Here is a 144,179-nt window from a genome sequence, read left to right as displayed (position 1 = left end):
AAGGTACACATAATAAAAGGAATATATGTAATAGATACAAAGCCAAAATGTCTACTCAAACCGTACAAACCCTGTGAAATTAAGAACTATATTTCTCACTGTAAGGATCTGCCAAGTAACCTTCAAAAGACTCCACTGTTTGTTAGTAAGAACTTTATTGAAAAGTTGCTAGTTCATGATCTTACTGAGTTCATTGTCAGGAATGAGGCACATCCAAATATCAAGAACATAGATCATTTGCAGGCTAACATTCCCCAACCCCAACCCCGCATTCCTAAAGGCTGGCTAATCCTGTTGAGAACTATCTGCACAGGAGAGGACACATGTTTCAAGATTTTGAGGGCTCTTTTCCCAGCACCTAGGAGCAAGAAGAATTCACATCCTGGCAGAGTAAAGAAACACAGCTGCAACAGACAGTCATAACCTCATAACTTCCAGCCCCCCGGGTATGGGTAAGACAGATGCGCCAGCATCTTGACACTCACACTTTCTGCAGGAGCCATTCTCTGCACATCTCTTGACCATAATAAGTCTGTATTTTGCGGGTAGGCCATTGGTTTCATCAGTGTGTAGGCATAATGGTTTGCTTGTTTTTATTTGAACTTTAACCTTTTAAAAACATTGTCTTTGGAGCTTTTAATTCAGCTCTTCATACTTATACCTCAGGAGGGCTCTGGTCACAGCCAATGCATTTTTTAATTCCATTCACACAGAACTTAGATGTTCTCTACTTTGCCCAAGCTACTACCTTGAGAACACCTTCCCTTGGGGGTTTGTGTGACCTGTATATTGCTAGTAGAGATGGGCACGAATTGAATTATGACCCAAAAAACTGCACGAACCAGGTCGGTTCGTGGTTCGCGAACCAGTTGTTTCTTAGAAGCTCATTTCCACGAACTTCCATGAACTGGACTACTGGTTCGTTTGGGTCATATTAAAGGGATAGTTTAAAAGGCCATTTCCCCAGGGAAATGGCCACGGCAGCCATTTGAGGGGTGGGAAGGCCGTTTTTGGCTTCCTCCACTGCTCTGCACACCCACGCAGCAGCAGAAGAGACCAAAAACGGCCTTCCCACCCCTCACGGGAGGAGGGGGAGGACATCGCAGGCCTGCAGGACAAGGTAAGTGTGGGGCTGGGGCTGGAGTTTGGGGCAGTTTAAAGGGCCCTGCTGCTTGTAAGTGACAGGTCCCTTTAAACTATCAGCTGGCAGGTGGCGAGGGGGAGATCCCCCCTGCCACCTGCAAGCTGATAGTTTAAAGGGGCCTGTCACTTGCAAGGCAGGAAAGGGCCCTTTAAACTGTCAAATGCCCCTTTCCCTGCCACTGCTAAGTGGCCAGAAAGGGGCATTTAAACCCCACAAGCCACAACCTGGTTCATAAACCTGCCCTAGTTCGTGCCAGTTTGTGGTTCCTGGTTCGTGAAAATTCACGAACCACGAACCTCATGGTTTGGTTTTTTTGTGGTTCGTGCCCATCACTAATTGCTACCTCCTTGACTCTCTCAAAAGATTTTCGCTGCCACCAAAAGCTTTTGTCTTAGTTTTCCTTGGTTTATCTTGTAATACAGGAAGGCTTGTTAAAGATAGTAGTTTGATATAATGGTCAGCACATGAGGGTGGTTGTGAGGTTAAAAAAAGGGCTCTTTTAAACAAAATTAGCATTTATTTGTAAGTGTATATACATGATTGTTGCCAAATTTTGATAACAGTATTTGTTTCAGATTACATCTTAAATTTGGTAGTTTCAGAAAAAGTTATACAGTCACAAAACCAGTCACACAGACTAATTTTCCACACAGATCTTCACTAGTATAATAAACTTTCAACTAATCCACATAGACATATATTCTCTCAGGTCTTCCCACATAGCTTACCTGGGCCGTTTTCACACTGTCTATAAATCGTGCGAGACTCACGGAAGGCTGCCGGCTTTCTCCCGCAATTTTTGATGCCATCTGTTTACAAAACGCCACAAACAGTGATTTACGGCGTTTTGTAATCAAATGGTGTTAAAAATCACGCGAGGAAGCCGGCAGCTTTCGTGAGTCTCCCGCAATTTATAGACAGTGTGAAAACAGCCCTGATCTACATAGAATAATCTCTCTCCGAGATACACATAAGACTATGAGTCTCTCTACATAAGACATCTTACACGGGAATGCTCAAGTGAAAGATCTTACACTTGTTCTCCCATTATGGATACACATACACTGCTAGGGAGACAGAGTACACTTGAATATAAGACCACACAGAAAGTAAGTCACTTGAGCATCCCTGTGTAAGATGTCTTGTGTAGAGAGACTCTAAGACTCAGGAACACAGTTTCATTCAACTTGGCTCAATAAATTCTTTCAGAAACAGACAGTTCAGGCTCTACACAGGTTGCCTGTCTTAACTAGAATAATCTTTCTTTAAGACATACAAAGAGTAATTGAAAATCTTTCCCTCAGCACTGACTAAAAACCAGTTCACTCCATCTCCTAGAGTACAACTACTATTCAATCAGATGGCACTCCATTCATCCATCCAGCCTCCTTCCTTCTTTCCTTAGAGGCCTACATTTAAACTCACAGCAACAATTTTAAAAAACCCACATTAGCAAACAGAAATACTCATATTTAATTATATCCAAAACATTACACTAGGTCTCTTATGTTCATCAGTCAGTCATTGGATTCTCTTTTGACAATGGCCAGTCACATATTTCAGGGAACTTCACAAAGAGGGCATAATGCCAGAGCATTTCCTGTTATTTGACTTCAGAGTGTAAATTATAACTGCATCCCAGAATACATAATTTTGTCAGATATATCTTTCCTTCTTTCTCCATTATTCCCATCTTAAGTTCAGAAGTAAACTCCTTCATTTCTTACATTTCATAAGGTAACTTACATGACTGAACAAGGGTGTATTGACAGATGCTTATTGGATTATGCAATGGAATCCACATTTTGTGTGTTCTGCTACATAAATGCATGCATTGGAAAAACGCATTTTATTTCCATCCAGAAAGTCTTGATATGTATGTCATTTATAACTCAGAATGGAGTCATAATTTCAGAGCAAGACAACTTGCCTCCTAATAAAATGAATAATATTACAAGCTGGGGAAGTTCAGATTACAAGTCCATTATATTCAAACTTCCAGCAGCATTACTAGTTAGTATGGTATAGCCCAGAACTGTCCACAGTAGATCACCTAGAAATAAGTCCCCCCACCAAAAAAACTAACAGTGCTAGAGACATGTTCCAGCAGTAAGCTGCCAATAGGAAAACATATTTACTTTGTATTAAACTTATTCTTCAGAAGATATTTTATTATTTATATTTTCTGGTTCTGCAAAGTATACATTCCATAGTAATGCCATAATAAAGCTATTTTAAAAATATTCAGTATTATCAGGTATTTTGGCATATGTCAAGATATATATACAGGCTGCTCTTGATCTACTCAAGTAGCAATTTCTTAAACAAAGAGGGATCCTTTAAAGAACTGGTATGCAGCCTAAAAGTGTTTATTTTCATGCTTAAGCCATGACTTCATGTTAAGATTTTATTGCAGTCTGGGAATTAACAGGAAAGGACCAATATTGAAGAGTAATGTGAAAAACAGGCTTATTATGGCTTACATGTCTTCTTGATCCCAAGGCAAAGTCAGGATTAACATTTTTAATGGGATTGTCAGTATCTTACCATATCTAAAAATCTTTAATTGTGTGCAGACTAATATTTTAACCCCTCCCATATGATTTTAAATATGCAAATGTTTTGCCCATGGTCTGATTAGTATAGAGAAAGGGGCTTCAGCAGTGCTAAGATAGAATTGAATTGGGCTAAATCTATGCCATCCCCAAATCACTAAATGAACATTTCCAAAGGCACTTCTTGTTTCCTGTGCAGTGTTTCCTGTACAGTGAAGTGTTACACCACAAAGGACAGGCAGAAAGTCATACCCATAGTTGAAATTCTAATGGATTTAAAATAGGCTTCACCATCAGAATGTACGGACCTTGTTTGTTTTATTCAAAACCACAGCAGAACAATCTTACAGTGTGATGGCTGCAAGTTCCAGAGTGCAGAGTGTCTAGGACTCATTGAAAAATTCCAAGAGATTCCATCCTGCCCAAAGTAAAGCCCTAGACTGCGCATAGGAAATAATTTGGGAATTATTTTTAATTAAGATTAAGGGTAATGTGTTGCATTACCTTTGCAAAATTTTGTCTAGTATTTCTCTCCTTGGGATTTAGTGGCTAAAATATGAAGGCCCGTGAAACTCAATGGGTGATCCTTGGCCAGTCTCTTTCAGCCTAACCTACCACACAGGGTTGTTGTGAGGATAAAATGGAGGAGGGGATAGAATTATGTATACCACCTGAGTTCCTTTAGAAGGGAAGGTGAAGTAAAATGTACTAAATAAACAAACAGGGCACTATTTAGAGAGAGACACACACACCCCGCCACTAAGGAAGAACACAGAGGCTTTAAAAATCTTGCATAGTGTGCAGACAGCTGACAGCGAGAACTTTTTTCTCAGTCTCCAGTAACAGAACTTGGGCACCCTATGAAGCTGATGAACAGTAGATTTAGAATGGCCACAATGTAAGGTTGCCAGGTCCCCTTACCCTCCCAGCAGGAGGGTGGGGACCCAGCGCTTACCTTTCTGCTGCCCTGTGGATGTTCCTCACTTGCACTGGTGCCATGATGTCACTTCCAGGAAGTGACATCTTTGCACAAGGCTGTGATCAGAGGTAGCAATCTCTGAATATCAGTTGCTGGGAGAACAGTCAGAGGGTTGGTCTCATGTCTTACTTTAAGCCTCTGGGAACATTTGCTTGACCATTGTGGGAAATAGGATGCTGGGCTAGATGAGAATTTGGTCTGATCCAACAGGGCTTAAACCCATATGTGATATTTCCTTAATAGCACCAGTTCTTAAAACATTTTGCCCATCATTCCTTCCTTCCTTCCTTGCTTTCTTGCCTTTTTGCAATTTAATCTTAATAGTCTCCATGTGATCCAAAATGAAATTATCTAAGCATGGGATTTCCTAACCTCTTCATGCCGGATCATATAGGACCCTTCACGTATACACAAGCAATCCCAGTCCATCCTCTGTCCCAAGCATGCCTGTAATCATGAGGGAAACCTAAAGTGGGAGTCAAAAGAGTTCACATGTGCAACAGCTGGCAAATTTTCTTCAGTCCCATCTGCACTTTTTCCAGCTGCCTGAGCTCAAATCCCCAGTCAGTCATGGAACTCACTGCGTGGCCTTGGGCCCATCACTCTCAGGATAACATGAGCAGGACTGCTCGTGCTGCCCTGAGTTCCTTGGAAGAGAAACATGGAATAGAATGAAGCAAAAGATTCCTAAGAACATTACTATACATATGTAAAGGTTCAGTTAGACTCTGTGCTTAAAGAACAGTCATGACAGGATCAGTAGAAAGAGGTATTAGTGGGGCTTCATGGCTGCTTACACCACAGAGAACCAGGACCAATCGGGCTCCCCGTGGTGTGTGCTTGTACAGAACCTGTTGAAAGCACAAACTTTTAAGTCCTGCATTAAGTCCTGCATTCATAACTGGTACAATACAGGCACATGCTTACAAAATTGAAGAGGATATTGCAACAATTGTCTGAAACTTTTGTCTAGAAGCCAGTTCACATGACTATTGGAATGTTCAGTATGTAGACTGAGGGCCAAGCTACACATGACGAATGACACTTGAATGGCAAGTGTATTTCTCCCTGTTCACTTGCCCTCCACTAAATCCACTTGCCATTCAAGTGTCATTCGTCATGTGTAGCTTGGCCCTGAGTCCTTGCAGGTTAGTCCATGGTGAAGCAATTCTGTCACTTGTCTCTCACAAATAGCTGCAATTGAATGGCAGCATGGATTTGACAGGTGGGAATCAGTTGCATAACCCCTGTCAAACTCTGCATACATCCCCTACACTCACAATGCTAAATCATCAAATTATTTGTGTGATTTGGCTGTGAAACTGTTTGTTTGTTTTGTTTGCCTGCTTCGAGCTGAGCATCCTTCTTTGGAAAGGCTGCAATTTAAGCACATACCAAGATTGCTGGATCCAGCCAGTATTTTCATCCAAGGCCAAACTAGATGTTAGGGTTATTAGGAATTAGTTATATTTTTGCTTTTTGGTTTCGGGGGGGGGGGGGGAGGTGGTAGCAAAGTTACTTAGTCAGAAGCCTTTACCCCAACGTGCTTTAAGTAATCCTCAGACAAATTGCAGAAAGATAAAAATTACAGTTTTATTGAGGTAGATTCCATCCATAGCAATATTGGAGCAGAGAGAAAGAGTCCTAATCTAAAGAGTCACTTCCCTTATTAATAAACCACGGCCAGAATCTGGCAGCAAGGCTGGAAGCGGATCTGTGGATGAATCCCTCATAGGAGCTCTGAGAATCACATCCTTCTCCATGGGAAGACCATGAGGCAAGAAGAGGGGAAATCTCCAAGCGACACAGAGACAGAGGAGGAGTCAGGAGGACTGGAGGCATTTCTATCGTAGACAAAGAGAAGCAGCTTATTTAGCAAGAGAGTTACACATGCAGCGCCCCCAGTGTCCAAAGCACGCTGAGTCGCCTATTCCATCAGGGGTATACACAAGCTCAACCTGTGGATGCTGACACAATTTTAGAGAAGAATTTAGCCACTTAAAAAGGGCACAAGGCTGCAGAACAGCCCTCCTGCACCTTTTCAAGTGCCACAAGGCTGCAAAACAGCCACGGGAGGGGGATAAGATCACCTGGTCCTGACATGTTGTGGGGCCAGTCAGGATTGTGGCATTTTTCTCTGACGCAGCATCGGCATCCACAGGTTGGACCCATAGACACTGTGAACTTCTAGTTTGGCCCTCTATTTTGCCTAATTCTCCAGCATACCACAGCTTGCAATTCATATAGTTTTTTGTAAATGAATGTCCCATGATTCTCCGCATAGTTTGAGGAGGGGGACAAAGAAGACCCCTCATTCCTGTTTTACTAGAAGAAAAGGGGGCTAGATACAACCCTATGATTTGCTCCATAAAATCAATGGCCTGCTTAAATATTCAAATGGATGGCACAAAGAGCTAAAACAAGCCTCAAAGAATACAACTGGAGATCAAGTTGATCTTTTATTTTTTATATCTTTGAAGAACAGCTTTAAAGGTTCAAAATATCTGTGTGTCCCCCCCCCCCCCGCCCCGCTCCAAATACTTTTATGCCAAGAATCTCAAGACGGGTGCACAGAAATCGATGAAAGAAATTTGGCATATATTTGAAAAGTGGACAGCAGTATTCAGAAATAATATAAACTTGTTCTATGAGGAACCCCGTTTTAAATTCCTCGTATTCTTTCTGAGCCCTTCTTAAAATACTGGCCATGCTTTAATTAGCTGCCTCTGATACAGTCTGATCTTTATTGCCAGAGGTTGCTAGAGTATTTAAGGCTAGCAAACTGTATATCTTTTAGTTCAAATAAATATTAGCACAATATGCAGAAATGATTCTATACACCAACCCAAGGTATTAAACTGGAACACAGAAGTAATATTTGCACTTCCCAGCAAATCGCTAAAATGCAGCTGCAGCAATATCCGAGAGAACTTCTATTTTTGTGGGCAAAGGTTTGAAAGAGGTTTGCTCAGGAATGATGAGGTTCATGACTCATAGTCTTACTGCTGGATTATCAAGAGATTAACTGGAAATTATGCTGTTGAAAGGTAGGCTGAAATATGATGGGAAGTTGTTCCTCCATATCAGCCCGTTTTCCTCTTTTCCCAAGGTTACATTTGATTTCTGGGAAGATGTCCCTCTCTACATATGAGGTAGCCTGAGAGCCAAATTTCAATCTTTCTGCATCACATTGCACCACCAGGCACTGGGAGACTGTGTGACTGCTTATAAACCCAGGGACAGGCTTTTGCAGGTATAAAAAGCTGGGAGAACAGAAGAAAAATTTACTACCACAGTCAGTTGCTATAATGCCATCTCTCTGAATTATTAGAGTTGAATATAAATTTCATTTGTCCAGGTTTTGGATCCAGATTTGGAATTGCGTATATAAATAAAATTTGGCAGATTCCATGAGCTATGTTTCCAAGATGTGATGCCTCTGCTGATATTGGGTTAGTGCCATGCTTCTCATCTCTGTACTTCGGGACTAGCTAAAGTCTCCTGATGTGACAAATTCCATGTACTCTTGGAGAAGAAAATGTTGGCTGCTGCAGCTCTTCCTCTCATTATGCTACAGGGGAAAGGCAATACCTGCTGAAATCACACACACATACACATGAAGCTCCATTATACTGAATCAGAACATTGGTCTATCAAGTAAATTCAGTATTACCTACTCTGAAAGGCTGTGGCTCTTCAAGCATTTCAGCTGAGATCTTTCCCATTACCTACTACCTGATGCTTTCTGTAACACGAGTTGGTGCCATGGCCCATCCCTCTTCTGTGCAAGTAAACACAGTAATCTTTTCCTAGAAGGATAAATAGTGTGGTATAGTAGTATAGGACTGTGTAGACTCATGAAAACCTCAAACAACTATGAAGCTTGCTGGACACTACTATCTCTCAGCCTAACCTACAAGGTTGCTTTGAAGATAAAATGGGCGAGGGGAGAGCTTTGTACACTATGGGGAAAAGAGGGGAAGAAATGTAATAGATGGATGGCTGTATCTGAGGTCACTACCGACTGTTACAAAGCCTGCCGTTCCCATTATACTACATTTTCAGATCTCCCAACCATTTTCCTTCTCATGAGAATGCAGTAGCAAGACCAGGTATTTCCCACTAGCACTACTGGTGTCCTTCTATCACTGTCTCTGTTTCTGCTGCGTATTCTTTTGGTGTTGCTCCTACTACCTGATCCTTGACTACTGTGCTGTTAAAGCCAAGTGAGGTATGTTGAGATATCTCATTAGTGCTCAAGACATGGTGCTGTGATGTAGCAATGCAGACCACGGCAACATCTTTTGAAAATCATCCCCAATTTCAATTATAGAAGTGGTCAATGACTAGAAAAACTGCAGTCGCTTACAGTAGAACAGTATGGCTATCAAGCATGTCTGCAAGTAGCAAATAATAGATGGCTTCCTATGGAAGCAAGCTACTAGATAACCAGAAAAAAAACAATGGATGAGCACTTCTGGACAATCAGAAGAATGTAGTAGAGTAAAACTGAGTTGTACCACTAGGCATTGGGGGTTGGTATGCTTGAGCACCTGCTGAGGCCAAAAGCCCAGCGGTGTTCCCACCACTGACAGACACTTGAACTATCCATTCCCAGAGGGTGATACCCTATTTCTTGTTGGAGAGGTATTTGGATGAAGCAGTGAAGCACGAGTCTTTGAACACATATGAACACATGATTTTGCCTTATGGAATCAGATCATTGGTCTATCATGGTCATTGTTATCTACTTAGACTGGCTGCAGCTTTCTCAGGTCTCAGGCAGAGGTCTTTTGCATTGCTAACTAACTGATCTCCTTTTTAAGAACTAAAGATGCCAGGAACTGGAGCTGGACACCGTCAGCATGCAAAACAAATGTTCTGTCACTGAGCCATCGTCCCCCCTACGGGTAATAAGAGGATTAAAAGATGAATGATCCATTGCTTCCTGCAAGTCATTGTTCCAGCAAGAAAGCTGGAAGAAACAGAACATGACTCTTTTATACTCCTTTAAACCCTAATACTATCATAAGTGCATAAGTGACTCAGTGGTAGAGCATCTGCTTGGCATGCAGGAGGTTCCAGGTTCAATCCCCTTGATCTCCAGTTAAAAGAATCAGGAAGGAGGTGAAGTAGAAGACCTGTACCTGAAATCCTGGTGAGTTGCTGCCAGTCTGAGTAGACAATACTGACCTTGATGGACCAAAGGTCCAATTCCGTATAAGGCACTTCCATGTATGCACACATACACACAAAGGGCAGCATGTTTAGTGGGAGGCACTAAGATGTATCTTGCAAAGGGCTCCTCAAAACCTAGAGCCAGCCATTATCACTATATTCATGCAGAATCCCCAGAACTCTAAATAGCATACAGCACATAATAAGCGCAAACTGAACTGCTGCCAACATTGTGCATTAATCTCTGGGAAGATAAAGACTAATAAAATTCACTTTAATCAATACATTGGAGAGCTCCCACTAGGCAGTAGGTGAGTTGACTATACCTCTTCTGGCCAGCTTCTCCAACCAAGCCAATTCCAGTTGGTAGCTCCCTTTCCTGAATATTTGGTCAATAATGTTAAGAGACTGATCTAGTGCTGTGAAAGCTTGGATCTCCATATCATCACCCTAGCTTTTGTACCAGATCACAGAGGAGGTATTTCATCCTTGCTGTCATCCAAAGGAACAGGACAAACCCAGCACCTCGTGAAGATGGATCATCACCAACATAGGCTTGGCAAGGGGGCAAAGCTGGACTATGGGGTGCTGTTCTAACACAGTCTTTAGTTGGACTCATATTTGCCTTGGAACCACATTGCATGAAAAGGTGCTGTATTCATTTAGCAGCAGACGAGCTTTGCTTTAATTCTATTATGTTTACTTGAAAGTGTTCAATACATCTTTTAAAATAGAGGGAAAATACCATGGTGTCATTCCTAACTGTGCAATTAAGATGGTGTCAGCTTTTCCATTATATAAAACACTTTTTGTGAGGCTGCCAACTCAGCTGTAAAAATTGATTCCAGTTTGAAACTTGGCAAATGAAACCTATGCATGGGGTGTATTTCTTTTTATGAAATATGAGAAAAATGCACTTAGTCGCTTTTATAATTTTAAAGGCCATGTAAAACACCAACGGTTAGGCTTTTAGGAAAGACTATATATTTTGAAAGGAGAATGTTCAAAGTTCAAATGGACCACCAGATCAACTGAAAATGGGGACGGCCTGCATGCTTTGAAAAGCAGTCCCTCTGGGTCCTGTTCTACAGCTGCTGTTATTAAAGCCTTGTTAATTTATCTCAGCGTGGCATAGCATCTGTACAGAACTCAAGCTTTTGTCCTTTCTAAAGAACCAATTCAGCAATTCAAGTACTATGGGGAGGATACAACTCCAACTCAGCCTTATATCATCAAAAGAAGATTCCTCCCTGTTGCAGAAGAGAGTTGTGTTCAGGACATTGTCATGGAAATGAAAGCAAAATGGAGATTATCAAGGGCTAGGCTATAATATTGCTTAAGAACGGTAGCCTTGAACTATGTTTGAATGTTTGGACAGACTCGGGACAAAACTGGACAGCACAGTGTAGTGTTTAGAGTGTTGGACTAAGATCTGGGAGGCCCAGGTTCAAATCCCCCCTCTGCCGTGGAAGCTCACTGGATGACTTTGGGACAGTTACATCTTCTCAGCCTAGGGATGCTATCCCTCTGCTGGGGTTGGGGGATCCCCTGTCCCCAGCTCTTGCCTCCCCTACAGTGAGATTTACAGTGAGAGTGAGTAACAGTAAAATCCTAAGCAGAGTTACTCCAGTTTAAGCTCATGACTGGAGTAACTCTGCTTAGGATTTCACTGTTACTCACTCTCCTTTGGTAACTTAATATGGCTATATAGCACCTCATAGAGTTGTTATGAGGATAAAATGGAAGAGAGGACGATATCAGATGCTTTGGATCCCCACTGGGGAATAAAATGGGGTACAAATGAAGTAAAAATTTTTGTATTTTTATTTTTTATTAAATTCTGATGTCACTTCAGAACTGGCATCCAACCTGTCTCCAGAGGAGACTATGGGTGACCCTGCATCGCCTTCCCCAAACAAGGACTATCGCCTATTCTTGAAGCAGATGGTGTGCATGGCCAGGGTACTCTAACTGGACGTTTCGGCATCCACCCCTAAACCAAAGAGTAAGGTGCTACAGGCCGTATATACCAACTATCCTGCTTCGATATCCTTTCTACCAGTGGAGGATATTTTCGACATTGCACACAGCACGTGGGAAAACCCGGCTTCTATCCCTGTAACTTCTCAGAAGATCAAGAAGTTATACAAGTTTAAACAACAGGATTGCCAAGAGATATTCGTAAATCCAGATCACTTTTTGTGTGTTATTTTGGATGTCGCCAGGGGTTTTCAACGTCCTCTCAGATTTTATAGAGATGGATAATAGCAGCCATTAAACCCTATTACGAGGAGGCTGGGGTCCCATGCCCTTTGCTGATCAGGGCACACTCGACTAGGGCACAAGCTTCAGCAGCAGCATCCTTGCAAGGCTTCTGCCAAGCTGCCATGTGGTCCTCCCTCCTGCCCCGCTGTGAGTGCAAATTTTGCGTTACTCCAACGGCTCAGGAGAACTGAGAGAAGTGGGGGCACTCTACCTCACAACCTGCATTTGGGCAGGAAAAACCTCTGTGCATGCACAGTAGAGGCTAAGCACCCCTTATAGATTTTGAAAGATAGAAAAATCGCTCCAAGGCTGGCCTGCATGTGCGCAGTCCCAATGTGTGCCTGCACAGAAGACATTCAACGAACAACTGTTACAGGTAAGTGCAACCATGTTATATGCCTGAAGACATTTATATAAACTTATTTATTTGTATCTATAAATCTGTTGTCCAGATCTTGTGAGATTTGCTGGAACCGATCAGAAGCAGTGTTAAAGCAGTAGTCCCAAGTAGAGGTGGGCGCAATCAAAAAAAAAGTACCGATCAAGCTGATCGGGGATAGGCGCTGGCAACGACCCCAAATCACCGATCCACACTGATCATCTCCCGTTTTCGATCTGTGGATTGGATTGGGGAGGCCAAAGCGGAGGGGCGCCCCGCTATTCCCAGCTATGTGGGAAGGTGGGTGGTGGTGGCGACCACCGGGCCCAGCGGGCACGGGGAGGCGGCAACGAGCCGCCTCCCCTCAGGGAGGGGAAGTTCACACACAAACACTTAGAGCAGAGGGGGGGAGTTTTTAACCCGGCGACGAGCCGCCTCCCCTCAGGGAGGGGACGTTTTCACACACACAGAGCAGAGGGGGGGAGTTTTTAACCCGGCGACGAGCCGCCTCCCCTCAGGGAGGGGATGTTCACACACACACACACACACACACTTAGAGCAGGGGGGGGGGAGTTTTAACTCATCCCTGCCTCTCCAAATAGAGAGAGAGAGACACCCCGTCAACATGTTTCAGCCAGCTTTTAAAAAAAAGCAGGGACAGAATCCTCCATTTCTCCCCACCCGATTTTAAAAGCAAGCAGCCAGTCTTCCAAAAGCATATTTTAAACACACACACAGAGCCATGAATGAGGTTTTCCCACAAAATACAGTGTTTTAAAAGCAGGTTAAAAACAGAGACAGACAGAAAAACAGCCATTCCTCCTACAAAGCCCCGTTTTTTTAAAAAGCAAAAAACGTTTGGAGTGCCCATGGCTACAGAACACCCCCTTCCCCCTTCCTCCCCTGGGTCTCTTCTCCCAACTGGTGAGTGCATTGCTGCTCCATGGTTGGAAGGAAACCCTGCTAATCAAGGAAAGCTGGGCTTCCATTCAGGTTTCCAGGGCAACAGAAGGAGGGCAAACACAGCTCAGGCATTCCCCTGGCTCCATTGCCCTGGGAATAGATTACTGGCGCCTGATTGTCTGCATCCCTGATCAGATCCCGATGGCCCAAATCAAGCCCCGATGAAGCCCCCCCCCAAATGCTGGATCGGTCGCCGTGGATGGCACCAATCTACAAGTCCCAGAATTCCTTGTTTATAGGCACTGAGATCTAGTGCTTTTTCTAGTAAGATTTGCAAACCCCCAAATATATTTAAGCGTCTGATTCACTCACAAACACACATACTCCATTCTGCCATGTGTGGTAGTGGTGGCTATAAATACAAATCGGGCAGCCAGCAATGTAAGGAGGTAAGACAAAGGGAACAAAAAGAAGCTAAAAGATGCAAACTATGCTCCATTTAAAAAAAAAATCAAACAAGGCTTTTTTGTAGTCAGGTAATACTACAGTAACTAGGGAAGCTGACAAACAAAATGAGAGTAAAGCTGATTGAAAAATAATAAGGAATAGTACTAACTGAAGGTAGAAACAAAATTAGCATTATGCTAGAAAAGGAAGCCCAAATATTGCTTTCTCTATGGCAGACAGGTTTTTCATTTAAAACTTCTCAGCCTTTTAATCCTTTGGTGATATCCCACAATGAACCCATAAAATCAAACTTTTGATAATATTGCCTGTTGCTATGGAAACAAAAATATTAATTCTTTTTCTTCAGCTGAGAATCCAGATATGTCCATATGTACTATATAAATGTGAATTAATTTAGTCTCACAACAGCCATAGGCAGAAGGTAAAGATTTTGCAGATGGGAAGTATTAGGCACAGAGGAAGTTTGTGGCAGAGCTGGGAATAAATTTGCCGTACTCTGTCTCTCAGCCCTTTCCTTTAACCACTAAATTATTGTGTTCCTACAAATGTAAAACTACTATGTTAGTAAAAGCTGAACGTGATATTTCATTTTGGGTAAAAAATCAAAGATCTGATCTTAGCTTTAAAAAATAAAATGGTATTTATAACAATTGGGTTTCTTTGTCTAACAAAAAAAAACTTCTTAAGCCCTTTGGCTACACTATAGTCATGTATTGTATTTTTTCTTCAACTGAGTCTCTGAATGAGGACACAAAGGCTATAAATTAAATTGTTAAGAAAAAATATATAAAGTTTGCCAAAAATCTTACTGTTTTAATCTTGTATCTCAAGTTTCAACTTTTATGAAAACTATACAGCTAACACATTAGAGTTGACAACTCAATGACACATTGTAGTAAGAGATAACTTAATCACTGGGATATTAAGAATATACTTCATAAGGCACCTCAGTATAAGAATTCTGTGCTAGTCTGGTCAGTGATGGCTTAAGCTTTTGGGAGATTAAGTACCAGGAAGAGAAGGATACATCCACTAGAACAACTTTGGTTAGATGGGGAAATAGAATATTTTTGGCTTCAGGGTTTGTTTGTTTTTTCAGTGATAACAACCAAAGTTTAAAGTGACCACAGGCCTCAACTCTGCTTTTGAAATGTCTAAAATTTTACATCTGTGATCTGGACTTATTAAATATTGAGCAATGAATGTACCTCACTGAATTTCATTAGTCGATACCATATGGATTCCATATGGCCAATGAGCTTGAATATTGCACTTTTTTCTATCCTACACCTTATACAGGATATTGGTGTGGCAATTTTGAACATTGTCACTCTTCATGTTGTCTAATAAAATAACAGATGGGGAGGGAGGGATTGTATGTAAGAAAGACAATTGCTTTTACCATTTACAGGCTGTATTGACCAGAAATTTTAGGCATGCTGCAGTACAGTAAAAAAAACCAGTACATTATCCACTTGTCGCATATTACTTAAAATACAATAAGCAAAGTTACACCTTCCTATGTCCATTTGAAGTCTGAGGCAGACTGGCCATTACAGCCACCGGGGAATATCTTGGTGGGTCCAATGGCTTGCACCCCCCCCCCCACTTGGGCCAGTCCAACATAGGGTAGAAGGGCTGTGACTGACCTGGGAAAGATAATGCCTGGTCCGAGCAAGCCATGGACAACCAGGATGAGTTGTGCACAGCACAAGAAAGGCAGCACCTTGGCCCAAGCAAGCCAGAAACAGGCTGGGGGAGACAGCTCCCACCCTGCACTTGGGTTGCCAGCTCTCAGTTGGGAAATTCCTGGAGATTTGTAGGTGGAGCTTGGAGGGGGTGGGATTTGGGGAGGGAGCAGAGTATAATTCCATACAGTCCACTCCCCCCACAAAAACCAATTTTTCCTAGGGAACTGATGTCTATTTCCTGGAGACCAGGTGCAATTCCAGGAGATCTCCAGATCCCACATGGAGGTTGGCAACCTTTCACAAGCCATATAATAACATTCGATACATATACCGCCCTTCAGGACAACTTAATGCCCACTCAGAGCGGTTTACAAAGTATGTCATTATTATTATCCCCACAACAATCACCCTGTGAGGTGGGTGTTGCTGAGAGAGCTCTAGAGAGCTGTGACTGATCCAAGGTCACCCAGCTGGCTACAAGTGGAGGAGTGGAGAATCAAACCCGGTTCTCCAGATTAGAGTCCCACTGTTCTTCACCGCTACACCAAACTGGCCAGGGAAGGCAGCTCCTGGCCTGTGGAAGGCAGCACCTAGCATGGGTGAGCCATGCACAAAGGCACCTACCCCAACAGGGCCAGGGGCAGCATGCAGCTAGATATGTCCAGGCCAGGCAGAGCAGGAAACAAGCACATCCAGCTTTTTCTCTCTCCCTGATTTGTTGGGGCAGGGGCCTTGTTCAGGGTCTTTTTTCTTCCCAGCCCACCCCAATTGAAATCAATGGGCTTAGAAGGGTGTATCTCACTTTAGAATTGCATTATTAATTCTAGACATCTCTATTTTTATGGAAATCCTTTGAGACAAATTCAGAATATTGATGTATTTGTAAATAGGTCTTCTTTTAAACCACTATTAATACTGAAACTTTCTCAGGGCCAAGCTACAAGTGATGAATGACACAGGTTGGACACTTGTCAGCTTCCCTCAAGTTTTGATGGGAAATGTAGGCAGCTTGGTGGAATGTTGGACAAGTGGCAGTTGAAAAGTCCATTGGACAGCAGTTGGAGAGCCAAGCTGCAAGACCAGGATGCCTACATTTCCCATCAAAACTTGAGGGAAGCTGACAAGTGTCCAACCTGTGTCAGGCACCACTTCTAGCTTGGCCCTCAGTTTGTGTTAGAGTGTTGGACTAGGATCCCAGAAACCCAGGTCTGAATTCCCACTCTGCCATGGAAGCCCACTTGATGACTTTGGAACAATCACACCCTCTTAGCCTAACCTACCTAACAGGATTGTTGTGAGGTAAAAATGGATGAGAGGAGAATTATGCAAGCTGCTTTGTATTCCAGTTGAGGAGAAAGATGGGGTATAAATGAAGTTAAGAACAGTTTCATGTTATGTGGGACTCACAGCACAATCCTATGCAGAATAACTCTAGTCTTATCGATTTCAATTGGCTTAGAATGGGGTAACTCTGCAGAGGATTGTATAGTCAAATATAGCACATCTGCTACAGCAGGGGAGCGGCTGGTGCCACTCTATGTATAGCAGCATGCTATGCTAGTTAAGCCCTCCCAGCTACATTGCCTTTCAGTTGCAGCTCCATTATGTGGGAAGTGCGGGAGCACTTGCAGGGCAGCATGATGCACCAACATAACATATGCATCAACATAAGGGGCTTCTTGGTGGCCAAAAGGCATTTGTGAGTTATTTCTGATCAAACTTTTAGTTTGCCATTCTATATCAACATTTTTGCTCATTCGTTTGTGACACAACAGCTTTGTATACCATTAAAATCAACAGAACAATGTCCAGTGAGATTGGTAATTAGTAATTAGTAATTCCAGGATTGGAGCATGACTGGGGAGCATATGATATAGAAACTTTGCTGAGGTTAAGTAGGAGAAGGTCAGATAACCTATTGGAAACCCTATCTCTGCTGCCTTGAGTCCTGTAATGGAAGAATGACAATATGAAATGGCCTGGGTCAGACCTTGGTATTACTCCAGTGTCATAACTGTAACATTCACTGGTGCAACAAACCATATACCCCAGTCTTGGAGAATCCTGACCTAAGCAGTTTTCTGAAGTTAAAATCTAGCATGATTTAGAGTTTTGTCACATTCTCCCAAATATACTGTCAGGCTATGGATGACAGGATACAGCAGACAGATCTCTGGACCATTGCATCAAGACACAAGTTCTTGGTCAAAATGGCTTTTATTCAGAAATCAGATTGTTTCCATATACAGGTCCATAGGTCTACTTAGAAGCAAGGCAGACATCTAAGCAGCCAGAGTAGAAGTTGACAGGAATGACATCATGTGAGAGAAACTTCTCTTTTAACATTCTAGTTTACTCCTTCCTCCCCCCTCCCAACCGTAAACAATACTTTGGCGTCTCTTAGTGTGAGAACATTTCACATATTTGTGATATCACGTTGAGTTACTAGGAAGCAAGACACAGCACTCTGGGAATGAACTCAAGGTCATAAACACTGGAAGCTGCTACAGTCCAACAGATAACACCTGTGAAAGCCTGAGAAAAGAATAGTTATGACACTAGCAAAGTGATATTGAGCTATGGCAAGATACACTATGTTCAGCAGAACAGAATCAAAATTGGCATGGATGGGGCTCAGACATGACATATACAATAATTAGATCAACACATACTTTGACCTATTCTCTTTATTCCTTGGCATTGCTTACTTGCAGTAGAATAATGACTTGATACATATTGGGTTGCCAGGTCTCTTGAACCTCCCAGCAATAGAGGGGACCCAGCACTTACCTTTTTATTCCTCCTTGCGCATGCGCAGACCTGCACCAACACAATGACATCACTTCTGGGAAGTGACATCATTGCACAAGATGGGGGAGGGGCACATGCTTCACAGAGGGCTGATTTGGGCCCCATTCAGCCTATTTAGGGCTCAAACCGGCCTGCTGGGAAGCACAGGAGCACTCTCAGGGCAGCATGATGACGTCAGTGACGTCATGCCAGCCCCGAAAGCACACACAGGAGGCCTGTTCCCTGTCTTTCCCCCCGCTGGCCTGGTAAGGGGGGGGAGGTGGGAGCGAGGGATCCCCCATGGGGGGAATGGGATTCCTAGATACATGTGATTGAAAAGAAAGCGCTGCTGTAAATTTTACTTCTTTTAGATTTTGGAAGACTAATGTGAGGTCTGAATGTGAGATTTTCTCATTTTCAAGTGATTATGTGACCACCAAATCTTAAGTATATTTTTAAAAAAGAAGGATGGAAGAGACAGCCCTTCATTTTGGATTAAGCCAGCAGCAGTTTATATTATTTGTTCATTTTCAGGGCAGTTGCCTTTCCATAAAAAGTATGACTAATGCCTTTCACAAATTATACAGTAAGTGAATATAATACAGGCATAAAATCAGCCTAAAATATTGGTAAGTTGGTGACAAGCCAGCAGTTAAGACTTGAGCGGGCCAGAAACAGTTGCTAGGTTACCAGGAAGTGCCTCTCTACGCTGATCCTCCAGCTACCTCTGTTGTTTCTGTCTGCCAAGCCAATGAACAGAGACCAACACAGAGACTGTGGGTATATGAAGGGATAGTGGGCATCCATTTTCCAGCCTTCACTGCATCTTACTACTCAGTGATACCTATTACTCAGAAGTAAGTCCACTGATTTCAATGGAATTTGCTCCCAAGTAACTATGCAAAGTATTTCAACCTGTCCTTAAGCCTTACTATAAGTGCCTTGTAATTATCTTTTTTCCATTATAGATAATAAAAAGTGTTCTTGAATTGTCTTGCACCAAAAATAAATCCAACCCATTAGGTTTTTTAAAATTCCTAACAAACCTGACCATTAAAAAAAAACTCCTAAACACTCTCAGTGGATGAAGGCATGAAAATATTTCAAACCAGTGTGTAAAAGTAGTTACAATACATGATTTTGGCTTGAATCCAAACTACAATCTGTTAGCTATTCTAGAATGCTATGGATATCTTCCCAGAAGAGAGTGGAGAGGAGAGGATTGAGACCCTACTAAGGCTGGGAAAGCAATAATTTCATTCTGTGCATCATGACTAAAGTCTGAGGATGGTGCGTAAATGTCTGTAGGGGGGAAAACTCTTCTTGGAGAGATCACAGTTTACAATGACCTCATCTAGGAGAAATCTAAGTGCCATATGTTCTATTGGCCTGGTTTTGATTCAGTAAAGCCTTTTCAACTGTGAATATTCTTGGAGGAACAAACTTTTAGTAAAGTACTTGCAAGAATGTCACTCTCTACATCTCGTTTTGCTCGTGCTAAGTTTTAAGCAGTTCCATATATGTGCTAGGACAGTAGCCCTATATATTCTTTCCATTTAGGTAGAAGGCCAAGTTATACAGCTTTAACTGCTCTTTCTGTGCCAACAACACACTTTCTAATGTGAGGCCAGACACGAAGGAACACCAAGACACCTAGAACCAAAAGCAAAACAATATAGAAAACAAAATTTCCTGAAATGTCCAAATTATGCTTTACACTTCTTCTCTGGCAATCTGGAAAGTATTTTTCACAATTTTTGCTGTGTGGTTTGACATACTTTACTGAATCTCTCTGAGCTGTTTTCTGGACTGGTGGACTTTGTCCACACTTCTCTTTTTTGGCACCCAATTGGAGACTATATAATTGGAGGGGGAGCTAAAACAGATTCAGACAGATTAGTGTTGCCAGCCTCCAAGTGGGGCCTGAAGCTCCCTCAGAATAACAAGTAATCTCCAGATCAGTTCCCTGAGGGAAAATGGCTGCTTCGAAGGATGGAGTCTATGACATTATACCTCACTGAGGTTCCTCCCCTCCACAAACTCCACCCTCCCCAAGCTTCATCCCCAAATCTCTAGGAATTTCCCAACCCAGAGTTGGCAACCATAAAACAGAACCATATTTTAGGACAGATGACAGATATTCTGGAAGTGACATCATCATGTTTGGGAACATGTGTCCATTTGCCCAGCATTTAGCAGGCAGAGGGGCAAACCACTAGGAGTTTGCCCACCATTGGCACCTGGTGGCAACCCTACCTGAAAACATGAATGCCCTTGCGCATTTCATCCTGATGTATCTTGTTAGCAAGGACAGGAGTGAACGTTGCTCATCCCCTAACTGTACGGGGACAAACTTAACAGCACAGCCTCTCCTACTGGCCGCCTGCTGTAACTATTAAACAGAAAGAACTGGCCAGCTTTAATTTCTGTGAAATGCTGACTGTTGTTTTTAACAGTCAGTAGCTGTTGCTTTATTTCAATTTTAATTTCATTTTAACTATTTTCAAAATGTAGGCTTACCCCAATGTTCCAACATAATAGCTAATGAGAAGACCTGTTTCATAATTCATTCAAATAGGCTAGTCTGTATATTCCAGGATACAAGCCAAAGAGATAACCATCTCAAGACACAACTCTCGGAATCCCTTACCGCTGCCCTTGAGAAACAGTAGACTGACCCAGGTGTTCCAGGATAAACCCATCTCAGAAAATGTGGTTACAGACTTAGTTGGAGAATTCCCCATGGAACTTTCTGAACCTCAACATCTATAAATGACAGCTGCTTAAGGTCCATATTATAATCCATAAATACCAATGTGGGGGTAGGGTTGCCAGGTCTCTCTGGCAACCACCAGGAGGGGGAGTCCAGATTTCCAAAACTGATGTTATTTCACTGGCCAAGGGAATGCTCCCGCACTTCACATAGTACCAATACTTTAAGAATCAGCCTCTTGGGGGCCAAAATTGGCCCTGAACAAAGAGTGGGAGCACTCCTGTGGCTAGCATGAAGTCACTTCTGTAAGTGATGTCATTGCACGGTAGGTAGCAAGTGCACTGGCTATTTGCTCAGGTTTCCTGCCAGTGGTGTGTGATCACTGGGCAACTTGCCACCTCCTCCGATTGCCAGTGATCTGTGGGTAGAGGGACAAACCACTGGGAGTTTGCCCACCACTGGCAAGCTTAGGGGAAGGGAACAATAGAAAGAGACTTTGAACTTCCTGCTCGTAGGCCCTTCAGTGACATTTGGTTGACTAGGTGGATCTTTGGTCTAACCCGCTGTACTACTTTTTATGTTCACTAATTCAGCTGTTCTCATTAACGTGTATCTCATTATTGTGTATGAGGATGTATTGTAGCAATCCCAGGATGTTTGAAAAAGAGTGCTAATAACTAGAATAAGATGTTAGGAAAGATACAAATAGCATGTTACACCAGCCAACAGTGATTCAAACTGACCATTACAATATAATTTATCCTTCAGTGTAAAGTTTGGTCTCTTTATGCAGCTCTTCAAAATATGAGGAACAATTCTTAAGACTTCTGTTCAATTAATCGGATTTATAAACCTATAACCCTGGTATTTCAGATCAAAGGGGGAAAATGTATTTTAACGTATGAAAACAATTTTAAAACATGCCGTTAAATAAACCTACTCACTATCAAGAGGCTGTTCGGAGCTGACTATTAAGTTTCTTTTTTTTTTTTTTTGAAAAATTTTTATTGGGTTAGAATCCATTATTTCCACATTTACATTCAATTTTCCCCAATTTTTTCATCTCTAACCCCCTCCCTTTCCCCCCCCTTTTTGTTGACTTCCAACAGCTTTCCAACCCTTTATCCCCTTTCCCTTACTTTTATTAGCTTCCTCTATCTAAAACAAATATATATTCTCCATTATTCTAAGCAGTACATCCTTAACTATTTTTAACATTATATGCCCAAACTGTAAGCCTTTGTTTCCATCTTAGATAAACAATTTATCCCAATTTTTCAATTTCAGGTATTTCTATATATCATAAACCATATAGATCATACATTCGTTTATATCAAACAATTTGACTTATTCTCTATATATATTACTCATTCTATCTTTTTATAATAGTTCTATATATCTCTCCTCACGTAGTCAATCAATTTGACCCATCTATATCTTCAGACATTCAGTTTGGTACAAAACTTGTCAGAAAAAAAAGAAAATATTGTTAGTTAATCGCTCCTTATATTTAGTCCTTATAATTAATTATTTTCTCTATGTTCTGTTTGTTAACCTATATATATCTATATATATGTCAATCTATTAATCTGACTGCTTATTAATTCACATTTATCTCTTCTCCCCCCGGTAAAGTCTCCCCCCTCTACTTCAATACTTCAGTAGTTCTCAAACTGCCACAGTTTTCCTCCCACCTCCCATTTCTTCTCCAGGTATTGTTTCAGCTTCTCCCAGTCTGTGTTGAACTGCCCTGAGTCCAGATCTCTCAATTTTCTTGTCATCTTGTCCATTTCAGCCATATACAGCAATTTGTAAGTCCAATCTTCAATAGTTGGCACTTCTTGTACTTTCCATTTTTGCGCATACAAAAGTCTAGCTGCTGCTGTCATATAAAATATCAACGTCCTGTGTTGGGCTGGAATTCCCTCCATTCCCAAGTTCAGTAGCAGGAGTTCTGGGTTCTTATTAATTTGAAATTGTAAAATTTCACTCATTTCTCTTATTATTTCCCCCCAGTACTGCCTGGCTACCTCACACGACCACCACATATGATAGAGGGAGCCCTCATGCTTCTTACATTTCCAGCATTTATTAGAAGTATTCAAATTCCCTAGCGCAATCTTCTTTGGTGTCATGTACCAACGACAGATCATTTTATAAATGTTCTCTTTGATATTAATACATGTCGTTGTCTTCATTGTAGTTTTCCACAAGTATTCCCATTTAACGTATGAAAACAATTTTAAAACATGCCGTTAAATAAACCTACTCACTATCAAGAGGCTGTTCGGAGCTGTCTATTAAGTTTCTGAGGGACTATAGAGAAAAGAGGCTTTGTCTAAAATATACAAAGCCCAACTTCCACATTAGCTATGGTGTCTGACCCTAAAGATTTGCCATTGTTTTGTTATCCCTCTGTATATGATTTTTTGGTGCAGAATTAATTGAGGACATAGTTCAGATAGCAATGCATGCCATTTCATGCCATTTCATTACACCCTTAGGCCTTGTTAGGGGGAAAATGCAGCTGGAGAATTTAGCATCTACTTTTGTTATTGTGAATCGTTTCCCATAGTTACCTTTGTTTTCTATAGACTAAGCATCCACCCATGTTCTTCACACTTTCATCTTGCTTTTCTATATGCTATACTGGAGAATTTCCAGTTGCAGATTAAATTGAATACATGTTACTGTGGACATAACTAGAAGAACTGATTGTTGTAGATGGTGGTTAAGTTACAACTGCTTTTCCTGAAGAAATAAAATACTTCTATCTTCAGAGTGTTAGCCTACTATATTCAACTATAGGGCCACTTTTTGAGAAATGGGTGGCGGGTGCAGGCCAGGCTCAGGAAAGAAAACAGCTAGCTGCTCTTCCATGGCCAAAGCAACCACTCTTCCTGTACATATACACTTACTGCTCGAATGGTGGCTGGTAAGCCAGACCGTTCTACATAGGGGATCAGGGGGGGGTGGCTAATTAGTGAGGTGATAATGATGCATAATCCCAACTTCTAACAAAGTGTACATTGCCTATGAAAGCTGGAAATAGGTATTAATAGATCATTCTTCCCTTGTCAGTTTGTACACTTCCCAAACCTTGCAATTAAAGCAACTCTTTTCCAAAATGCATAGGACACTATGCATTTGACTTATTCTATCAAAGTTTGAATCAAGGGCTGGTATCAAAGATTGGCATGATCGATTAAGACCCACAGACCACTGCTGACCAAAGGTACTTGGCTCATTCACTCACGAGGAACCAAATAGAAGACTGGCTCAAAAACAATACTGAAGTAATATCCTACTAGAGTTCTCTTCCATTTCCTGTAGAAAAAGCAACATAAGGGAGCTGTGGAGCTTTTAATAGTCCTTTAAGACCTTCTAGGGCCATTGAGGCTTAAAGGGACATGAAATAATCACAATCCTCAGTCATTTTCAATCACTTCTCCCAACAACAAAAAATCAGAGGGAGCAGAGTGTGACTCTTTCTCACTTCAGATTACTTAAACAAAGTTCCTTCATAGATTTCACTTCACAGCTTAGATGTTCTGACTTCCACACAGTTCCTTTTACTTCAGACCCAGGGTACTACACAGAGCCAAAAACCCCTTTCCAGACACTGGGCAGGAATTATTATTCTCCTGAAGATATAACTCTCTTCTCTTGGCTGAAGGGAAGTCTCCTTTTACTACCCCCTTCCTCTACCAATAGTGTTCCCAGGCAGGAGACCTGGCACTCACCTTTCTCAATATCTTCATGTTCACGCTCCTGGGTTGCACAATGACATCACTTCTGGGAAGTGATGTCTTTGCGCAGGCCTCATGCTGCCCCTCGGAGTGCTTCTGCACTCCACAGTGGGCCAATTTGGGGCTAAAATCGGAACAGCATGTCAATTATCCTCCCCTCAGGCAGTTGTTTTAACCTTTAACCTTCCACTCTCTGGATGCTGCATTTGGTAATCTTTGCATTTAATGCCCATTTCCTCACAGCAGGGCTTGAAGATGTGCAAGAGAGGTGCACTCTATTTTGGGACGGCTGTATGAGTGCTTTTCTGTGTGTATGTAAGTGTGCCATCATGTTCCCAGAGGCACACTACACACAGAGGGAGTGCCACTGAAGATTGTCTAACCCAGAGCCCCCCAAAGCCTGTTTGACCAACTGTGGGCAATGAAACCCAGTACTTATGGTTCAAGAGGAAAAGCAGCATCTTATCAAACTGCTCCATTTTCCTTCTAGGACTCCTCCAACTACAGTTTAAACTGTAGTTCTAATGCAGTCTGAGTTAAATTCATGCAATTAAATTACATTATTAGTGACTATTGTTATAATCATGTTTAGGCATTTTATTAATTATTTATAAATAATCTAAACACTTAGACTTTAATTTTTTTATTTTTTTATTTTTTAGACTTTAATTCTTCACTAGATCTGGCTCCTTTTTCAGAGTTGGCAAGAATGCCCCAAATTCTGGTTGCTTCGTTATTACCATTTGCCTAGAGCTTGTCTCTTTTAATTTAAAGTGCACTTCCTTCCTCTCTTGTAATTTAGGACAGTCGGTTTATTAAAGCAGGGTGTGGTGCATCATTTCTTGGCTGGTACTACAGAGAGGAGTTAAGTACCTGCCCAGGAGCTGTTGGCTGCTAGATGGAGGGGAACCCAAGAAACTGGCTTAGCTGTAGATTCCATTTGCACCCAAGCTGAGCAGGCAGGTTGTAACGAAGGAAGCTAGAAGAGGGCTGGCAAGGGCTGTTGTGACTTTCCTAGAGTTATCAGCCAGGTTGCAACCTGAAGATCATGCTGGTTTCTTTAACAGATTTGTACCTGTGAAAGAGGCTGCAGTCACAGTTTCTCTTGATCTGATCTGCACCCCCTAATCCTGTGGTCACCTTATTAGCCTGCCGTGGGACAAAATTAGAGTGATATTTTCTCTAGCACAAAAGTGAAAGAAGCTATGCTTATGTGTCTCAAAAAGGGGCAAATCCACATTACTCATTCTAAGTCACATGTTCCCCGCATTCCCCACGCAATCCCAAGTGCCGGTCACATTACCTCATTAAACAGACGCATTTCATTCACATTTCTCCCGAATATGTGGTCACAGGTTTTCAACGGGAGTTTCACGGTGGCCGTGAACGGGCCAATGTGCAATTTACACAGTTTTTTTAAAAACCACCCCCCTTCCTGTCTCTCCGGCCGTTCCAAGAGTTCCTATTGGCTGATTCAACTTGCAAGTGCTCCGTAGTCTGCAAAAGACTGTTTTTGACTTCATAGCATTGGATTTATTGATTATGCTGTTTCTGAATCAAATCTGGTAGTTTGAAAAATCATTTTGGGGTGAATCCATCCTCAGAACGGACTCGTGAAACTTCCTTTTTAACTGTTTTTTATTTTTTTTATTTTATATTACTGTAATATCGAAATTACGAAATATTGAAATAATGACACTCCAAGGAAGTGAAACTTCAGTAAAATTCAGGCACTGAACTGTCCTGCATAGGAAATGCCCACGAAAGCTTCATACGTGCTTCCAAATTTCCAAAAAAGAAACGGGAGAGAGCCATCAGTGCTGTCAGTGGGGGAAAGAGAGGCATCATTATCTTCAATGATGTTTCTTTATAAGGCAAGATCAAAATAACGGAAAAGTGCGCTCAAAAAAATAAAAAAAAATGGGCGGGAAAAAAAGGTCCCACCCAAAAAAGCAGTTTTCGAGTGGCCGTGTGACCGGAGGGACGCGTGAGAAAGACGGATTGGAAGCAGGAATGTGAATGAAGAGGAAAAAATCGCGGATTGGAGGCAAACGGAAGATATCTGATAAACATGCGGGTAATGGGTGAATGTGGATTTGACCAATCTCCAAGTTTAGGCTTTTGACCAATGTCAGACAAATTAAGGGTGTGCGTGTGCATGTGCGTGTGTGTGGCTTTTACTTCATTTTTATCCCATCCTTCTTCCAAGGAACTCAAGGTGGTATACTTGATTCTTCCTCATTTCATCCTCACAAGTCACAACCACCCTGTGATGAAGGTTTATTTATTTTATTTTTACCCCTCCCCTGCCTTTCCCTTTGTGGCTTGAGGCAACTTACAATTCATAATTACGAGTACATAATTCAACTGAAAACCATTTAAACCTCCAGAAAATGTCTGTAGTTCAAACTCCATTCAACACGCTGGCAAATAAACTGTCTTTGCAATGCCTCCTAGAAATTTTCGGTGATGCCACCCTTACTTCTTCAGTGACCCCATTTTGTAAAGTGGAAACAACTACAGGGAAGGCCTGAGTTCCAGCAGACACCAAACAGGCCACCTTAAGGAGGTGGATGACCAGAAGGTGGCAACTAGAGGACTGTAATTAGCACACAGGGACATATGAAGACAGAAGGTCCCTCAGATATGTGTGTCTTATGCTGAGAAGGGATTTAAACTGGCACTTTGAAATGAACTTGGAAACAAACCAGTAGCCAGTTTATCTATTTTAAAATAGATAGATTCAAAAGCTACCAGATTCTGAAGCCACTGGAGTTTTCAGGTTGTCTTCAAGGACAGACCCACATACAGCATTAAAGGATAGATTATTATGGCCAGGTAGGATGAGTCTAAGAAAGAAGAGAGAGGGTGAACCAAATTCAGCTACTGAAGGCCTCTTGGCCACAACACCAACCTGCTTTTCAAAATGCAAGGCTGGATCCATAAGCAGTAACAAATTCTTAACCTCTAGTGGCTGTATTCTAAATCCCTTATGCTGGTTTATGCTTCTGCTGTGCTGCAAACAAACTAGCACAAAATACAAGTTGTTACTCTGCATAAGCAAAGTATAACACAAAATAAGGAATTTAGCATGACTGGGAAGGGGAATCTTTCTTCCATTCCATATTTGTTACTATACTTATTCAGAACAGACATTTACTCTATTCTACTGAAGGCAATGGGGTTACTCCAAAAGAAATTCTGGAGAAAAAAAATGCTACCTACTGAAAAAGCCTATTCAGTGAGCAATGCCAGCAATGGTAATTTTTGCTATATTTTATGGGAGGTTTACAGGATGTTTGTGGTCATTTGGACAGTCGCAAGTTACAACATATGAGCTACTTCTACTTAATCCTTTTTTATTCAATGGCCCCAAATGTCCATGAACATGAGTAATCTAATCAGGAACACTACTTGACTTATTAATTGCAGTTTTTAGTAAATGTACCTTGGCCCTATTTTCAGCAAGCTTTCAATGACTTTCTTTTTACCTTGTTGGCTATCTCACATTTGGCTTACTATGACCATGACTGATTCTAAAAGGATCATAGTTCTTAAGTTGTCCAAATTTATATAGTGCAGAACGGTAAAAATCCCTATAGGCCTATGGGTTTATCTTTGGCTCAGGACTTCAGACATTTCAGCACTAAACTATCCACATCTTGTTGGTGCCAATGGCAAAGCTTCTTCTGAATTTAATTCTGACTTGCATAGCCCCAGCTGTATCATGAAGCAATGTGAAACAGTGTTTGCAGTGGAGAAGACACATTTTTTTGTCAGTCTCCATTAGGTTTGCCAGCCTAACTCTTGCAACTATCAGGAGCTCTTAGGAGGTGGAACCCTTGAAAACAGCATTTCATGACATCACTTCCTAAAAAAAACTAAAACAAAAGAGATGTCATAGCCACAGTGTAACACTCCAGGAAAACCTCAGATCTCTATAGTAAAGACCATAAAGGTTTAGGGCATTCGAGAGTATTGCAGTGTGGTTGTTATTTCATTTCCAGAATTTTGCAGGAAGTGACATTGTGGTGCACATGCTGCCCCCCCCCTCCATTTCCTTCCCACTAATCACAGAAAAGCAGCAGGAGGGCCACAGCAAAAATGGGAGAATACCTGCCAAAACCAGGTAAGTGTCCATCTCTATGTTATGTTTTTTTTTAATAAGCAGTTGAGAATTATCACATCCAGATACAAAAACTATTTCATACATTTCCCACTGTATATCTGTCACCATGGAAACCACTGATTAGAATATTGTAATGTACTTCCTGTGAAGTTCATTAAATTACCTGTGAAGAAATTAGAAAATTACAGGTGCAACCCTAAATATGTCTGCTCAGAATCTTACTCTGGGTGTCCTCTAAGAAAAGCGTTCTTAGGATTGTACTGTATTTTTGATTCAGAATACAGTGGCACGATTGCTGAGTGGCAAAGAAAGAAGGGAATCTCAACAGTACTCGGAGAGGTCCTTGGTTGTCGGTTCAGTTCAGTTTTATTTGTTGCGATTCTCGATCAGCCATGCACTACAAACAAGTCAAGCCAGTTTGGTGTAGTGGTTAAGAGCGGTGGGACTAATATGGAGAACCGGGTTTGATTCCCCACTCCTCCACTTGAAGCCAGCTGGGTGACCTTGGTCAGTCACAGCTCTTCCAGAGCTCTCTCAGCCCCATCCACCTCACAGGGTGATTGCTGTGGGGATAATAATAATACTTTGTAAACTACTCTGAGTAGGTGTTAAGTTGTCCTGAAGAGCGGTATATAAATCAAATATTATTATTATGTTATTAATACAGAAAAAGTAATACATAAAAGAATAATACATACTGTAAGGAATTCATAGTATTGTTAGTCATAGTGTTGCTAGTACTGGGGAAATTGATAAAATACTAGACCAACTGCTTCCTTATTTAGCATGCCAGAACACAAAATCTTGCCACCTTAAGAAAGGTTTCATCAAAACAATCAACAAGAAGGGAGGTATAAAAATTGTCAGATCTGCCTAGTTACTTGGACAGGATTGGGGCAATATATTGTTTTTGAATGTTCCTAAAAATGAACAATGCAGAAGAAATTGTTCAACTATATATTGTCGAAGGCTTTCACGGCCGGAGAACAATGGTTGTTGTGGATTTTCCGGGCTGTATCGCCGTGGTCAAACTTTGACACTGTTTGACACTGTTTGACACTGAGAGATCTCTGTCTTTCGGTGCTACACCTCTGAAGATGCCAGTCACAGCTGCTGGCGAAACGTCAGGAACTACAATGCCAAGACCACGGCGATACTGCCCGGAAAATCCACAACAACCAAGTTGTTCTACTGTTTCAACTGTGCCTGATTGACAAGGGCAGATGTTCTGGGAGTATGGAATATGAGAATATCTCTCTTCAAGAAGCATGTTGAAGTGGACTAAGGTAAAGGCTCTATGGTATTTAGGGAATTCTAATGTGCAGAGGTAGTTTGCCAGTGCAAAATTTTTGCCACAGTTCAAGGTCACTGGAACAGATTGGGCCCATGCTCTCTCAACTTGAAGGGCTGTATCCTCTATTCATTGTTTAATTATTCCTTTAGCTCCCAAGAACCCAAGATGCTCTAGGGCTGGGAGGGTAAAACCATAAAATTGTAATTTCTCCTCAACAGCTCTCACCTTCCTTGAGAGATAATTATGTAGGGGAATTAATGAAGTTAATTGGGGTGGGGGGGAGGCAGATAAGGTTAAATTGAGCCAAAAACATATATTGCTTGAAACTAGCCTCGTGCTTCAATGGAATCAACTCTGACTCTATTCTGAGATGGACATTGGGCATATAGTGCATAACCTGAAATACTGATCTAAGGAATTTGGATTGGATTCCCTCAAATTAGCTATATGCATAATCATTCTTGAGCCATATATAAGCTGGGTGACTGCTTTCTCTGAAAAACTTTAATTGCATAGGATATAAGTGAATGTCCTTTAGTAAAGAAGAAAGGCTGTTGTTTTGTTTCTTGACACAATTTGAATGGTTGGTTCTTACGTTTAAAGCCCTAAATGGTCTAGGGCTTGGTTATAATCCAGTGTGGTGTAATACTAGTCAGAGTACCTATCTAAGATCTGGGGGACCCAGTTTCAAAGCCCCACTCTGTCATGAAGCTCACTGGTGACCTTTGGCCAGTCACTTTCTCTCAGCCTACCCACCTCACAGGGTTTTTGTGAGTATAAAATGGAAAAAAGGAAAATGACATAAGCCACCCTGAGCTCTTTAGAGGAACGGTGGGAGAAATATCCTAAATAAACAATTACATGAAAGATCACTTGCTCCTCCTTCAGAAGTTTTTCTGAATGTGCCCTCACCTTTGGAAATGGCGTGGATGACAATAGACAGGTCATTCTCTGCAAAACCTCACATGATTTCCCTCTCCACCTTCCAGGCTCATGCTTTTCTGAGCTTTCATTTATTCGGGGTTTTATGCATCCTAAAATTGGTTTTTTGATTGAATTTTGATTGTTTTGTTGAAAATGGAACTTTTAGCAGTGTTTCTAATTTCCCTCAAGAAATTTGAGGGTTTGGGGCAAAATATTTGAAATATACAAAAATGTCCTGTTGGAAAAAGAGAGACTTTTTTCTTCATGAAGAGAAGGCAGAAATTTCCCCATCCTGGAGAATTGCTTTCTGACATGGTCTCAGTCCAAATGTGATTACTCTGTGGATGATGATTCGTAACTCACTAACTTTCTGTACCTTACAGGGCAAGTCAGCAAAATTCCACCTAATGCAGAATTATGGCAGTATCTTTTCTAAATTGTTCATGTGTCAAAAATTTATATTTCTGTGTTTACCAGTAAAAATGCCTTGTTGTAGTGCATGTGATCTACAATGGTATGAGTCTGTAAAGTCAACAAAATCCCATATGCCTAAATACTTGAGATCTGACATGGAATGTGTAATAAGTGAGGATGAGAAGGACTCCAACACAATGAATGGGGACCATTTCCTAAAGACTCTCTACTAAGTTGATTCCCCCTTTGTAGTAGGAAGTACCATATATGGATAGAGTTGCCAGGTCACCTCATTCTCCTGGCCGGAGGGTGGAGGCTAGAGCTTATCTTCTTGTTGCTCCCGATGTGTTCCTTGTGTGTGTGCAAAGCATGTGTGTGCCCCCACACCTGCACGATGATATCATTTCCAGGAAGTGACATAATTGTGCAGGTGCGAGGGCATGTGCACACTTCGCAGTGGGCTGATTTGGACCCCAAAGGAGCCCAATTCGGCCTGTTTGGGGCCCAAATCTGCCCACTGCAAAGCACGGGACCACCCTCGGGGATGTCACTCCTGGGAAGTGACATTATCATACTGCCCTGGGAGCACACCCAGGAGGCCCCGTTCCTGCACCTTCCCCCCCCCCCGGCCAGGTAAGTCATGGCGGAGAATGAGAGCAGGCGAATGGGATCCCTATATCTAGATCTGGTGGCAGAGGAGCAAATCTGTATTAATCCCATAGGAGGAAATTTTATTCAGAGCTCAAGGGCCAACTCCTTCCTTTGACTGGGCTTTCTACAACATTTCCTATCAGAAATTAAAATCTGCCTAAAAAGTAAGCTGCCAACTGCACATTCAGTGGCCATGATGCTGTGAGGTACCAGTGGGATTTACAAGCACACAACCAAGCATATCTTTGTAATTGTGGGTTCTACTTCTGATTCTACAAAGTACAGGGCATTTAGTATGCAGTAAGTACCACTTGTGTTCAACTAATGATTCTAGGTTTACCTCAATGTAACTGATTTGTAGAGTGCAGCACAAATAAAATTCCTTAGAACTTTTTGTTTCAGTGCTTCCTTAGGTGACAACAGTTTTATTACAATTTTTGACTCATCTTTAGAGTATGGGAGCACCCAAATTTACAGGCTGTTATAGTAAAGAAGAAAACAAAATTATCCGAGATCTTTCTTTTACAAGCCCTAGCAAAAGAAAATGAAATGGCTGCCCTATGCAGTGTACATTTGGCTTCTAACAATGGAAGCTTTGAAAGTTCTGCCTTGTATTTTTTCCCCCTGCACAGGATAGGTACCCACCTCCTAACACAACATGCAGTGTTAGGCACGCCACAAGATGCATTTTGTGCATAAAAGTATCACTGTTCCAAGTGTAAAAAGATTTCTCCCTGGTGGCACTGAGCTTAATGACACTGTCAGTAACACAGTGTTGGCAACGAAGTATCTATGTGGGTAATTCATCCCAAATGGGAAGCGAGGCGACATGAGGTTTTCATTTCAATTACTGCCTATCCATACTGAAGGAAATACTAGCCCGCGTGGGAAGGCTGTGTGATTTTATTGCATGAGCACGTCTATCCAAACCCCTCTCAATGGAATAAGCTTGTACAAAAATAACTATTCTATGATGCTGAATGTTTTGTATGTGGGGATCTTTAGTGAGGGATTGATAAGAAGTAACCCATGCGGGGACTGTGGATAGTGAAAAAACTGACCTTTATTGATTAATCCAAAATTCATTTAAATTCATTTTTTTAAAAAAGAAAGTACATCTAGTAAATGACTCAGAGCTGCCAAGAGCGGGGGCTGGATTATAAAATTCCCTAGGTCCAGGTAGCTTGAAAGGAGTCCTGAGAAGAAGTCTCTAGGAATCATCACTCATTTAACTCTTCGATTGGTTTGGAGTCACAGAAAAAATTCTCCTGCAACATGAGAACACTTGCTCTGTTTTCCAGTTAAGCAAAGGGTTAATTATTACAAATCCTTGAGATGCTTTTTTGTTCCATTAACAATTTGTGAGTTCTTTCCATGTCTCTCTCCCTGGTGTTTTCCCCTCCTTTTCCCTTCAGATGTGTGGAGGCAGTGGCAGGAAGGAATCTTGCTCTAGAGGACTGTGGAGGCTTTCAGCAATCCCAGGAAATTTTCCTGCTTACCTTTGGTACACAATTACTTGGGGAGAAGCTAGGGCCGTATTTAGGGGTGGGGCGGGGGGGTTGCTTGCCCTGGGCACTGCCAAAGAGAGGGCGCCGGCAAAGAGGCTACTATGCATGCGTGCAAAGCAAGCCTGGCTGATGGCCACCGCCCTTCCCCTTTTCCTTGACTGTGTGTGCATGCCGAGAGCAAGCGGCAGTGAGGCTGCTGCTGCCGCTGGGCGTGCATACAGGCAGAGCATGTGTTGCCGGCCGCTCTCCCGCTCTTCCATGCAGCCCACGTGACTGACTGCGTATGCTGTGCATGCGTGCCACGGAGAGCAAGCAGGCAGCAGGCAGCACAGCTCTTCTGAAGGCCTGGACGACGGGCTCGCTCCAAGTCCAATAGGACCTTCTCCTCCCCCCCCCCACCCCGGTGGCTCCACCTGACCTTGCCCAAATCATGTGCCGGTTTGGGAATTGAGATTGTGATTGCAGCATCTCTTTTTGCTTCAGCTGCATGAAAAAGTAAGAAAAGGGCAGGGGGGAGTCAAGTCCCGGCACCATCATGGAAGCTTTTATTTAAATAATGCTGCTACTTTACTTTGTACATGCTTACCTTCCTAAATGCAAAATTAAATCCTTGTGGGGCATATTCTCTTCTAGGAACAGTGTCACACATGGATGCTCTTTGTTGTGAAATAGTACCACCTGATTTGTGCTTTGGTAACATAACCTACAGACATCTACCTCAGTTCTATAAATTGTGGCAGTCATGAGTAATCCAAGGCAGAAACCCTCAGGTGCACAGTTCAGAAAGCGAATGAAAGAGAAGGAACATTTGGCGGCTTAAACTGCTGCCTCAATGAAAAAGTGGTTTAAAAAATCAAGTGATACAGTTGCTCCACAACAAGAGACAGAATCTGAAAGCCAGGAAATTACTGAAGGTTCTTTTGGACCATCATGTTCATCTGCTGTTTCCAGTACCTATACAGAAAAAGAAACCTCAACGGATTGTGAAGGAATTCTGCAGTCGTCAAAGTTATCAAAAGACTACTCAGACCCTAGCACTTGGCCAACTGCTAACAAAATCGACGGCAAAACCCGTTGCCACACAAGCTGGAAAATATCCAAACTATGTTGACTTCATGTCAACAGAAAGGCAAAACAGGTGTTTAACATCTTCAGTGTGGTATAAACAGCTACCAAATGGTGAGAAAACCAAAAGAAGATGGTTAATATATTCAAAGATTGAGAATGCTCTTTTTTGTGCTCCATGCAAGCTGTTTCTTGATGCAGCAAGCACTGCAGGAACATTGTCTGCCTTACAAACCATGAGGTTTACAAATTGGAAGAAGATCCCCGAAAAATTACCCCAGCACAAATCATCATTGGTGCAAAAGGTATGTGTAGTTAAGTGGAAAACTCTTTTGAAAACTTTGAAAAGTTGCAGTGGTATTAGCAAAGCATTAGAAACATCAATAGAGGAAGAAAAGCAAAAGTGGACCCAAATTACTCACATTGTAATAGATGCAGTCCTGTTCCTGGCAACAAATTGTCTTCCCTTTCGAGGTTCTCTTGAGAATCCACACACACTCACCATGAGTTGTGCTTCAAAAAAACAAGGAAATTTCCTGAACTTGATGGCTCTTTTAGCAAAGCACAATTCTACGTTAAAGAACATGTGGGATAACTTTAAAAAAGGGCAAGTGTTTTACATATCAAGTACCACTAAAAACAATATAATAGAACGCATGGCTCAGAAAGTCCGTGAAAAAATATTGAGGGATATTATGTCTGCAAAATACTTCACTATCATGTTTGATTGTACACCTGATATATCTCACTGTGAGCAGATGAGTCAAATCATTCATTTTGTGAAAATCAATGAAAGTGGGAAATGTGAAATAAAGGAAAGCTTTATTGACTTTATAGAATTGCATGGAAAGACTGGAGACTACATTGCTAGTCAAATTCTAAGGAAATTAGAGAGTGATGGCCTTAATATAGATAATTGTCGAGGACATATGAAAATGGATCTAATATGGCTGGAATTTACAAAGGAGTACAGGCAGGAATTCAAGAAAAAAATAAGTTGGCTGCATTTGTGCCATGCCTAGCTCACTCACTTAACCTAATAGGCGTTCATGCTTCTTCAGTGTGTCCAGAAGCATCGCATCTATTTGGAATTGTGCAAAGAGTGTTTTGTTTTGTTTGTATCATCTACTGGGAAATCTACTGTATCATCACTGGGAAATTATGAAAAAGTATACAGACAGTACTTTAAAGGGAACCAAAATGGGAGGCTGTGAGTGCCCTTTAAAAACAGTTGGGTAAAGTAGCTCAAGCACTGGAAGAAATTAAAGGTGGAGATTTTCCTCCTAAAACTAAATCTGATGCAGGAAGCCTTTTACATTCAATAATGGATTTTAGGTTTATTCTGAATCTGGTAATATGGAACAGTACTTTGAGAGAGATTAATTGTGTAAATATAGAAATTCAGAAGAGTGACATCATACTAAACAGATCCGTTTCCTTGATGGAAGGTTGATCATCACTACTTTACAGTGACTGCAAAAATCTGGCTTTGAAGGCTGGCTTGAAGGTGCAACAACTATCACTACTACAACATCTGTGGAGGCAGCATTAGCAGAGAGATCCAAGAAAAAGAAGATGGCAGATGAACTTGCAAATGATATCCTGTACATTTTCAACAGAAGAACGATTCAGGCATGAGATGAACATGGTTTTTAACAGAATACTAACAGAATTGCATACAAGACTTGAAAACACCAAAAGACTAAACACAGATTGTTCTTTTCTTGGTGGTGAAAAATTAATGAAAATGAGTAGTGCAGACTTAATGGTGGCTGCAGAACATTTGGCAAAAAAATATTCAGAGGACTTAAATATTGGCTGATTCCGCACACATTGGATAATGCACTTCTAATCCTCTTTATAGATCATTTGGAACGGATTTTTTCGTGTGCAGAACAAAAAATCTACCTCAAATGACTGATAAAGTGCATTGAAAGTCCATTATCCAACGTGTGCAGAATCAGCCAGTGACACATTTAAATGTGAACTTGAAGCAATCAGAGATCAAACTCATCATATTTTTTCTAAACATACAGAACAAATGAGCTGCTTAGATTTATAACTGTGATTTACACAAATGATTTACAAGATACATTTCCTAATTTGTGTATAGCATTAAGAATTTATGCCACTCTATGCCAGTGGTTCCCCTTTCTCTTCAGCTGCCTTCTTGTTCTGATTTCCCTCTGTGGATTCTTCTTGATCCATCCTTAGAGGGGGTTATATTGTAAACATGCTCTACTTTCCCCTTCTCCATTGCACATGCTGGTGGACTACACTATCCTCTGAGGTGTCAGCTCCAGAAGCAGACATTATAAATATTGTTCATACTCTAAATCATACAAGAGCAAATAAAATGGGAGCTATGCTGTCACATCTCCCATCTGTAAAGGCTGATGAGTCTTCAACGAATTGGCTTCTAAAAATACATTTTGAATATTTTGGAGCATTTCTGGAACAATTGTTGCATACTGTGAAGCCTTTACAGCTAAGCTGTGCTATTTTTCTAAAGAAAAAGAAAAAAAAGAGGCATACTCATCATGTTTACCCAAACCTGCTGGCCCAAAGAACATCTGGTACTGCAGAAAGAGGTGCAGGTCCTGTTTTTCCATGTGTACAACCAGGAATAAAACTCCTGTTGCTAAGAGTCTCTCTACACAAGACATCTTACACAGGGACGCTCAAGTGACTTACTTTCTGTGTGGTCTTATATTCAAGTGTACTCTGTTGCCCTAGCAGTGGATGCGTATCCATAATGGGAGAACAAGTATAAGAGCTTTCACTTGAGTGTCCTTGGGTAAGATGCCTTGTGTAAAGAGATTCTTTGTGATGCCAACTTTAACCTAGGGACTGACCAACTGTAATATTGTTCTGGCCCTTGTAACAATAATCTGGAAGTGAAAGTATTCTCTGAAGACAGAAGAAGCAGTACATTGAAGCTGTGAATTCTGCAGAGTATCTTCTTTTAGTCAATGACAAAGCTTCCTTAATGCTAACATTACAAGTTTCAAAAGACTTCCATTGGAGTAATTCCATTATGTTTGCCAATGGTGCTGGTCAAAAATGTCATTTCTGGTGCAACCCAAAAGTATTTTCAGTATGTTTGGGGCTAATTTCTAAAGACTCATCCCTGGTGTGATGTCATTACTTCTGAGTCACACCAGAAGTAATGTCATCAGCTGTGGATGCAAGCATGCCATTTCTCCACCTTTCCTGTTGATGGCAGGCAATCTCTGGGCAGCTGGCCTCCAGGAATCCCTGGGGAGCAGAAATCCTCTGGTGATTACCCATCACCAGTGGACACCTGTCGGAAACCTATTAGTGCATGACTTAAACACAGCATGTTTGGCTGTGTTTAAGTCCAAGATAATGTATTTAACCTTATTGATACATTCTAAATTTAATTCAGTAGTTTAATGCTGGAGTTTCCCTTTGACGTTCCATGTAGAAGATGCATCAGCAACAGTGTACTAATACAGTGAAATTTTCTCCCATGTTGCCATTTTAAATAATTATATGAATATTAACAACATAGGTAGTAACAGAAAAAATAATAAAAGGCTATTGTGGTGAGTTTTAAGACAGCAGTGCTCCTATGTCTGTCAAAAAGTGAGATTGGTCCAAGTTTAGACATTTCATCCAAGAAAGAACCAAAGTGAAAGGCGCAACCTGTGTGCTAGAACAGAAAAAAAAAAAACCTAATTAGTTGCTGATGATTGGTTTGTGGGAATTAATTATATAGAGGCAGGCTTGCTTGTCTTATCTGTATGCACATGTTGTTCTGTTTACTAAGAGAAGATTAATTATACCCACACATTTCCCCTTAGAGGAAAGCATCCCTTTTAAAAATGAGAAACAGTGATCAGCAAAAGAGAAGCTAAATCTGTGCACAAAAATTACTTTGTAGGGGAGAAATTTCTCCTTTCCCTTTTAGCACACCAGTTGTTCAAGCCCCCTTTTCCAATCCTTCCAATCCTTCACTAGTAGGAAGATTTGAAAAAATGAAAAGTTTCCTGCAAGGGGAAACTGATTCTGTCCTTTTCAAAATTATCAACAAGGACATGTATACTTAAGTCCAGAATAGACTTATATATGGGGCTGCACTTGAAGGTAATCTGGAAACCACAAGTAATACAGAGTGCAGTGACAAGGGAAATAGTCATTACTCCAGTATTACAACAATTACACTGGTTTTCTGTCCATTTCTGTCCTCATTTTAAGTTGCTTTTCTACTTTTAAAGCCCTTCCTTACCTGAGATACATATACCTGAAAGACTGCCTCTCCCTCTACATGTTGCCCATCACTCATCACTTTTCCAAGATCCCTCCATTCCAGGAGATATATCTGGCCTTTATACCATGGGGTCCCATTTGTGTTGAGCCTATGGATGCTTTTTAGGATTGACAGATCCCTCAAGGTCCAAGTGGGGGAGCAGGGGGTGGGAGGTGGGAGGCAGCTAGGTACTCACCCTCATATATGCATGTGGTCCAGTGCTCCCCCGTGGTGCCAGTAAATGCCATCATATTCTGGTGTGATGGGGAAGCTATGGATTGTGCCAGGGACAATTAATTAAAAAATCACCCTCAAACACTATGTTTGAGAGCGCTTTTTAATGAATCACCCCCTTGGTGTGACCTTTAACTTCCTTGTCACACCAGAAAATGATGTCATTTTCCAATGCCACAAGGAAGCATGCACACTCTGTCCACATGCCTCCTCTCCAAGTGTCTTCCCCCTGCCAGCAGGTAAGTGGAGATGGAGGGCAGGGGCTGGGGCTGAGGCAGAGAATCTCCCACCCCCAGTGGAGGAATGGCACCCCTTATGTTTTGAGATGTTTTGAACAGGCAGTGAGCACCACAACAAACCGACTACTATGAGGTCTAATGGGTCCAAACCCATGACACTTGGAGGATACACAAGATGTTAGGAAATTCAAATCCAAGCATGCTCGTATTATGGAGGCAGTTGTTTCCAAAGGGGCTCTCTCTACAGACACAGGTGGTACCAAAGATCCCAGGCTCTATTCTGGGCATATCCATTTAAAATCATCCTAAATAGCAAGTATAAGAGAGTATAAGAACCCCGTGGCGCAGACTGGTAAGCGGCAGTACTGCAGCTCAAGCTCTACTCACGACCTGAGTTCAGTCCTGGCAGAAGCCAGGTTCAGGTAGCCGGCTCAAGGTTGACTCAGCCTTCCATCCTTCCAAGGTCGGTAAAATGAGTACCCAGTTTCCTGGGGGTAAAGTGTAGATGACTGGGGAAGGCAATGGTGAACCACGCTGTAAAAAGTCTTCCAAGAAAACGTCCTGATGCGACGTCCCCCCCATGAGTCAGTAATGACTCAGTGCTTGCACAGGGGACTACATTACCTAAGTAGCAGGTATTGTGAAAGAAAGACCTTTTTATACTTGACATCCATTAGAGCAGCTTCCTGGCTTAAGTAGCCAGGTTTGATTTGGTACAAGGTTTGATTTGGTACAAGGCAGCTTCATATGTAGAGCACACTGACTAAAGAGTTGCGCAGTCTAAACATACACATATGAGGATCACAGCCAAATTCAAGATCTGTATGTTTGGTTTTGAGACAGTTTGATTTTACTCTATCTTGGGTTTCTAGTATTAAGACCATAAGAAAAACTCTGGTAGACCAAAGAACCACCCAGTCCAGCATCTTGTTTCTGATATCAGCCATCCTCTAGACACTGCTCTAGACACCCACAAACATGGAATGAAGCCAACAGTCTTCCCTAGAAACTGCTGTTCAGAGGTGCACTACCTAGGTTTCATCTAGCCATTGTGGCACATAGCCATTGATAGATTTACCCTTCTATGAAAAGGCAACCTTAGACACTCTGTGATATCCTGAGAATAAGGAATTTGAGTGAGTGGACAATCATGATTTGCTTGACAGACATTAGCAAAAAAACCCATACAAATATGAGACATTCAATATTTTGTTGGGTGGGGGGAATAGTTCCCTATGGGTCTCCCTGTTTTCACAGCACTAGTAATAATGAACTTTGACCCAGTGGAATTTACTTAAAGGTAAAATAAACAAGTCTATTGTGCAAAAGGTTCCATATTTTTGCCAGCACTTATCTCATTCCTGCTCTTATTCAACTGTCCAGAGAGCTATTTAAAATCAATCAGGGTTGAAAAGTAATCATGCCCCACCCTTTCCTGCAAAGGGCCTGGGAGCGGAGGTGTGCGAGATAGAACATTTCATACGAAGACTGTTGTGCACAGCATATAGTTTGCTGTTGAGCTCAAATGCAAGACAGATGTACCAAACCCAGCAGCAGTTTTTTTTTTTATGAGCACTCTTTTCTTAAGGAACCACAAGCTGAAAGCAGCAGGATTTTTTAAAAATCAGAATTTGGAGGTGGTAGAGAAGGTCACAGATTTTAGAAGTAAATGGTTCTGGAATTATAGCAGTTTTTAAAAGGTCACAATTACACATCTTTAAACACCTGCAGTAAGTTAGTACTAGCTGGGGACAAATGAATTATAGTTATTTTAGGGAGCTGAAGATAATGCGAAAAGAAACCTCATGGCCTTGAATGAGAACTCATTCCTAATTTCTGGTAAACAGCTTTTGAAGCATTTTGAAAAAAACAGTCTGAGGGGTGGCCACTGCCCACAGTAACCTTTTAGGAACATTTAATATAAGTAGAATGGACAAACTTGGTGGTGGGGGGGACGTTACCAGAAACATGGTGGCAAGTTCCACCTTGACCTATGCATGTTCATTGGAACATGTAAGCACATGTTCAAGGACATACAGAGGGCTCTTCTTTATGCAATTGGAGACTCTGGGAAAGCCAGAAGGGAGCTTTCAGCCACAATTCCATACTTCCCAGTGCATTCATTCTACCCTCGCTAAACAGCTATGAAGGATTAGTAAGACAAGGGAAATGTGTGTATACACCACAGCTATTGCTGCTATGTCATACTACATTCTTACAACTTACAATGTATCCCCTGCTACTGTGAAAATTTCTTGTACTGCCCGGTCATAATAGAGAAAGGGGTCACTCAAACACAGTAGTTATATTTATATCCAATTCATTCCTTTGCTTACAGAACTTTGATCATTGTACTGGAAACTACCCGTGTGTATGTGATATGACCATATTTTCCAATAGTTTCATGACTGACACCACCAAATGATTCCCATAAATACATAATGTATATGGTTACAACAGCCACTGCAGAATGTAGCATCCCATCTCATTCATTCATTCATTCATTCGTTCGTTCGTTCGTTCGTTCGTTCATTCATTCATCACCTCTCCACAGCCCTGCTCGAGAGAGTTTACAAGTAAAAACAATGCTATTAAATCCTAAAAGAGTCACCTTTATCTGTCAAAGCAGCTTACCAAGAATACATACAATTTTTTCTTGCATTCCAGCTCTGCACAGGCTTCTGTGATTATCTCAGTGGTTTGGTTTATAATATTCCTACACAGCTTGTGTCCTACATGCAAGGGCAGGGAGATACAAGGCCCTTGTTGTGCTTCACAGGTGGCCTCTGTCGCAGAAAGACTTGTATCTTTGGGCACGTCACTGGCTGTACACCCTCTGTGACTATTACTATAAGGAATGAAATGGACCAATGTTTTAGGTATGCCAGCCAAAGGAAGAAATCATTTTTGACCTGTCTTGATAACATTGCTCGAGATATTATTAGATAAAAAAGAGAAATCATCACAAAAATGCAATAATAATTGCAATGTAATTTTCAGCGTATTACATAAGAAAGTAAGAAAAATGTGGGGTCATACAAAGGGTTGATATCATCCAGCATTCTGTTTCTGACAGAGGGCCAGCTTGATGCTCCCAGGAGACCCACAAGCCGGGCATGAAGCATTGGCATCCTCTGTCATGCCCGCTCCCCAGCCACTGGCATTCAGTGACATACTGCTCTAGAGCTTTGAGGTTTCATTTAATTAGTTGTTGACAGATCTATTCTCCAAGAATTTGTATAATCTTCTGTTAAAGCCTTGAGCTAACGGCTTTCACCACATCTTAAAACAGTGACCTTCAAGTTAATTATGAGAAATACTTTTTTCCCCTGTCCTAAATCTATTGCCAATCACATGCATTGAGTGACCTGCAAGTTCTAGGATGAGAGAGGAAGAAAAAATTCTCTCAGTCCATTATCTCTTCATAGTGCCTCATTTTATAAATACCTGTGAAGGCACTCCTAAATTTAAAAGCCCCCAAATTCTTTAGCCTTTCCTCATAGGGTGTTTCAAACCCCTGATCACTTAGGTTGCTCCTTTTCTTCATCTCTATGATATCATTTTTGAGATGGGCAGCTAGGACTGTCCACAGAGTTCCCAATGTGGCTGCACTTTAGCTTTTCATGAAAGACTGACGATAGTAAGTTATTGTTGGATTTATCAAAGTGTGGAGCTTTATATCTTGGTGAGAACCATCACCACTTTCTGATACATCTTTGCCCCTCTCCCACTGAAATTCAGTATCCCACCCATGTCTACACTTCGGGGAATTTCTGCAAGTCTGAGTAAACAATACTGGTCTTAGTGGACAAGATCATAAGGCAGGTTCCGTTTTACACACCCACAAAGTAGGCTTGCCAGTCTCCAGGTGGGGCCTGGAAATCTTCTGAAATTACAACTGATTTTCAGATGACGGGAGAAAATGGCTGCTTTGGAGGGTGGCTCTGTGGCATTATACCCTACTGAGCTCCCTCATTTCCCTAAACCCTGCCTCTCACACTCCACCTCCAAATCTCCAGGAATTTCCCAACCCTACCAAGAAGCCACTTTTCTGCAAGAGTACAGCCAAGAGTGAGAGCAGCCTAATCATTGTTATTCCACTGAGGCACCACGTTTGTACATCAGAGATAAGTCATCATTGCTGTTGCTGTAATAATATTATGAAACATTCTCCCTACGGAATCTTGCCTGTAAAAAGTGAAGAACATTATGCTGCCCCCCTAGTTTCAGGTTACAGAGGGGACTAGATAGAAGAGTCAGGAGGACCTTGCCATCCTTTCTCTTTCTGGTCTGGAGCTATCCCTATGAAATGCAAACTGATACTCTTAAGGACTTCCTTCCACTTTCACCTCTCTCCTCGCCTACTATTCTCCATCTTGCAGATATGAGGACAGGACAGTCATCCTGCATATTAAGTATTGTGTGATTAACAGCTCATAACAACAACTTTTTTGAAGACCAGAAGCAGACAGACTAAAACCAACAGGAGCCAATTTATACTTAAGAAAACCGCACTCCTTTTTAGCAACAACCAATACAAAGCAAGTAGTTAGAATCTTTTGTTTGCATGAACTATATACGAAGTAACTATTTACAGCACAGTGATTGGATTATAAGGCAACAGTTATGATTGGCCGTTACCAGTGCAAAAACACCCAATAGCCACGTAGGCCTCAGGAGCCTTCGTTCAGACTCAAGCTCCAGCAATACACAACACTGCATCTCTCTGCATCCTAGCTTAGGTAGTTAGATTAGAAAGCTATCTCTATTTCTTTCCTATCCTCAGTGGAGTTCTTTAAATAAAGAACTCATATTACTTTTCTAAAGCTTAAACCCAGCTCCGTGTGGAAGTTTATTCCTCTGCATGCACTCTGTGCCTTCAACAGTAGAAAAGAGCAAGAGTCCAGTAGCACCTATAAGAAGTGAGCTGTGGCTCATGAAAGCTTATACCCTACCACAAATTTTATTAGTCTTATAGGTGCTACTGGACTTTTGCTCTTTTCTACAGCTACAGACAGTCTAACACAGCTACCTATCTTGAACTTTGCTTCAACCTTTAGGCCGCTCTACAACATTGCCAAAGTTAAGTCTTTGTGGTTTTCTGAAAACAGTTTGAGATTTGGAATTTTAAACTTATTCAGATCTTGTAGAAGTTTTGCACATGTTCATACTTACCACAATTTACCAGGAAGCTCTCCAGTGCAAAAATCATTGGAAAAAAATGGGAACAATTCAGGAGCTCAATACTGCTTCCGTTTACTTCAACTGACCTTCCAAGTACAGGGGCAGGCAACCCCTTTCTGACATAAGTGCCCAACCCATCCAACATCTACCTATGAATACATTGGTGGGCCAGAAAGCAAAAGAGGGAGAGAGACAAAAGTTGTACTGGGAGCAAGCTGATCCCCCGTAGGACTGCCAGTGATCCAAGAGGTTTCTTTGGTCCTTTAAGTGTAGAACTGTGTGCTATGCAACTTGCTCTGGAGCGCCATTATTTGGCATGCATGCTGGGATTGCCTACCATTGTCCTAGTGGATCAATCTCATTTTTTTAATATATTTCCCCCTTTCTTTAAAAGCATGTTTATCCATCTGGAGTCTTTAGAACAGGGTGGGTGTGACGGACAGGCCCTATTTGAGTGACAGGTCCTGAATAGAATGTTGAGAGAGAGTGGCAGAAAAGGGCAGTTAAGACCATTTAGAAGAGTTGGTTGGGAGTTTTGGCAGTTAATGGAGACTCTGAAAAAGGGAGTGAAGGGCTAGCAACCAGAGAAGGCAGATGTGTTTAGAGAGTTCTCTGAGGAGGACTAGTTAATGAGGTATCTGGAACGTTTAACCATTTAAGGCTGTGCAGGAGGAAGATAAAATGTGCTTCAGTAAAGTTAATTTGTTCTGTTAACCATCTGAGTCCAGTTTGATAATTCCTGCCTATCTTATACGCCCTGAGGAGAACCAGCTCTCAGCCTGTCAGACTTAGGGCCAAGCTACACATGACGAATGACACTTGAACGGCAAGTGGATTGAGTGGAGGGCAAGTGAACAGGGAGAAATACACTTGCCATTCAAGTGTCATTCGTCATGTGTAGCTTGGCCCTAAGTGGCAGAGTTTGAGGAGGTGCTGGTGCAACGAAGTGACATTCTAGTTCCAGTCTGTGTCTGTGAGAGCTGAGGAGGATTCCATTCTGTCCAGAGAGTGAACCCGCTTCCAGCCTGAGTTCTAGCCTCATGAGAAGATGTCTACAACACACCTACTGAGCCAGAGTGTAAGTGGTCCATATTTCTATTCCCTGTCAGAAGGGTCCCTCGACCAGTGAATACTTCACAAGTGGTGACAGGAGCTGTGAGATCCCAAATCAGAACCATCCTAAGCTAGCAGAATCATTCACAAGGGGTGGCATCGAAGGGTGTCAGCCAGATAAGGCTGGGGGATCCGTCACAGTGGGCTAACATTTAAATAAATAATATATCTGATATTGTGTCTTCAGTTCTGACTGCAGGCTAATAGAGTTGTCACACATAAATATGCAATCTGTATGCAGTTCTGTGTTCCAAGAGGGTTTTTTTTCCCAAGCAGGCAGCACATATGCAATAAATTATTTCAAGACATGAAATACGACCACTGGGATTCTGTTCAAGGTGGCGATAACCAACTCCCTCAGCTGCGTAAGTACCAGTCATAAGTCAGAGATGTCTCAGGGCCTCTTTGAGCAATGTGTTTTCAAGACAATACACGCACAGTAAAATGTTTCTTTACTGGCTTCCTTTCCACCTTTCTATTCCACTTTGCTTACACCCCTATCAATCTTTGCCAAGTTGTGGATTGATTTTTTTAATATGGCATAAATTATATCAGACAGTGTCTTTCTGACACACTTGTGGCTGAATTTACATGAAATTCCAGTGCACATGAAGAATATGACAACAAAATCACACAGCTATCCATACCTGCAGACGTTATTAATTAAAAACTTTGTACCTCCCAAAATCAAGTTGCTAGTTTTTGCTTTCAAAAATTCTGCTACATGAATAAGGCTGGGGTAGAGCCAGGGACAGAGGTAGAACCCAGAAGATCACAGTGGAAGTAAAGCTGTTTGCTCCTTTGGCTAGAGCTGGTAGACTTCATGGTCTCCGCTTGTGTTTGCATGTACTAATACAGAGGGAAGAAGCTATGCATCAATGGAAATTAGCCATGTTAACTAAAGTGAACCACATTCAGAGACAGAGAACTCTGAACACTAGAACTAGGAGGCAACATTGGGGGAAGGTCTTGGTCTCTATGCCTTGTTTGTTGACCCTTCATAGTAACTAGTTGGCCATTGTGTGAGACAGGATGATGGTCTATATGAACCACTAGTTTGATCCAGCATAAGTTCTTATGCACGGAGGACCAGCCTATGGGCTTTACATGCCCTAGGTGGGCTGGATCGAGCCCCTCTCCCATCTGCTGGCTAGGCCAGGCAAGTCTTCTGCCACTCACCCGCCAGGCAGCTGAGGGCTCACTTACCACCAATGTGTTGGGAGAAAGTGGGGAGAGGTCCTTTTTAGGTGGGATAAAAATGTCTTGAATGAACAAATTGTTGAATTTCCGTCCCTACTGGGTACTAATCCAGTTCTTGGGAGAACAGCTTCTATTAAAAGAAGTTAAAAGAGGCAGGAGACCTCTAATGTCTCATCTGTTCCTTAGAGGTCTTAAATAAAGAATTTTCACTGCTCTCTTCAAACTACTATTCCCAACAAATTCTATAGAGATACCATGATATTCAACCTGCAGTAAGTCTTTTTTCCCAGTTTATTATGTGCAGATACATTCTTGGGTATTTGCAGTTGTTACCCCAAATAGAAACATTTCCTCCAACTGGGGGAACTATGTGCTTATATACTGCCCTTTTGGACAGATTAGTTCCCATTCAGAGTGGTGAACAAGGTCAGTGTTATTATTATCTGGGGAACTGGGGCTGAGAGGAGTGGCTTACCCAAGGCCAGCTGCAGAACTCATGGCAGGAGTGGATGTCAAACTAGCAGAGTGCTGATTCACAGTCCAACTACTTAACCACTATGTCAACTGTAAAAAAATACCTATTCTGTGAGTCTAATTGAAAGTAAAACAGTTTGTCTATTCAATCTGAATTCTCTGATACAGTAGAAGTTGTTGAGTGTATAGTGACAATTCATAACAAATTTCATGTTTAAAAACGTTCTTTCACTGCATGCATTTCCAGTGGTAACTGGCCACATTTTAACCAATACACCTTTTCCTCCTTGGTTATGAATTTGATGTATGACATGCTTTATGACTGACTCCAATCTCTGTTCCCATATGCACTACACCATGGCATAGATTTAGATGGGTAGCTGTGTTGGTGGGTAGAATAGTAGGATTTGAGTCCAGTGGCACCTTAGAGTCCAGCAGCACCTTAGAGACCAACAAGATTTTCAGGGTATAAGCTTTCGAGAGTCAGGGAGCTCTGACTCTCAAAAGCTTCTACCCCGAAAATCTTATTGATCCCTTCCTAAGCATAGTTACATCCTGCAAAACCCACAGAACTCAATGAACTTAGAAGGCAAATCAGCTAAGGATGGCACTATAAAATTTGTAACCTACACTCCTTATGTTTTTTGGCTTCATAACTAGGTCCAGAAAATCTTTAGAAGTAACACTAAAACAACCCAATGACAGTTGTATTTAAATATGTAGCAAAGACAACTACTAGGAAGCAATTGAATAGGCTTTCTGGGAAATGAAAAGAGTTCCCAAGCCACCCATGTACTCTTCCTCTTCCCATAAGTGTTCATTTAAATGTAAAGCAAGGACATAAATGCATTTTGCTGCCTCTCCCATCACTGTCTTATTGAAATTGCAAATGCAGACCTATTGCAGCCTTTGACTGCGGCCGTCGTCACACGGGCTTTTATTTAGCGCTAAAATGGCGCTATTTCCCGGCAAACACCCACCTTATTCCAACACTGTAGCGATTTTCTCTCTTCTGCTTTGTGCTTGATAGTCGCGCTATTTTGTGCCTCAGTGTGAATGCCTCACATCGATGTATTTCGCCTCATAACGTCCTATGCCCTCCCTTCAATCCCAGAATCCATTTCTTCCTGCGACTCCCCCTTTTTTTATTTTATTATGTCCTTATAACACCATAATGACATAACACAATGCAAACTTTCTGCTGAAGTAAAAATGACTCAATCACCATGGCAGAGTCTTCAGCGATGGGGATCACGTCAGACAGGGAGTTTTCTGCGGGCAAAGGGCTATTTATATAATTTCAAAGTTGGAAAAACAAAAGGGTCGTAATGTTTTGCTCTAACGGAATGTTTATATGCTGTTATTCCGTTATAGCAGAATTAAACGCCAGAATAATAAAAAAAAGGGGGGAGGAGCTGCTTCTGCGCGGTTAGAGAGAACAGAACAGAACGCTTCGGTGTGGACAGCTGGTGGCGCGAAGAGCCGTTAGGTGACCCAAAGAAACGTTACTGTGCCGATAACAGGTAGGACGCTATATGCTGTAAATTTAACGGAAGAGATGCCCGTGTGACGATGGCCTGCGTTTGCAAGATCAATTTCAAATCATGTTAATATAATTATCACTTTTTAAAATGCGGTATGGCATTTTTGAACTCACACATTCTCTCTTGTTGGCTCACATTTTAGAATGTTAGGAGATGGATGACTTAGGGCCAAGCTACAAGTGACGAATGACACTTGAACGGCAAGTGGATTGAGTGGAGCGCAAGTGAACAGGGAGAAATACACTTGCTGTTCAAGTGTCATTCGTCACTTGTAGCTTCGCCCTCACTTTCAATACAATGCATTCCGTTAAATTTACAGCATGTAGCATCCTACCTGTTATCGGCACAGTAACGTTTCTTTGGGTCACCTAACGGCTCTTCGCGCCACCAGCTGTCCAAACCGAAGCACTCTGTTCTGTTCTCTCTAACCGCGCAGAAGCAGCTCCTCCCCCCTTTTTTAAATTATTCTGGCGTTTAATTCTGCTATAACGGAATAACAGCATATAAACATTCCATTAGAGCAAAACATTACGACCCTTTTGTTTTTCCAACTTTGAAATTATATAAATAGCCCTTTTTCAATACAATGTATTTCTTTGTATTCAACCACAAGAATTCTTTCAAAAGGTGCCTTTGAAGCCCAAATTATTCCATTCTAAATTGAAGGGAGATGTGCAAGGACAGCAGGAGCACCTATCCTGGCTACCGGCATAGAGATGACTCACAGTGCAGCCCCATGCAGATTTATTCCAGTTTAAGCCTATGGAAATCAATGGATTTAGACTAATGTAATGTAGGATTGCACTGTCAGTGTGACATAGTGGTTTGTTTAACCCTGGGGAAATGTGGGTACAAATCCTTATTTTGCTAAGAAGCTAGTGGATGACTGACAGTTACCCGTTCTTAGCTTTGCCTTTTGTACATGATTATTGTGAGGATACAAGAGAGGGGCTAGGACATATACTCTGACTTGAGTTTGTTGGAGGAACAGAGAGATGACAGTATCACTCCAGATCAGGCATTCAGATGGTAGATAAGAAAGTATTCAGCTGCCAGGTTTACGCCAAAAGGCATCTTCCCATTAATTAGTTCTTTTCTGGTTAGCTTGATGTGATGTGACAAGCCATGTTGGTTTAATCATGTATCTGCTCACATATAAAATGGGAGTGAGGAGGACTGATTCAAGAGAGTTGAAAGGGTGAGGGGAGCTGAACTACATATTCTCTTCTGTCAGTCTACTGTTCATATCCCTCTTCCCCAAACCAGCTCTGATACCAGGAATGAGCTGGTCTGAGGGACAAACTGCATGTTTGGGTGTAGAGGTTAGCTGGAGTTGGCACACCACCCAGTTTGCCTTGGCAACTCTTTACATCCCTGATTTCTGGTCAGTTGGCACACCACAACAGGAATCAGGGAGTAACATGTTTCATCTTGTTCTCTCATCATTCACAGAGCACAACATTCCCATACACTCTAAGTAATATTCTTCTATGCTAAGAAGCTCATGATGTACCTTTCTTTCCGTTATGCTTCCTAGATAAGACAAAAGTCTGATCACAGCATATTTTGCTTAGTTGGCTGAGAATGGAATGTGTAACTTGTAACTGTTGCTATAACCGTATTTGGGCATCCAGGACTTCTTGAATACAAGCTAATAAAACTCTCGCCTCCATCTTTGGAGGGAGAGACTTTGCATCCAGATCCTGTCTCGTGTCGTTACTACATTTGGGTTTCTATTGAGTTGGGTCCAAAACAGCACGTGTGGAGGGGGGAAGCTATTTTCCCATTATTGCTGCTCCACACAGAATAATCCACGGGGAGCAGCAAAAATACGGTAATGGCTCCTCCCAGCACAGTTTCCATGTGAGAAAATGGCTTGGGGAAAAGGCAGGAACCCTTATTCTCTCTGCAGCTGTGTTCAAAGTCTATTTGGAGTTTGGACTCCCTTTTATTTTTAAAAAGCCATTCCTCACATCTCCTGCGGGCTGCATGGAACATGAGTTGAGTCCAGGAAACCTGGACACAACTCATTAAAAACTCAGATGTATAATTTGACCCTGAGATTAAAATGTTGGAGGAGATGACCACAAGATCAAGTGGGATAAAAGGCATACAGATGCTCATTCAGGCTCCTTGAGGTTAAAATCAAATCCCCCTTCCTCTGATTTATAAAGAAATGGAGAAGATTCATTAAGTAAACGTAGCTGCCAATGTTTTGGTCTAGTTTGGCCCTGAGAACATCTGATGAACTGGCCTTGGCCCTGTAACTACTCGAAACAAGGGCATATGAGGCTATCTTTTGGTTCCATAGCATAGCGGAGGATTTAGCTTCTGATATTAATCTGTGTGTTTATTGCTAGGAGTATAAACCATAGAAAAAATAGAGTGAGCATGCCATTCTTCATGGCACATAACATTTCCACATGTGGCATGAGGTTCCAACTTGTTAGTACAGTATATATGTCTTGCAGTAGGGCCTGTAATATTTAACACCTTCTAAAATATTTTCCTCTTTAGGAGCAGTAAATCACCAGTCTTCTTTTAGGACTCACACACTATTCAGTATTTTAAAAGCTTCTTCCTTAAAGCCTCCAATACAGACATACATATTGCAAACACACAAGCCAAAAATTCTGAAAACAAAGACTTGGCAGGAACAGTTATGTTAAAGGGATGTTATAATCCCAAACGTACTTTTTCTTCTGGAGATGTGCTTTTGGATTTTAGCTAACCAAAATCCAAACTGAAAAACCACTATTTAGTTATTAATAGAGCATTCCTAAGCAGGTTTACTCAGAATCCTACTCAAGTTTTTTTCAATGGGGCTTGTTCCCAGGAAAATGTTCTAGGAATTGCACTGTAAATTTTATTTTTGATAGGTCAATAAAACTACACTATTGATTATCATATGGAATATTGAGGAATTTTCCGAGTCTACATTATTCTGACACCTTAGAGTTCAAGGTGATCTGGAAGAGGGGCAAGAGGAAAGATAAAGTGACTCAGCACGCAGTAGGTAACTGACAGATACATTTACCAATCAGCAGAGTTAACAGAGATATTGCCACTAGAGAGCATTGCACTGATTCCTTTATATCTATCAGCATTGTTGGTTCATTGACTTGGAGAGGGGTTTTATTCTTTATCAGCATGGGGCTCCTGTTTGCTTGCTTTTCTGTTATCTGATGTTATGCCTGCTAGGTGCCAGGGCAAATGTTTTGCTTACACACCCTGGCATACAGTCAGTGCTGCAGACTGATGGGGAGCAGAGAAACGGTGTAGATGAATCCCTGCTGGTAAGCTGCATTTCTGGGTGGGCCTGCCAGACAAAGACAGAAGTTTTGTATTCATTCCTGTGACTACAAGCAGTGCGGCAAATTAAAGGGTAGATAGAGGCAAATGCTGCACTTGCATCCTGTCCCTACTGCCATGCTGAATCTGCCATCTTTTTTCAATATTGCATAGACATTACAATCTATAAAACATAAGGAGACAACACAGGGGGCACAGCTGCATTTCGTTTTCAAAGAAACACAAAACATGCATTGCGAGGATTTCAGATTTACACAGAACCTGGAGCTCTAGCTTTATGAAATGGGAAAGGAAGAGCAAGGAGAGGTGTTGGCATTGGCTCTGCAAGCTATGCTGTCACCCAATTCCATTGCCTTTGTGCCTGGCAGCATTTTAATTATTATTTATTATTTACATTATTTGTCCCTGCTCCATCATGCTGTTTCCTTTCTTTGGTTGTCCAAAATCTACCTAGGCAAGCTCTACAGGTAGAAATTTTAATTGCCTATAAACTGTGGATGCTTTCTCTTGCCTGTTTCAAATTTGGCAGGTAGAGCCTCTTGGGTGAGGGCAACAATCCCACTTAGATAGGGGGAAGGTACTTACTGGTGGAAATGTGTTCCATGTTGAAACCGGTGCAAATTTATTTATTTCTGACAAACTGAATAATTGATACTTTTAACACTGAATTTTTTTTAAAAAGAGAGACACAGAAAACAAAAAAAGTAAAATGTGCACATCTATACTTTACATGCATATACACATGGATCTTTCTTATACTGACCCTTGGACTATAGGTTGGTATTTTCTACCCAAGTAAGGTCTTTCACATCATCTGATCATTTCAACTGGAGATAAGGGCGACCGAACCTGGGATTTTCTGTATGCAAAGCAGGTGTTCTGCTACTGAGTCATGGCCCCTCACTTTCTAACTTATGTAAAAAGTGATGTTCGTGTACTTTGATTCACGTGCAGCAAACAATGGTGTTAGTAATAGAATGTCATGATGTCATACGACATTGTCCTAGCAGGCTGAGTTTATCCATAATTTTATCCTTATCAAATGAAATTTATGAGACAAACCTTCAGGATTCACTTTGATTGTCGAAATTTTAAGTGTAGCATTTACATTTTCCTAAAGCATACCTTTCAATGGACTAAGGGTAGATGCACATTATAATCCTTATCTGTTGGGCAACTGGGGGTTGATCTTTACCCTACTTTGACCCCACTTTCTCTTACCTGCTTTCCTGAGCAGCCAAAATCTGCAGACTTTCATTGCTTTTGGAGAGAATGGTTGCCAGAAGCCTTGGTGATGAGGAGACAGCCCACAAAAAAGTGGTACTTCACTTCCAAGCTGGCAAAGCACTGAGAAGTGAGTCTCACACAGGCACACAGCACAGCATCAGGCTGTCACAGAAGCTAATGTGCCGTCTGAATCACGACTTGATCAAGAAGCTTCTTAGCTCTGGCAGGGGAAACATAAGGAAGCAAGACGCTGTAGTTCTTGATCCCTTGCTGAGCCATCCTATTCTCTTTACTCTTCGTCCCCTCTCCTTCCAGACCTTTTGTTTTATTCATTGTTATTTTACCGTCCCTAATTCTTTACACATTTATAATATAACCTGTTGTGTGTGTGTGTGCCGCCAAGTTGCAACCAACTTATGGTGACCCTAGCAAGGGGCTTTCAAGGCAAGTGAGAAGCAGAGGTGGTTTGCCAGTGCCTTCCTCTGCAGAGTCTTCCTTGGTGGGCTCCCATCCAACTACTGGCCCTGCTTAGCTTCTGAGATGTAAAGTTTGGGCTAAACCATGCTGCCTTCCCCTCCATAACATAACCATTTATGTCTTTTTATCACATTTAATCAATACTGTACATCAAATTAACTGGCTACCATTACACAATTTTATAAAAGGAATTCAAGTTTTAGAAAATCCATTCAATTTCTCCCTTTTTTTCTTTCACTGAAATGTAGTTAGTTTTTTGCCATAGAAAAATATTTCAGTATTTTATCTAACCATTCTTTAATGGTTGTAATGGTCATTAGTGTCCAATGAATAGCATATTTTATTTATCCATGCATTAAAATATTTTTACCCCACCTTTCCAAGGAAGACTCAAGACATCTTACAAATGCAGGTGTGAGCCATACCACACAAGAAAATTAAAACATTATCTATTCAAGAACAAAAGTCAATGAAGATGGAAAACGGCTCCAAAAACTCAGCCACAAGGAGTCAATTACTCACACTTCGTTCAAGTGCTCCCCCCCACAATCTCCTCATCTCTAGGAGGTTATTAGAAAGAAAAGATGCTACTGCCCAGACAGACCATGCTCAAGCTGTCATACATCTAATGGACTTCTGTGATGGTGCACTCAAGACAAAGCTTTGGGAAGATCTAAATTGATGCTACACAGGCTCATACAAAGAGATACTTCCTTCAGGTATATATGTGTGGCTTTGTGGATAAGAGCCAGTATTTAATATTTGACCCAGAAGCAAATAGGCAGCCACTATAGTTAAAGAATCAGGATAATATGTGCAATCAATGAAGACAGTTTCAGTTTTACAGATACCTGATAAAGGGGGCTTTGACTCTTGGAAGCTCATACCTTGGGAATCTAGTTGGTCTTTAAAATGCTATTGGACCTGGATGTACTGTAGCTAATAAGCCAATAGCTTCTTATACAATTATCATACAATTATTTCAGCCATATAACATGTAGGATTACTAATCCTATAGGCCTTTTGAGCCCCGTCACATAGAATTTGGCTCTAACCAGTGGAGGCATATCCCATCATCACTAACAAGACAGTGAAAATGGCCACTGGTGCCTAGTAGCCCCTTAAAAGCCAACAGAGCACAGCTCATGGCAGAATACATAGAGCCCCCCTCCCATTCTTCCACAAAAGAGTTCTATGAGATAGGGTAGACTGAGAGACATCAGCTGGCCCAAGGTTACCCAATGAATTTCATGGCGGAAAGGGGATTTGGGTCCTGTTACAAGAAGAAAGTTGGGTTTATTGTCGAAGGCTTTCACGGCTGGAGAACGATGGTCGTTGTGGATTTTCCGGGCTGTATTGCCGTGGTCTTGGCATTGTAGTTCCTGACGTTTCGCCAGCAGCTGTGACTGACATCTTCAGAGGTGTAGCACTGAAAGAACTGAGAGATGTTTAACACTGAGAGATCCCTTTCTTTCGGTGCTACACCTCTGAAGATGCCAGTCACAGCTGCTGGCGAAACGTCAGGAACTACAATGCCAAGACCACGGCAATACAGCCCGGAAAATCCACAACAACCAAAGTTGGGTTTGTTTATTATAAATGTTTATAATCCAAGTCTCATTACTAGTCAAAGTTTAATAGCACTCTACCTACTACACTTGACTGAGCAGCAACAAATATCTATCTACTGAGGATTTATATGCATTTTACAAAGTAGTCCATGAAAGCTTCTGCCATAATAAATAGATTAGACTTTAAGATGGCTCAAGACTCCATTGTGTTCTTTTTCTGTAAGTCTGGCAATGCAATCCTAAACAGAGTTACACCCTACTAAATCCATTGAAGTTAATGGGTTTAGAAGGGTGTGTTGCAGTTTAGGATTACACTGTAACACAGCTACCCCTCTGGAATGTAATTCAAAGAATCAATGCTTGTTGACTTCCAAGTCAGTGGGCAGAACTAATAGGAAGGTCTTGAACAAACATAGTAGTTATTTTGTAGTTCTTGGCCATTAAAAGCTCAGGAGCCACTCCTATATTCTGTAGACAGATTATCTGTCAAAGTGGCACCATACTGCATTCTTTTTCTTTTTTTTTCCAAATTACGATCACTTCTTCAGAACCTAATTCCTCTCTTTGCATACACACAAAGGAGGAAAAGCATTGTCAGTTACAGAGTATAGGTGCATTGCTACTCTGCCAAACATATTAGTGAACATCAGACTAATTACTTTTTCCCCCTTACTAGAAACTAATATGGAATGTAAACTGGGCTGTGAACCAGTAACCAAACTAGCAGTTTACTTCTAGGCATGGAACAGTTTGGCATTTGGTGAAAATCTCACACACGCACATTGTAGACTTCCTTTGATATGATAGATGTTCTGCAGAGAGGCCGCTTCATACCTTGAGGTAGAAAATAAATCCAAAGATTATCTTCCTTGTATAAAATGGCTTGCACAAACTTTTGCTCAGGAGGAAGTATGAAAAAACTGCTATAGAACCTATTAGCTCTAGTCTGTGGTAACTTTTGGATACAAACATTTGTGGGACAAGGAAAGCATCTGTTTTCCTTCTGTACAGTGATCCAACTCAATATTTATAAAATAAATAGAATTAAATTCAGTCTGTAGAAAGGCTTCTAACAGAAATATTTTGGTCTCAGTTTAATACAGTGGGAAAATCCAACAGCCTTGTAAAGGTCCTTCATATTTATGCCTCTTTGTATGGCTTATATCAAAATCTGGTCTATAGGGAACTGTAAAACAATGCAATCTATATATATAAAGACGGGTGTGAAATCTGGGGAGAACGTTTCTTTCATGATGTAGAGACTCGCTAAGAAGGGATTTTAAGAAATTCACCCCCTAAGAGGATAAAAGGGGGTAAAATGTGTTTTCCCATAGGGATATAGCTTCCCTGTGTGGCTGGCAGGCTGCTCCCCCCCTCCCCGCACCAACTGCCAACTCAACCACTCTTCCCTGTGGTCATTTGCATATGTGGTCTGATTGGTCATCACCCCAACATTCTAAACAGTATGCAGTTGCTGTTGGGAGTCAATGAATGTGTCCGGAGGTAAAAATACACCTCCCAGTCCTCCCCTCTAGGATTGTCAATCTCCCTGTGGGGCCTGGCTTTCCTGTGTGGATGGCAGGCTCCTGCCTGCTCGCACCACCCCTCTCCCTGATGGGTCAGCTGTGAAACTCTGTGTTCTGAGATAAAAATCAGGTCAAGGAAACTGCAGAGAGTTGAAGAAAGACAGTGCACAACTCCTGAACAGGGATTTTATATAAAAGTCAGTATGGCAACTGAGTTTTTAAATGTTCACGGGGAGATGGTGCACGAACTTTCTAGGGGCCATTTCAATGCAAACCTCTCACATGAACCTGCCGAAGTGCCCACCACACCACCCCTCCTTCAGTCCAACTCCACCTCACATCTCTCGCAGCCATCACCTCTTACTGCTGCCAAGAAGCCTTCTGGCAGACGTCATGCAAGATACATGATGCTAAAAGGAAGAAGCAACTTAGAGATGCAGCAAAAAATATGCACATCCTACTCCTGTGGTGCACTGAGCAGCAGTGGCCAAATACCAGCAAGATCACCCCGAGGTGTACAGAGCGGCAAAGTCTCTCTATGAGCAAAGCAATCCTGGAAGATGAGTAGAGAGATGCTCACTTCCATGGAAGGTCAAGGCTCACTCAGGCACGGCATATGATCCTTCGCTACCTTCACACTGCCTCTTAACCTCACCCATGCAGAAACACACCTGTTCAGCATCTCCAAACAAAGCAACATGGCCCAAGTGCGGCAGAACTGTAAGCTCATTGGTTGGGATGAGAGCACTATGGCGCTTAAGGGGTGTTTTGAGGCACTGAGCATAACCCCCAAAGATGTCACGGGCAATGAGAGAGTGATTGGGGGAGTCACCGTGCTGCTGGCAGGAGACTTCTATCAGACTCTCAAAACCACCAATGAGGTCCTTCAGTAGAAAAAAAGGTTGTACGTATTTTTCACTTTATTTATTGCACTACAATCTTTTCCTTTTAAAATCTCTTCAATAAATGTTACATTTTGAAATTCACTTCATCAGTTTTCAGCATCAACATGCTTCGCATTATTCAAACACTTTTGTGAAGCTCAGGTACTATGCTATTATACTACAAAACCAACTTTAAAAAAAACCCTGCAAACCAAAAAATGTTACATACCCATAAATATTATACCTGGATTTAAAGTAGTTAAATACCGTAGCAAAGCACGGGCATCAAGCTAGTCTATATATATATAAAGACAAGTGTCCTAACTGACTCATCAACATCCAGCCCAAACCCCTGGACGTAGAAACGTGAAATTTGGGGAGACCATTCCTTTTGTGATGTAGAGGCTCACTAAGAAGGGATTTTAATAAATTCACCCCCTAAGGGGGTAAAAAGGGGTAAAATGTGTTTTCCCATAGGGATGCAGCTTCCCTGGCTGGCTGGCAGGCTGCAGCCTGCTTTCCCCCCCGCCCCCCACTTCCACCTGCCAGCTTGGCCACTCTTCCCTCATTCATTTCCATATGCGGCCTGACTGGGACTCAGTCCAACATTCTAAACAGTTGCTAAGGGAGTCATTGAATGTGTCCTGAGGTAAAATACACCTCCCAGTCTTCGCCTAAAAGTTCACTAGGGTTGCCAAGTTCCATGTGGTGTACGTTTGCCAGCCTCCAGGTGGTGGCTGGAGATCTTCCAGAATTACAACTGATCTCCAAGTGACAGAGATCAGTTCCCCTGGAGAAAATGGCTGCTTTCGAGAGTGGACTCCATGGTATTATACCATTCTGAGGCCCCTCCCCAAACACCACTCTATCCAGGCTCCTCCCCCAAAATCTCTAGGAATTTCCCAACCTGGACCTGGCAACCCTACTGTGAGGCCTGCTTGCTTTCACACACCCCCTCTCTCTGAGGGGTCAGCTGTGGAACTCTGTGTTCTGAGATAAAAATCAGGTTGAGGAAACTGCAGACAGTTGAAGAAAGATAGTACAAGACTCCTGAATAGGGATTTTATATAAAAGTCAGTATGGCAACTGAGTTTTTAAATGGTCATGGGGAGATGGTGTACGATCTTTCTAGGGGCCATTTCTATGTGAACCTCTCATATGAACCTGCCGAAGTGCCCACCACACCACCACACATCAGTCAAACTCCACCTCACACCTCTCGCAGCCATCACCTCTTATTCCTGCCAAGAAGCCTTCTGGCAGACATCATGTAAGATATACCAATACTAAAAGGAGGAAGCAACAGAGATGCAGCAAAGAAATAAGCACATCGTTCTCCTGCGGTGCACCAAGCAGCAGTGGCCACGTACCAACAAGATCACCCCAAGGTGCACAGAGTGGCAGTCTCTCTCCATCAGCAAAGCAATCCTGGAAGACAAGTAGAGAGGCACTCACTTCCATGGAAGGTCAAGGCTCACTCAGGCATGGCCTATGATCCTTCACTACCTTCAAGCTGCCTCTTAACCTCATCCATTCAGAAACATCCCTGTTCAGCATCTCAAAACAAAGCAACATGGCCCAAGTTCTGCGGAACTGTAAGCTCATTGTTTGGGATGAGAGCACCAAGGTGCACAAGGGTTTTTTTGAGGCACTGAGCATAACCCTCAAAGTTGTCAGGGGCAATGAGAGAGTGATGGGGGGAGTTACCGTGATGCTGGCAGGAGACTTCCAGCAGACTCTGCTTGTATTCCCAAGGGGAACTCAAGCTGAGGAGGTTACCATGTGTGTCAAGGTGTCTTATCTGTGGCCTCTCATCAGGAAACTCTCACTAAGAAAGAACATGAGGGTCCACTTGAGAGGCAAGGTGACCGCTGGGGAATTCTCTGAACTCCTATTAAAAATAGGTGACAGAGAGTATCCCAAGTCCAAGGGAAAGATGACCATCCCTGCAGGCCTGGACACAGTAGTGACAACCCTAGCAGACCTAACAGCCACAATATACCCTGATAACGCCACTATCATGGAGAAGTCCATGGACTGGCTATGCAAGAACGCCATTCTGACCCCCAAGAACGACGAGGTTGCCATCATTAATAAAACACAACTTAGCTCCCTCAAAGGGGCAGAAATGGAGAAAAGATCTGTGAACTCAGTGGTGCAAATGGATGATGTGGTCCACTACCCTGTGGAGTTCCTCAACATGCTCAACCTTCCTGGCTTCTCAGCCCACAAGCTTCTCCTCAAAGTGGGGTCTCCAGCAATGCTGCTCTGGAACCTCAACCCACCCAAACTCTGCAATGGAACCAGACTGTGAGTGAAAGCCTCCACAGGAACGTCGTTGAGGCAATATTGTTCACTGGTAGTGTTCGGGGGGAGTAGGTGTTCATACCACGCATACCACTCATACCATCAGAGAACCCTTTTGAATTCAAGAGACTGCAGTTCTCCCTCGAGGCCTGCTTTGCTATGACGATCAACAAGTCCCAGGGGCAGATACTGAAGGTGGCAGGAATTGACTTGAGGGAGGACTGCTTCTCACATGGGCAGTTCTATGTGGCCTGCTCCAGAGTGAGCTCACCCAGCAGCCTGGTGATCCTAGCACCTAAGTGGAAAACCACCAATGATGTCTACAAAGAGGTCCTTCAGTAGAAAAAAAAAGGTTGTACGTATTTTTCACTTTATTTATTGCACTACAATCTTTTCCTTTTAAAATCTCTTCGACAAATGTTACATTTCAAAATTCACTTCATCGGTTTTTATCATCAACATGCTTCACTTCATTCAAAAACCTTTGTGAAGCTCAGGTACTATGCTATTATACTACAAAACCAACTCAACCCCCCACCCCAAACAGAAAAAATGTTACATAATCGTAAGTATTATAACTGGATTTAAAGTAGTTAAATACCATAGTGAAGCATGGGCATCAAGCTAGTCTATATATAAAAAGACAAGAGTATGCCCAGCCAAAACCCCTGGACCTAGAAACATGAAATTTGGGGAAAGCATTCCTTTCATGATGTAAACAACCATTTATAAGGGATTTTAAGAAATTTGCCCCCCTAAGGGGGTAAAAAGGAGTAAAATGTGCTTTCCCAAAGGGATACAGCTTCCCTGTGTGGCTGGCAGACTGCAGACTGCTTGCACCCCCACTCACTGCCAGCTCGGCCACTCTTCTCTAATTGGGCCAGCCTTTCAAGGTCATTTGCATATGTGGGCTGATTGGGGTTCACAACATTCCACACCTCATTCCCTCAACACGCTTCACTTTATTCAAACGCCTTTGTGAATCTTGGGTACTATGCTATTATACTGCAAGACCAACTAAAAAAAAACACACACACACACACAAAATCCAAAAAATGTTACATACCCATAAATATTATAACTGGATTTAAAGTAGTTAAATACTATAACGAAGCATGAGTATCAAGCTAGTATAGTAATAAATAAAAGAACTAAGTGCAGGTTAAGTCATAAACTGCCAAGCAGTTTCCTGGTGGAACCTGGTAATTCATGGATATCGTTTTTAAGAATTACCATGTTCTGTTGGCAGCAGAAAGAATGAAGTCACTCCCTATGAACCATCAGATTTTTACTCATACTTGTAATATGCCATTTTCTGCAAGGAATGCTGGGCAGAAAGCATAGCATCCACTTGGGAAATAAATTTCTCAATGAAATCCTTGAGTTCAATTTCAGTTTCTGTGTGAGGGAAAAGCAAAGAGAAATGGTGTGGAGTAATTGCCAAAAAAGTTAGCAGGAAATAAAGAAAAGAAAGCCATCGCCAGCATTGTTCAAATTTTCAATGTTTAAAAAATTCTACAGAGATCCATTCAGAACTGATGCTGCATTATGTTCATTCTTTTCAATAAGGTAGCCAGGGAAAAGCCTCATCAACTGAAGCCAAATAAGAACAAAGGCTGATGGATTGTACCTGGAGAGTTTTTATTCCCATAATATTGTACCTCAATACAAAAAAGTTCAATATATTAGAGCTGGTTTTTTGACACATCGAATCTGAACACGTCAAGAAAACACTTCATTGGCCTTGTGAAACAGCTATCAAACAGCAGCAAGCTGTGCTTTTTTTCTATGTTGTGCAAAAAGAGGTTTGAGCCTAAAGAAAATACAAAATACGATTTCAATGCCTTTTTTTAAAAGAAATGAGTATTTCCATTGTATGAGTATTACTTACTGGCTTGGTTTAGACAATATAAAAGTGTGGATTACATTTTAACTACAGCGAGTTTGTTAGATTTGGCTTGCAAAAAAGCCTCCCCACCCCCAGGGGGAAGAGTACACTTTACTGGGGCCCAGAGGTCCGGGGGGCCCAGTCCAGGCTGCAGTACCGGGGGGGGGATTAGGATAAACTGTAGATCGTGCCTATGGATATTTATCAAAACTTATTTGTTTGTATCTCTGAATCTATTGCCCAGATTTCTGGAGCTAATCAGAAGCAGTGTTAGAGCAGCAACTTGTTAGGCCTCCTGGGTCCATCATATCAAGAACTGCCATGTTATTCAATTGGGGTGGGGTTCCTTGTGAGTTGGGAGAATTAGCATTCAAGGAGACTCAGTGAGAGGGGGTAACTGGAATCTTCACCAACGTATACCAGGGTTGTTTCCTTAGAGAACTCTCAAATAAACAGGCAGATGTTCTACAGGAAAGGTTTCTTTTACTGAGAGAGAAATAAAAGGCAAATGTACAGAGAACTACACACAACATACACACAGAGGCAAGCAGTGAAGAAAATGGGAGAGCAATTCAGGGTAGGGTGATATTTACCAGTCCTGGAAAGCGGAAAGGTCTGTGGGAACAGCAGCAAAATGACCAGCTCTTCACAGAAGTGAAAGGAGGGCAGAACACGCACACAGAGCACATAGGTGGGCAGCACAATTATAGAGCAAAATGTGTCCTGCAGCAAAACTGACATTTTGCCCAAAAGAACAATAACTTAATGGCTATCTCTGGAGGTGGCCAATACTTTGGGAGAGGTTAGATATAGGTGAGAAAAGTGCTTGATAACCTGCAATTGCTAGATGGGAAGGGCTTGTCAGGTCCCTGAATAGCACAGATTGGGATGGTGGGTGAGGAAAGATCAGAAGGGTGTGGATGAGATTAACTCAGGAACTCTTGGAGGACGTCTTTGTTTTACGTAAGTGCTTTTACAGGGTGTCAAGGGGTAGCTAATCAGTCTGAACACACCTGGTCATTTTCCAGCTCCAGCTGAAGTTGACATCTGCTCTGACTAGCCAGGCAATGTTTTGTGCTTGAAGCACAGGAGGAGAAGGGGTTTATATATAGTTATAGTTATAGTTGTTATAGTTATAGTTATAGTTATAGTTATAGTTATAGTTATAGTTATAGTTATAGTTATAGTTATAGTTATAGTTATAGTTATAGTTATAGTTATAGTTATAGTTATAAAGGGCAGTTATATATATATTCAGTTATATATATATAACTGCCCTTTCAATGGAATGAAGGGGTCTGACTGCTAACAACTAGTCCAAGAGTTTCTTTTGCATAAGCAGGAGGGAGGGACACACAATGGAAAGGGCAAAGCACCTTTCCATCGAGATAGCAAGTGCTGTTGCTTCTTCTGGAAGGATTTGCAGGCCCAAATTCACTCTCAGTCACAAACATATGTGCTCCCTGCTGCCATGTCTAATGGTGGCTATAAATACAAATCAGAAAGCCAGAAACATAAGTAGGTAAAACAAAGGGGGCAAAAAGAAGATAAAGGACACCAACCTATGCTCCAGTTTTTCAAATTAGACAAGGCTTTTTTTCAGTCAGGCAACAATATAGTAACTGGGGAAGCAGATGAACAAAATTAAGATGCAAATTATTTAAATATAGAGACTGAGTTTGTGTCAACTAATTTTCAGTGAAGTGTGCATAGCTCTATGGATTCTTTGCACAGTGCCAGTGATTATGGCAGAAGATGAAAGACGTTTCAGCCAGTTAGTACTCATCAAAAACTTTACAAAAAGTAAAGAATGGGGGAGCTACATAACTGTCTTATCTATTGCATGTAAACTTGAAAGAGAAATTGACTTTGAAGGGTTAGTTTCATGATTTCAAAATGAAAAAGCCAGAAAAATAAAGCTTTGAGTTGATTGGTCTAATCTTTGCAGTCACATTGGCATTAGAATTTTTTTTAAAAAGACATTGACAGGACAATCCCTTTTTAGTGGCCAAAAAAATTACAAAATAGTTAGCAAACTTGTAGGACTCTCAGGCTGGGTGACATTATTAAAAAACCCGGGCGTCATCACACCAGCGGCGAGCATGCTCCTCTGCTTCGCAGGGGTGAGTTTTTGCCTACAACAGGCTGAACTGACCCCACGCAACATGAGGGAACACACCCACTACCAGTATGATGATGTCCCAAAAGTGACATCAACAGGTCAGTGCCCGGAGCACACGACCTGTCAGTAAGCACCAGGTCTCCCCCTGCCCCTCAGGAGGGTATAGGGACCTGGTAGCCCTAACAATCCAAGGTGCTGGTGTAGACCTTTAAAGTCCTATATGGTTTTGGATCAATATACCTGAAGGCCCGTCTACTCCCTTATGAACCTACCCAACCACTGTGGCCATCTTTGGAGGCCCTGCTTTATTTATTTATTTATTTAATTCGATTTATACCCTGCCCTCCCCACAGATGGACTCAGGGCGGCTTTAGGTGACCCCATCTGAAATTATGCAGGTGGTAACCCAGGAGAAGGCCTTCTTATTATGGCACCAAGACCCTGGAAATTTCTCCCCAGGGAGATTCATCTGTCCTCTTCTGTTGCCATCTTCTGTTCCTAGTGTTTTGTAGTGATTAGAGTCAAATTAGGATCTGGGAGAACCGGGTTCAAATCCCACTCTGGAAAGCTGCTGGGTGACTTGGGCCAGTCACACACCCTCAACCTAACCTACCTCTTGGGTTGTTGTGGGAATAAAATGGAGGAGGGGGAATTATCAAAGCCCCATTAGGTCCCCATTGGGAAGAAAGGTGGGATATAAATGAAGTAAATAAATCAATCTTCTGGCAGCAGGTGAACAGTTTTTAGTTTCATTTTGCACTCCCTCAGTTATCCCTCCTTACTGCCCAGTGTTTTCATTGTTTTAACGTTTTTGCACACATTTTCTCTTTAAAAAATTATTTTAATGATGTTTCATTGGTTTAATGGTTTTAAGCTGTGATTTTTATTACACGTTCTTTTAATTTGTTAGCTGTGAGCCTTATGAGGACACAAAGGCAGGGTATAAATTTTGTAAAATAAAATATAAAAATTAATTCATCCTGTGAATCTATAATTAAGACTAATTGCAGTTAATGAACCTACTTCAAATTATGGTTTCCTCGTCTAATTAATCCTAACAAACCTAGATCTTAGTGGTGTGGCCTATTTATTAGCTGATCACACAAACTGGTTAGTTGAAATGCATCTTTATTTCATGTTATGCCTAAACTGAAGTCACTGATGAAATTTCATATGAAGCTCAGTTCTATGTCCTTTAAAACATTTATTGAAATTGTTATCCTCACATTGTCATTTATGAAGTAGCAACAATAATTTGTTGGCCTAGCTTCTGATAAGGAATGGAAAAGCTAAATGGGTACATGATTGAAGTACGTGGGGTTCCCATTGCCAATAATGGCCTTGCATGTTGTGGTCACATACAGACCAGCAGGAGACAGGGAAAGGTCAGGGACAGGTCACATACAGCAATACACATGTAGACCAGCAGGAGACAGGGAAAGAAGACAAATTCATTGCACATGAAAGACTCCCCCCTCCCTTTTCTTTAAAAGAATAGAGGAGAATCTTTTAAAATCTGTAATTCCCTTGGTTCCACATACACACACACGCAAGCTGCCAATCATGTTTTTAGGGATTCAGAACAAGGCACAAACTTCACCTATCATCACAATTGTGTACAGGAAAAAATACTGTCTTAATTCAACCACCTGACTACCACTTTCTCTCTATCATTCCTCTTCTCCGGACAAACATCACACTAACAACTCTGGTAGTACTATACATTATTAGCTATTGCACAATCATTAGGAACATCAAAATATATAGAAGCTCAATTCTAATTCACTATACTGTTTAGCTCTCAGCTGCCATTTCCAACCTGGAACAGTTTATTTCAGGGGTTGCAGGACCTGTGTGGAATAATAGCCATGGAGGCCGGGTGGCTGCAATGGGGAGGAGGAAAGGGTTGAAAATGCTCCCTTCTTCCCTTGAATGAGTGGACTTTCACTGACAGGAGGAGGAGGGAGTTATTTTTACCTGCCTCCTTCCTACTGCAACCTCCCAACTTCTGCACGGCTGTTACTTCATGTGGTTCTGCAACCCTGGGATCAAACTTTCCTGGGACTGGAAATGGTTCTTAGGGGATGTAGAGAGCTGAGAAGATGCTTGCAAGAGCCTTGCACTGGATCTAACCCAATATTTACTTGATTTGCAACTTTTTGTTGAGAAATTCACATTCATGCTGTTTTTAAAAGTGTCTGGAAATTTTTTGATTCATGTATAAGTTATTGATCCAGAATAAATAGATGGCAGTTAATGCTTTTCATCTCTGATCAACCAAGTGATGGAAAGTCAATGAATACAGGTCAGTTTGCCCATGCATTCTTACTTTTGTCAAAGTAACTTAATTGCTGGTGGTTTTTTTCAAAAAAGATTGTTATTATTATTATTCTAAGATTTGACATATATTTTCCAGATTTTTTTAAAGTTCCAGTATAAAAGCCAAATAATTTTTGATGTGTGTTTTGGAAGCTTCCCCAATTATTCCTGATGGATTTTCTTATATTTTCCTACAAAATAATTATACATAGCAACAATAGTCAAAGGACCTAGACCAGATTCGTGATAGTCACATATTTACACATATCTTTAGCTATCCTCATGTTTTCCAATAGTAGCAGTTCATGGAACAGCCTTAGCAGATTAGGTTAAGATTTGCGGCAATTACGACTCCTTACAAAAAGGCAAGGCTGTTAGGGGTGCAGTTAATTTGTAGAAATAAATCTAATCACTTGGCTTGGAGCCTCCCAACATTTATAGATCCTCTCAACATTTTTGAATTGGTCCCACCACTATACTTTTTCAAAAGTACCCGCAAGATCAATAGATTGTGAATGCATAAATGTCACATGTTTGAATCCTCCTGCGATCCACGTGCGATCCAACTTCACACCTCTCCCCTCCCCCTGGAAATTCTTTTTGATCTGAGGAAAGATGGTTCCCAGGGCTGTGGGACCCATTTGAAGTAATATTAGGGGTTGCCAGCCAGTGGCAACCAATGGGAGTTCAGGGTGGGGACATAGGGGGCACTGTCATGTGACAGCATGATATCACTTCTGGAGAAAATCCAGAAGTGATGACATGCCTATTAGCAGAGTAGCACAGTTTGCAGAGAAGAACAGGGTGAAGGAGGTTGTGCGTGTATGGAGACAGAAAACAAACTTACACTCAAAGCCTTAGTTAAGGTTTAGAAAACAAATGACAGTTCTTTATTGTAGGAACTCCATACTGGATAGGAAAGAAGAGAATTAGATCTCTATATGGCTATCCAGTCTAAGGATGCCAGTGACTGGCAGGATGAGTCCTGCATCCACGGTGCAAGATGTAGAGGAAAGATATCAAAGGGTAGTGCCAGAATAGTAAAGAGCAAAACATAAACAGACCCCTGACCTCTCTAGCTTTCTAACTTCCTAGTTTGTCCTCTTCTGAAATCTGGAAAGGGACAATGTTAATCTTTCTCTTCTAACAACGCCTCTCTGGAAATTGCTGGAAACTCTATGGTAAAACCATAGCACTTCCAGCAATTCCTGAAGTGGACTGACATCACTCCTGTGTTTTCCTTGGAATGCAGCCTATTTCCCGCATTTGTGAAAATTGTAGTGGTTAGCACACCTGCTGTGCAATAGATGAGCCTCACAGTGGGAAAAACTCCTTTGTGACCAAGGTGCCTCTCCTGCTGGGTATAACTTCTAGGCCTTTTGGCTACGATCAAGTGTAGGTAAATTTTCCCTGGAAGCGATGTCACACCATTGCCTGGCTGGAATTGTTTTTAGATTATTTTTCTCCTGGTGGTTGAAGCTGCAGCAGCAGGCAACATGAGCCAGGATGAGGGGGGTCCCCATCCCTTGCAGGAAATTGGCAAGAACATGGGATGGTAGACTGCAGTGAGGAGGGAAATAGATGCTCATTCTCAGTGGCTTCCCTAGGAACCTGATAAAGAATTCCAGTGAACTCAAAAGTTCGTACACTGTTGTCTATCATTTTATTGGTCCTAATAAAAAGTATGTGAATTATATCTGGGTTTTTTTGGATTTTAGTTTGAGGCCCACACAGCTGCTAACAACTTCTTTACCAAGGAGCAGTCAGTTCATAGCTGGCTAAGGTCTAAATCAGATCTTCCAACTTATAGCCAATGAACTTCTGAAAATTACTGTAGGCTAGACCCATATGCTGCCAGTAATTGCTACAATCAATGATGTACAAGTCATAGTACATAAAATCATTATAAAACCTACATCTTATTAAACTGAAAGAATTGTCAGTATTTCAATGCAAAAAAAAAATTCTACAGACATTAAAAAAAAAGTTGCTAACAGTATTAAGCTATATTTTCCAAGCATGTTTTTCAGTGGCACCAGGAAGGGTAGACTGGAAGCAAGACAAGCCGCTTTGTGGTTGAAAACAAATCCTGTGCATTCATATTTTCCAGGTTTTGTTGCAATATTTCAAATCAGACAATATTTTTGCAACCTCTACAACAGGGTGCCAAAATGGCCTGTCAAGACAGAGACATGACACCATCAACCTCTACCAAGTAGAGAGGAGTGAGAACTGTTGGACTTTTGCATATAATGAAAATTAAGCTACATAGGTGTGAATGGGTTTAGAAAGCTATTTGCTAGACCCACGTGACACAAAGGAGTATCAAAGATAATTCAAGTGTAGGGAATGCTAGCAATATTCGATGGATGCAGAGTCGTGCCTGCTCTGAAGACAAATAGGGGACTGTGATGTCATAGCAGCCATCTTATCTGCACAAGTTTCTGAGCAGAAGCAACATATGGAACAACTATTAAAGCTGATACCTCCAGGGGATAGCCCAATCCTCCCAGAAAACATAGGGAAAAGAGGAAGGTAGGGCATACTTGAGGTAGTCCCCCACCCCAAATTGACTTTAAAAAATCCACCGAGGAATTCAACACCTTAGCAGCCAAAAGCAGAATTACTCAACTCTGCCCCCCCATCCACCTCGCATGCACAGAAGGAACAACTCTTCATGAATTATGTAGTTGCTTATTCAATCACACACACAGCTACTCCATCATCAAGCCATTCATCCTGTACCAGAGCACTGAAGATTATTTTTTTTAGAAGTAGATTGATTGTATTTTTATATAAGGTTTAAACATTTTCGTGCTGCATCCCTTAAAATAAACCAGGAACTCTGCCTTAATTTAAATTACCACAGTTCATTACACTCTGCCAAACCACTAATATAAAAGGGTAATTAACTCTTCTGAGGTCACCAGGGGAAAGGAACAGTCTTTTTGCATTTACAGTCTTTGCTGGGGAGGCGTTAGTACAAAACTCTGCAACATCACAATTGATAACGATAACTACATCCAGTATAGCCCTAATTTATCTCATTTTTCAAAGTAGGCAGGATGTAAGCCTTACACTCTAAATGCTTTCTCAAGATACTACATCCTTTCCACACATCGTGTTATCACCTAAGGTGCTAGGGAATGGGAAGTTTCAAACCACAAACCCCAGGTACACAGGTTCATTATTGCTAAGCAAGTACAAAGTCCCATCAGGCAGTCCCCCTGTTTTCCTGCTGCAATCTCAAAAATCCCAGCTTCCAATCTCAGTCTGAATTAAGGCTACATTCCCACTTAGAACTGAGCCACATATCATGTGTCCATATTAACTAGCATTATTTATATAATATACAAGTTGCCAGGTATAAAGGGAGCCCCCAAAAGATTAGTTTCCCTTATATCATCTTTCCTGACTTGGCGTGTCTTCTGCCACCTTTCGTATTCAGGCATTCATGGTGACAACTTTTTTGCTTGGTGCACACTGCCAGAGTTGAAGATCTTCTGTAAAGGCTCGCAGGGGAAAAGCATCAGGACAGGTCATATGGACCCGTGTTCGCTTCAGGACAGGACATATGGACCCATACTTAAACATGATCCAGAAATCAGAGTCACAGCCTCATTGTAACATTGGGCTTTCCCCACACAGTCAGTTTATTCCCGATTTTCTTAGAAGTCAATCCACAAGCCTTAGAATTGGTTTGGGCATCGTTTTCCTCATGTCTGCCCTCCCTTTGCATTTTTACAGTTGTGGAGAAACTTTATTTTCTTCCTCACGTACCTTAAATAATTAGGATTTTCAAGCAAGGGAGTTGTCATTAGTGGCGTCACTGGTGATGTCATAGTGCACACACACCCCTTTTAATTTCTTGTGCATGCTTATATTGTGTTATATTAATATAAGGGCTGATTTTTTTAAAGATAGAAAATGAACACACTGCCAGTCTGTACAGGGAAGCCTACAAGGGGAGCAGCTCTACCTCCCATAACTAAGTCCCTCTCATCCAAACCGGAGACCCCTGCCTGGGATGACCCATAGCCAGGCGGTGGAAACTGGGAGGGCAAACCAACCTCTGTTGGAATGGAGCCCAGAGCAGAACTGGCTATGTGCTTTTCAAACTGAACTGCTTTTTCTGGCACTGGAAGCAGCCACCCTTTTTCCTCTCAGCCGCCGTGGCTTTCGCAATTTCTTTTAAAAATCATTAATTTCATATTGATATATCATCTGCCATTGTAATCTTAGGTGCAGCATGTTCTTGGAATTCCTAGCAGTCATTTTTTTTCTTTTTTTAAGAAAAATAAGCCTCCAGCCCCTTCCTTTATAGAGATATAAGGGGAAAGGCATATCTCTGCAATGGAAGAGGCCAGAAACATTTTTTTACATGAAAGCTAGGAATCCAGAGAACCTGCTGTGCCTATTCTGCTGTGCCTATTATTGCAATGGTAGGTCAATATCTCAGTATGAAACTGAATCAGTTTAACTGATGATTTTTAAAAAGATCAAAAACAAAATCAAGAGGGGGGGGGAAGGAAGGGGAAGGGAGGAGTGGTTCAAAGAGGATGAATGTCCAATGATTGAGAAGTGGGTGGGAGTAGGCAGGACAAACAAAAATTAAACAAACATTAAGCACAAGGAAAATATTGGCTGAAAACTGGCTTCCAGAAAAAGATTGGGGTAAAAGTGGCCTCAAAAGAATCAGAAAAAAAAAATGGGAGGAAAGCAAAAAAACCCTCAAAGCCAAAACTAAAGTGCCCCCCCCCAAATGTGTGTGGAAATCAGGGGATAAATCAAAGCAGTATGGGGGCAGAATTGACAAGGGGGGGAAAGTGCAGAAAATCCCCTGGACTCACTGGTGTATGGTGGACACACATTTCTTTTTCTTATGAAATGTGTGCTGGTCAATGTTCTTCACTTTGCCTACATTTTCTTCATTGTATTTTTTCTAGTATTTGTCTTAGCAACTGTTCCTTTGCTTCTATAGGTAATTTGGAAAATCCTTGTGTTAGACCCTAGAGGTTAAAGACCGGCATTTACATCTGCCTGGTAAATGGGAAATTGTACTCCAGACTTTTCTTGTTGCTGTACTGTGATTGCTGTAGATTGGATTGTGGTCATTGCATTTATTACTATATGTGTGTGTGCTGAGATATTAATGTTTTTATATCAGAGAGTTATGAGTTGTCTAAGTGGTTTCTGTGAAGTTGGTCAGGTGATATTGATTCACCACAAGATTGAGTTGTAGCACATGAGAGCTACAAGATCTATTTCCACCGGCAAGTTGTTTTTCCCTGGTAACCAGGGACAACACCTCCCCAGGATCCTGGTATAGACAGGAAGCAAGATCATAAGTGATCACACAGTAGTTTTGTTTTGTTTGCACTTTGTACACGCTCAGAGAGATGCCTCTAGAGGCAAAGGAACAAACACGGATAGCCATTCAGGTAACAGGGATATGCAATACTATCGAACAGAATAGCGTGTATGTTTACATGGGCAGAGTATAGTTCAAAGCAGTCTGCACTGGGAAATATGATTCCACACCACTCTGTTTAAAATATTATGGAATCCAAGACATATTGGCTAGGTTCAGCAGCTTTTAACTCAATCTTGCCTGTGGTGGAGGGGTTAGAATGTTATTTATTTTATTTATTTATTATATTTCTAGACCGCCCTCCCCGTCGGACAGGCTCAGGGCGATGTGACAACATTGATCCTGTATGTTGTAAATTTTATGTTGTCACCCAGGTTCAGATTTCTGCTTTGCCATGGAAGCTTGCTGAGTGACCTTGGGCCAGTCACACACTTTCAACCTATCCTACCTAACAGGGTTGTTGTGAGAATAATGCAGCACTCCAGCCAGCAGCAACAGACGCTTTGGCTGGGGGCTGCAATTTGCCTCCCTGAAGGAGGAGGAGGCACTATGCTTTCCTGGCCATATGGGAATGCTGGAGGGGGTGGAGCAAGAAGCCTTATAGGGTTGCTCCGCCCCTCAGTGTCTCATTCGTGCCTCATGCTCGGCCCACTCACCTCACCCTATTTCAGTGCAGGTTTAGCCGGTTGGTCGTTGTTCATCAGGGCCAGGTAGGATTTTTTTCTCCTTTCCCACAATTGGCAAAATGGTGAGGAGTTTTTCGCCTACCTTGCATTGTTTGTATGGAGAGATAATTGGCTTAAGGAGGGTCTGTTAGGAGCTGCTTTTGGCAGGTTAGAAGTTGGAAGAAATCAGCGGGCCGGTAAGCCCCCTTGGCATATCCCCATTGGTGGGGAATTGGGGTCTGTCAGGAGTGGCTGGCTGCTTTACTGCCCAGTTGTGAGGACAGATGCCCTAATGGAAAACCCCTGGACAAGCTAGTCTCCCCCTGCAGCTTTACAGCCGGGTAGGGGAGTTTTAGGGGGGGGGACCACTTTGCCGGGCTGGGTCCCAGCCATGCACACGGATGGCTCACACCCGGGGCAGCGGGGACTTGCCCAGACAGGTCAGGGCGGACATCCAGGAGCGAGCCCAGGGCCTGACCTGTACCGCTAGTTAGGCTCTTGCCATGTTGACAGTTATGTTGTAATTTAATAAAACGGCCCTTTAGTTCCCAACTTTTGTGTCTGCCTCTTCATTCCGAATTGGGGGGGGGGGGGGCAAAATGGAGAAGCAGAGAACAATGTAAGCTGCTTTGAGTCCCCATTGGGGAGAAAGGCAGGGTATAAATGAAGTACGTTAAGTAGATAAATAGATCTCTTCCTTATGGCAGTTACTCCCACGTGGCTTTTGTACATGCAGGTCCCATGATTCTCAACGTAGCCTTTTTGATAGTCTTTCAGTTTTGGCAGACAGAAAAGCTAGTTGAATTCAAGCCCGTGAATCTATGATTATGCCACTACAATATCCCCTACAGCAACTGCAATTTTAAATTAATTTGACTGCTATGTTTGTTGATGGTTTTAATTTCCTGTTTAATTGGCCAGTTGGGTTAGGGGCTTTTTTGTTAGTTGCAACTTTTAAAAAAATGAAACATGGGGTTAAATGTATTTTCATAACTAAAGAAATAAATTTTCAAACCCCTTAAAAACTTCTTGACATGACTTCTTTAAATATGCATACTAACAAGGATTTATTTTCGGTTAGATTTTGTCTCAGTTATGACCATCATGTGAAGATGTAATGGACTGGTTCTACGCTACCTCATACATTTTTATTGGAGAAGCAGTATAGAAATGTTTCAAATAAATAACTAAGAAGGAGCTCTCTCCCCTTTTTATTCCTTTTTTATTACTTGTGTAACGCAAGGGAAACTACTTGTACAGTGAATGACTTGGATTTGTGGAATTCAATACTTTACCTTACTGAATTGAGCCTTAAATACTCAAAACGTTTGGTGTTTGCTGTTCTAATAATCTTTTAGCATTATTATTAAGCATCATTACCTACTTTCATTATTCAGCATTATCATTATACAGCATTATTCAGCATTATCACAGACACCATTGACCTCCTGTTCCATTATTTTCACATCTGCCTCCAGCCATGTTCACTGTTTCCATTGCAATTCATCCATTTCCTTGTAGCATTCCTCTCCCTTATCTGAACCTCTTACTAACTCTTCCCATACCTTACACGCAACAGATCTGACTTCTTCCTTTCCTTTCCTTTATTTATAGCCCTCTGTTATTGCTGAGACTCAAGACAAATCAGACAGCATAAGACAATCACTAAACAATGCAGTAGAACCACGATTGTGTGTGTGTGCACTTTCAAAACACAACCAATTTATGGTGATGACCCCAGCAAGAGGCTTTCAAAGCAAATGAGAATAAGAAGTGGTTTGCTATGGTCTTCCTCTGCAGAGTCTTCCTTGGTGGTCCAAGTACCAACTCTGCTTATCTTCCAAGATCTGGTGAGACTGGGCTATACCATGCCACCTTCCCTCTCAAGAACAGGACTACAGAATTAGAAAATAATGTAAATAACAACCTTGCTATCTTCAATTGTCACTCGCTTTTTAATAATTTTTTAAAAAATCATTAAATAGAAAATATTTTAAAACTTTTGAGTAAAGAAAGGAATTCAATGTGACTCTTCCAGCATATGTAGAAGGAGAGAAATGAGGATTGAAATGTGATTCAGACAAGATGGGTTCTGCAGGTAGTTCTGTAGTTTGGAAGAGTTCCCGGACACAAACTTTTTTTAGGGTGGCAAAATGGAAGCAGTGGCCAAGAGGATGTTTTATAAGCTTTGGCTGATTTGTCAACCACACCTCATCCTGGAACAGGAAGATTACACTTTGGTGGTGCATGCCCTCACAACCTCTTGCTTGGACTATTGTAATGTGCTTTTATGGAGCTTATGTGATGGAAGCTACATTTGGTCTAGAATGTAGAAACCAGGTTAATTTGGGGCATTAGCTACTGACACCAGCTGAATTTTAGTTTGTAAATAGGTTTCTGGACTAATGTCATCATGCCAATGATGATGGTTTAAGCCTTTTGAGGTTCTGGCCCAAAATATTTGAGGGAAAGCCTTCATCCATATATTCATTCCCACTCACTAGCAGTTGGTGGGAATCATTTATAAGTGATTCCATTGCCTAGCAGACAGGTGGCTCACTTTGAAGCAGTGATTTTCTGTCATGGTCAGAGTCTATGGAATTAGCTACTTACAGAGATTTGCAAAATAGCCTCAAAGTGCCAAAGCCAAAATATCTTTGGAAAGCTATGTGCGTGACTGGCCCTCCAGGCACCATAATGGTACCATGTTGTGCCGTTGGATCCCTTCCCCAGCCCTGGTTCTGGAAGATGTTCCTATGAATTCTAGAAGGGTGGCCATGTTAAGTCTGTTGAAGCAAAATTATCTGACTGATGGTAAACAGAAATGTAGCTAAAAGACTTATTTTACAGCATTGGAGAGACAAAATTTCACCTCCCATTGTTGAGTGGATGGAACACCTGACAATTGGTCTATATTTGAACATATGGCATATAGATGACAACTGCAGATGGACATTTTTCAATATTTGGAAACTTTTTGTGGCTGCTCATGTTTAGATTTCTCACTCTTGTTGCCATGTGTCTATTCTATTCTGTGTGAGGCTTACTTTTTTTTCTTTTCAGCGTACATCGCCTGGAGAGCCTGGAAAGACGCTGGGGGGGGGGGGAATCTGGCTGGACGGAGGATGACTTTCCACGCCGGCAGCAGCAGTCGAGGGGTTGGCAGAAAGGGGAGGGCCAGTTGACCGGGCAAGGCCGCCCCCTCCCTCCCTCCCTCCCTCAGCTTGGCTTGCCCCGCGGGCATTTTCCTCGCTGGCCAAGTCCAGCGGGGACGCGCCTGAGTGCGTGCGCGCGCGGGGGGCTGAAGCGGGCAGGTAGGCTGGAGCTTTGCGCCCGGGACGGGTGGGAGAAAGAGGCGGGAGAGGAGCGAAGCGAAGCGGGGTAGAGCCAGCCGCAGTTCCTTGCTCGCCTGCCGGCGCGCGGGCGGCGTCCCCTCAGCTCCTTCCTTCCCGCCAGCAAGGAGCCGGGGACTCGTTTGGGGTTGGACGGAGGGGCGTTGCTGAGGCGCGGCGCTCTCTGCGCGTAGCTCCCAGCTGCCTGTCTGCCGGTTGGCTTGGCGCGGGGCAAGCGAGGGCGCCTTCTGCGGCTCTTGCAGGGGTAGGATGGAGAGGGACCGGCCGGCTTGGGCACGCTTTGAGAGCCCGGGCCGCCCCGTCCCTCCTCTTGCCGCTGACCTCGCCCTCGGTGGCGCCTGCCATGGGCTCGCCACCCCTCCGCAGCCCTGACGGGGCGCCTCTTGACTTCTAACCCCCACCTCAGTCGAACTTTAGTCCCCCCGGAGGTGGCGGGTGGGGGGCGTCCAGTGCTTGACCTGGCTTGGCCGAAGGAAAATGCTAGCCGGGGGGTTGCTAGCCAGCTTTTCCGTGCTCAGCCTCCTCGCCTATGGTTACTTGGCGCCGGAGCCAGAGGGCGTGAGCAGAGCCGCCCAGCTGAAGGAAGGGGCAGAGGGCGAACCCCCCACCTCCAAGCCGCACCTCGTCTTCATCCTGGCGGACGACCAGGGCTTCCGAGACGTTGGGTACCATGGCTCAGAGATCAGGACGCCCACCTTGGATCAGTTGGCGGCAGAAGGGGTGAAATTGGAGAACTACTACGTCCAGCCGATGTGCACGCCGTCTCGGAGTCAGTTCATCACTGGCAAGTAAGGTGGTTTGAAATGTGGAAGAAGGCTTTGCTTCTTTCTTTCTGTCACCTCAGTAGATACACTTTTTCTTTCTGGCACAGCACAAGATGAAATGGCCCCTTTCACCTTGAACTTTGCTTGAAAGTTTTACTCTTAAATTCGGCTTAAGGGGTTGTGGGTGAATGTGAAATAAATCAAAATCGATGCTTTGTTAAACCATCATCCAGTAAAGATTTGGTAGTAAGAAGAACTACCCACTTCATAATATTATGATAGAAGTTGATTTTACATGGATGTACAACAAAGGCTTCTTGTCACTTTTCATATAGACATCTAAATCTGTTTCTGGGATTGTCTTAACACACTTAATTGGAGGGGAAATGAAGGGCTTTATGTCAATTTGTTTGCAAAGCCAAAAAGGTAAATTAATGAAGTTCATGTTGGTTTTAGTTTGTTGTGAGTCATCAGAACACACTTCTGGCCACCATAACTGGTCAAAGTTGTTGAAGCTAAAATAACTATCTAAGATAGTTCAGGTTTTAGTAGAAATCTAAGGTCACTTATACAAGAAAGTCTTAAAGCGCTTTTTTTAAAATTTCTCATGCCTTTGGAACACCTCTTGGACTCATATCATACCGTACATTCAGTTGTTAATGTAATTCTTACTGTTTTGACATACTTTTTTAAAAATGAGGTTTATTTCATTTCATATCATACTTTAAATGCTCATGTTAAGAGCAAAAATATTTATTTGCTTGCAAAAGGACTTTATAATATGCAGCCTATTACATAAAGGAATTCATATGTTAGGTTCCAGTTATTTACTTCATGTATATTCCACCTTTCTTACTGAGACTCACTTTCTCTGACTATCTGAACCCTATATAAACTGCAGATTCAGTTTATTCAAATTTCTGACTAGTTAAATGTTTCACATTTTCAGCAAAAATTTTGGATAAATGTCTGCTTACTTCAAAATTCTTAATATGTAACTGTCTCCTTATGAAATAAATATATTACCAGTATCACAAGAATTACTACAGTCAAACTATACTGTTATAACATTTTTAATGTGTGTAGCATTTGACAACCTTAATCATTGATCCTGAAAACTGTGTAAAGTAGGTTGGTTCCTGTAGCATTTTGGTTTCAAAATCAGGGTATTCAGGTTCAAGTATGATGTGGTGGTGCTAATCAAACCACGCTAGCTTCAGAAAAACATGGTTGTCTGCAAAGCTGGACTTAACTCTTGTTTGGGCAACTTCCTATAGAAGAAAAGAAATATCATTGAAATGTCTATGATTTCTTTGTGAAGCTAAAAACCCTGAAATTAATTAGTCATCTTAATTTCACTTTCCAAGACTGAAGGAACCTAGAGTTATGTAGGGAGAGCATATTAATATTCAAAAGATAGTCTTTTTTCTCTTTATCTATAACATGTCTGTCACCATACCAGCTGATATCCAAAAATTAAGAAAGGCACGGCTCTTCTTACATCTTAAAATCTAATAACTTCTTTTTCCTTATAGTAGACCACCCTCAACAAATCTTATTCACAAATGAAATATCCCACCTTGTGGCAACTTTGGTAATGACTTATGTTTACCTGGTCCACACATTAGCGTGCCCTACTTCACAATTCCATTTCACTGAAAAGCAACCTATCAGTATCTTTATATACCTGTTTCTGGGAATGACTTCTTTGAATATCTTAGTTAGTGCATGAATTAAAAAATTATTCTCACATTGATATTAGTTAGGATGTTTTAATCAAGAAGAAACTGCTTTTACTTTTGTTGGAACAGCTGGAGAAAAAGTGAGAGCCGGTCTTACGAAGCCATGAATAAGTGACCTGCATGTTGGAACTACAAATCACAGTCTGGTAGGCAGTCTTTTCAGACTGTATGATAGTGATTTGTTCATGTAGCTATGGAGTGTTTTGGCCTACCTGATGATCTATTGCTTTTAAATTTGGAGAAAGGATCAGGGCTCAGAAGAGAAAATGTCAATTTAAATCCAAAGGAATTTAGCCTGCCAATTTAGTGGGCTAGCTATAAAACACATACTGTTTAAATTAGACAACAGGAGAACTAAAACAAATTGAAGGATGGGGATTCATTATTTTAAAAATGAACTGTTATAAGTGATTCTGAAAATCTAGTTACTGTACTTTTGGAAAATATTACAGGAAAACCGAGTTTTGTCTATACATCATTCTTATTTTAATTGCAGTTTGCCAGACTGGCATGATGCAAACTTCTTTACAATTTTACTTTTAGAACAAGGCTCAGTCTAAAAAAGTGACAACTTGTGCTCTTGTAAAAATCCAATCACATTGATAGTGCAATGTAAGTCATAAATAAAGAGATAGTATTGAAAGGATGTGGTAGGAAAAGGTATGGCCTGAATAGTGAATTGACAGTATAGAATATACTATTTTGCATGAGTCCCAGGAAAAAGGTAGGAATAATGTTTACATTTCTTTTTTTTCCAAAAAAGAGAAAAATAAAAATGTAATAGGGTGGTATATAAATCCATTATTATTATTATTATTATTATTATTATTATTATTATTATTATTATTATTATTATCTGATCTAGTCTACCTCATGTAATAGTAAGCTAAAATGTGTACATATTTTTCTCCTTTGAGAGCTGATGTGGCATAGTGGATGGAGTGTCAGACTAGAATCCTGGGAGACCCAGATTCGAATCCTTACTTCTACTGTGGAATCTAACTGGGTCATCTTTGACCAGTTACATTCTCTTAGCCTAACCTACTTCACAGGGTTGCTGTAGTAGTGAGCAAATCTAGTAGGAGAGAACTATGGTTGAATCCACATGTCCCAGCATAGCGCTAAACTGTCAGAACAATAGCATCTTTCTGGCATGATTTCTGACATCATCGCAGCACGAGAGTGGAATCGTGGCATGATGATGTCAGAAATCGCACCAGGAAGACGCTGTTGTTCCGACAATTTAGCGCTATGTTGGGATGTGTGGATTCAGCCTATGTTCTAAGCCACTTTGAGTCCCTATTGGGAAGACGAGGGAAATAAATAAATAGGTGCAAATACATACAATATCCAATTAAAATTTCCTAAACCCACATGATAAGTTCAACCTAACTTAAAATGGTCAGCCGCTATTGACAGCAGCTAAATTCTTGATAGCACAGATGTGGAAATCAAACAAAATACTACCTATAACATAATGGAAAAACAAAATCTGGGACATTATAGTAATGGACAAAATAGCAGACCAATTAACAATAAATGACCATCCAACTTTTCAATACAATTTCCTAGAAAAATGGTTTCCATATTTTGACCATATCTCAAATTATACATCATCAGAGATTGCTCTATCGAAAAAATACATGGACTTTGTATATTATTAAACTCTGTAAAGCATGTGTCTCTTGATTTGGGATTACTATAATTTTCAGTCAATCTTTATTACGGTCATAGACCACACAATAATAGCATACAACCCAGTCATGGTAAGTCATATTATTTACAAATCTATTCACTAAAATTTCAGGGTACAGAGTCTTAAATATTTAAAACCTTAAAACCTGAGTGCCTAAGACCAAATTATTAAATATTAAAATCCTTAACATTATAAAATATTTAAATATTTCCCCCTGTAAAATACTTCCTAATCCGTATGGCTTGCACAGCAAAATTTGCCACCTTTAATGTAATTTCATGGTCCTTATCGGCTAAAAGCTTATCTAGATAGAATCTGTCATTTCTACCTGGGAACCGATTACAAATTGGAGTTATGAAGATTGCCCTAATATTTTGATAAAGCTCACACTCGAAGAGTACGTGTCCCCTAGTTTCTATCTTTCCAGCCCCACATATACATACTCTTTTCTCGAGTGGTTGTTTTGCATATCTGCCCTCCATGACCGCTGATGGTAACGTGTCCATTCTGAGGAGGGTAACTGCTCTTCTATAATCTGCTTTATCCAAGTTTTGTAAGTAAGGCATCATTATCACTTGGTTTAGGCTATCTATTCCCGGGAAATACCCTTTGACTTGACTCAAGTCGTTCTGCCTTTCAATATCCAGGATTCTTTGTTTCACAAAGGGTTTGACCATGTCATGTTCCATATTCATCAGAAACTGTTTGGAAAGACCATAATAACCCAATTTGCGCTCTGTTTCTTTGATCCAAAGTGGTGCTTTAGAATCCCATGCTATTAAACCAGTTAAACCGGAGGGATTAGTTATTAGCTTAAACCAATAGACAATGGTAGCAATCCACAGGCGTGCTTTTACAGTGACCATACCGGATTCCAAACGAATATGTGCATTAGAGACACAAAAGGGAACCTGCAAAATGTGCCTTAAAAACTTGGATTGCACTTTTTCCAGTGACTGCCAATAAGACTGATGTGTTGTTATGCTCAAGGGCACCGCATAAAGTAATTGGGCAAGAGACTTAGCCTTGAAAATCTTGACTGCTGCTGCAACATTCCGGCCCCCAGAAGACCAATAAAATTTCTCAATTGCTCGCGCACTTTTAGCTGCGCTTGTTGTAACATGGTCCACATGAGCTTTTCTAGAGCCTGAAGCCTGAAAGGCAGTTCCTAAATATTTAAAACAACGGACTTGCTCAATATCCACCGAGTCTATCTTCCACTGGTAAGTTCGCCACTTGCTTCCAAAAACTAGAACCTTTGATTTTTGATAATTAATTTTGATGTAATTGGCCTGACAGTATTGAGCTAATATTTCCATAGCTCGTTTAAGGCCACTGGGGGTTCTAGAGATTAATACTGCATCATCTGCATATAGCAGAAGGGGGACATGCCTGTCAGCAACCTTGGGGGCATGTACCTCCAGACAGTTTAAGTACTCCCCTAGATCATTTATAAAGAGGTTGAACAGAGTTGGTGCTAAAATACAACCCTGTTTAACCCCCTTCTCTGCTTTTATGGCTTCTGTAAGGTGGCCTTGGGCATCTGTCCTTACCTGGATCTTAGTATTCCTGTATAGAGCCCTCATTAGGGTCAGCAATCTCTTTTCAATACCCATCCCTTTTAGCTTTTCCCATAGTAGGTTACGATGTATCATATCAAAAGCAGATTTAAAATCTATATACTATAATTTTTTTGTAAATAGCACTCTAGCTTAACTGTTGAATATTTATTAAGTTGTCATGTATTAAATGTTATATGTTAAAAATTAAAAAAATTAAAAAATGGTCAGCTGAGACTTGCTCAGTTTTCAGTTTTGTCCACTAAGACTATTTTATTGTCCAAAACTGACTCATGTGCATGCTCTTAATTAAAAATAATGATTAAAGGAATGAAGGTTATGTTTATTATCCACATGGCATTAAGTGTCGTAGAAACTATAAGTAGCACTTTAGAAGGGTCCCAGACAGTTTAGAAGTTTCCAAGCAGCTACATGTGCATTTAGCCTTCTTGCTCATCAACTATCCAGGCTACAGATTTCTGACATGCTAACTTTTCACATGCAGTGACCGAGGACCCAATGTAAGTGAGATGTTGGGTGTGTACATTGTCACATGGCTAATGTCTTCCTAAACATTACATACAGATCACAGCTATTATTGAGAGATGTGGGCTGCTAGCATTGTATCCCAGCTGAAACAAATCTAGAAACGTCCTACATAGAACTAATGATAGATAGGTGGATTCCACTTGGCTAAGCTCAGAATTGGTACTGGAGGGCTTTTGCAGCAAGTGTTTGGAATCTATTACTCCTCTTGTGACAGAAGAGGTGGTCAAGACGAGTCATTGTAAGTCATTAGCTTTTTACTGAAGTTTGGTAGAAGTCTGCCTTGAAAGGGGATTTAATGGGTTTTGTGTGAATCGTTAGGTACTCTCTCGAGATCTGTTCTACCCACTTTTTTGTAAATTCCTCTAATGTTTCTGTTACCAAAGATAGGATGTGATTAGAGGGAACTATGTAAAAGTTATATATGGGACATTACTAATTGTGCTGTCCACAGAATCTGGAGCAGGTATGATAGAATCAGATCAGCCAGATTAGGAGAAGAGAATTCAGACATTGCAAGTATTGTTTCCTTCTGATTCCCTTCCTAATCAGTATCTGTGCCAAGGCTGTGGTACCTGGAGCTGCTCAGGATTTCATGACAACCATTGGCCTATCTCAGTTAACATCACGTTCTAAACATATAGCAGGATACTCTTTGGAGTTACTGTTCTGCACAAGCTGGGAGAACAGTTCTTGGAGTGAAGGAGTTCCATGTGACACTCTTGCCATGGATGGATCTCTGTCTGGTATTGTTTAAAATAAAGGTTAGAAGAGGCGTTCGATTAGTTAGAAAGATACATCCCTTGTGAAAGTGAATTCAGATTATTTTCTGACTGCTCTGAAGGATTTTCCAATTGGAACGGCTGGCAAAGTTACCTGGTCCCTGGACCTAGGACACCATGCCGGCAATAGGTGTGATTGCTCCTACACTCCTGTCCTATGTACTAAGAGGCATGTTTTTTTAAAAGGGAATATGAAGCAGTTAGGAAAATGGCTAATTGAAAATGAGTTCATTCTCACTTTGGAGTCTGTTCTGTAGTGGTGATGTCAGCAAACAATACTTAGTTTTCTGCCACCATTGTGTCCACACAATATTGTCCAGTGATGCTGTACCTGAATTGTAATAGTTTATTACATCTGGGCCCCCTACCCAACCTGAACACCACATTAATTATAAAAGCTCTGAATGTTTCTAAGGTTTGCCACTGGCCAGGTTTTTAATAGAAGTTGTCACAGCCAGAGGAGGTGGATAGAATACTCTGAACTCTCAGACGCACCACTACATTTTTATTGGATCCCTGTCTCTCCTGGCTAGTAAGACCTGCCAGGAGTGGGTTATCTCAGTGGACTGAGAATATCACGAACACATGACTAGTAGAGTGATCAAAGCTTTTGATTTTCAAATAGGCAATAGTAGATTCTCTTCTGAAAAAATCAGCTTTTGATGCAGTTTCAGGTTGGCAGTGCTTTCCCCATAGCAGAGGTGGCTAGGAGTGCTTTGTGACAGCCTTGGCGGGTTTATCAGCGGTAGCAGCACCTGCAAAAGGTGGAGCTGGCCAGAGTCATACACATGGTGTGATGAAATGTTTGGATATGATAATTCTTTGGTTAGGAAATTTTAACTGGTTCAGAATGTGGCTGCCAGAATTCTAGGAGGAGGGGCTCACAACAATCAGCTACAACTACAATAGTGAACAACTTGTTTCTCTCTCAAATACTTACGAACTGCTAGCAGATTGGCCTTGATCATCGTTTCCCTTAGCTGAACCTATTTGGTTATTTCAGCCTGTTCTCATAGGACCTGTATAACAACTCTTTCCCATACTGTGTGCATAATTTTTTTAAAAATAAGACAATGTAGAAGGCTTTCTGGAATGAAACAATGATCTTGTGTGGTGAAATCATCAGAAGGCATTTTGTGCCATAAGAAGCATTTATGAGAGCTGTAAAAAATTTAATAAGAAAACTAAGCTCAGCATGATGTGTGCCACATGTTCTATTCACGTGTTCAGAGAGTGATAATACTTCATTGTGTTCTAATATATAAATGAGTTCTGATCAATGGATGTTCTGATCAATGTCATGATATTTTTATTTTGTTGCTCTTTTTTGTTTAAACCCCCCCCCCTTTTTCTCTGTTTGTATGCCTGTCCTTTGTATGATTGTGAGGGACAATCTTGTTCCAAAAAGTCTGTGCCAACATTGTGACATTTAAAAGCCACATTGCACAAGTGCTCTCTGTGTATGTGTATATGCCATCAAGGCACAACTGAATTATGGTGACCCCAGCAAGGAGCTTTCAGGGCAAGTAAGGAGCAGAGGTGTTTTGCCAGGTGCTTTCCTCTGCAGACTCTTCCAACCCAGCTCTGCCCAACCAACCCAGCTGAGCTTCTGAGATCTGATGAGATCGGGCTATATCATGCTGCCTTCCTTTCCTTTACAAGTACTATAAGCTGAAATTTAAAAGTTTCAATTTCCTTCCAAGAATCATAGCAGATGGTAGGAAAGGTCAAATTCTACTGCATGTAGCTGGGTTGAAAGAATCATGATATGGCAACTTTGTGAAGCTTAAGCAGATCTGGATTACGGAGGACTTCCTAGGAACCCTAAGCTTACTGTCTTGAGTGCCATGGTGGAAGAAAGAAAGTATATATATATATTTTTTTTCCTAGGATTATCAGAATGTCCAAGAAAGAGGCATTTCTTCTTGGGGTGTCTTTTTCTTAAAAGAAACTGGTGGCTAATTTAAGACTTGTTGACTTTAATGTGATTGGGCATGAGTAATTTTCTGTGGTTTAGGGTCATTGTAACAAAATGCTGATGTAATATTTAACCTCTTCCCATTTTCCAGTGGCATAAATATCATTTATTTATTTACTTTATTTATACCTCACCTTTCTCCCCTTTTATAGGGACCCAAAGCAACTCAGTTATCTGCTCCGTTTTATCCTCACAACAACTCTGTGAGGTAGTTTAAATGCTGCGACAGTATTAAATAGATCATGTGTGATATGACTGCATTCTTGTTATACCTATATTCTAACACCATTGCATCTGAAATACCTTAGTTTAGCCTTTTTTTTAATGTGAACTTCAGTAGAACTTGTGTAAGAGAGGTTCCTGATCCTGAGTAGCTGCTTGCAGTTATTGTTTACTCAAGTATATTCAAAGTAGTGATGAAAAGAGTTCTTTTCATGAGGTCAACTGACTTTTCCCCCCTCTCCTTCCAATAAGAAAAGTTAAGTTTTTCCCAAACCAGAATTTTGAAGCTGTCATGCTCACAGATACATTAACAGGAGCGCCACCCAAGGTCCCACCCTTCTGCTAGTCCTTGTGCCTTGCCTCCAACATTTCCTTCCAATTTACCCGTAGCACCTCTAGAGGCTTCTTTGAAAAGCCTTTATTGCTCCTTCCATTTCTTCTTGGCTATCTGAACACTGTGGCAACATCATAGGTGCAGGGTGTCCTGGGAAATGTAGTTTTCCAGGGTCTTTAATATGGAAACCACACAACCCAGGCCTTCTTGAACACCTAACAATGTCATGAAAATGCTCAGAGATATAGCTTCTAAATGACTGGTGTCCGTAGTAAGAGTTCTGGTGTCCTCTTGAGAAGAGTATATTTCCCAGTGTTCCAAGCACCAAGGACACTGCAGTTTTGCATTTAAGAAAAGTAAAGGCACCATGTTTTAATTTGAGCTGAAGAATGTTTAGATGAAATGGAACCTAGTCCATAAAGCCATCAAACATTATAGTTTAGAAAGCTTATACATTGAGCCTGGTGAATATAAACATTGGCATCACACAACTAATTAAAAGGCTAGTTTGTGATTTAATTTTCTTCATCTATGGAATGAGTACTGAAGTAGATTCCATCAATGCATGTCCAGTCCACTGGAGATAAAATAATGGATCTGATACAAAAGAAGTTAGTTATGCTTAAGTAGAATTTTTAAAAATTAAGTCTCTGCATTATGATCCACTGTGTTGGAATGTGCTTAAAAGTTTAACCTCTTCCTGTTGGTAAAGTGCATAAGCGATTCATCACAAGGGAAGTGATGGCCATGATGGGGCTGAAAGTAACTGCTAAGGGGGAGGAGGGAATTTGGGGGTAATCTGAGAATTCCAATGGTTCTTCCAGAGAGCCAGTTTGGTGTAGTGGTTAAGAGCGCAGGACTCTAATCTGGAGAGCTGGGTTTCATTCCCCACTCCTCCACTTGAAGCCAGCTGGGTGACCTTGGGTCAGTCACAGCTCGCCAGAGCTCTCTCAGCCCCACCCATCTCACAGGATGTTTTGTTGTGGGGATAATAATGACATACTTTGTAAACTGCTTTGAGTGGGTGTTAAGTCATCCTGAAGGGCGGTATATAAATCGAATGTTATTGTTGTTATTCAGAGGAGAAAAGATTGGACCACTGAGGGACTTTAAGTCTGGCTTAGATAGAGCATACTGGTTGGTTGATTAAAGAGGCTGAGGAAGTGTTCTTAGACTTGTTGTTATCTTCTGGGGGAAGAAGATTGGAGATACCTTTATTGTATAATCTAGGAATACCATTCACAAGACAGTTATGGGAGGAAGAAAATGAAATAGCTGCATATGGCTGGATTTTATTGGAATGTTACATATTCTAGATGATAATATTTGGCAATGTTGGCTTTGTGTCTGTCTTTGAAATTTTATGTCTTTTGGCAAAATTCATCAGGTCCTTCTAAGACTGTAGAAGTTCATCAAAAACTAGAGGGGACTTATTTATTCCAAGATTGCATTAATGTGATGCTGTGCATTGTTTTAGCAGTGCATCTAGTGGTCTGTAAAACTGTTGCTTTGCTTATGAGCATAAGAGAGCCCGTTCTGAGTCAGGTCAATGCTCCAATCTATGCATTATTATCACCAGATCCAAATTTTTGAGGCATGTAACAATATTAGAGTTTGCTTTATCTTTGATTTGCCTCTAGTACTTCATGAGTCTGTAATACTCTGTCTGAGCATTAAAAATGATCACTTTCCTCTCAAAATATACCATTGACATTTCTCTAAATAAAAGTTGGAATAGGAAATCTGAAAAACCTGGTACTTTACAGATTCCCAGCCTAATTCAAGCTAAAACACATTTTTATGAAGGATAACATTCAAAAGTTCATGAGCAATAAAATTGCTCATCGCGACACTGTAGGACAAATGGGGCACAACCAAGTTAACTAAGTTAAGCCCTTTTATCCCATCTTTTCATTGGGGAGAGTTGTAGTGCCATCCTGCAGACTTACTCCATTAAACCCAGTGATTTCAATGGGTTTAGGCGGGAATATTGATGTATAGGATTGCCCCATGAAACAAGTAGAATTTAAAAGTGATCCTGTAGTCTTTTGTATTTAAAGTTTGTATGACAATCCTAAAAAATCAACAATCCTAAAAAAATATTAGCTTGCCCTGGAGGCAGAGCAAGAGAGAGCGGAAATAGCCTCTACTTTCCTGGCTTTCTGCACACTATGCAAAACTGAATTATTCACGAGCATTTCTACCCAGATTACAGAACCATGTTGTAAGAAATAGCTCAGAGAGATGCCTTGGTAGGGACAAGGACTGAATGCTTTATTTTTGGGTACTGTAGATATGCACCCAGTAGTGAGTTTCCACACTGCTAAACATGCCGTGGAAATTAGTTATGCTTTGTTTCAGATTTCATTTCAGTGCTCAGCTTTATGCTTGTTTCATTTTTTTCTGCTATCATTCCCTGTTGTATCTGCTTCCTTGAATGACTTTAACTGTTCTTCACTATTATACTTTGCTTGGTGAATGTCCTAGCTGTCAATTATATTGTATTGTCACTTGCACTGTTGTAATCTGCTTTGGATCTCAGAGAGACTATAAACAAACAAACAAACCTGAAGTTAATAGTTCCTTCAAAATGGTAGTTCAATATAGAAGTTATAATTACCTGACTATACCATTATCCAACTCATCTACACCAATTTCTGACTATGCCCAAAACATGTATAGCTTACATGGCTCTCCAGATTACATACCAGCATACAAAGAATGACAGAAGACATATTCTATGTTATAGGGGGACATGCATTATTACAGCTCCCTACCTAGGCCCCTTACAGTGCAATCCTATGGAGAGTTACTCCAGTCTAAGCCCATTGACTTCAATGGGCTTAGACTAGAGTAACTCTTCATGGGATTGCATTGTTAATAGTTCCCATTCTGCGCCCCAGCGCTGTTTATTTCTAAAACCGCAAATGGCAGGTTCTCATGTTGGGAGCAAATTAATAAGAACAACAGCTGCCTGAATCCTAGCATTCTCTGTTGTGGTTGCCACCTGGTGGAATGACATACCTGAAAAAGTCAAGGTGGCCCCCACTCTCCTACTGTTCTGCATAATGTATAAAATGGAATTATTCAAATGAGCATTTTAATGAGTGAATTCGGTTGTAGTTAATGTCAGTGGAATTGTCTTCACTGTGTTGCATTGTTTTCTAATTTTGTAACAAGTTTTGTTACATTGTCTATTGTATATATTATGTTTTATTGCATTGTTTTCCAGTCTTTTAACTCTTGGCTTACTTTTAGGGCAATATTCTCTTAATTTTGTGTACTACTAGTATGGAGCAATCGTCGGTTGTACATATTACACTGTTCTTAGTGCATTGATTTTAGTTTTAATCCACACTGGGTCTCAACAAGAAAGATGAACTATAAATGAAGAAAATAAATAGATAGGAAACAAGATGCTTCACCATTCCTTGCAGTCTGTGATACTTCATAGTGTATTGATGCATGAAAAGATTAAAGGACTACAAACACTCCGATATCAAACAGCTTCTACCTGCCAGAAATTTCTACCACCCTTCTATATTCCGTGAACTGTGCCACAAGTGGTTTCTCTGACTGATGCCATCCCTGAGACTAGAACCTGATTTTGGACCAAAAGGAATTCATATTAACACACAATATATGTCTAACAGAATAAAGTGGTAACTTATTTTAGTCAGCAGACACCTTTTTGTGCTTTCATAGCAATTAGTACTGTAGTATCGTGGAATGAACAGGAAATAGCTAGTTAGTTGAAATATAAATGATGTAAAAATTATTCATTCAGTGAGCTTGTTGAAATAAAGTATCTGTGACAAGGAGTACAAAAATACAAAATGCCTGAGATATACTAAGGGACAAGACCTCTGCATTGGGTCCTAGAGTCCTTGTAGCATTTTAACTCTCTTACAGCATTTTAACTCTTTAGTCTTTATATTTCTTAAATCCATTTGTGACCATCTGACTGAGACAGAGTTTTGGATGACTTGTGATAAGCTTTGTCTAAGTCTACCAAGGATTGAATTTCTTTATATTGGCATTCAAAAGCTTTGCAGAATTATGTGCTTCCCTAGTTTACGTGGGAGTTCTTTAGATCTTTTGGTATGAAATTTTGTTAGGAATTCCTGGGGTTGTGTTAGACTGCCCAAGCGTCTTATATTTGAGTGTGTTTTCATGGCAAGGGGGAGGGAAAGCCAAGTTAACATGACAAATATAAATATATCCTGCAGAATTTTAGCAGGTTTCTTCATTGTAGTTTGTTAAGGGAATTTGAGGAGCACCAGAACATGTCAGCCCTGGCTTTTGCTGCTGTTGTTCCATTTATACTTTCAATTGGCAGACTCTAAAAGTCTGTTTTCTCTCCCACACAACCTTTTTGATGCCAGTCTGTACAAATGTACTTACACTGTGAAAAGTTTCCAGGTTTAAAAATAATATTTTCTTAATTGACAAATGTTTTCTCAGTAACTGATGAATCATCTCTGCTAATCATAGTAACAAAAAAGCCCAGAACAAACTAACGAGTGTTACCCATGGGGCTAATACAACAAATTAAGAAAAATAAAATGTATTTTTATTTATGTTGAGTAGAAGGCAGAAAATGTACACAAAGGATGTTAAGAGCAATCAGTATAATTTAACTGAAGGTGATGAATTACGATTAAACGAAGGCTGATTTACATATTTTTCAGGATTTTGCATATTTTGCAAAATTCAGTCCACTTGGAAAAGCATAATAGGTGGAGTGGATATGGGGCAATCCACAAAGGCCCTAATACAAAGATGGTGTCAGGCAGCTAGCAACATGAGACCAGTAGGAATGATACAATATGCTAAACTGGTGCATAGCCTGTAATTCAGATGGAAATTCCCCCAGATACTTTGCATTAGGTCACAATGCTGATACCCATTCAGATGTACATCTGTATTCAGTTTGCATATTTGGTTCCCAGTCCATCAAGGGAATCTGTGCATGGAAGTGTGCTTCTTTGTGTAAGAAGAGGAGGACTGTTATGCTCTCCCTTACTCGCATTTCAGAGGGGGACAGTCAGAGAGAGAAAAGTCAAGACTCTGTCCATCTTTGCTTTTTACTATCCTTTGAAGTGTGGATGGTATCCTCAGAGACTTCTTCCTCCTTGCACCACATCTTCTCATCTCCTTCTCCTTGCCACCACGGATGCAGAACATGCCATCCTGCCATCCCCTGGCATCTTAGACCTGATAGCTAGAAAGAAACATATCTGCCCTTTTCTGTCATAAATGGAGTTCCAGCAATAAATGGATTCTTATTTCTTTCCCAAAGCTTAACCAAGGCTCTGAGTGTAAGTTGGTTTTTCTCCATGCACGTACTCTGCTGCACAGGTTCGCACGTATTGCCGCATACTCTGCTACTCTGCTAACACACTGGACATCTCTCTGGTTTATACAAGAAGGATTGTGAGAGACATCCATGTGTTAGCACTTGATGCATTACAATTTTTCCAGAATAGCAAAATAAAGGGGGGAAATGGCCTTAAGGCCTGGCTAGGATAGGTTTTACCTGAACGTACCAAAAATGATATTTGGACATCAGCCAACAATGCCTAATGTAAGTGTATACATAACTCCATTTATGTGGGAATGGAGCAAATGCAACAAGGGACAAACTTTGCAAAAACAATTTGAGTATCTTCTCCCCCCCTTTTTGGGGGGGGGGGGTAAATGTATTTTATTTTTCCTCAGTTCAGTTAAAAATTGGCTAGAAAGAAAGGGGTACCTTTTGTTCTCTAATACATTTCAGAAAAGGCAATTAGTACAAAAAACCTGGAAATGTTCAGAACTATCTAACTAAATAAGTATTGAGAATGGGTGATATAAAATTATGTCTTTTGAGGCTACCATGTAAGATGCTGTGACCAAGCTGGGGTCACTTTTTCTTCACATTGATCCATGCTTCACTGATTTACTACAAGTGCTGGAATTCAGTTCTTTGGTTACTATGAGTTTCTCTTTGCCATAACAGTATAATCTGGTACCCTTTGCTTTGCAACCTGATACAAGATGAAAATGAGGTGTTTTTTGAAAAGCAGATGTTTGATTCATGTGGATTGTATCCTAGGTTAAACTATGTCAAAACAATAAGTATATTTGTTAGATTCCCTTTGTTAGACGTGGGCAGGGTAGAACATTAAGCCAGGTAGAATATGTCAGTGTGATGGCAAGGGAGACATTTAAATATGCCATTCATCTCTTCTGCATAACAATCCCCGCGCTTCTATGTGTTCACCTCTATAAAAAGAAATATACAGTACTGAAGAGAAGTGTGTGTTGGAATATATGAGGCAATGATACTGTGCCTATGTGGAATGAAGCACTTCTTTATTTCTATTCCTATTTTATGCCTTCTCAAAAGCCCATGCAAAGAGATGAATAAAATGTTATTACACCATGCTAATGCAGAATGTGTAAAAACAGGTGATTCAAAATAAACACTTCCCTAGCTCAGTTGAGCTTATTGATGACCTTGCAAAACTGGTTGAGAGTAAAGGAAAGACCTTGAAGGTCATAGGGGCAAGTCTGTTTTACCTGTCAGCTCTTATGGGGAGCGGGAATGCAGCAAGTTCATGTACTTTCTCTGATAGCTGCTAACCCTTTTTGTTGTCTGATGTACTAGGAGGAATAATATATGCAGAGATATAATTTTAGGTAATTAACGTTCTGCTTATGTATGGCTTGTCAAGAAAGGTTGACTGACTGACTGATTGCTTCTGATCACCCGATAGGCATGGTGGTTATATTATATGATATTCAGTGAATGTCCTAGCCATAATGTTACCCTCAATGAGGGTCTCCTTGTGAGTTGGGGGAATTAGCATGCAAGGAGAGGCAGCAAGAGGGGGTAACAAGCGAAATCTTCCACCAATTTTTACCAGGTCCCTTCCCTCAGAGGACTCTGAAAATAACCAAGCGAGTGTTTAAAGAATTATTTTTATTAAATCAAAAAGCAATCATATCAAAAAGCAATCATACAAGAACATACACGACACACATACGAAGTTTCCTAGAAAAAGCAAGGAGGAATTTGTATAGAGTTTCGGGGTTTGGGGGTTATAGTTACCAGTCCAGAAAAGAAGTAGTTTCAGCATCCAGTGCTGTGCAGCAAGAAGGGAGAGAGGGGCTCAGACATGCTTTCTGAGGGTGTGCACGCATGGATCCAAAGGGCACACACACTGAATGAATTGGCAGGTAGTCCAATTATACTGTGGAACATCCCTTGGGGCAGGATTGCATCTTCCGATCCATAACAATAACTTAATGGCCTGCCTCCGGGGTGAGACAAAGAGCTAGGAAGCTGTCTCTGAGGTGACACAATAAAACTGGGAAGGTTTGATGAAGCCTTCCTGGGCAAAACTAAAGTTATCAATGATGATTGACGACCCACAGTTGCTGGATAGGTGAGAGTGGATAAGGGAAAGATTGGTGAGGTGTGTTATGGAGATTAATTCAGGAACTCCTAGAAGCGGTGTGGGTGCTGAAAGCTGGTCTTGCCTAGTGACTCACAAGCCAATAATTTTCCAGCTCCTGGCCAAGATCTGGCATCCATTTCTTGCCTTGCTAGGCAGTGTTTCTGTAAACACATACAGAGAGGAGCTTATGATATTGCCATGTTCATAACCCTCTTAATAATGTGAGGGCAGGTCTAACCGCTAACAGTTGATTATATTATATTTCTCTTGCATAGTGTAATCCCCCTTTATGAATTACACAAATGGATACACAAATCAGTATATCTGCACTGCAAATAAGTTACAGCAATAAAACAGAAATTAACAAACTATAGGCAGATCGCTTACAGTCAGAGTACACAATTAAAAGAGAGACTTACACTGGAACCAGGGCTCATTTTGAGGGGGAACACGCAGGAACGCAGTTCCAGCAGTTCTCCAAAGAGGTCACATATCAGGTGCCCCCGCCCACCTGATTTTTGGCCATTTGGGGCCCATTTCGGCCTGGATTCAGCTGAAATGGCCCAATTTGGGCCGAAAATGGCCAGGGTTGGGCCTAAAACAGCCAGTATTGGTCCAGAAACAGCCAGGATCAGGCCTCTGACATGTGGTGGATCACTCTCCCACTCAGCAGCAGCCCAATCCTGACCATTTTGGGCCCCTTTTCGGCCATTTTCAGCCCCTTTTTGCCATTTTGGGCCCAGTTTCGGCCCTGAATGGCCAGGATTGGGTCCAAAACAGCCAGGGATAGGTGGTGTCAGGGGTATGGCATATGCAAATCAGTTAAGCTAATGACACACTTCTGGTGATGTCAAGGGGTGTGGCATATGCAAATGAGTTATGCTAATGAGTTCCTGCCGCTCTTTTTCTATGAAATGACCCCTGACTGGAACTAACACTAAATGAAAACAGGATAGGGTAAGCATAATTAAATAGCAGCACTGTCACACACACTAGCAGAAAATGCAGCAAATCCGTCATGATCTCACATACCCATGAGCCATGCAACTGGTGAATCACCACTCACCAGAGTCTAAATGGCCAGTCTCTGTGAGAACAGTACTTGCACAAGAAACCATGTGGAGCTCCTGTGTCATCAAGAAAGACCTCTCCAACCAAGCAATTATTGATGGGAACAGTGTGAACAGAAAGCCATACTAAGAAGAATCTCTTTTGTTGCATTTTTTTAAAAAAATTCTGCTCTTTGGAATTGTTCCCACCATTTTCATCATCACTGATAATCCTCTCCCTACAAGTTAACTTTCTAAACCAGATAGCCAGACGCTATAGTGCCTAAGCTATGTTAATATAATTTTGTTATTTTATATATTTGTTTTTATAATATAATTATTATGCTACAACCATCAGAGATTGCTGAGAGACTGCAACTGATTCCTTTGGATTCTAACACTTTCCAAAGGAACTAGTAGGATAGGGACTCCTTGAGTATTTAACAGCCAGCCATAATTCATGAGGCTGTTTAATGATATCCATTTTGGAAGACATTCTTAGAAGTTTTAAAATTGAAAGTGATTAATAAATGTATTTTTTTTAAAAAAAATGAATAGGACAGTTGTGTTATTTTGACTGATTAATAGAAAACCCATTCCACAGTAGGGGCTGGGTATCCCTCACTTCTAGCCTCCGCCCATGCCCACCTCTCACCTGGCTGGTGGGGGGAAAGGTGTGGGAATGGGTTGAAAACCCCTGGAGCATGCGTATGTTGCATGCACATGTGAAGCAGGTTCTTCTTGCAGTGCCCCCCATCTCCTGGTTTGAGCCCCAGGGGACCTGGCAACCCTACGATTAATCAGTAAATGTATCTATCTCCCTGTCAATAAAAGATTTGTAAATGGTATTTCTGATACGAGCTGCTGTAAATGTGAAAGTATGAGGTCCCACAGTGACTTTTAATTAATGTAAGGAAAGTGTGAGAAACAGAATTTTCTATGTAGAAAGTGCCCAAAAGATTAATTTGGTAATAAAAACAGTTTATATAAGTAAATTATTTTAGATGGTTGTTGTGGGTTTTCCGGGCTGTATTGCCGTGGTCTTGGCATTGTAGTTCCTGACGTTTCGCCAGCAGCTGTGGCTGGCATCTTCAGAGGTGTAGCACCCAAAAGACAGAGATCTCTCAGAGTCACAGTGTGGAAAAGATGTTGGCAGGTCATTTGTATCTACTCAGGAGGGGTGGGGTTGAGCTGAGTCATCCTGTAAGAGTTTCCCAGGGTGTGGAATGCTAATGGCGGGAGGCTTCACTGTATCCTGAGGAGGTTCTTTTGCATATGGATTGGGGCTTGATGTGCTAATCTTCTCTGCAGGGCTATTGTTGAGTATAGAGTCCATATGCAAAAGAACCTCCTCAGGATACAGTGAAGCCTCCCACCATTAGCATTCCACACCCTGGGAAACTCTTACAGGATGACTCAGCTCAACCCCACCCCTCCTGAGTAGATACAAATGACCTGCCAACATCTTTTCCACACTGTGACACTGAGAGATCTCTGTCTTTTGGGTGCTACACCTCTGAAGATGCCAGCCACAGCTGCTGGCGAAACGTCAGGAACTACAATGCCAAGACCACGGCAATACAGCCCGGAAAACCTACAACAACCATCGTTCTCCGGCCGTGAAAGCCTTCGACAATACATTAAATTATTTTAGTTTGCCTCAACATGACCCACATAATTTTATGTCTAGCAGCAGATAAACAAATAGTACAAAGCTTATGGAACACATTTTTATTCAACTGTTCCCTGGCCTGTGTTATACCAGCACGGACTGTTACAGATAGCTTTGTAATGTGGTAGTAATTGCAATTTTTATTCTGGATCAGCTGTTCTTTGAAATTGATTCAGAATCTGAATTGATTCAGATTCAAAATTGATTTTGAAATATATGATTCAGTGGCTTCCAAGAAATTAGAGTTACGTCATCTTCTTAGATATGAGGTGTTCTTAGTGTCCTTCATACGAATCTGGAGAAGCAGACCACAAGTGGCTGTTGTTTATTGTGCATGATCCCTTTTCTAACAAGCTATACAAGCAATGACAGTAGTGACAACAAATTAAATTTCCTGCCTTAAAAACAAGTGAACAAAGGGGAGGGGGGGGGTCAATATACACTGGAGAACAAAGCAAAACCGAAAACATTGTGATTAAAAATATAATATGAAATTCTCTTTTTTCCAGTACAGTGTAAAAATAATAACATAATAACAACAATAACATTTGATTTATATACCACCCTTCAGGACAACTTAATGCCCACTCAGAGCGGTTTACAAAGTATGTTATTATTATCCTCACAACAATTACCCTTTGAGGTGGATGGGGCTGAGAGAGCTCCGAGAAACTGTGACTGACCCCAGGTCACCCAGTTGGCTTCAAGAGAAGGAGTAGGGAATCAAACCTGGTTCTCCAGATTAGAGTCCCGCATTCTTAACCACTACACCAAACTGTTTATAACACATTTTGAAATCCCTAACACATTTTTAAAATCTTTCTAAGGGGAATTTTTCAGATCAAAAGTTTGTAGCTTCTTCTAGTAAAACGAGGAGTTGTCTCCTTGTGCAAAAAAGGCAGTTTCCTATTAAATTTGAATTGTACCATTTTGGGCTTTGTATTCTACAAAAATAGGTGACACATAGCACTAATGGTGGACTGTCAAAAGGTGGGAACAAAAGTTGAAGTAATAGCTATCAAACTAGAAAAAGCTGGAGGCTCCTCACAGAGTAAAAACAAAAGAAAACCTCACTCTGAAATTTCGCAGGTGCTAGATCTATCAAATGCAAACGCTTTTGCCAATATTCTGTTACACTTTAGTGTGACTAAGAAACAGAACTTGGCATGTGTCTATGTAAATAGCAGCAGGATTCCCCAAAGGCATAATAGATTTAGCACCCACTCTAATGTTGCCACTGAGTTTATTCCTTTACTGCCTCCTAGATTAAGTGAATGGCTGACATTCATTCATATGTGGAAGAAAATAAGAAGGGTACTGTGAGGAAATAAAAAAGGCAAGAATTAGGGGGGAAAGCCAACACCAGAGAAGTGTTATGTCAGGGAGACAGGGAACCAGAATGGCGGTACAGGGGAGAAAAAGTCAGGTAAACATTGAGTGGGTGAGATTAGAAATCAATATGATTTCCTACTAAGCAAACAGGGAAGAAATGAGTACTGATGAAGGTTAAGGGGGAAAATACCAAAGCAGGATTGCAGCTGAACATCAAGAAGAGAAAAGTAATGACTACGAAGGAACTACACATTTTAAGGCTGACAATGAAGAAATCGAAATAGTTGAAGGTTTTCTATTGCTTTAAAATCCAAAAAACTCAGATACAATCTGGTGAGATGGGACTAGCCTGGGCTGTTCAGGTCAGGTTCAGTGTGGTGGAATGGTTGGAATGACAGACTAGCATCTGAGCAACCTGGGTTCGATTCCCCAATCTGCCATGGAAGCTTACTGGGTGTCCTTGGGCCACACACTCTCTCAGCCTAACCTACCTCATAGGATTTGTTGTGAGGAAAAGACAGAGGAGAGGAGAATGATGTAAGTCCGTTGGAAAGAACTGGATCATTGGAGAGAAAGGCAATGTATAAATAAAGTAAATAAAAATTAGAGTATTGATTAGTTAAAGGTCATTAAAATTGTTTTTGTTGTTGCTGTGCCATCGTGATAGTAAGCTTTCACTTACTACTCTTTTATCTCAACACTGAAAATAGTTTCATATAGGGCCAACTGCATTTTATTGTAGTATCTTTGCTGAGGTGGCTTTCTTCCATCTCACCATTGCAACAGTGGGAAGCATGGAAACATGACGATTAGCTGGTCATCTTGGTTCTTTCCAATTCTTATCCTTTCTGCAGGCCAACCAGCCACTGAGTGTGAAGGAACCACCAAGTTCACTTCACTCATGTGCCAAGTACTTGAAGGGCTGTCCTATAGAGGATGGCGTGGAGTTGTTTTCTGTTGCCCCAGAAGGTCAGACCAGAACCAATGGGTTGAAATTAAAAGAGTTTTCAGCTAAACATTAGGAAGAACTTCCTGACAGTTAGAATGGGCCCTCAATGGAACAGGCTTCCTTGGAAGGTGATAGGCTGTCCTCCTTTGGAGGTTTTTAAGCAGAGGCCAGATGTCCATCTGACAGCAGTGCTTATTCTGTGAACCTAGGCAGATCATGAGAGGGAGGGCAGGAAGGGTTCCATCAGTGCTTAGTTCTCATGACCCCTTTTTACATGCCCAGGCTAAGGTCGATCACCACCTTGGTGTCAGGTAGCAATTTTCCCCAGGCCTGTTTGACTAGGGATCCTGATGGTGTTTTGCCATCATCTGAGCATGGAGCAGGGATCACTAGGGGTGTAGGGAGGGGAGGTAGTTGTGAATTTCCTGCATTGTGCAGGGAGTTGAAATACATGATCCTAGAGTTCCCTTCCAACCCTATGATTCTATGATTCTGTGTGGTTCTAATTTGTAAATATTATGGCAGTGGTATGAAATGGAGCCATAAAAAAGCAGCTTTTATACTGGAATAGTAACAACTGTTTTGGAGAAAGGTACTCAGTTTGATCAAAAATTGGTCCTAGGAAATGGGGAGCTAAAAGTGCATTTCTGCATTGTACAAAAGTTCACAGACCTTTGTCTCTGGACATTATCATAGCATAGGAATTTGCAGCCTATCAACATAGTTTTGTTCCTTGGAGGCTTCAGGAGATACCCATTTTTGTCATGTCGGGCCATTAGCCACAGTTTATAAAACAAATGAGAAAAAATTACCATAATTGGAAGAGTTTGACCTGAAGTTTCTGAGACATCTTCTAAGCACATTCCTCAAGAGCTAAACAGGATTGAGTTGAGTGGGAGGAAGTATTTTGTCTGGCTACAGGGTAAAGTTTTATACATAAGATCTGATTCTTTAAAGAATAGAACTCTTTCAGGAGGCATCTTTTGTTCTCCATGGTAAAAGAAACCTTTTTCATATCTGTTGTTCAGTGTAACTAACAACATGCTCTGTGATACACACCCTCTCATATATGTTCCTTTGTTTCCAGAGAGGTTATCTTGTTGTAACTTTTCTTTACTGTTTCATTAACAGTCTCTAAAAGTTACGTAGAAATTTAATTGTCCTTTAGGAATTAGCCTTTTTATACCTTATCTTAGTAGCATGTCAGCGCCAAAAAATGCATTTAAGCACAATCAGTATAGCACAAATTATCCACAATTCACATTTATAAAGATATTTTACATTCAAAGTACTGCTAGGACAAGGAGGAGGTGAGAGTTATCAGAAAAACAGAAAATGACTTCACATAATTGCACAGAGATCCATCATAACAATCCTCCTGCACGTGGAGTCTGATCAGCTGTTGCTTTCTAAACCTAGTATGAAAGGGAATGTCCCTTCCCCCTCTTGCCCTAGATAGAAAGTAATGTATGAACCAGCTAGATAAAAGATTAGAGACCTTGCTGGTTGGTTCCCAGCTTGAAGGGTCAGGAGTATCTCACATACCAACAAATTTGGTAAAAGTCATCAGCTGATCAGCCACATCAGATACTGTAAAGGGAGATGAAGTGTTATGGGGGGGGGGCAAATGGGAAAAGTGGACGGAGGCAAGTCAAAATCACTTGCAGGGTTTTTGACTCCTTTGCAGCCTGCTCCCTGGAATCTTTTTCTGCTTCCTTATCTGCTTCCTGCTCCTTTATCTCATCACCTGCACTAAAGTATTAGAACTGTTTAAGACATCACAGGCAACCCCTAGCGTACATGCCAAATAGCAGCACACCAAACCATTTTGTTTGGCACTCAAGGGCAGTTTTCTGCCCCAACAACAGTGGTGACCTAATGGACTGCCAGTGCCCCTGTGGAAGAAGGTGACAAACATATCTAGATGCATGCAGCTGCCAGCCAGATCCATGGTAAACCTGAAATGCTGGCAGTGCCACTGGAGATCAGCTTGCTTCTAGTGTGTCTGGCAAAATTCAGCCCTTGTCTCCACCCTCCCTTTTGGTTGCTAGCACATCAGTGTCTTCACCAACATCAGCAGATTGACCTTTATTTGTTCTAATTATTTCTCTGGGGTTTTGTGTGTGAATATGTTGAATCTCAAATGCTTCTTAATTGGTAATGTGCGCATTTTAATCTATGTTCTAAGCTTATTAATTGAATCTGTGACATGCAGAACATCTCAGGTTCAATTCCTGGCATCTCTAAGTAAAATCCCTGGCCTTAGGCCCTGAAGAGTCACTATCAGTCTGAGTAGACAATACCGACCTTGATGGACCAACGGTCTGATTTTGAGATGGGCACAATCCACATTACGATAAAAAAACCCCACAATAATGGCGTTCGCGCAATTGGGACCCAGCGGATTGTGCTTGTCCACGGCCAACGATGCAGCGATCGGGGGGGGGCTGGATCAGGGCTGGATCGGGGCGATCGTGCTTGGATCAGGAAGCCAGACACTCAGGCGCCAGCAATCTATTCCCCTGGCAACGGAGCCAGGGGAATGCCTGAGCTGTGTTTGCCCTCCTTCTGTCACCCTGGAAACACGAATGGAAGCCCACCTTTCCTTGATCAGCAGGGTTTCCTTCCAACCACGGAGGAGCAAAGCAGTCACCAGCTGGGAGAAGCCACCCAAGGGAGGGAGGGGGAAGGAGGTGTTCTGTAGCCATGGGCACTCCAATCTCATCCCTGCAAACCCTGATAGGCAGCTCTGACGGCCAAACAGACAGCCAAACACAAACACAGATGCTGCAGGAATCACCCACCGTTCCTGTATCGCTGGGAACAGCAGAGCGCCCCTCCAATTTTGCCTCCACGATCCACGGATCGGAAACGGGAGATGATCAGTGTGGATCATTAATTAGGGATCGTCACTGGCGCCGATCCACGATCAGCTGGATCATTAATTTTTTTTGGATCGTGCCCAACTCTAGTCTGATTCAGTCTATGTGTTCATGTGAGGTGGGATAGGAATATTTTAAATCAATAAATTCACAGTAGACGTTATCATTTAGGCAAAAAAAATTCCTCTCTCTCACCTGTGATCAGAACTCATGGTCAAAATTTTCTTCAGGGACCCTTTTTAGCGTGCCCGTTTTCATAGTTAAGGTGAATAGTTACTAGAGTAGTGGTACCCACTTATGATACACATCTCCTATTCCAAGTCACCCAGCATTTAATTACTATTTTTTAGGTACATGGTAAAGTCCATCTTGCTCAACAGTGCTTGTATTTATTTATTTATTTGTTTGCTTGCTTGCTTGTTTGTTTATTTAAGTATTTGTATCCTGCATCTCCACTAAAGTGCCACAGACAGTTCACACGATAAAAATCTTCGTGCAACCTGGAAACAATATAACCCATTAAACACAATCAGTTTTCAAGTACAGCAATAACATATAGAAGCAATGAAAACAAAACCCACAGCAGCCAATCAAAATTACTTAGAAGTTGAACATTAATTAGAACACGTAACGTTTTGCATGTAATTACCTTTGTCTGCTTTATTTCTGCTGGTAAATGTGGGGGTTTAATATTTGTTAGTGTGAGTATAAATACAGGCCTTTGAGGAAAGGAGGAGGTCTGGATGAGTGAATGGAGTGTGCTGTGAGAGGATGGCAGCTGTACCCTAGGGGGGCGGAGTGAACTTCAGGTTTTGGTTACTGTACTGAGGGAAAGTTTTTTGGTCATCCTTTATACATTTTAGAGAGGTTATTCTAGTTAAGTCAGGCAACCTGTGTGGAGCCTCAACTGTATGTGTGTATCCAAGAGAAAGTATTTATTCTGTTAAGTCAGGCTAACTGAGTGGAAGCCTGAAAGGGTCTCATTCTATCTAGGTCAGGCAAGCTGTGTCAAAGTCTGAGTGAATCTATGTCTTTGCAGATGAGAGGAGTGTTTGTTCTGTTAGTAAAGATCTGTGTGGATAATAAGTCTTTATGACTGGGTCTGTGAATATATAACTGTTTTTGAAACCACCAAACTTGAGAACTATTCCGAAATCAGTGCAATTCTTAAAACACTGCAACATCCCACTTACTTACTTATAAATAAATTCTACTTATGTTTTGCTTTTTCCTCACAACCACCCAAGCACACTGACTGTTCTATCAAACTACCAGCTATAACAAAGCCTTATTGAAATACCAGTTAAACAGAGGTAGTCTAAGGTGAAAGCCTTTGATGGCGGCAAAAACCTTTTGAGAGAGTCAAGGAGGCAGCAATATTTAGGTCACACAAACAGGGCAAAACACCACAGATGGTTAGCGATGAGATTCAAACGCCAAAGGGAAGGTGTTCTTGAGGTATAGGCCAGGGTAAAGTAAAGAACATCTGAAGCTCTGTGTGTGAGGAGAAAAAAGGAGGGCAGGTTGTGTCCAGGGCCCTCTTGAAGTAAAAGTTTAAGGTACCATAAGGAGGAGCTGAATTAAAGTTCCAGAGATAAGGTTTAAAAATAAACAAAATCATTACTACATGGTAAAAAAGGTAAAGGTAAAGGTAAGCACTGGGTCATTGCTGACCCATGGGGGAAGGTCACATCATGACGTTTTCTTGGCAGACTTTTTATGGGGTGGTTTGCCATTGCCTTCCCCACTTAAAAAATAATTAGAATGGCAACAAAGAACAGAAGAGGGAGAAACAGGATCACACATTAATCAAAAACATGGTTTGTCATTTGGTTTGTAAAAATTTGGGATCATTTCATCTCAGAGAAATTACACGATAAAGTCTTTCAAACTGAGCTCTTCCCAAGAGTTACAAACTTTTTAGAAAAATGGCTCCCATTCCTGGACTACCTTGAAATTAACAGATCCCATTCAGGTTGAAAACAGTTTTATATATATGAATATGTGTAAGTCTTCTTCACAGTCTCCTTCTGTGGTTTCTTATGTTGTGTAACACATAGCTCACTCTCTTTTAAAATATTTACTAAGAAATTGGTATAAAATATTGCAATTTATTGTACTGTATTTTATCTCAGAATTTTTTGTATTTGCCATGTTGTAAACATTATTTTCTGTATTCAAGTTTCAATAAAACCTATTTATATATATATATTTTAAATGCTTTGTCCTGCACCAGTGGTATCAGGTGCAGGAAAATGGGGGGGGGGCAGCAACTGAAAAGGCCCTTCGTGGCTACCCACTTAACCTCAGAAGGTGAGAGGATACAAAGGAGGGCCTGAAATGAGAACACAGCAAGCCTATTTAGGGGCAGACAGTCCTTTTAATGGATAAACTGGATGATTTAAGCTGGTAAACATTAAAAGGGAGGTGCCAGGTGAATTAGATTAGATAACTGAGGTGTGTCACAACATACAGCTTTGTTTTAAAATTATTTAATTTGTTTTTGTGCTGGATATATATACTGTTTAAATAATATAGTTTTACATTAATTTTGTAAACTGCCCTAAGTGGGGTAAAAATCCGGAAAGATGAAGTAAAGTGCCCCACAAACTGTCTGGAGTTCTTGCCTTTCCTTGATTTGCTCTGGACTTTCCCCCTGCCACTGTGGCAGAGTCCTGCCACCCTGCTCCAGCGCTTATCCATGGAAACCCATTGCTCAAAGCTTACATTGGCTAACATTGACCACACATCTTTTATCAAGTGACAATATTTGTGTAGCAGATCCATTTTATCTTAACATCAAGAGGAAGGTCTGCTGCTCCACAGTGAGCACCATGGAGTTGGGTTTCTCTTTGGTCTTGTTTTTGTGGGATTCTCTGTGTTGATCTTAGAAGATATAACGAGTCTGTAATAATACTCATTACATAATCCTCCTGCAAGGAAACAATATAGATGCATCTGTGCATTTGAGAAATGTAGTTCCAAAAATATTTATGTACTGCTGTATAAATATGGGAGGAGATAGCAGCTTATGTTCCTTCATGGAGAAAAATATGTCAGCCTGGAATAGTTTGGTCTTCTATCCCACAACCAAACCCAGCTTTTATTTTTCATAGATAAATTTATTCAATTCTTTTTTTCCTGCACTTGTCTAGGTTTCAGAATATATTACATTGCTAGACATATTAACTTTAGTATCCTAGTTTGCTGACTAACTGCTGTTTTTCCCCCTATCCCGTAGCACACTGATGTGACTGAAACTAGCTTCAGTAGTTGCTATTGCCTGCATGTGATGTGCCAGATAAACAGTAGGCTTTCAGTTCTGAAATAGGCAGAGAGAGAACTTCTGGAAACTAACTTCCTTGTGCACTTACTAGAAATACTAGTAAATGAAATAATAAAACATTCAGGAATCATTGAAAGGGAAGGGAGTTATTTCACATCAGGTATACAATATCCAGTAATTTGTATGCCATATCATCACTTCTAGATTACATTTATGAAAATTTACATTCAGTCTCTTACTAATCTGGCTGTAGTGCATGTAAGAGATAAAATGCTTTATTCATTTGATAATGCCAAATCCCAATGTACTGTACACACACGTACACGCACTCACACACACGTGCATGCGCACTTGCCCAAATAGGACTGCCAACTCTGGGTTGAGAAATTCCTGGAGATTTGGGAGGCAGAACCCGAGGGAGCAGGGTTTGGAAGCTCAGCAGAGTATAATGCCATAGAGTCTACCTTTCAAAGCAGCCATTTTCACCAGGGGAACTGATCTATGTCATCTGGAGATGTTGTAATTTATTTATTTGTTGGATTTATATCTTATCCTCCCCACAAGGAGGCTCAGCACACGTCACATCATAAACCCACAGTTTAAAATACAATAAATAACAGGTAACCTCATATAACAATAAAATCCACAAAATCTCTCAACAAATTCTGAGAGATCTCCAGGTCCTGGAGAACAGCTAAATAAGGATAACAACATCATTATAAAACCCGCAGATAAGGGAGGTGGAATTGTCATATTAAATACTAAGGACTATCTGGAGGAAGTCAGTCACCAATTGGGGAATAGTATTAACTATCATCAACCCATAACCTGTTGGAATGCATTCAGCGTGTTATTAAGATCATAATAGATGAGGCATTAAACAATTGACCCAAAAAAACCCATAAAGCATTGTTAAATCCTTTTCCCAGGGCTCCAGGGTTTTACATTCTCTTGAAAATCCATAAAGGGGGTTTCCCCCCTGCAAGGTAGACCAACAGTATCGGGATCAAATTCTATTTTAGAACCACTGGCAATCTATCTTGATAGTTTCCTGCAACCTTTTGTACAACAGTCCCCAACTTTTATTAAGGATACGACTTCTTTCATAAATATGATAAGAGAAATTAAATGTCCCAGAAACAGCATACTTGATGTCACTTGACATCAAATCCCTTTACACTTTGATTCCTCATGATGGGGCCAGGGGAGTGGTAGAAGTAGCCTTAAATGACAAAATTAATCCACATCCTTCTACTTCATTCCTGCTAGATATTATCCTAGAGAAAAATTATTTTAAATTTCGAGATCAATTTTTTTCTGCAAACGAAGGGGGTGGCCATGGGTTGCTCAACCGCCCCAAGCATCATGAATCTGTATATGTCTGACCTTGAGGGAAAGTATATACTGGATGCCCAAAGGAATCTTTATTTGAGTGAGATATGCTTTTGGAAATGATATATAGATGACATGTGTGTGTGATCATGTCCATGCAAGCCCATGCTGAGGCATTTGTGAACTGGTTGAACACTTTAGATAGTAATATTCAATTCACATATGAGGGCAACCTAGAATGTATCAATTTTCTTGATGTAACTGTCTATAAAGAAGGCAATGGGAAACTGGGGGTGCGTCCCTTTGAAAAACCTACAGATTGTTGTTCATATTTACAGTTTTCTTCTTTTCACCCCTGCTGGACAATACTTGCAATTGAAAAAGAACTCTACTAACATCAGAGATTTTATAAAAGAGAGTGAGTCCTTATCTAAGTCCTTTGTGACACTAAGTTATCCTAGAAGGATTGTTGAAGCAGCTAACCAGAGAACAGTTTTTACACCGCGTAGCACCTTACTGGTATCTAAGAATAGAGAAATGAAAAATGACATATGTTGGTCTTTAGATTACACCCATTTGGCAACAGAGATTAGTAAAATTATTATAAGACATTGGAATATTGTAAGTGATTTGGCAGGCTGTGATAAGGTTCCCATAACTGGTTACCGTATAAATAGGAACCTACGAGACATTCTACTCCATTCTGATTTTTAGAACCGGCTATTTCATCTAATCAATCAGAAGGACATTTCCCATGCTTTAACTGTAATGTATGCAACTTGTCTGTGAAAGCATCTTCCATCCTGAATCCCAGCACCAATATTCCATTATGTGATACAGATTTTTCCACAAGCAGAACCCAGAATGTAGTATATATCATACAGTGTAGGTGCCCAAAGCTAGACCATTAAAAACAAGAATACAAGAACACATTTCTAGGATTAGGAACAAGACCGTGGAAGCCCCCCTGGTGTCCCACTTTTTGCGGCATCATTCTAATTGCAGGGAGTTTAGTTTCTCTGTTGTAAGTGCTATTAAGCCATCTTGCACCGTTGACACTTTAAGGAAACTGTTGCAAACTGAATCAAAATGAATTTACAAATTGAATACTTTGTCAACTCACAGTTTGAATAATGGAATTGAATTTTTCTTGTTTTTTGTAAATTGGTGTCTGTCACTTCAATTAGTATGTGTATGGCTAATGAGCATACACTATATTTGGTATTGCTAAGTACGCCCTCCCATGGCTCTAGTCTGTCAGATTTCTGCACCAATTGGGTGATGATGAATAAATAGACCATATGAGTTTTGTGAGTATTAAATCAATCTCACATATATTATTTTGTATTAATCTAATATAGAGATATAGTGTATTATGGATTTTTATTTATTTCAGTGGATTTTAATTACATTGTTATGAGCCTGTAAACAAGTGTCAGATGAAATGGGATTTTAAAAGCTGACAAAGCCCATAGGCTCAATTCTGCTACTTGTAGACCAGTATGATCTTCTTCTTCTGAGTCCATATAGCTACATACTTTTGATTATGTACATACATCCATATCTAGAAGAAACAAGATACAGCAAGAAACACGATTACAACACTGAATGATTGTTCTAGTTAATTGTTCTACTTACCTTCCTTCTCAGTAGTTGGATTACGTTACAAATTGTACCTACTGTGGTCGGATTTTTGTAGACTGGAAGGACTGTGGACTGATCATTTTTGGATTTATTACTGTATTTATAATTGTATTTATTGTAATAATTATTTATAACTCTGAGCACTGTGCACCTTAATAATTTATATATATATATGAATTTTAAAATATTTAAAACATCTTAAAAGTATTACAATATTGTGTGTATTGTACATATACAAGTATATTACTTCTGGAAGGGTTTTCCCTCTTTTGTTTTTCCAGTTTGGTTCCAGAAGCGCCCCCCCTTTTTTTTTCCTACCTGGAGGTCGGCAACCCTACCCCCAAAGATAGTCTTATTTGGAAAAATACAGTAAGGAGAGCTAGTTGGAGGACAAATTTGGTATCAGTAGAATTCATTGCTGTTAAGTTGACTTGTGTTTTTACCTTGCTGCCATTCTTTGATATTTTTGAAACCCTTAAATGTTACTTCATACAGGTCCTAGCTTTTTTCCTGTCTGAAGAAAGCATGAAAAATAGAATTGCCTTTTCAGCCAGGAAGTCTTTGATTTAGTTTAGCAAATTATATTGGAAGGCTTGTATGCAGCAAGCTGCCACTGCAGCTTCTGAAATGGGAACTATGTGCAAATTATTGCTCACCTAAGATTAGTTAGTGTGCCTGAATTTTTGATATTGAAGGCCAGAAATAACTTGGCTTTCTGTTTAGCTCCAAGGTTCAATAACTGCTGAAATATAAAATCAAAAGTTTCCCAAACATTCTGCAGCTCAGGGCAAGGATTTTCAAAGGACTTTCCAAATAACTTTTATAGAGCTTTTTCAAAACCAGGCTACTTATTCTTTCACAGGATGATGCTTGAGGTATGCACTGCTATGAACCAATGGGCCAGTGCTGTGGTACTTGAAAGAAAGACAAATGAAAAGTACACTAGGAAGAAAAGAATATCTGTGCACATATTTCCAGCCTCCTTCTCTGTAGCTTGCAAGTTACACATTCTACACTTCACCATAATGAGAGGGAGAAAATATTGCTCCATTACGCCCTATGAGCATTTTATACGGGCAGTACTGCACTCACAGTGAGAAGGGATTATCCCTCTAAAAATATTTTTGATGGGGCTTTCATCATATGAAATAACAAGCCAGAGAATAAAAGATAAGCAACATCTTTGATGTGCAGCAGCTGTATTTCAAAACGGGTATTTGTTGCCTTTTGGGGGTTCCTTTTCTCCATCTCCACTGGAAAACGTTCTGCTGTACCTTCAACTGAACATTAGCGTAGGGGAGCCTTAAATAATATGCTATAGTATGGCATAGTTCAGGTGAAAATTTCCATTTTTCCCTGTATGATTTAATACAACATGTAGCCTGGCTGAAGTGTTAATTGTGAGTTGTCATGTAAAGATTGAATTATAATGTATACTGCTATCTGTTAATTTCTTAGTTACTACTGTTGTATAAAAAGCAGTACACCTGCCAATTCATATGACGGCAGTAAGTTCACTTAGTTTTTATGCTATACATCTTCAGTGTATTAAAAAAAAATTCAGCCTCTTCAGACCCTTTTCAGACCCTTTTACTCCACAAAAGGATATCAGGTGCAACACTGCTAGTCCTGCTATATATCACTGAATCCTCTTTGTCACCAGCTATTCAAAAACAGATATAAGAAAGTAATTAGTAAGCACAAAAGGATTAGAAACATCATTTAGAGACCATTGCAAGCATTTAGGAATTATCCCCACTGTGGTCTTAATACATAGTGTCAGTCATCACATGGTTCTGATGCATGAAACTTTCCATATCAGCACTCCTAAACCCAGAACACCGGTTATGCTGCATGGAAGCTGCACCAAGGATCAACATGTGGTGGACAGAAGTACTACATATTTTAGCTACAACAGGTGTCATTCATCTGTCGGCATGTGATGCCTGTAACGTGTTTCTAGATATCATAGAACAGCCCAGCAGAAGAGTGGAAACCCTGATGGTCAAATGTATATTGGACATCACCTACATTTTTTGGCATGAATGGTACAGTCAGACTTCATGCTAAACCAATGTTTATAAATTGTATGTTAATTAAACTTGGGTTTATTGTGACATTCCAGTGCTGGCCAGCGATTAACTATAGTTAGTAGTGACCACAATCTATACTCCAAATGACAAACAGATTCCTTTCTTAGAGGAAATGCTAAACATTCTACAAAATTTTGCAGGAGATCTTATTCTAGAAGGGGATCTGAACTATGTCTCTGACCTGCAAATGGACAAATCCCATTTCACAAAAAAATCTCTGAAATGTAAATCGACAATTATTGCACTTCCTTCTCTTTTGAAAAAATATCACTTGTGTAATGTGTGGAGGCTTCATAACAAAGGGGTTAAAGATTACACTTACTTCTTGGCAAAATATAATACTTACACCAGAATAAATTATCTCCTAATGTCTACTTTATTAGCTGAAAAAATTACAAAAATAGAAATTGGGCAGTAACTTTGGACAGGTCACATCTGGATTGAATGCTATATAGCGTTCTCTGGCTTACCAAATAAAGATCGCACCTAGTCTTTGAATACGCAAATACACGTACTGAACAAAGTACTAAAGGAGCAAATTAACACCGAGATTCTAAACTTTTTAAAAGAAAACCTAGATAAGGAGACATCATTACCAGTGGTTTGGGATGCAATGAAGGCAGTTCTTCAAGGTAAACTAATCAATTTGGCAATGCATTTAAAAAGGAAAGACAAAAAGCTAGAAATAAATTACTAGCTGATAGAATGTTTAGAGAAAGAACACAAGCAAAGGGGAGGTAAACAAATCTACAAAAAAACTCCTTGCCCGACGTAGAGTACTAGGGGAATTAGAAACATCTCAAATTCAGAGGAATTTAATATATTTAAAACAGAAATTTTGGAATAAATCTCCAAAATCACTCAGAATTCTATCTTGGAAAGTGAACGAGAGAAGACAGGCAAATTTTATTAGTTATATTAGAGACGCAAAAGGAGGGCTACAGGCAAAATTTAGAGATATTGTTCACATTCTCGCATCTTACTACAAGTTCCTTTATTCAACCAGTGAGCCAGATCAGAAAATCATTTCAGACTATTTAGAATCAAATAAAATTTTGAAGCAACTTTCCTCAAATCATAGGGAGATTTTAGAAAAACTCATCTCAACTAATGAAATACAAGAAGTAATTAAAACCCTAAAATATAATAAGGCACCAGGTCCTGGTGGAGTCCCTGCAGAGTTTTATAAGTCTTTTACTAGTAGTTTAGCTGGGCCATTGACTGTGATTTCTAACAATATACTAAAGAATGGCACATTACCCAAATCCTGGCAGGAAGCAACAACAGTGGCTATACCAGAAGGAAATAAAGATTCCCTCAGCTCCACCCTCATACAGACCAATAGCGTTGATTAACCAAGATGCAAAAAAAAATTCTTCAGTGATAGTACAAAGATTGAAAAAAATAATACCAAATTACATCAATATAGACCAAACTGGGTTTATTCCAAAGAGAAATATGACTGATAACATCAGACATACTCTAAATGTGATAAATTATGGTAGACACCAGCCAGACCCCTCAATACTGCTTTCAATTGATATAGAAAAGGCTTTTGATTCCATAGAAATTCCATATTTAAAGGCCTTGCTGACTAAAATGGGGTTTGGGAAAAGATTCCTTAGGCTGATATCAAGTATATATGAAGCTCCAACAACAAAGGTGCGAGAAAATGGATTAATGTCAAATTCTTTTTCTATCACTAGAAGGACACGGCAAGGCTGCCCTCTGTCTGATACACAACTAAACAAATGTGGAACAATGTTAAATAATTGCCTCTGGTCTTATATAGGGTTGACATAGGGTCAACTTTAAAATATTATGTAATCACTCCAAGAAGGGAGGGTTAAGTATACCAGATCTAAAACTATATTACTATGCAGCTAAATTGGTCAATGTAGTTCAAATGCTAAACAAACATGCGACAGGGGGCTACATACACATAGAAGGAACTTATATTCGCCCCCAACCGTAAATGAAGTATTTTGGAATTGTCCCTCCATCCGTCCCATTCAGGCACTGAAAAATGAATTCCCACATATATCCTTAAAGACTTGGGATAGGTGGAGAAAGAAATTAGTCCCTGATTTCTCTTCATTGCAGGTGTTTACTAACTAACCCTGTTTTCCTCCAGGTAAGGAATTCCAGCCTCATTGGAAACATGCAGGTACATTAACACTAGCTGTCATTACTCGCAAAGGTACTCTCAGAGGAAAGGATAATCTTTAGATATGAAAATACCATGGTACAGCTATCTCCATTTAATGAAAGACCTAAACATACGGAAAGCACTAAAGAGACCTCAAACTGACTTTGAAAAAAATCCTCAGTACAAATGAGGGTGCTACGAGAGGATTACTCTCAATTATATATAAAATTTTGCTTGGAAAGGATGCAGTTAAGGTTCCAAAATATCAAAAGACCTGGCAGACTATGTCTTCAATAGATTTGACAGAGGGACATTGGAATCACATCTGGAAATCATTTTCAATGAGAGCCTTCCCTATTCGATTGCAAGCATTCAAAATTTTAATGAACTGGTATCTCACTCACCAAAAATTGTATTATATGGATAGCTTTAGATCTCCATTATGCTGGAAGAATTGAGGAATCCTGGCACTTATGCTCACTGCTGGTTGGCTTGCCCAAAAGTGAACAAATTTTGGGAGGACGTCATAAAAAATATCCATGAAATAATTGGGTGTTCCATACCAAATTCACCAGAATCATTGCTGTTAAATGTCTGGGAACACAGGTCTGATCTATCATCACAGAGAGAACTTATAGCCATTCTAGTAGGAGCAGCAAAAAATAGCTATTGCAGACAAATGCAAAGAACTGCTCTCCCATCATTCAAGCATGGCATAAAAAACTATGGGAGTTTTTCATTTACAAGAAAATACCACACGGTCTAAAACAATCTGATACTGAAGATTCCCAAGACAAATTCACACAAATCTGGTTTCTGCTGCAGACTTACCTCAGTAAACATGGTATTCTACCACCCTCCTATGTCTCCCAGGCGCTCAGCTCCTTCTGAAATATGTTGGAATTTTGCATACGAATGGTAAGATAAACTCTCTTGATGTTATTGTAATATATTCTATATTCAGTTTTATTCTCTTCTTGCACAATATTATATTTTTCCTATATTGAATTATTATTGTAAATTGAATTCTCTATCGCAACCTCTGTAATATGGACTTTTAAAGAGCAACAGTAAAGGCTTTTTTAAAAAAAAACTATAGTTAGTAGGAGAGCCACAGACTTGGATTCTTAACCAATTTGACGATCCTAATTCACAGTAATTATTGTTAGATTCAGCATACAGATTCAGCAATACTGGATTAATCCCAGCTAGTTCAACTGGGAATACTGGCTTAATCCCAGCTATGAATTCTAGTTTAATCCCCAGAACTCAGAATGGCAAAAAAAAAAAAAACCTTACAGTGCCTGCTTTCATTGGCAGTAGAAAAACGAAGTGCAGCTGAGGGCTTGCTGTGGCTGGCAGAAAGAGAGGACCAGCCAGCCCAACGTGATGTGCCGTCATGCAGGGGTGAAGCAGAGAAAAGCCATTTAAGGGTCTGGCATCCCTCTCCATCCCTTCTTTGGCCGCTGGTTGGATGCCAGTTGGAAACATGCCCTCCCATAATTTTCAGGGTAACCGTGAACCAATTGCCCTGTTGAGGCCTGAGTGGGAATTTTTTGCTCCGCCAGCACAATTGGCCCTAAGCGGGGGAGGGGGTACTCTACCCCGAAGGACAAGACACACTTCCCTTTAGCACTAAAGAATGCTTGGCAAGAAGGAGCCTGAGCCATAGACATGTCATGTTTCAGTGTTTAGAGCCAGAGTGGCCATGACATAATGGAATGCGCTCATCGTGGACACTGCAGATCTTTTGACAGATGTAACACAAATAAAATTGGTTTTTTAATTATCTCATCCAATGGTTGCTGTTCGTATTTTATGTGTGTGCTTGCGATCAGGATTTCTGAGCAGTCAGGTTAAATTTATTTATTTAAATTTGGGCTTCTGCTGCCACAAACTGCAGATTATTTAAATAAAGTCCAGAGGCATTTTTAGGATCAATGTAAAAGCCCTTTAATACCCTTGAACCACCCTTTGTTATCCACATCTGAGGGTTTTGTGTATATATGATTTTAATTGCTGAATTTTATTATAAAATTTGCTATGTAATTGTATTTTATGATTGTTGTGCCCCATCCTGAGCCCGCTTGTGGGGAGGGCGGGTTAAACACCGAATAAACTCAACTCAACTAACAGCAAAGAAGACTGGGTATTCCTCACCAAGGTGGGAATAGCTAATAAACAACTATCTAGCCTACCTTTGCCTCTTCTGTGGTGGGAGAGGGCAGAACTTGTTACTTAATGCCTGGTTTATGACTTTGTCTTATATTGTTTGAATGTTAGAGAGCAATTGTAACTCAGTTCTAGTCAATGCGTCTTATTCCCAGGAAAGTGATTTTATGATTACTGCCGGGGGTAATCTAGTTTAATGTATTTTATATGACCTGTTACTGATTTTAATTTTGTTCACTTCTTGGAACACCTTTTGGAGCGGTGAGTAACAAATAAACAAAGAGCTGGGAGAGGTTTTTTTCCAGAAAAGAAAGGAGTAGTATTGGTGATGAAGGCAGCAGGAAGAGAGCAGACGGTGATGAGCTGGCAGGAGGAAAGCACCATTTTGACTACATTGTTTTAAGATCTTATTACCTGACCAGAACTTGGAACAGGATAGATTAAAAACCTGTTGATAATTGTTTTTTAAGACAGTCCAAAACTAGACATGCCTTATATCACGAAGCCCATAGTACTAGTATAGCAAGTTTGTTACTTTGTCCTGCACTGATGTGTCTCCTATTCAGTGTTCAACTGTGTATCCTTTGTAAATTCTTGTTGTCATAATAATGTATACCCAGCTGAAAAGTATGAATGTTGTTTAAAAGCCAACATAACTTTTGTCCAACTGAGCTTTTTAAAAGTTCTTTTCATGTTTAATCTTTTCTTGGAACAAAATTCAGTTTCCTCAGAAGATTATCAACTCATTTCTGGCATGCATCCATCCCTGAGTACCTGTTGTAATAGCATAATAAAAGGGCATATTCCTATATTACACTGCCAAGAATGTAGTCAAAAATTACAGAAGTTTTTTGCAAACAGGATAATCTAGCGCATCAACCTTTATCATTTTCTGCTAATGTTCTCATGTCTTTTCACAGTTTAGAATGAAAGCTTACAATATGATTTCATTATTTGCAAAACAATGCAAGTCCCACAGCATGTCAAGGGCAGGCAGGATTAAACATCACACAGGGGTTCTGTTCTGACACATGTTCTGTCTCTGATCCACCCATAAACAGCTGCTGCTACATGTAATACTGTGTAACACAGGTAACGTATTTGGCCCAGTTGCCAAAAAGAATACCTCATCGCTTCTAACAGTGTTAGTGTACTGGAAAACAAAAGGGGGTGGGGGACAAGGGTTGTACCTGGAGACACACTTGGAATAAACCAAACCTTAGCAGTACTGCCAGAATCTCAGAGATTCACCTTGGACTTGGCTGGTGGGTGTGCAGGGCTTGGAGGCATTGATGAGCATAAGCTGTGCCTATTGCCTTTTCCTGCACTGCAGATCCCAGCAGTACTACCAGTGCCTTAGTTGCCCAGGTGGAGATGTGGCCCTGAGTGCTAAGCAGAATGGTCTGATGAGCCATTGTTGGCACAAATGTTGGGGGTTGTCTACCCTCCTCTGTCATGTATAATGTTGGCCAGAGCCTAAGGGAAATAACAGGCTACAGTGCTAGACTTTGATCAGAGAGTACTGGGTTCACATCCTTATTTGCCTACACCGGTTCTTTGGTAACTTTGGGTCAGTTGCTAAACCACCTCATGAAGTTGTTCTGGGGATAAAATGGGAGAAAGGAAATCCTGTGTAGGATGACCTTGAAGGAAAGGTGTTATAAAAAATGTGCTCAGTAGGTAATAGCTATAGCTGTACAATATATGGAGGTGACATGCTCAAAATTATTCCAGTCTCCAAAAATCCTGCTAACAACTTCTCCAGAGCGTCTTGACCTTCTCAACCATATGCTCCCTATGGAGACAGGAGGACATTTTGCTTAGAAATAGCTTTCTTCTACTCTGACAAGCTTGAAGATATGAAGACAAAGGAAGTTTTTCCTTCTTTAAAGGACTCTCCTAAAATTCCTATCATGAGTGACTTTGGTTTTATCCAGCTAAGGAGAAAGTTAAAAAGAGGATGGGAGCCTCTTCTGTTAGGTCATCCTCAGTTGTTCTTAAATAAAAACTTCATTGGTTCATCCTTCTATCCAAAAAGCCAGGCAGAGCAGCTAAGCAGAAAAGTCAAGCCTTAATTGGGGTCAGCTGTTCTCCAGATAAAGAAGCCGGAATGTAATCGGAACCTTATGAATAACCATTGGTTTGGCTAGTGAGTCTTTTTGTTGCAGTGAAATAGGATGCACTATTTTCAAGGCCAGCAATTTTGTTTATTTTTTAAAGTCTGTTTTATAGTTAAAATATTTAACACTTTGTGACATCCAAGTGAACTGTGAAGAGTATGGTAATATTGCATTATCTCATTAAATTTCTGTCTCATTCTATCTCCAAGGAGTTCAGGGTGATGTACACTGGTACTCCTTTCCTCCATTTCATCATCACAACCATTTCGGAAGCAGAAATGAGATTCTTAGCCATCATAAATGACTACATTTTTAACTGTTGGCCACAGAGCCAACCAGGGGGTAGTGATTAGACATGGGCATGAACTGCATTACAAACCAAAAAAACCCACGAACCGCCCAATCTTCCGTTCGCGATCCAGCGGTTCGTGAGTATCCATGGCCAATGAGCCAGTGTTCGTTAGAGGCCCGGTTCATTGCGTTCTTCTGCAGTTCGTGAAGCCAGACAGTCAGGCACCATCAATCAGTTCCCTTGGAAACGGAATCAGGGGAATGCGTGAACTCTGTCTGCACTCCTTCTGTCGCCCTGGAAACCCGAATGGAAGCCCAGCTTACCTTGATCGGCAGGTCTTCCTTCCAACCATGGAGCTGCAAAGTGGTTACAACCTGGGAGAAGACACCCGGGGGGGGAGGGGTGTTCTGTAGCCATGGGCACTCCAATCTCATCCCTGCAAACCCTGATAAGCAGCTCTGACGGCCAACCACAGACCTCCTGTGTTGCTCAATGGGAACTCTGCTTATAAAAAGCAGTGGGCTCCCAGGCTGGGTTTCACTTTCAGTGAGCAGTGGAGTGTGACAGAGCTGTTGCTTGCTACTTGCTAGCCTTTGGGGAGAGAGACAGAGTTTAATTGGAGCTTGGATCCCTATTGCAATCTTGACCAAACTTGGGTAATGGCTGGAGGAGAGCTTGTTAAACACTCCCCGGGAATATGGGCTCTCTAATTCCAACGGGAGCCGTTCTGACACCCACGAACCTCGAACAGGTTCAGCAACAGGAAAAGTTCATTGTGGTTCGCTGGTTTGGGTTCATCGTCGGCACTGAACCACGAACCGCTGGTTTGTTGAACTTTTTCAGTTCATGCCCATATCTAGTAGTGATGTTGGAGTTGGCTCTGAGTGGGTTTCAAAACCTGGTAAGAGATGTAGATGTTGTCTGGGAACAATGACCACAATGCTATCCCTAAAGTAAAAAGCAGTAACAATTGATTTCAAACAGAGAACTTTACAAAAATGAGCAGAATAGTTAATAGAAAGTTGAAAGGGAAACTCAAGAAATTCAGATCCCTAAAGGATGCTTGGAAGCTATTCAAACCCTTAAAATAATAACTGCACTTATATACTACCCTTCTAGACAGATTAGTACCTCACTCAGAGTGGTGAACAAAGTCAGTGTTGTTGTTATAATCCCCACAATACAGCTGGGAAGTTGGGACTGAGAGGAGTGGCTTACCCACGGCCACCTGCTGAGCTCATGGCAGTAGTGGGATTGGGGAATAGCTAATGTATGCTAATTGTTAAAAGAGGGTCCAGAGATGTATCAGGAAGTTACAGGCCAATTAGCCTCATGTCTAATGTCAAAGACAGAAGATCAGAGCATACTGAGGGAAAAGCAGTATGGCTTCTGTAAAGACTTCCTGCTTCACCAACCTTTTAGAGTCCTTTTAAGAAAGTGAACAAGCATGTAGATTAACAGTTGCTTCTAGCCCATGATCACACCAAACAAATCGGTGAGATCCAACCAGCATTTCTGCTGGAGAAAATGGAAGGAAGGTTCCTTTTTGAGAAAGGAGACCTTCATGTGCAAAGGCCATATGAAACAAGGATTGTGGTATGGAGAGAAAATGGCTAGGGGTGTGCATGTAAAAAAAAAATATTTCAGATCTAGATTTTGGGGAGGGCACTGGGTTCATCCTAAATTTTCAGAAGTGTTGTTACTAGTTTGGGATTCCTTTTCAGTGAGGGTTCACCTCCCTCCCCCCCCCCCCGCACACACATACATCCCAGATATTTCAGACCCATTATTTTTATTTCCCTCAGTCAGAGGCAGCGGGACTGAGCAGGGGTGGCGAGGGCGGAAAGAGATGACTTTGTCAAACAGCTCTTGGTCAAGTATCTTCTCTTTCCATTTTAAAGGGTCATTATTTCCTATGTGCAGATGGAGGCCAGGCCTATTCCCATAGAAATTTAAAGGGACCAGAGACCCAACAATTGAGCCAACTAACAACTAATAATCAAGTAGACCCGGCCTATGGAAGATGGGTCTATCCTCTTCTTCCTTTAAAACTTAAAAGGAAGGGCTGAACTGGCCCTGGACTTATTGTGCTGGCATTAACCTGCTGGCAGCTCCAGGGTTATGTTGTGAGCCTTGCTCCCAGTTACAGTCCCCACTACCGTCTCTGGAGGTGGCAGAGCTCCTCATCTGCTGCAAGATAATTTTTGGGAATGCTTTGGCTCATTTCCAGTATTCTCAAGCTGACCCAAAACTGAACTTAAGGTGGCAGACCTGAATGTGCATGTTAGCAATTGACCCTGATCCTCATGCTAAGAGGGAAGCTTATGAATATGGCTATATCATTAGCCCCTCTCCTTATGTGTTTTAAACACAGAAGCACTGCCTGTCAAGGCAGGAAATGGTTGTCAACCCCTGGCCAGGAGCTGGAAAAGTTCTGGCATGTGAGTCATAGGCAAGATTGACTATCAGCCCCACACCTCTGGAGATATGCAAAGATCTTAAGACAAAGGGTCTTCCAGAAGTTCCTAAATTAATCACATCCACACCCTGCCGATCTTCCCTTATCCACTGTACCAATTTGGGCTATTTAGGGATTTGATAAGCTCCACCTGTCCAGCCATCATGGGTCATCAAGCACATTCTTACCTTTAGTGACACCCAGGAAGGTTTAATCAGACCTCTCCAATTTTATTGTTTCACCTCTGGAGTCAGCCGTTAAGGTATTGTTTTTGGGCAGAAGATGTCATCTTCCCCCAGGGTACATTCCACAATTTAATTGGGCTACCCTCCACCATAGTTGTGTATGTGTGTTCTTGGATCTGACACCCACCATCAGACACATATCTGAGCCTCTCTCTTCCTGCCACAAAGCAGTAGTCACTCAAAGCTACTATCTCACGGAGGTCCCCTATCTTCTAGACCACTAAATATCATCTGACCCTGTGCTCCTCTCCATTTTCCTCCCTGTTTTCTAGTTAGCTCTGGGTATATCTTATATGTAATTTCCTATGTGTTTGCTCTTGCTGCCCCTTCAATAAAAACCATTCTTGTTGAAAATCCGCTTGTTTTTATTGAGAGTTCTCTGAAGGAACAATCCTCGTATACAGTGATGGAAAAATCTCTCTTGGTTACCTTCTCTGGCTGCTTCTCCTTGTACACTAATTCCCTGAACTCACAAGGAGACCACCTATTTGGGTAACACACATGCCTAAAATTGGGAAAGGCAGAGTGAAAAAGCTGGCTGGATCCAACCCATTGTATTTTTGTAGTGGCAGTAGCTGTCTAATTGAAATCATGGTAACCCTGCAGGACATATCCTGAGGAAGAATCGATCTGTTAGGTATGAGTGGAACAACCAAGTATGCCTTCAAAAATCCCATATTTGTATCACAGACAACTCATAATCATTGTGATCGTATTAAGAAAACAGCAACACTTTCTTCAGTCAGTATGTCAACCAGTTGTGTGTATGTTATGTGCCATCAAGTCACCTCTGATCTATGGTGACCCTATGAATGAAAGACCACCAAAATGTCCTATCATTAACAGACTTGCTCAGATCCTGCGAACTGGAGGACATGGCTTCTTTTATTAAGACAAGCCATCTTGTTGTAGGTCTTCCTCTTTTCCTACTGCCTTTCACTTTTCCTAATGTTATTGACTTTTCCAGAAAATCTTGTCTTCTCATGATGTGACCAAAGTACGATAGCCTCAGTTCTGTCATTTTAGCTGCTAGGGAGAATTCAGGCACTTATTTGTCTTTTTGGCTGTCCATGGTATCTGCAAAAGTCTCCTCCAGCACCACATTTCAAATGAATCAATTTTCTTCCTGTCAGCTTTCTTCACTGTCCAACTTTCCATACATTATTATCTATACATAATAATGGGAATTATCTTGATCCATTGTTTGGATTATCTTGATCTTGGTTCTCAGACAGACATTTTTATCTTTAAGGATCTTATAATTGCACCAGTGCAGGGCTGCAAGGGGCATCCACAGAGCACCATGAAGGTAAGCACAGGGTCCCTCCTTACCCTCCTGCTTGGAGGGTCAGGGGACCTGGCAACCCTACCTCCATGCTGTGAAAAGCACTCGGTCATTATGTTCAATGATGACAGATTTCTACTTTAAAAAAAACAACAACGTATCTCTCCAAGTGTTGTACCTGCAGGCTCACATGTTGATAATTAAGGGAACAGAAGTTCTTTTGAATCACTTTAGACGGAACAACATTTTTGTAAAACTTTGTATTCATGGGATTACAGCACCAGGACTTCATAATGGAGCGTTTTCTCTCAGATCTCATTTCTCATGTTGAACAGAAAGGAAAATCTGCTTTTATTCAGAGTTCAGATTCCAAGGGAAGGGGCCTGTGCACAGAAGGCAAACATAAGATTCCGTCCAGCTTTCTCTTTTGTGTCATGGACGTGTGTGTTCCATCTGTATAGATTTACTATAAGTTAAGAGTGCTGATCTTGCAATCAGATAATTTTTATTTTCACAAAATGAATGATACTAGTGGTAACGCTGAGAATGCTAGCTCCAGTTTCACAACTTTGGCAAGCTTATGACAAATAAAACAATAACCCCTCCCCCTGCACGCACATGTTTTCCATCTGTGGTTCTGTCAATACCATTTAAATTGTCACAATAATAGTAGTAGAAATCGGCTGTCATCCAAAGCTCTCTAGGGTTCTGAGGCAGCTCTGCACAGCTTTCACATCAGTGTTGTTGGTAATGCCTGTTTATGTACCATCATTCACATGGAGCGTTCCCCAATAAAGCATTACCATACCTTCTCTGGCAAAGCTCTGTATATATACTGGAAGCCCCTTCCCTTGAGTTGCTGGGTTGACAAAATAGTGAGAGTTCCATCAGTGTGTGTTAGCAGTGCTTAAACAGGATGATCCTGTTAGGGTCCGGTTATAAGGTGCATAGTAAGAATAATGTATAGTAAGAATAAATACCAAAGGCACTTACTGAAAATAGGAGCCTGAAGTAAAAGCTTATTTGCATTTTTGTAATTTGCAGAATTGATTTATTATGCAAATAAGTGAATATTAATTTTATGAATGTAGTAAATCCCAAGGCCAGACTGGCATTCATTTCTGCCTTTGACTCCGCAGGGTAGAACTTGCAATGCACTACATAGGCACCTGCCCTTGAAGGGGTGATGGAAGGCCCCACAGGAAAAGAAGTCTGAAGGAGATGAATTACCAACAGCATATTACAGCACTGGTTTAGCATCAGGAACAGTTTATCCTAGATGTTAAGAAACCTGGGGTACAGTCAATTCACCATGCACTACATGCACACGAGCACACACTCTGTATGCAGGATGGGCATTGATAATAGGAACATCTTAAGCACAGAGCAGCACACAAAACTATGTTTTAAAACACACTCATATTTAAGTTTCAGAAGTGGTACTTCTTGTACTTATTGAAAACCATTGCAGGATGCTGAAACATCTTGATTTAAATTCCTAGGAAACCCCAGACATCCAAAATGGCTTAGTGATTAGAGTATTGGGCTAGGACGAGCCAGACACTGTTTAAACCCACACACACACACCCTTCAGTGGGTGACACTAGGGCAGTCATACCCTTGCATCCTAATCCATATCATAGAATTGTAGGGTTAAAAAGGAAGACAAACCTGACTATTCATCCCCAAGCTCCTTGAAGAAAGAGAAGGAAAAAATGTAACAGACTATTATCCAGTTAGGAAACTATAATTGCAATCTTAATCACACTTTCCTGGGAGTCACATGAGTCACAGCTCACTTCTTAGCTGTGATTCACTAGAACTCATAGCCTACCACAAATTTTGTTAGTCTTGTAGGTGCTACTGGACTCTTGCTCTTTTCTTTTGCTAAATAGAACTGGTTAGGATTGCTTCCTGAGTCTGTAAGTGGTTCTGTCTAGGAAAATGTTCGCAGCTGCTTACCACGTACGCTAGTGTGAACACATTGTGATTCAAATTTGTTTAAGGAAATATATATTTGTAGGGGGGTTTTCAGTCGTAAGATTGCATTTGGTGTGCGCAGGGGTCATTCTGTAGAAAAAGCTGGAGGAACTCATTAGCATAACTCATCAGCATATGTCACGCCCCTTGACATCACTGGAAATGTTTCATTACCATAACTGATTTGCATATGCCACACACCCTGGCATCACCTATCCTGGCTGTTTTGGACCAATGCTGGCCATTCAGGGCCAAAATTGGGCCCAAAATGACAAAGGGGCTGAAAATGGCCGAAAAGGGGCCCCAAATGGTCAGGATCAGGCTGCTGCTGAGCAGGAGAGTGATCCACCACCCGTCAGAGGCCCAGGCCAGGCCATTTTCCCCTCAATCCAGGACGAAACAGGCCCAAAATGGCTGAGTCAGGTGGGTGGGGCCACCTGACACGTGACCTCTTTGGGGAACTGCCAGAACTGTGTTCCTGCGCGTTCCCCCTCAAAATGAGCCCTGGGTGTATGTCATATTTGATACAGCATCTTAGTTTTCTGGTAATTGAACAATTGCCTCTTGCTTTCCATGTTCCTCTTGCTTTCCATCTTTAAATCAAGGGAATATAAACCTTCCCTATTTTCTTTCAGGCTGCTTTTTATTCTTTGTGTCAGAGAAATTATTTTTGGTAAAACCTGTGAAACTAATTTTGATCTTTTTATTTATTTTTATTTAGAGATTTATACCTCGCTTGTCTCCCTAATGGGGAAACCAGTCCCTTTAAGAAAGTACATCTTCCCCAGGCTCGATATTTCCCTCAAATTCTTTTGATAGAGCATCTCTTTCTTGTTGCCAGCTCTTTTTCTATTCTGAAACAAATACACTCTACAATAATTTGCTTATTTTTGATACCACCTTGCTGTTTGTTTTTTCCTTAAACCTTTTGAAACCTTTGCTTTTGGACTTCTCATTTAGCTCCTCCTTATATTATCTTAAACTTGTACCCCAGGAGGGCTCTGGTCACAATCAGGTCCCCCAATCCCACGGACAGGCTGTCAGAGGCCTAGCAGTTACCTTATGGCTTCTGCTTGTCGTGTGCGCGCAGAGCATGCATGCGCTCCCAGCCCATGATGATGTCACTTCTGAGAAGTGATGTCATCATGCAGGTCATGTGCTGCCCTGGAAGCACTCCTGTGCTCCCCAGGGGGCTGAATCGGGCTGCTGCGGAACACGAGAGTGCTCCTGCCCTCCACATAAGCCCAAATTCAGGCCAAATCAGGCATGAAGTAGCCTGATTCCAGCTGAATCTGGCCTGAATTCAGCCACTGTGGTGCACAGGAGTGCGCTGCACTGCCCAGGAGCATGCTCTGGTAGGCACATCCCCCCCACTGGCCAGGTAAGCAGGGGCAGGGGGAAGGTGAGAGCCGAGGATCCTCAACCCCCAGCAGGAGACTGGCATCCCCACTTCTCATCCCCACGCAGACATAGATTCACTCAGGCATTTCCATACGGCTTGCTTGACTTAGATAAATTAATTTCTCGTATACACAAATTGATCCAAGTGCGCACACAAGCTTGCCTGACTTAGACAGAATTGGGCTTTCAGGCCACTACACAACTTGCCTGATTCAGCCAGAGCCATTTCTCTGAGAAACATACTGACTCACACACACACACACAAACACAGTTTCATTGAACTTGAATAAATACTTCCTCTCAGAAATATACAGACAGTTCAGGCTCCACATAGGTTGCCTGACTTAACCTCTTTCTAAGATAAACAAAGGGTGACTGAAGAACTTTTTTTCAGCACAGTAACTAAAAATTGCCGTTCACTCCTCTCCCAGTGTACAGTTACCCTCGAATAACAGCATACTCAGAGTCAAGCTAGAAGTGATGAAATGTAGGCTTCTGAGGAAAGAAGGGTAGGGGCTGGATGGATGAATGAGGGCCAAGCTAGAAGTGATGAATTACACTTGAATGGCAAGTGAACAGACTCACATGTTTTCCTCCTTATTCACTGGTGCTCCACTTTTGCTCCACTCAAGTGTCGTGCAAGTGGAGTGCTAGTGAATAGGGAGGAACACATGTGAGTCTATTGTCGAAGGCTTTCACGGCCGGAGAACGATGGTTGTTGTGGGTTTTCCGGGCTGTATTGCCGTGGTCTTGGCTTTGTAGTTCCTGACGTTTCGCCAGCAGCTGTGGAAAGCTCTGTCTTTTGGTGCTACACCTCTGAAGATGCCAGCCACAGCTGCTGGCGAAACGTCAGGAACTACAATGCCAAGACCACGGCAATACAGCCCGGAAAACCCACAACAACCAACATGTGAGTCTGTTCACTTGCCATTCAAGTGTAATTCATCACTTATAGCTTGGCCCTCATTCATCCATCCAGCCTCCATCCTTTCCTCAGAAGCCTACATTTAAACTCACAACAATTAAAAAAAAAACCACATTAGCAAGCAGAAATAAAGTACTCATACTTAAAGTACTCATGCAAAACATTACACACTCCCTTGCATCAATTACACTCTTCTGATCATTTCCTTTTGGTTTTTTCCCCACCCACAGTTTTATGTCAGGTATCCAGCAGAGCCCATGACTTTGTTATAGTGATTTCCACTTTATAGAACAGGCTCCCTGAGGAAGTAAGGGTCCATCATTTGTGGAGGTATGCAGAAGGTACTGTAAAACTGTTTTATTTACCTGGATATTTGGGAATTGAGCTGTAGATGTTTCACAGGTTTTCTTATAAATGGTTTTTATTGATCGTTCTAGGTTTCAAGTAAATGCATTTTAAGTCACCTTGAGCAATAAGGAAAGGTGGAATATAAACCTTTTAATAAACATAACAAGAAAGTAGAAAGTGCAAGACCAAGCTAGGGGCAGTGGTAACCTTAAAATTCTGTGGTGAAAATGTCGATAAGGGTAACATTTCCAGCTTTATTTTGTATACAGTAATTGTGACAAAAACCTCTTTATTCTATCTATCCAGTTGGAAATACCTCAGTAGCAGAAGATCAACAAATATTATTTGCCTTTTCCTGTTTGTTTCAGCCATTCAAAATAAACAAAGGCAATAACTAATATTTTATTATAAGAACACAGTGCTTTTCACATTGGCATATGGCTTCTGGCTTTGTGATGAAACCATACAATTTAATGACACTGTCAAAGGTAACACTCACTTGAGCATCTCTGTCGTGGACCAGACCAGCAGAGCAGAGAGACACAGAGGACTCTTCTGAGGAAGAGGCAGCTGGTGAACCTGACCCAGATCCACAGCCAGTGGCAAAGGCACTGCAGGAGGAGGCAGTCTCTGAAGGACCAGACGTGGATCCACAGCCAGGTCCCAGCACATTGGTCCCTCAGCTTCCCTGGGCCAGCAACAGACAGCCAGGCACCAGCCAGCAATCCCCCTCAGCTTCCCAGCCCTGGACTGGCAACAGAGAACCAGTCAGCTCCCCCCCCCCATTACCAGAGCCTTGGGAGCGCCATCAGAGGAGGGCAAGGAAAGCCCTCAAAGCCAGAAGGCGCAGTGCCAGGCTAGCAGCACAGCACTGGCCCAGCATCAACAGTGATGATGAGTGCTTGCAGGAGCAAGACTGAGACAGCTGGCAGGTGCATGATATAGCACAAGTGGCTGAGCAGTGTGAGGCTTAAAAGCAGCAGAGAAAGGAGTGGCTGTGTGGAAGTAATGCATCTGCTTACTACTGACCTTGCTGCTTGTGTTTGGAACTGATTCCCTCATCTCTGACCTCAGCCTGTTATTGTGGACTTGATTCTGGAATACCCCCTTTGGACTCAAAGCTGTGAGTGCTGTCTAACCTATGCTTGAACCTTGGAACTGTGATTTGTCCTGCTCTAACAATTTGTGCAGGGCCGAATCTACGGTTGCCAGCGCCCAGGGCAACTGTAGTCAGGCTCTATAGTCAGGGCAACTGTAGTCAGGCATGCATGCGCTCCTGGCGCTGCGTGATGACATCACTCCCGTGACGTCATCACGCTGGGGCACCCCCCCCGCCCCCGCAGCAAGCTGGCTGTCCCGGCACACTGCGGAGCTGGCGGCCGGCTTGCCACGCGCCCCTTGTCCTGGGGAAAGGCTAACCGCACGGGCAGCCTCCAAGCCACTCGCGCTGCCTTTTACCTTTCCCCAGGACAAGGGGCGGCCGGCTTGCCATGCACCCCTTGTCCTGGGGAAAGGCGAATGGCGCGGGCAGCCTCCAAGCCACTCGCGCTGCCTTTTGCCTTTCCCCAGGACAAGGGGCGGCTGGCTTGCCGCGCGCCCTTTGTCCTGGGGAAAGGCGAACGGTGCGGGTGGCTTTCCAGCCACCCATGCTGCCTTTTGCCTTTCCCCAGGACAAGGGGTGCACAGCAAGCTGGCTGCCCCTTGTCCTGGGGAAAGGCAAAAGGCAGCGTGGGTGGCTGGGAGGCCTCCCGCGCCATTCGCCTTTCCCCAGGCGCGCTCTCGGGGCTGGCAGCGCGTTCCTGGGGCTGGCAACTGCGTCCGGCGCCCCCTCTTTGACGGCGCCGGGGGCAGACTACCCCCCTGCCGCCCCCCCCCATCCGTCGATCTGGCCCTGCCTGTGCGAGTCTGTAATTGGGACAATCTTGTTATCTTAATGCCTTTCTCCATTGCTTGAAGTTAGCCCTAATAAACAAATTAGCAGATTAAACTTGGATAGAGATCTTACTATTTTTTTAAAAAAAAAATGTTTTCCCCAATTTTAAATGTCATCTAATATTTTCTGGAAAAGTCAATAAGGCTAGGAAAAGTAGCATTATTGCTACTTTTTTGTGGTAGCAAAAGAGGTGGAGAGTGTAAGTGAACTCTTTAAAGAAAGTCATACCACTGATGAATTTGAGTCTAAACTCAAAGACTTAGATAAGTCAGTGAAGGATATTGAATGCAAACTTAAAGAGAGCAAAATTAAGAAATTTAAGAGGGGCAGTAATCATTATGCCATGGGCCGTATTCATACCTGATGGGATCAATCCGACACAGGCAGAAAGAGGCAGATCACTTGGGTTCGTCCCTTGGAAACTTTGTCAGACCTTGAAACCACGGAGCCTTCTGACTGCGAGAACTCAGGTGATAAGGGTCATTGTTCCAAATAACTCCACAACAGAACGATTCAGAATAGTGGACAGAAGTCTTTTTTAGGCAAGGGCAAAGGTCCAAGTCATCCCTACGACAAAGGCAGATGGAGGATTTAGTTTTTAACCTTTCCTCCCGTCCTCTCAGTGAATGTGAATGGTACCTTTTAAAGGTCTGAGCTTTGTACCGACCCCCTGATATAAATCCTTCCAAACCCAGATAGACCTTTATAAATTGTATAGATCAATCAAATTGAAAAAATTCTTCCAAGATCATCCTACTACTCCTAGAGATGACAGTGGCATTAAAACCAAATCCACATTTGCTCCAAATATATCCAATCCTAGGATCGAAGCTTTTGAGTATATGGTGAATAAAGAAGTTACGTCCATTGAATGTCAAACCCACATGGTCTAATTTGTCTAAATCAGATAGAGATGTTTTGTGTAGCCTTGATGATGACCCCAATCTTACCATCAAACCTGCTGATAAGGGCGGGGGCATCGTCATCCTAGACTCCAACACCTATATTAACAAAGTGCATAGGCAGTTAAATGACAGAGTGAATTATGAACCTATTTCTCACTATCCTACTAGCAAAATTGCCTCATTGATAAAACTGGTCTTGGAAGAGGTTTTGTTAGCGGGGGAAATAAATGAGCGCATATATCATGCCTTGATTAATACCACCCCTAGAATTCCAGTTTTTTATGTTCTTTCCAAGATCCATAAAAACATCATCTCTCCCCCAGGAAGACTCATTGTTTTGGGGATTCATTCTATTTTGGAACCTTTGGCCACTTATTTAGATCATTTTCTCCAACCTTTTGTGATGTCAACCCTAGCTTATGTTTAAGACACGGGCAGTTTTATTCAATCGGTTGAGGGTTTACCTTTAACACAGGATCACATTCTTGTCACCATGGATGTATGTTTCCTTTACACCGCCATTCCCCTGGAAGGGGCTCATGCTGTTATTGAGAACACCTTACTGGCACATCCTTCCCAGAGACCATCCACACATTTTTTGTTACAATTAACAGATTTGGTTCTGGAGAAGAATTACTTTAGGTTCTTATCCCAGTTTTACCTCCAAACCAAAGGTGTTGCGATGGGCTGCACTATGGCACCGAGCATAGCTAACTTTTATATGTCACACCTTGAGCAGCAGTCTTATCTATGACCCTTCTCAAAATTCTTTTTATAAGAGGATCTTCAAATATTTTCGGTACATAGATGACGTGTTCCCGATTTTTGAAGGAACAGACTGTATACAATCGTTTGGGGAGTGGCTTAATAAGGTTGATCAGAGCATACAATACACATGGCAGTTTAATTGGAATCAGGTAAACTTTTTAGACATTGGGATCTATAGAAACATCCATGACACCATAAGTGTGAGGCCATTTGAAAAACCAATGGACCGTAATTCATATTTATAATACGGGTCCTTTCACCCGAAACATCTAAAAGATAACATCCCCTATGGTCAGTTTTTGAGACTGAAGAGAAACTCTTCAGAACCTAATGACTATAGGAGGGAAGTGTCCTTTATGGGTAGATCCTTTGTGAATAGAGGCTACCCATCTAGTATCAATACAGCCATAGACAGAGCAGAAGGAGTATCCAGAGAGGACTTCTTCATCCCTAAACCTAGACAACCTGTAGACTGATTAAGGTGGGTTTTGGACTTTACACCTTTATCCAATAAAATCACAAACAAAATTATTCCTAAATTTTGGTTCTTGGTTCAGGGCATCCCCAATTGCTGTATGCCTCCCACTATAGGTTTAAGAAAAACTAGGAATTTAAAGGACTTAATAGTTCACTCTAATCAATTGAGAGGTGGAATAAATAATCAATTTACCACCGGCCACTAATTTTGTGGACATTGTAAAGTATGCCTTTATCTCTATCTGGCAACACCATTATTTTAAAGACAGGATGTTCTATTATTTAAAAAAAAATCCACCTGCCCGACTGCCAGGGTAATTATCACAGAGACGTAATTATCTGTGAATGTGATCTTCTGTACATACAGGCAGTACCATTCACCCTCTGAAGGTTAGGATCTTGGAACACATCTCCAGAATAAAAAATAAAATAAAGGAGGCTCTACTTACTGAACGTTTTCTCTCACACCATAGGGATGAGAAAGCCTTTTGTTTTTTCAGTATTGTTTGTAGCTATGCAGGGCTCCTTGGAGACTAAACACCGCATCTTGTTACAAAAAGAAGCCATGGATTCATTCTTTGAATTCCATGATGCCAAATGGTCTGAATAGTGTAATGGATCTATCTTGCTTTCTGTAAATGTTTGTTCTGTTCAGCTTACACTGCGTGCTTGATAACAGTCTCTTTGGAATAACCTCATATAATGAATGACAGTTTGGAGGTAACAAATAATGTGATCATGTCTCTTTAATTCTGTTCTCCCTCTAAGTGCCATTTGAGTTATAAGCTTTTCTCTAGAGAGTCTGTTTGCACACGGCTTGGTCTTTTGGTGTGCCGGGACAAACACACAAGAGCTTCCAAGTGTGTCTGGGGGTGAGTTTATTGATATTACAGTGTAAATAATTTGATACATTTTATTGCATGAATGTTTTATTTATTGCATGAATTCTTTATTGTGGTATAATGTATTCTCAGATTTCTGGTGGAACAGACGGAGGACCCCGATGAAATTATTATTGATGAAACTAGCTTAATCAGCTGGCCTCTTGTCGGGTTCTTAACAGGACTTGTTCCTGATATTTTTGGATCCACCTACATGAAAGAAAAAGAAAAGAATATGCATTATTGAATGACTGCTCAAAGCGGTCTTATACTTACCTGTTGGATTCATATATTCCTCTGAGAGCACCTTGTGTCCACGCACCTACAAGAGAACAAAAACAAGTATTAATTTAGGGTATGGATGGACAATTATGTTTGGACTTCCTAGCCGTTGCTTGCACTAAAGAAGATTCTTAGATAGAAATATATTTTTGTATTAGGATATTATCTGTTTATTGTTGGAAATTACTATTTACTGTTACTATTTATTATACTGTATTTTGCACTTGAACACTTTACACTTATAATTATATAAAAATTATATAAAAATCATTTATATACAAAGCTTCTATATTTCTTCCCCTGGACTTTGGGTTCCCATTTTGGTTACAGGAAAAGTAGAAGGCAGTAGGAAAAGAGGAAGACCTAAAATGAGATGGCTTGACTTAATAAAAGATGGCACATCCTCCAGTTTGCAAGATCTGAGCAAGTCTGTTAATGATAGGATGTTTTGGAGGTCTTTCATTCATAGGGTCACCATAGGTTGGAGGCAACTTGATGGCACATAACACACACAATATTATCTTGGCACTAAACACAGTTCTTAACGGGTTTTTAAAGTGATCTGCATGGTTGGCTTGCTGCCTCAGGAAATGGCCTGAATATATCTGCACCAGAATAATAAAGTTAAGGGAACATACTAGGCCCAGTGAAATAGATTTTAAGTTCCATTGAAAAGAGTATAAATTAAGGTCACAATTAATGTTGGAAAGTAAGTAGGAGTCTTATGGAAACAGTTTTTTCCAGTGTAAACTTTCATAAACTAGAACTCATTTCAGATACAATGAATGGATCTTCACTGTGCAGTCACTTAGGTAGTATGGAAAAAAACCAGCAATAGGGTCAAAGGCCCATGGAATGCAGGACTTACAGGGTGAAATGTAAGTATATAAAATTCAGATCCGATCAAGAAACATACAGAGATCATTGACCAGTTGTACTTGCAGTGGCTGAGGAGTCACAAGTTTTACTAAAACAGTTAATACTCTAGGAATTACAATTTATCTCCATGCTACAGAGATCAGTTCCCCTGGAGAAAATGGCTGTTTTAGAGGATGTATCCTTTGGCATTATAGGGACTGAGGTCCCTTTCCTAAACCACACCCCCAGATCTCCAGGAATTTACCAACCCAGAGGCAACAACCCAACTTACAACCAAAAACAAAACTACACAAACCAATAAACAACAAAGCAACAGCATGACTGCAGCGGCAAGACTTTTGTATGTGCAGAAATGGAAGACACAAGAAATACCAACTGTAGAAGACTGGATTTATAAATGTACATGGCGGAAATGGACAAAATGACAAGGAAACTCAAAGATCTTGACCTAGGGCAATATATTGTTGACTGGGGGAAATTGAAACAATTTTTGGAAAAAAAATGGGATGTAAAAGGAGAACTGTGGCAGTTTGAGAATTTTTAAAGAACAATGTTGGAAAGGGGAGAGAGAAGGGATCTTACCATTTAGAGGGAATGTAATTACAATCTAAGCTAGTATAATATTTAGGGGAACTTTACATAGAATATATGGGATAATGAGACTGGTTAAATAGATATATTATTACTGTATATGTATATTATTACTACTATATATCATAGGTATGTTATATACAATATAAAACGATGGGTTAATGGATCAGATTTAATAGAATATCAGGTTGCTGTGTTATACTATGTTGTGTGCTGTGTTACATTGGTGGCATAGCATACAATATATGTTTTATAATATATACTATATTGATAGTATATTTGACAGAGTATATGTTTAAAAGAAATAGAACATGTTTAAAGTAAGAGACACTGTGATCCTTGCTATATACTAAGCTATATGGTTATGCTTTATTGACACGATAAATATTATATGGATAGTATGCTTGATAGAGTCTATGTAAAAGAATCAGAACGTGCTTAGAGTAAGAGTTATTATGATTTATAGAGGGTAGGAAAATGTAAATGAAATAGATTTAAGCAATAAGAAGGGTTAAGGGTTGGAAAGCTGTTGGAAGTCAATAGGGAGGGGGGAGGAAAAGGGTGGGGGATAGAGGGGGGGAAATGGGATTATATGTGTTAAATTTGAAAATTCTTTTCTTTTTTTCCACTCACCAATAAAATTTTATTAAAAAAAACAAAGCAACAGCAGACTACATCATGTACTTGTATGCTATCTCCTACAAAGGACTGGGCTATGAAACATGGGTGTTTATACTCTTTGGCCCATGGACTCATGCCTCTTGGCTACTCCCAAGATGAATTGGGGGAAGAGGGAGCAGGATTGGGGGGAGAGGGAGCAAGATGGTGCAGCCAAATTGGCTAGGGTTCCCAGGTGCCTGCCGTTGGCGGGCAAACTCCCAGGGATTTGCCTCCTCATCCACCAATTGCCCAGTGATTGGTAGGAGGGAACTCATTCCTGGAGGTTGCTCACCACTTGCAGGCACCTCAGGAGCATGCACTGTGGTGATGTCACTTCTGGATGTGATGCCATTGTGCAGCCCGTGGGAGTGTTTCCATGCTTTCTTTGGGGCTGATTTGGGCCCCAAACGAGCTGAATTGGGCCCATGCAGACAGCAGGAGCACTTGCATGGCCGGTGTGATGACATCTGTGACAGACTCAGCTTCAGAGGCTGAGATTTCCAGTCAGTGAGCTATGATTGACATGTTTCCTTCCCCCTCCCCATGTGGCTAGCCTGAAATGGCAGTTGGGGATGGAATGTTGGGGAAGCTGTCAGTTGGAGTTAGAGAATAAACAAGAGAGTGAAAGGGAGTTGGAGCCTGGATTTTGACCAGAGAGGGTCAACCAGAGAATCCTCTGTGAAAGGAAGCAATGTTTGTGAAACACTTTTAGTCCTAGGACTAAAGTGGGGGAAACCAGCACTAACTCCTACTTAGACTCAAGAGATCTGGGAATTATAGAGGTCCAAGGAAGTGGGTAGAGAGGAGTATCCCCTTCAGTGCCCTTCAGTGCCCTAATCACATTCTATCCCCACATTCAGTGGGGATCTGAAGTGGCTTACATCATTTTCCTCGCTTTTGTTTTATCTTTACAACAACCCTGTAATGTAAATTAAGCTGAAAATGTATGGATGGCCCAAGGTCATCCAGTATGTTTCCATGGCAGAATGGGGACTTGAACCTTGGTCTCCCAGATTCTGCTTTGATACTCTAGCTGCTAGAGTAGCTAGAGTATCTCTCTCTCACACACACTATGACTATGTTTAGTCACAATTATGGGACTTTGAAAAGATGGCGTATTTGCCACACTTTAAAATAATGTGAAAATTGACTATGCACTTAACGTAAAAAATAGAGCTGATAGTGCTAGATCATTGCCTTCCATCTCCAATACACACATTCAGTAGTTACTGCAAGCAGGCACACACAGACATCAAATGTGTGGTCTAGTTGATAGTCTTGAGATTTCAACCTACCACCTTGAGGATCTCTAAAGGAACTATAAAATGTGAGGCTACAGGACCAATGCCCAAGACCTGATAATCCTAGCTACTGGCAGTGCCTCTAGCTGGTAAAGATTGTAAGATATGATATTCCATAATACTCCCCCCCCAAACACACACACACAATTGGTAGTTATTGGTAGAGGATATGTCACCATATAATCTATATGCATACATTCAGAATTTTTGACATTTACTTATTTACATTATTTGTAGTCCGCCTTTCTTACTTAGACTCTAAGATGATTACACAATATGATTCAATGCAATCAATACAATGATACATCTAATAAGCAATGGAATAGGATTAGGAGTTGTAGAAATTTGAAATGGAGTTGTCATCTGAACAAAGTATAAACATACATTAAACAATTCGGAACATGGTATTACATTAATAGAAACAGTCTTTCATGATCTAAAGCCCTGAAAGGTTTTGTATGGGATAGCCTATTGGCCTTGAATTGAGTTTGGTAACTGATGAATAGTCAATGGAATGACTGCAGAATGGGGGTAATATGCATGGTCCTTCCAGTTGCTGATAACAACAAAGCTGCGGCATTCTGCACTAACTCCAACTGGAGTTTCCAAGTTCATTTTGAGGGGAGATCTATGTAGAATGCATGACTGTAGTCTAGTCTCAACATTACTGTGACATGGATCCAGGTGATCAGATTGGCCAAGTAAAGATAGGCCATTTTCCAGGCTAAACTAAGTTGGAAAAAAGCTTTTTGGGGGGCTGCATTAACTTGCTTTTTTGGCAGTAATGTTGGGTCCAGTATAACCCTCAAGCTTTTCATTAAGTCAGAAAGGGTCGGCAGAACCCCATCAAAAGTGGGAGGTATGATGTCATTTAAGATCTCAGACTTCCAAACTAACATTACTTCTGACTTCTTTGTTCTGTTTCAATTTGTTCACTTTCAGCCATTTAACCACAGCAGTCAGGCAGTGGCTCAAAATCAATATTGCATCACCAGGAGATTTGCATAGAGAGGTACAGAGCTGGGTTACGTCAGCATATTGATGACATTCAGTCCCAAATCTACGAATGATTTCTCCTAAAGCTTTTACATAAAGGTTGAATAACATGAAGAATATGATGGCATCCTGTGATACCCCACAGGACTCCTCCCACTCAGAAGATAAGTGATCCCCAACAGCAACCCCGTGAGTTCAATCCATGAGGAATTATTTAAACAAGTCCAAGGTATATCCCAATATCTACTTCTACCTCCAAGTATTACCAACAGGATGGCATGATCCATTGTATCAAAGGCTGCAAATATATCCAGTAGGAAGAACAAAGTAGCATGCCCTTTGTCTACGTTCAGAGGTCATCAACCAAAGTTCCCTGAGCCATCTCTATCCCTTAGCCAAGACTGAAAAGGGTGCAAAATAAATGAGAGTGGTGAAGAATTACTCACAATACATTTGTAATAGCGTTCTAGGTAATTTGCTACCTGTGTTTGGATTTTGCAAAGTTGAGTCTTTTATGTTTTAGATGGTCTTTGAAAATAGGTGTGTATTTATTGCTACATGATATAAGGCACAGTTTGAATTTATTATTATTTTGAAATAATGAAAAGTATTCCGATTGGCTTAAATTTCTATAACTACTGCTGTAAAAAATCTACAAATAATTTATTATCTTTAGCAGCATGAGATTTTCTTAAAGGATATACTATATGATTAATACAGAAATGATGGCAAAGCATAAGATAAATATAAGGCTTCATGATCTTATATGGCTCATAATATTTCATATGTTTTCTCACCAGGAAAGAAACTGCTATGACTTTTAATTATTTTATGTTTTAGTCAAATGTTTATTTACTGATTTGGCTTTAGTGTTTTACTTGCTAAGTAGCATATTGAATCCATTTTATATTCATGTGGGTGCCATATGTTTTTAATATGAATTCCACAATTGTTCTGATCATTCTGTTTTGCCATTTAAATATATGGTCATGTTACAGAATATTTCATATACAGTAGATCTTTTTACCATTTTACGATTGTGAGAGTGATGACAATAGGATATAAACTTATCAAATGTGTATTTTACTATGAAACAGGATAAGCTTTATGCTTAAGTAACAATATGTGTGGCAACAATTATCATATTTCATCTCTGTGAATATCTCAAAGAAACCAATGTACATAATGTTAGATTATTAATGCAACAGGGATTAGTCTGAGCCACTGAAGAAGAAAATAAAACAAAAATGAGAGGAAAGCCCTAATAGATTATAAATAGAATATAAGTAAACAACCAAATGGCTTGATATTATCTGTATTCGATCTTTCTGGTTGTTTCATTTCTGTACAGGTGAGGTTTATCTTGTGTCAATTTGTGTCAAATAGGGCTTTTGTGTAGCAAAGGCAAATGAGATACGTATACGGCAAAATCAGGAGTTTTTGTTGCTCAGACCACCAAGAAAACCCAAACCAGAGATGTTCACCTGAGCCATTCTTACCTATTATTGCAAAAATGGTTCATTTGCTGGTTTGGGTCTTGCAGTTCCTTTTTGGGACTTAGCTGGTGTGTCATACCCTCAGAATTTCCACCTTACATCCTGCGGGTCCTCAATTTAAAGCCCCTCGTGCACTTGCGTTCTGAGTGTTTTTAGCATATGTACAGTCTTCATTTTTTTCTGCCTTGTCTAAGATGCAGTTTCTTTCTGTTTTATGCCTCTTTCAGGTATCAAATCCACACAGGACTTCAACATTCTGTTATAAGGCCTACCCAGCCTAACTGTTTACCTTTGGATAATGCAACACTACCTCAGAAGCTGAAAGAAGCTGGCTACTCAACCCACATGGTTGGCAAATGGCACTTGGGCTTTTACCGCAAAGAATGCATGCCAACCCAGCGAGGGTTTGATAGTTTTTTTGGCTCTCTTTTGGGCAGTGGTGATTATTATACTCATTACAAATGTGATAGTCCTCGAATGTGTGGCTATGACTTGTATGAGAATGACAATGCTGCTTGGGATCATGATAATGGCATGTACTCAACACAGATGTACACACAGAGAGTGCAACAAATCTTGGCCTCCCACAGCCCCAAAACCCCTATATTTTTATATATTGCGTACCAAGCTGTCCACTCACCGCTTCAAGCACCAGGCAAATATTATGAACGATACAGGTCAATAAATAATATAAACCGGCGCAGGTATGCAGCTATGCTTGCTTGCTTGGATGAAGCTATCTACAATGTGACCTTTGCATTGAAGAAATATGGTTATTATAACAACAGTGTTATCATCTACTCTTCAGACAATGGGGGGCAACCAACAGCTGGTGGAAATAACTGGCCTCTCAGAGGAAGCAAAGGGAGTTACTGGGAAGGAGGGATCCGAGCAGTTGGCTTTGTGCATAGCCCTCTACTCAAAAACAAAGGGAGTGTGTGCAAGGAACTTATCCATATAACAGACTGGTTTCCTACTTTGATCACGTTAGCAGAAGGACAGATTGATGAAGACACCCAACTGGATGGCTACGATGTGTGGGAGACCATTAGTGAAGGCAGACGGTCTCCAAGAGTGGATATTTTACACAACATTGACCCTATCTATACTAAAGCCAAAAATGGTTCATGGGCAGCTGGCTTTGGGATATGGAACACAGCAGTTCAGTCAGCCATCCGAGTGAACCACTGGAAACTACTGACAGGCAATCCAGGATACAGTGACTGGGTCCCTCCTCAGTCATTTAGTAATGTAGGCCCCAGTCGCTGGCACAATGAAAGGGTTTCATGGACAGCTGGTAAAACGGTGTGGCTGTTCAACATAACTGCTGACCCATATGAGCGAGTGGACCTTTCCAGTAAGTATCCAGAGGTAGTAAAACAGCTGTTGCGGAGGCTTTCACAATTCAATAAAACTGCTGTGCCTGTTCGATACCCACCAAAAGACCCAAGGAGTAACCCAAATTTTAATGGGGGAGTTTGGGGCCCTTGGTTCAAGGAGGAAGAAAGGAAGAAGAAATCAAACAAATACAAGGCAGAAAATAAACTGAAGCAAAATAAAACCAAGAAGAAATCTAATAGGAAAAAAGGGCATTCCGTTGATTGCCTTGTGAGTGGATAGTTTCAGCTGCTGTTTTATGCTGCAATCCTAAACATAGCTGCAAGAAAAGAGCCTACAAAAAAAATCAGTGGGAGCTTTTCCAGGTAAATGTGTTTAGGCTCAGGGTGCCATTACTAAATTAAAGTCACCTTGTCTCCAATAAATTTCCCCTTAGGTTTCACCCCAATTGAAATGTCACTTTTATTTCAATGCCATTTTTATTTGGCCTTCAGTTGTGGTGCCAAAAACATACATGATGTGCTGTTAACATCACTACCTATCCTCTTCAATGCAAATGATGCTTCTCATCACGTGTCTGACTCCAAGCTCTAGTCTGTAGAACTCATGGTGATAAGATCATGTGCTGAGATTAACCTGATTATTTGAATGATATCAGAAAAATCTACTGGTAAGTGTTCAATTCAAGACAGATAAAAAGAAATCAATCACTCCATTAAAATAAGTTTGAATTGTCCCCTTTTCTTATTTTGATGAAGCATAGTCAATCATTAAACCACTGGAATAGACTGAATAGGTGGCAAAAAAAGCTGCTCTTAATTAAATTTTGCCTACCTTTTAACTAGAGAGGATTGTTTTACCTTTCCAAAATATGCCAAAGTATACTACTTTTTAAAAACCCTCTTTTACACACACATATACACACACACATGTCTTCTAGTGTGCAGTTATGATTTCAGAAAGATGTAGACTGCTATGTGTGCACAATCCCATTTCTTTACAAAAAATGTATTTCCACATGCAGTTGTGTGCAAAATTGTAGCCATTGAACAAGCATGCTGAGAGTAACTTTGGGCCCTCAGACAAGGATTCCTTCTGTCCTTCCCCTTCCCCCCCCCCCAAAAAAAAACACACAACAAAGCACAATCCAGCCCAAACACAAGAAAACAAATAGCACAAATTTGCTGTTAGCGAGCATAGGCTAATGACTGGTTGTCAGGCTGGGCCTTGATCCATCTGCCAGTGATACGGTGGTCATGGCAAAGGAGCAAAAGCTCAGGAGGATCCAGCTCCCTCATTTTTACTTGTAAGCAGGGCTTTTTTTCAGGGGGAACGCGGGAGAACGGAGTTCTGGAACCTCTTGAAAATACTCGGCAATAGTGCTTGAAAATAATATGATTTCAAAGAATCCCATGTGTTTCTTCCTCATTTTTCTCTTGAGAGTTCCACCATCTCTTTTCCCCCCAGAAAACCCTGCTTATTAAGTAGTAGGCAGAATGCCGGGGGCGGGAATCAGGGGAGGATGTTTGCAAATTGTAGCTGAATTTATAGCTGTACACAAGCATCTCCTTGCCCCTCACCCTGAGGTTTATCCTCATTGTCTCCACTCCCCTCGGCCCACCATCCCACATGGCCTTGCTGTGGCATACAGTTGCATCTGTCTCTTACATTAATCTTTTATTCCACTCTTCCTCTGGTGAGTTCAGTGATTTTCCTTACCTCCATTTTAACTTCACAACCACTCTGTGAGGTTGCTCTGTGATGCTGATAGTGACTGGCCCAAGATCACTCAGTGACATTCTAATCATTGTACCCCGCTGGGCTCTGATTAATACAAGGACTGCAATACTCACGGTTCACCAGCCATTGCTGCAAAGCTTCCTCAGCTTATTACTGGTGGATGGAAGCTGAGCCGTTGTTAATCCTAATGGATTGTATACTATACCTGTGTCTTAAAACATTTGGATGGACATAAGATGTTCCTACATGAGGGCTCTCTCCACATTCATTCAATAAGAGTCCCAGGCTCATCAAGGTGATCAGGGAAGTTTTGCAGCTGTGGTAACCCCAGCTGTGGAGATCCCTTGTGTCCACTGGTGAATGAGAATGATAGACCTAAGAACGTTCTTTCCATTCCTCATATTTAAGGCAGGTAGCCAGAGGCAGTGAATGAATGAACCATGCCCGCAACTTAGTACCATTGTTAGTTATGGAAGCATAAGCCAAAAAGCAAACCTCATGTGTTCATACTTCTGAACAGCTGTATGGTGGCTGTATTATTGCAGTTATATTTAGATTGGGAACTAGTTTCCAGAAAAGAGGCAGTGTCTTGTCTCCTTCCATTACCAACACTTTTCATAGAAAACAATTTATGAGACAGCATCTGTATATTCTCCAGTTCTAAGCACCACAGACAGATATTGTTAGCTAAGAGAGGGGCAGGGATAGTCTTGGAAAATTAGGCCCACCCCACTATTATCTAGCTTTATTTTTCCCACAGAATTCTGTAGAATTGGGGGCAGACACTGAATTCTGTTGCACACTCCTTCCTTGCTTTTGTTTGTGATGGCAAGGGGAAAGAAGCCTGGTTATTCCCAAGCAAAGTCAGATCATAGAGCAGGCATGATAGATATTGTTATTCCTGAGATAACTGTATTTCATTCAGTTATATTTGAACAGTACTGTAAAATCAAAAATAACTTGATTGTGTATTCATTTGGAATATGGTTATTCAGGTTTCTTTACAAAAGCAAAATCACATGTTTAAAAAAGTGGGGAAGGGAACAGAAAAGACTGAGCTTTTTATTTATATATCTATTAAAATAGTTTATTTTTATGGCAATAATTAGATCAGTCTGCCTTGTCATTCAGTCTCACATCAAAAATCCTGTTTTTGATTTTGAAACAACAGTTTGTCGTCATGCCATTTGAGGGCGGGCTGAAGTCCTCTCCCCTTGGTCAGCATTAAATTTTCACCTGCTTTTGCAAATATGGTACTGAAGAATTGTTGTACAATAGTTACAAAGTCTGCTCAACTGCTTGCATATGCTTGGCAATCAGTAGGGAGTGTTATGTATATTGTTTAACCAATGAGATCTACAGACAGCTTTTGACATAGAAATTTCCAACTAATTCACCACCTTTTTGCTGTATCATCTCCATAACTTCCTGCAAAGATGGAAAACACCTCTTGAGTTTAACATCCATGTTCCAAGTTAGGCATGAAGAAAGGTATTCTTTTTTATCAGGTCTCACCTGAGATTTTCCCTTTTCTGTATGGAGAGAAAGACAAGAAGGATGACATGAAAAAGAAAAACTACTCACACGTAAGTTGGACTGGTTCGACTAACACACAGTGCTGTCACGCAGGAGTAAGAAGAACTACACCTGCTGGAATTTCCTTTTCTACACAACCATTAAGGGTAAAGTAGCTCTGCCACACACCATATATCTGAGTCCCATGGCTGGAAACTTGCTTCCCAGCAACACTGCACAATATGGTGGAATAGAGAATATAGATGGGATACCGTCATCTCTGAGTATAAGCTCTTTACACCAGACATGGAGAAATGTATTGGGGGAGGAGTTCTATGTATATCAAAGAAAGCATAGAATAAAATAAGTTAGAAAACATTAGGGAAATGAACTCCCCAACAGAAGAAATATTAGTGGAAGTACCAGGCCCATAAAGTTTGTTTTAACAGGGTTATTTTAAAAGGATACCTGACGAAGGGAGCTTTGACTATTGAAACCTTATACACTGAAAATCACATTGGTATTTAAGATGCTACTGGACTCAAAAGGGGATGTGCTATTGCCACCTGATCAAACCCTTGAGGCTAATCTCGAGATGGAGAAGGAAATAAGGGAGGTGACGAAAACAGATGATATGACAGTGGGTGATTTCAACTACCCTCACACTGGCTGGGTCAACGTTTGCTCAAGTCATGCTGTAGAAATGACTGTGCACTGGAACAGTGGATCCTAGAGCCAACCAAAGGGGTAGTGATCTTAGACCTGGTTATGAGAGGGATTCAAGACCTGGTGAGAGAGATAGATGTTGCTGCACCAATTAGAAGCAATTACATTACTGTAGGCACATAGAGGAACATGCATGTGGATAAGTGTGATGTACATGGAGTTTCAAAAGGATTTTGATAAGGTTCCTCATTAAAGAATTGGGTGAGTAAGCAACAGTGTGGCAATCGAAGTTCTAAGCAGGTAACTAAGATAATACAGGTACAAAAAAAATCCCAACTTTAAGTATATGCTAATGAAGTCTGAACTTGCTGAGATTTAAAAGAGAAAGAGACCTTGGGGTCATAGTGGATAGCTTAATTTAAAAACCCCATGTACTGCAGCAATGAAAAAGACAAAGGGATTATTGTGAAAGGGATGAAAATAAAACAGCCAATATTATAATGTCCCTGTATAGATCTATGGTCCAGTCTCATTTGGAATACTGTGTACTGTTCTGGTCACTTTATCTCAAAAAGGACATTGAAGAACTGATGATTAAGGTGTTGGGGCACCTTTCCTATGAGGAAAGGCTGAAGACTCTCTTCAATTTAGAAAAGAGATTATTGGGGGGCATAATGGAGGCTTATAAAATGATGCATGGAGCAGAGAGTGGACAGAAATAACCTTTTCTCCCGCTCCAAACGTACTAGAATTCCAGGTATTCAGTGAAGCTGGTGGGCAGTAGATTCTGGACGGGCAAAAGGAAATACTTCTTTACTCATCGAGTGATTAGAATGTGGAATTCACTGCCAGAGGATGCAGTGATGGCCTGAGGCCTAGATGCCTTTAACAGAGGATTAGACAGATTTATGGAGGATAGCTCTATCAATTGCTACTAGCTATTATAGTGATTAAAGAAAACCTACACATTCAGAGGGTGTAAACCTCTCTAAATACCAGTGCAAAGAGGCAACATCAGGGGAAGGCCTTGGCCTCTGTGCCCTGTTGTTGTTCCTCCAGAGTAACTGGTTGGCCACTGTGTGAGACAAGATTCTGGTCTAGATGGAACCCTGGTCTGATCCAGCAGGGCTATTTTTATATTCTTATTCTTATATTCTCCCCGTTAAAGCCCAGAAAATTATTTCTGCCATGGACATCAGCAAAGAGAAAATACTCCTATTGAGGGAGAGTGTGTTTATACCAGTCCTTTAAGAACAGATAAATCTATACACATTATCATTCCTTTTGTGTAATAGATGTATCATTTGACTCACTGAGGGAGAGGAAAGTCCTTGTTCAGGCAAGAAGCTCACTGTGACTTGTAGGATAAGGTTCCACCCTCCCTGGCCAGAGCAGACCAATCAGATTCAGAGGTGAACGTAACTTTGAAATGGGGACCCATGGGGCACTTTATCTACAGTCAATCGACAAAAAAACCCCCAAACAGTTGGATTTTGGAGGGAAGATAGGAGGTTTCCTGGCCTAGGCAGAGAGTCCCCTGGGGACTACAGTGGTTGATTCTGACAGTCTTAACTGCTGCTCCCAGACTTCTCCTCACACACTGAAAGAGGATAATGATTCCTACATTAAATAAATACAGGTTGAGTATGGGTGGTGAGGTGGTACATAACTCTCCAGTCTGAGGGATTTGTTAGTGGTAAAGAAAGGTATAAAACACCATAAGAGAAAGGCCTGAATCAGGGGTTGTGTGACACTTGCATCCTCTCAACCTAACATACTGCACTGGTTGTTGAGGATAAAATACAAAGCAACATGTCACTCTTCTTAAGCTTGTTGGAGGAAGTATAATGATCTGCGCTAAATGTTTTTATTTATATTTGGATTGTTTTTCTAGAAGGTGGTGACCTTTTTTTGTGCCAGAAAAAGGCCCCTGTATTATGTGAACTGAATTCTGCAAGTAAAGCTTTCCCATCACTTAGTATTGGGGTTTTATCATCATCTGAACATATGCTTGTCAAACAGCTAATTGAGCCGTCCTACTGGTGGCTAGGGGAGTAGGTTAGTCTGTTTCTGTATGAGAAACATTTAAGTGCATAAGAGAATGAACTACCTTTCAAGGGCTAAATTGATTCAATTCTGTTACTCTAACACTAAACTGATTGAACTAGACTCCACTGATGAGCACCAGCATTCCTCCAGCAGAAAGTCAGTGGCCCCAAGCAAAGAAAGCTATGAGGAAGAACCATTGCAGTAATTTGGATGGAGCTCAACAGACAGGCTGATTCTGTCCCTGTAAAAAAGAATGGCTGGAAGAAGTAGCTCCTGAAGAATAGATTATTACTTGAATTGGCCCTGTAGGCTACCGAGCAGGATTGTAGCGGTGTATAATTTTTTATAATAAATAGTAAACATGTCCTGTATCACATTTATAAGAGGCACTGGTGCCTCAAACAACTGGCAGCATTGCAGGAGACCAATTTTCTCAGGATTGTTAGATCTCTGCTTAATATTGCACATCAGTGAGATAAATTATATTTGCCTTTGGACCCGGGAGTGGGGCTGATGCTTGAATCTTGAGTTCTTAGCTCAATCTGAGCCAACAGGCAGTCTCCTGAATCTTGTTTAACCCTAAAGCTACATCCTGGAATATGTGAAATGAAATATTAACATAGACATACTCTGCTAAGGAATGCCAATTTCTTGCATCTTTTTCAGCCACTGTTCAGCTTGGATATAAAGATAGCGATAGGTCATCCTGACCAGCAAGAATATATCATTTCTCTTAAGCAGGTAAAATAACTTAAGTCAAAATTCCTTTCTTTCCAGGCACAGCAAAGACTCTGCTTCAACCAGGACTCAGAGATTTGAGCTTCCATGCAGGCCAGAGTTCTGGTGATAATTCTCTCTCATACTTAGCTGTGCTTCAGTAATATTTTAAAATGCCCTTTTGCCCCCCCCCCAGTCGGAATAAGAGGCAGGCACAAGGC

At 41.1% G+C, this 144,179-nt stretch overlaps 1 protein-coding gene across 1 annotated transcript; it reads left to right on the top strand.

Moving 5' to 3' along the window:
- The first annotated feature begins 76,148 nt into the window (after positions 1 to 76,148).
- Positions 76,149 to 137,868, top strand: ARSJ (arylsulfatase family member J). The gene is made up of 2 exons (XM_054990144.1): positions 76,149 to 76,870; positions 136,161 to 137,868. The coding sequence occupies exons 1-2, from the start codon at positions 76,560 to 76,562 to the stop codon at positions 137,551 to 137,553; spliced, it is 1,704 nt and encodes a 567-aa protein (XP_054846119.1). The 5' UTR covers positions 76,149 to 76,559; the 3' UTR covers positions 137,554 to 137,868.
- The last annotated feature ends 6,311 nt before the right edge of the window (positions 137,869 to 144,179 follow it).

The sequence above is a fragment of the Eublepharis macularius genome, chromosome 10 (assembly GCF_028583425.1).
Source record: "Eublepharis macularius isolate TG4126 chromosome 10, MPM_Emac_v1.0, whole genome shotgun sequence".
Taxonomy (NCBI): Eukaryota; Metazoa; Chordata; class Lepidosauria; order Squamata; family Eublepharidae; genus Eublepharis; species Eublepharis macularius.
Note: the sequence above shows the minus strand (reverse complement) of the source record. Positions and strands in the feature narration are given on the sequence as shown.

Bases quoted from the DNA above. Each gene is read 5' to 3' on its own strand.
- ARSJ (XM_054990144.1), top strand. From the start codon at position 76,560: ATGCTAGCCGGGGGGTTGCTAGCCAGCTTTTCCGTGCTCAGCCTCCTC. The intron at 76,871-136,160 runs GTAAGGTGGTTT...TGCCTCTTTCAG, and splicing joins AGTCAGTTCATCACTGGCAA to GTATCAAATCCACACAGGAC.